The sequence below is a fragment of the Eretmochelys imbricata genome, chromosome 14 (genome assembly GCF_965152235.1).
Source record: "Eretmochelys imbricata isolate rEreImb1 chromosome 14, rEreImb1.hap1, whole genome shotgun sequence".
Lineage (NCBI taxonomy): Eukaryota > Metazoa > Chordata > Testudines > Cheloniidae > Eretmochelys > Eretmochelys imbricata.
In genome coordinates this window covers 54,069,995-54,207,723 of record NC_135585.1, presented here as the reverse complement: position 1 = coordinate 54,207,723, position 137,729 = coordinate 54,069,995, and the positions used below count along the sequence as shown (strand labels likewise).

The 137,729-nt window shown below is 52.6% G+C and overlaps 9 protein-coding genes across 12 annotated transcripts in view; 7 read left to right on the top strand and 2 right to left on the bottom strand.

Moving 5' to 3' along the window:
- ABHD16A (abhydrolase domain containing 16A, phospholipase) overlaps window positions 1-14,432 on the top strand; it is a 536,419-nt gene extending 521,987 nt beyond the window's left edge. The window contains exons 18-21 of the mRNA XM_077832813.1: window positions 10,599-10,623; window positions 11,181-11,335; window positions 12,566-12,678; window positions 14,309-14,432. Of these exons, the coding sequence (XP_077688939.1) occupies window positions 10,599-10,623; window positions 11,181-11,335; window positions 12,566-12,678; window positions 14,309-14,432 (417 nt within the window). The remainder of the gene's footprint in view (window positions 1-10,598; window positions 10,624-11,180; window positions 11,336-12,565; window positions 12,679-14,308) is intronic.
- LOC144274893 (killer cell lectin-like receptor subfamily B member 1) lies at window positions 273-6,228 on the top strand. The gene is made up of 6 exons (XM_077833983.1): window positions 273-357; window positions 1,386-1,475; window positions 2,230-2,379; window positions 4,611-4,765; window positions 5,306-5,418; window positions 6,105-6,228. The coding sequence occupies exons 1-6, from the start codon at window positions 273-275 to the stop codon at window positions 6,226-6,228; spliced, it is 717 nt and encodes a 238-aa protein (XP_077690109.1).
- A 36-nt stretch (window positions 14,433-14,468) lies between the features above and the next one.
- Window positions 14,469-28,271, top strand: LOC144274176 (killer cell lectin-like receptor subfamily B member 1B allele A). The gene is made up of 8 exons (XM_077832811.1): window positions 14,469-14,511; window positions 16,841-16,901; window positions 17,226-17,302; window positions 22,304-22,390; window positions 23,132-23,299; window positions 24,284-24,438; window positions 26,944-27,056; window positions 28,148-28,271. The coding sequence occupies exons 1-8, from the start codon at window positions 14,469-14,471 to the stop codon at window positions 28,269-28,271; spliced, it is 828 nt and encodes a 275-aa protein (XP_077688937.1).
- A 23,518-nt stretch (window positions 28,272-51,789) lies between these two features.
- Window positions 51,790-62,019, top strand: LOC144274175 (killer cell lectin-like receptor subfamily B member 1B allele B). Its single transcript, XM_077832810.1, has 6 exons — window positions 51,790-51,874; window positions 55,975-56,070; window positions 59,284-59,502; window positions 60,381-60,535; window positions 61,094-61,206; window positions 61,896-62,019. The coding sequence occupies exons 1-6, from the start codon at window positions 51,790-51,792 to the stop codon at window positions 62,017-62,019; spliced, it is 792 nt and encodes a 263-aa protein (XP_077688936.1).
- A 4,504-nt stretch (window positions 62,020-66,523) lies between these two features.
- LOC144274223 (C-type lectin domain family 2 member E-like) lies at window positions 66,524-74,417 on the bottom strand. 3 transcript variants are annotated; one of them, XM_077832869.1, is made up of 6 exons: window positions 74,384-74,417; window positions 71,940-72,491; window positions 71,123-71,230; window positions 70,252-70,421; window positions 68,676-68,779; window positions 66,524-67,264 (listed from the first exon to the last, which is right to left on the bottom strand). In XM_077832869.1, the coding sequence occupies exons 2-6, from the start codon at window positions 72,136-72,138 to the stop codon at window positions 67,135-67,137; spliced, it is 711 nt and encodes a 236-aa protein (XP_077688995.1). In that variant the 5' UTR covers window positions 72,139-72,491; window positions 74,384-74,417; the 3' UTR covers window positions 66,524-67,134. The 3 variants fall into 3 exon arrangements, with proteins under 3 accessions (XP_077688995.1, XP_077688997.1, XP_077688996.1); XM_077832871.1 differs by lacking the exon at window positions 74,384-74,417 and adding an exon at window positions 73,189-73,633; XM_077832870.1 differs by lacking the exon at window positions 74,384-74,417 and adding an exon at window positions 73,145-73,193.
- Window positions 73,865-83,069, top strand: LOC144274225 (early activation antigen CD69-like). Of its 2 annotated transcripts, none has more exons than XM_077832875.1 (6): window positions 73,865-74,025; window positions 76,622-77,115; window positions 77,878-77,985; window positions 79,176-79,345; window positions 80,809-80,912; window positions 82,326-83,069. In XM_077832875.1, the coding sequence occupies exons 2-6, from the start codon at window positions 77,013-77,015 to the stop codon at window positions 82,453-82,455; spliced, it is 615 nt and encodes a 204-aa protein (XP_077689001.1). In that variant the 5' UTR covers window positions 73,865-74,025; window positions 76,622-77,012; the 3' UTR covers window positions 82,456-83,069. The 2 variants fall into 2 exon arrangements, with proteins under 2 accessions (XP_077689001.1, XP_077689002.1); XM_077832876.1 differs by lacking the exon at window positions 73,865-74,025 and adding an exon at window positions 74,479-74,643.
- Window positions 83,070-89,100: 6,031 nt separating this feature from the next.
- Window positions 89,101-97,654, bottom strand: LOC144274174 (killer cell lectin-like receptor subfamily G member 2). The gene is made up of 5 exons (XM_077832809.1): window positions 97,594-97,654; window positions 92,907-93,056; window positions 90,687-90,903; window positions 89,866-89,996; window positions 89,101-89,111 (listed from the first exon to the last, which is right to left on the bottom strand). The coding sequence occupies exons 1-5, from the start codon at window positions 97,652-97,654 to the stop codon at window positions 89,101-89,103; spliced, it is 570 nt and encodes a 189-aa protein (XP_077688935.1).
- A 946-nt stretch (window positions 97,655-98,600) lies between these two features.
- Window positions 98,601-107,413, top strand: LOC144274173 (killer cell lectin-like receptor subfamily B member 1). The gene is made up of 7 exons (XM_077832808.1): window positions 98,601-98,685; window positions 99,466-99,555; window positions 103,304-103,522; window positions 104,427-104,581; window positions 105,156-105,268; window positions 105,896-106,024; window positions 107,144-107,413. The coding sequence occupies exons 1-6, from the start codon at window positions 98,601-98,603 to the stop codon at window positions 106,017-106,019; spliced, it is 786 nt and encodes a 261-aa protein (XP_077688934.1). The 3' UTR covers window positions 106,020-106,024; window positions 107,144-107,413.
- Window positions 107,414-135,567: 28,154 nt separating this feature from the next.
- Window positions 135,568-137,729, top strand: part of LOC144274219 (L-amino-acid oxidase-like) — a 14,877-nt gene continuing 12,715 nt past the window's right edge. Inside the window, exon 1 of the mRNA XM_077832847.1 lies at window positions 135,568-135,580. Within this exon, the coding sequence (XP_077688973.1) occupies window positions 135,568-135,580 (13 nt within the window). The remainder of the gene's footprint in view (window positions 135,581-137,729) is intronic.

The following is a 137,729-nucleotide window of genomic DNA, read 5'->3' as shown; positions in this document are numbered from 1 at the left end:
ATTTTTGACACTGTGCCCCTCACCCTGGTGTCAGACCAGCTGATCCCCCTCAGGGAGTGGAGGACGGGGGGCGTCCGGGGCTGGCTGGGAGCTTTCGCGTGACAGAGCCAACATCTGCCAGAGCAGAGAGAGGAAATTCAGGCCAGAGCCTCTGACCGTGGCCCCTCAAACCACTCGACTGCAGCCCAGCGGCTCAGCTTCCTGTGCGATCTCACAGCCCAGCCCCCCAACCCCCTGCCCGCGCCTTCATCGTCTCCTCTCACTCGGGCACGATGGAGGACGAGGAGGGCTACACGGCATTGAACCTGCGGCCCAAGCGGGGCGGCTCGGGAGGCCCCTCCCAACCCGGGAACCAAGGTAGCGATTTCAACCCCCTCCTCCCCACCTACGGGCCCCATGTCCTGGCCCACAGACGGGCCAGGGGCCGGCAGACTCTGGCTATGTGGTTATATCATGGGGTGGGGGCGGAGTAGCGCCCCGGACAGAGGTAAATAGCGTGGGGGATCCACAAAGTGACAGAGCAAGAGTGAGAGCGCTCATGGGGAGCTTTCCCCTCTGGAAGCCAAAAAGATGGGTCAATAGGGGGAAACTGAGGCACAGATAAGGGAGAAAATCTTTCACAAGGACACACCCACTAGACCCCATTCCCCTCCCTGAGATGGGAATACAGCCCAGGCATCCTGGCTCCCAGCCTGCCCCACTCTGACCCACTAGACCTCACTGCCTTGCCAGGTTTGAGGCTATAACATAGGAGTCCTAGCTCCCAGACACCTCCTGCTCTAACCACTAAACCCCACTCCCCTCCCAGAGCCAGCGATAGAACCCAGGCATCCTGGGCCCCAGGCCCCGCTGCTCTAACCCATTAACCCTCACTCCCTTCCAAGGGTAGGGGCTAGAACCCAGGAGTCCTGGCTCCCAGCCCCACTGCTCCAACCTACTAGACTTCGTTTCCTGCGCATATCTGGTCGGTTTCAGAGGAGCAGCCGTGTTAGTCTGTATTCGCAAAAAGAAAAGGAGTACTTGTGGCACCTTAGAGACTAACCAATTTATTTGAGCATGAGCTTTCGTGAGCTACAGCTCACTTCATCGGATGCATCTGGTGGGGTTTGCAGAGCTTTCAAAACAGGGGTTTTTGCAATTCATGGAGCAGGGTGCATGCAATTGGTGCAGGCTCTCTCCAAACTCAGGCAGTGTTGCTGTAACAGTAACACTTGGGGGTCACATTTTCAATCTTTTCTCCCCTTCTGTGAGGGCTGAAAACTGCCTGTCTCTTCTAAATGAAAGCTGAGACCCTGGTACAATCACCTGACTCCTGGAGCTTGGGCCTGAGGCCAGGATCTAGAGTGGCCTTAATTCAGCCCGGCTCTGCTTGTGTTTCCTTACAGGTTCCCGTCAGTGTCCTGGCTGGCTTCAGGTCGCTCTAGGGGCTGGGAATCTCATTCTGTCAGTGGCTCTGCTCTTGCTGGTGGTTCGTGGTGAGTCACCAAGGGCTGTAGCTTTATCTGTCTGGGTGCGTCAGTCGGCAGCGTGGATGCGACACTGGGGGAGGGGCGGCCAGTGACATTGAGAGGCAGCACATTTAAAAGTGGTGCTCAGTCACAATGAGCCTGTGGAACTCACTGCCAGAGGATCTCACTGGCACCATGAGCTTAGCAGGGCTCAGTGAAGGATCAGGACACATATAAGAGGAACGAGACCAGCCAGAGGGCCAGGAAGTACCCAAGTGCTTTGGCAGGGGCTATAAACCCTCCTGCTTCAGGGCATCAATGAGCCTCTAAGTGATGGGCAGGAAGGGTCTAAGTTGGGGGACAAGGTATCATTGTCCGTTAGGGGCTGTCTTGCTCCTTGCTCAGAAGTAGCTGGGGCTGTCCAGCCTTGGAGGTGGGCTCCCGGGTTAGATGGGCCCCAGGTCTGATTCAGTCTGGCCATCCCCATGCAGCCTGTTTTGGGGGACATTTTGAGGGTGAGAATGGGTGGAAACACGATCTGGGTTTGCAAAGAAGCCCAAGGGATTTGAGCACCTAGTTCCCAGTGATTTTCAATCCCGGACACTTTTTCAGACCGTGTCCCTTTGAGGCTTCTCCCAAGCCCATGGGAGGCAGTGGCGATGGGGCAGAACAGGCTCTGGGGCAGGCCCTGTGTCTCTGCAGACCTCTGTGCTGGTGCTTTTACCAGCAACTCCCACAACATTGACCGGGCGCCCTCACTCCCACTGACGCTGCTTTGCAGTTTCCCTCTTGGTGTCCGAGAAGGGACAGACCCCGGCAGCCCCTGGGAGCGACGGAGCTGGGAGCAGAGACCCCAGCACGGCAGAATGCAGCGCCCGCCTGGAGCGTTTCCGATCCCAGCTGTGTCCCCCGGCCCAGCCCGGCCCAGCAGGTAACCCCAGCTCGTGTGTCTCTGAGCCGCCCTCCGCCCTGGGTACGGCCAGTGGAAACCCAGCGGCCGTCCCAGCCCGTGGGGATCCTGCAGGGCAGGGACACGCCGCCCCCTGCTGGCTGCACCGATCTAGCCACCAGCCCCGCTGGGTGCCAGGCGAGGAATGTGAATGGACGTCCTCCGCTGGGACTGTGCACGGGGCAGCGACATCTACTGGCCGTTCAGGTTAATACACAGCCACGAAGATTTTAATGACAATGTAATAAAAAAAAACAACCAGGAGTCCGGTGGCACTTTAAAGATGAACAGATTTATTTGGGCAACAGCTTTCGTGGGTAAAAAACCCACTTCTTCAGATGCACGGAGTGAACATCACAGATGCAGGCATTATTCTACTGACACACGCAGAGAAGGGAGTTACCTCACAAGGGGAGAGCCAGTGTAGACAGGGACAATGCCATCAGGGCCTGTCTGATACAACCCAATTGAGCCAAGCCCTAAGATACAACCGCATTTGCTCCAATCCCTCAGATAGAGACAAACACCTAGAAGATCTTTATGAAGAGTTCTTAAAACTACAATACCCACCTGGGGAAGTGAGGAAACAGACTGACAGAGCGAGACGGGTACCCAGAAGTCACCTACTACAGGACAGGCCCAACAAGGAAAATAACAGAACATCACTGGCCATCACGTACAGCCCCCAGCTAACACCTCTCCAGCACATCATCGACGATCTACAACCTATCCTGGAAAATGATCCCCCACTCTCACAGACCTTGGGAGACAGGCCAGTCCTCGCTTACAGACAGCCCCCAACCTGAAACAAATACTCACCAGCAACTACACACCACATCACAGAAACACTAATCCAGGAACCAATCCCTGCAACAAACCCTGTTGCCTACTCTGTCCCCATATCTACTCTGGCGACATCATCAGAGGACCCAACCCCGTCAGCCACACCATCAGGGGCTCATTCACCTGCACATCTACTGTGATATATGCCATCATGTGCCAGCTATGCCCCTCTGCCATGTACATTGGCCAAACCGGAGAGTATCTATGTAAAAGAAGAAATGAACACACATCGGACATCAGGAATGGTAACATGCAAAAGCCAGCAGGAGAACACTTCAATCTCCCTGGACATTCTGTAACAGATTTCAAAGTAGCCATCCTGCAACAAAAACCCTTCAGAAACAGACTTCAAAGAGAAACTGCAGAACTAAAATTCATTTGGAAATTTAACACCATTAATTTGGGCTTGAATAGGGCCTGGGAGTGGCTGGCTCACTACAAAAACAACTTTCCCTCTCCTGGAATTGACACCTCCGCATCAGTTATTGGGAGTGGACCACATCCGCCCTGATTGAATTGGCCCTGTCCACACTGGTTCTCCCCTTGTGAGGTAACTCCCTTCTCTTCATGTCTCAGTATAATAATGCCTGCCTCTGTAATTTTCACTCCATGCATCTGAAGAAGTGGGTTTTTCCCCACGAAAGCTTATGCCCAAATAAATCTGTTAGTCTTTAATTTGCCACCGGACTCTGCATTATTTCTGTGGATATAGACTAACACGGCGACCCCCTGAGACTTGACACAACGTAATACAAAGCTGTCCAATTTTTTTCAGTGTGTGTGTGGGGGTTTCACATCTTATTAGTGAGATTGTCTTATGGTCCCACCCACTCCCATTCCCTGGCATCTGGGCCCCATGTCCCCTCCCATTCCCCATCACCCCTGGGTCCCAGCCTCCCCTCCTCTTCCCTGTTTAACACCAGCCCTTCCCCCCAGTTACTCCAAGAAACTACTAGGCCATTCTCATAGTGTAAAGGGGCCTTAAAGTGGGTACATTGGCCCCTGAGAATCTCCCCTGTCCTGGGGGGGCCTCTCCGGCTGGTGTGGAGCTGGGGTAAGGGCCCTCAGCCACCCTGTTCCCAACCCCCACAAAGGGGGCCAGATTGGTAGTGTGGCTAGAGTGCAGTGCGCTGTGGGTGTTCTCTGCTTCCCAGGGCCCAAATGGGAGCAATGGATAAGGCAGAGCAGCCCCGAGGCTGCTCTAACTGACAGCAGGAGCCAGGCAGGGCCCAGTCCAGCCCCAGTTTTCAGGGACCACAAAGGGGACTCAAGCCCATTTGAAGCCCGTTCCTGCCCCAGTCGCAGGAAGGGAGTAGCCGGGAATGAGGCCCAGAGGGCTCAGAGCATTAATGAATCCTGTCTCCCTGCAGGGGGCGCCGGGTGCAAACTCTGCCCCACGGACTGGCAGCTGCGTGGGGACAAGTGCTACTGGGTCTCCAGAGGAGGTGACATGTGGACCAAGAGCCGCGCCGACTGCTCAGCGAGGGGCTCCCAGCTGCTGGTGATCCGGGACCCCAAGGAGCTGGTAAAGGGGATGATCCCTTCCTGCTGGAGCTGCCCCTGCAGGGCTGGGCCCTGGGTGCAGTGTCCAAGGGCGTGCATAGGTTACATGGTAGGGCTGGGATTTTCAAAGCTGCTTGGGGGATTTGGACACCCTGTTCCCATTGTTAATAATGGGGTGTCCAAACCCCCTATGCGGCTTTGACAATCCCAGCCTAAATCACTAGCCTCAGGATCAGGGGCACACAAAGGCAGTTTAAAGCCACCGATACCCTCCTCCTTCTGGGGTGTGCAGCTGGAGATGTGTGAGGATAGGTGGCTACAGAGAGAGGGTGGATGGATGGATGGATGGATGGATAAAGGGGTGTATATGGGGGATAGTTGGGTAGCTAGATGGGTGTGTACGGGGACAGATGTATGGGGATGGATAATGGGTGTATACAGGGATAGATGGACAGACAGAGAGACAGAGGTTCTGGTCCTGAAGTTGTTGACAACCTGGATTCACAAGAAAAGAGCCGACAGCAGGTCTGGTCACCAGCTGCGTGTCCCACGCTCCCTGCAGGACTTCCTAAAGGACCTGACACAAGTTTCAAATCATTTCTGGATCGGACTCTCCGTCTCCTCCCCGGAGAAGGCCTGGACCTGGGTGGACGGCTCCCAGCTGAACCAGACCCTGTGAGTGATTCCTTGAGTCAAACACTTTCCCTCCCCGCCGTGGGCAGCAGGGGCCAGGGCCAGGGATTGGGGAGGTTTTGGGGGGAAGGTCGGGAGGTCAGGGGAGCTGTGTTCAGTGTCAGACAATGCTGAGACCCCAGGAGGGGGGCTGGGGAGCCCGGCTGAGAGGGGGGCTGGGTGGGAGCAGACAGGGCCATGGGGCAGGGAGAGATTTGCGCATCCCCCAGCACAGAGATGGTGGCTGGAGCCCTGGGGGCGGGGGAGGTGGCCCAGAGTTGGGCTGTGGAAGGAGAAGAGCAAAGGGGCCAGGCCAGAGCCCTGGGGATCCCCCAGACAATGGGGCAGGGGGGAGGGGGAGACACAGAGCCGCCAGAGAGGCAGGAGGGGAGCAGGAGGGGGCAGCGTCTGCCCAGCCGGGTGGGGAGGGGACGCGGAGCAGGGGAGGGAGATGGACAGGGTCTAGCCCAGCAGGGAGGATGAGGAGGGAGCAGGTCGCTGGGCTCTGGGCAGGGAGAGGCCGTTCGAGACCCTGGCCAGGGCCCTGACAGTGGGGAGAGGGGGCAGCCCCCAGGGCAGAGCTGGAGGAGACCATGGCTGCAGATCCCGTTGGAACAGGGAAGAGCCGCTACCGACTGCGTGTGATGGACCCACACGCGCTGACAGGGGCCCTCTCCTCTGTCCCGCAGGCTCCTGGTGTCAGGCCCGGCTGAGGGGAACAGCTGTGGGGTGGTGAACAGGAATCGGATTCGTTCTGACACCTGCAGCTCTGTACTTCGGTGGATCTGCCAGAGAGATGCCGTCCCGCTCTGAGCAGGGCATCCATGGCCCTTTAATAATGGAAAGGAGCCTTTCATCAATAAAAGCATCTTTAACACTTTATAGACTGCCTGTCATGTGAGGATTTCAAAGCACCTCCCAGCGCTTAGTCAGACTCATCATCCCCATTATGTGGCTGAGGAAACTGAGGCACCGACAGCAGAATCGACCTGGGTAGGGTTGTCCAGAGAGTCAGTTGCAAAGCTAGGAATTATGCCCCCAACCCTGGACGCCCAGTCCCTCTACTCTAACCCACTAGACCCCCCACCCTTCGCGTAGAGCTAGGAGACAACCCAGCAATCCTGACACCCATCCCCCCAGCTCTAACTCTTTAGGCCCCACTCCCCTCCCAGAGCTGGGGATAGACTCCTACACGAACAATGGGGCAGCTGCCCCCTCTCAGCGCAGTTGTCTCAGGCTCCCGGCAGACTCAGGCAGCGTTGCTGGGTCAGTTCCTCCGTGTGACAATCTGCCTGGGGACAAAGCATGAAACAGTCCCTGCAGCTGTGTAAAGGGGACGACGATCCCTCCCTGGGGGGCAGACGTTGGCCATCCCTGTGGGTGATGGGCTTGGAGGCTCGAGTAACGGGAGCTAGCTAAGCCCCTGGACAGACTGTGCCCCTCACCCTGGTATCAGGGCAGCTGCAGCTGCCAGGGGGTTGGAGCGTCCGTGGCTGGCTGGGAGTGCTGTTGCGGCTGAGCCAGCATCCTCCTGAGCAGGGGGGCGGAGCTGAGGCCAGTGGGGCTGACCGGCCCCCTGCCACCCACACATGTCCGGGGCAGTGACTCAGTTTCCTGTGCAGTCTCACAGCTGGGCCCCTCTCAGAGATGCAGACGCTTCCACTCCAGCAGGAGGGCAGCCCTGCCCCACGCTCTGCCTGGGGACGATGCAGGACGAGGAGGGTGAAATGGGGCTGGGCAGCCCGTCTGCAGCTGGGAACCAAGGTAGTGACTGTAACCCACTCCCCTCCCCTGCCCTTCCCGCCATGGGATCCATGTCCCAGCAGTAGGGTGGGGTCAGGGCTGGGGAGCGGCAGGGTCTGCATGGAGCTGGGATATTTTGGGCATAGGACAGATGAGAGGGTTTGATCCTACTGATCCCAGCTCCCCCCTGAGCACCTGACTCCCAGCCCTCCCTGCTCTAACCCACTGCACCCCACTCCTCCCCCAGAGGGGGGATAAAACCCAGGCCCATTGTGCCCCTGCAATTCTACCCACTATATCCCATTTCTCCCACCACCTCTCATTATTGGAATTAGCGGGATCACTAGCAGGAGTCAAGGCTGCAGATCAGCCCTACAGGTGCAGGGACCCGGCAGAGGTGTGAGACTTGGGGTGCTGTTTATTTGTGGGGACTGCAGAACTAGCCTGAGCTCATGACCGATGAACAACTGTGTGTGTGGAAGGGAGGACTAGTGCTTAGAGCACCCGGCCAGGACTTACGGTTCCCTTCCTGGCTGAGCCACACACCCCGGGGGACCTTGGGCAAGTCTCTTCATTTCTCGGGGCTGCAGCTCCCCATTTGTAAAATGGGGTAAAGATCCTTCCTTCATCTTGCCAGTTTGTGAGCAGCCAGGGGCAGGGGACTGTCTCTCCCTGTGTGTCTGGGCAGCGCCTGGCACCACGGGGCCCTGATCTCAGCTGGGGCAGGGACTGACTCTCCCTGTGTGTCTGGGCAGCGCCCGGCACTGCTGGGCCCTGATCTCAGCTGGGGTCTCTCACCACTACTGTTGTAATAATGGAATTTGTTCCCCCCCTGCAATTTAAAAGAGACAGATCTGCAAGTGGTGTAAATCAGGATAATTTCTCGTGAAGTCAATGCACTTGGAGTATTTCTCACAGCTGGGCTCTGGCCCCATGGACTGCCGCGGGGCTACGGCTGATTGACAGCAACGGGATCTGGCACGGAGCGTTTAAGGCTAGAAAATGTGTATCTGTGGAGCCTGGTTGGTTGACAGCAGCTGAGGATCGTCCTCCAATGCTAGCAGTGAAATAATCCACCATGAGCCTTCCCCCGCAGCTGCTGACCCTGCGTCCCCAACTCTCACTGTTCCAGCTCCCTGCAGGTGCAGACGCTGCTTATTGGCACTGGGCGCCGGGTGGGTCACGCTGATCTTGGCTGTGATCGTGCTGAGCCGTGTGGGTAAGTGCCTGGGAACAGACTCCCTGCGGCCCGGTCTCTGGGCCTAGAGATTACTGACAGATCCAATGTGTCCCACGTCCTTCTGCCCTGAGTTCTGCCTGAGGAACGCAGGATTGGGCCCTGTGTGTTCTGTACTCCCCCAGCGTCCCCTGCAATCACTGGTCCCACGCCCCCGTCACGGACTGGGGAAGCGTCCCACACACAGGATCCAGCCATCAGCTCCGGTGATAGACTCAAAGTATCCAGGTGTGAGATCTTTCACTCTGACAGGGGCATGTTCCACAGAATTCACTTCTCAGTCGGTTAATGCAGCACCCAGCAGGATTGTTGTTGGTATCTGGTTTACATGTTTCTAGGCAAAACGCATTTTAATAGAAAAATGGCCTTTTTTCTGAATTGAAAATTTCGGCAAAACTTTTTATCAAAATATTTTTGGAAATTTTTCTTTTGTTGTTCATCGCTTTTTCCTTATTTTCCTTTTTAATATAATTTCTCAAACCCCCCCACCTCCTTTCTTTAAAAAAAATCCCTGTTTCTTTTTGGAAATGACATGCAAAAAAGGAAAGATGGGGAATGAAATACATGGGAAAAAAGAAAAACAAAAGCACCAAAATAAAAAAGGCAAATTAAAATAAAACCACAAAAACCCGTTAAAAACACTTTAAAATCAACAGCATGAAAAAAAGGAAAGCTTCCAAGCAACTGGACCCCTCCACCGGAAATAACACACAAAAAATCAACCCTCTCTCAAAAAATGAAGGAAAAAAGGGAAAAAAACCTTTGACCTTCTCCAAATCTCCTCCCAAAATATCCAAAAACAAGGGGGAAAAAATGAACCAAAGAAAAAAAAATGAGTAAAACAAAAAATCCCCCAATACAGAAAATGCCAGCAAAAACAAAGGAAGACCTTTGCCCCTCATAACCTCAAGAAACAACAAGGAAGAAAAATGAAAAAAATTCAGAAACGTTTCACTAAAACTTGAAAATTGGGTCCATTTTGTACCCTGCAAAAATGGAAACAACTTCAAAATGTTGAATTTTTTGCCCTGCTCTGTTGCTTTGCTAGTCCACAGCCGGGGGAGCCCAAGTTAACTAAGGGCTTGTCTAGCACAGAGGTGCAAACTTCCCTGCTCTTGACAACAACCCTCTTGCGGGAGGTGGGCTGCTACAGCCATGAACGATTCCAGGCTATCGGGGCAGGTTTGCCTGAGCAGTGACGATGCTTCCACTAGAGCTGGTGGCAAGTGAGGTTCGTGGCAGCAATCGGAGCTGGAGGGGGACGTGGGTGTATAATTTGCCTGCAGTAGAAAAGACTGAACATGGAATTTTGTACAGGGACGTGACAATTCCTCACAGTGAAACCCCGTTGGCTTGCAACCTGTGCCATGTGTTGGGGAATCCAGATCCCTCCGCATCCCCATCTGCCCTTGAGTCATAGAATCATGGAAGATTAGGGTTGGAAGAGACGTCAGGAGGTCATCCAGTCCAACCCCCTGCTCAAAGAGTCCCCTGCATCTGAGCTGTGTCATCCCATGGAGGGGGGAGAGGGATAGCTCAGTGGTTTGAGCTTTGGCCTGCTAAACCCAGGGTTGTGAGTTCAAACCTTGAGGGGGCCACTTAGGGATATGGGGCAAAAATTGGGGATTGCTCCTGCTTTGAGCAGGGGGTTGGACTAGATGACCTCCTGAGGTCCCTTCCAACCCTGATATTCTATGATTCTATGACACTGCCAGGTTGGTTCCTAACTCCCATTAACGCAGATACTCTTTGGAAGGTTTCCAGGGCTATTCCCAAGAACATCAGACCGTGCTGGCCTCGCGTGGCCCGGAGGATGAAGGTGATGCCCAGAGAGCAGGAAATGGAACGGAAGGCAGCTGCAGCCTGCAGGATTTCTGCCGTCACCTGAGACAGAGGCTGTGTGAGCTGCCGCAGAGCAGCTCAGCAGGTACCCTCAGCTCCCCCTGCCTCTGCACTGCTGTGCATGTTTGCGGGTGTTGAGGATGTGGTTTTGCAGCAGCAACATCTGGTGACCAGCCAAGGAAGGTCTAAGGTGAAATAGCGTCGTCATGACACAGTATAATAATCTCCTACTCAGAGCATTTCAGTCCCAAAGTACCTGCTAAACGGCCTGTGGGGATCAAGCCACCCAGCACTGAAATGCAGCCGCCTCTGGGGTGGGTAGCAGCATCTGCTCAGGGTGTGAAAGATTCATCTTCCAATTGAAGCTTCCAGGGGGATTTTTGGAGGCAAACTGGCGAACTGGAGGCAACCTGAGGTTGGATTTAGGCAGGAGATCGGGGTTAACGTTTCCAGCTCATGGGGAAACTGCTAGGGGATCTCTCGTTACGAGGAGGGGTTAGGACCTTGGTTTTACATCCTGAGAGAGATGAAACATCTGGCAGCACAGCGCCCTCTAGTGCCATGCTGGGGTGCTGGGGTCAGCCCTGACTGCCAGGGCAGAGAGCCCCCTACTGAGCCCCCCCACCCTGTTCCTTGCAGCACAGCACCCCCTAGTGCCACACTGGGGCATCGGGCCCAGCATTAACTGTGTAGGGAGGAGACCCCCTATCGAGCCCCCTACCCACTCCCAGCAGCACAGCGCCCCTAGTGGTACACTGGGGTATCAGTGTCATCGAGGCAGAGCACCCTTTTGTATTCCAGTCCTGCCCGCACGAGGCCAACGCGCTGCACTTCATCTCCCTGACACAGCGTGTGACATCTCCGGTATCTCTGTAGTGGGGGTCAGCCCTGTTCAGAACAATCTGCCCCCTTAACGACCTCTTTGTTTCGTTTCCCCCTCCAGAGGGCTCCGGGTGCAAACTCTGCCCCAGGCACTGGGTGCCGCACAGGGACAAGTGCTACCGGCTGTCTGAAGAGAATAAATACTGGAGCCGGGGCCGTGATGACTGCGCACGGAGGGGATCTCACCTGCTAGTGATCCAGGACCGGGAGGAGCTGGTAAAGAATGTGCTAAACTGCACCGTATTTGTGACCTTGTGAATGAGAGCAGGTCAAAAATCCCTTTTTATTTTTCCAGTAACAAACTTTTGAAAGTAAAATTTTCATTCACAATTTTTCTGTTTTTCACAGGAAAAATTTAAAGTGAAATGAAATGTTCGTTTTTTTCAGAATTTCAACAGATAGTCTCCATTTATTTTTAATCAATTTTTAACCATTTAAATGTTCAGTTGTGCAGAATGATGGATTTGAAGTATATTTTATCCATTTTTATTGCTGTAAATTTCCATGGTTGTGGCAGATCATGGGGCGGGGTCAGACACTGGGCAGGGAGGTCGGACCATAATTAGTTAATGACAGTAGCTGTTGAGATTCAAAGAGGTTCAGCTTTGTAACCGTCAACATATCCAAAGTAAGAATCCTTAAATCAAACGCTCAAGCAACATTTTTCTTACCTTGCCTCTCTGTAAATTTTGATTATTGTCTGTGGAAATATTTGTCATCAGTTTGTGTGTGTACGGTGAAGTCGACGTTTGCTGATAAAAATCGAATTGTCCCAAGCCTATATATTTAGGCTTGGAACTATTATACAAATTTTTATATAAATAAATACATTATATATATACAAATAAATAATAATAATTATATAAATAAATACATTAATAGTAGATCCCAAAACATTTTACAGTGTTAAAAGGATTAGGTGCAAACTGGAGACAGGAATCACTCAGCTATCGCTGGGATGCGGCTACTTCTGGGGTGGGGCAGCTAGGTAACAGCTGTATGGCAATGCTGCACAGGGTTTGTTCACTCGGTACAGAATCCGATATGGAAAGAGGGGCAGTCGGTGGATAACAGCTGACATGTTTGCCCAGGGCTGAAATGCTTTTAATCATTTATTAGAGCTGTGTTAAAAAAAAAAGCCAGCACAAAAAAAGTGTAGAAATTTTCGTTAAAAACATTGAGAATGTTTCCTGATGTTCACTGAAAATGATGAACAAAATTCATCACCATCTTGGTGGAGGGGAACAGGACTGACTCAGTTATTAGTTAATAGGATAAATTGTTTGTTGTGTTTACTTTCACTTGGAGTTTCATCTGGTTCTGGCTTGTCGCTGGTATTCATGATCAAAACCCAAACTAGGGATCAGGTCTCATTCGCGTCGTGAGCAAAGGAGTCAGAGAATTCTAGCTTTTTCTGTTCCCTCTGACACCTTGTCCATTTCACAGGAGTTCATACAGAATATTACAGGAGATCAAAATCTGGTGTGGATTGGACTCAACATCGCATCCCCAGGGAGGAATTGGACCTGGGTGGATGGTTCTCCGTTCAATCAAACACGGTGAGTGTTTCCTGATAAGTTTTTTACATCAGTCTGCAATAAATACATAGGGTGAGACCCTGGGCCCCATTGAAGTCAAGGGCAAACCTGCTGTTGGCCTCCATGGGGCAGGGATTAGACCAGAGGTGGGTAAACGACGGCCCGCGGGCCACGTCTGGCCTGCCGGACCATCCTGCCCGGCCCTCGAGCTCCCGGCCTGGGAGGCTCGCCCCCGGCCCCTCCCCAGCTGCCCCCCTCCACCGCAGCCTCAGCGCTCCGGGCTGCGAGCTCCTGCCGGGCAGTGTGGCTGCGAGATGGTGCGGCGGTGTGGCTGGCTCCGGCTGGGCCGTGCAGCTGCTGGTGTCGTGTATTAAACTGCTCCCCGTAGGACTTTGCTCCTGGTAGCAGTTACCGATAAGTAGCGTTGTAAGAAACTGCTCTCTGTAGTAGTTATTGGTATGTGTAGCTTGTAAGAAACTGCTGTTGTAAAAAAACTTTAATTTAATACACGACACCAGTCCTGGTGCTCTGAGCGGCATGGTAAGGGGTTGGGGGGAGGTTGGATAAGGGGCAGGGGGTGCTTGGGGGCGACCGGGGACAGGGAACAGGAGCCAATTGGATGAGGCTGAGGTTCTGTGGGGGGGAGCAATCAGGAAATGGGGAATGGGGGGGTTGGATAGCTGTGGGAGTCCCGGGGAGCCTGTCAGGGGGCGGGGGTGTGGATAGGGGTTGGGGCAGTCAGGGAACAGCGGGGGTTGGATAGGGGTGGGGTCCCGGGAGGGGGCTGTAAGGGGACAAGGAGCAGGGCAGGTTGGATGGGTCAGAGGTTCTGAGGGGGGCAGTCAGGGGGCGGGAAGTGGGAGGGGGTGAATAGGGGGTGGGGGCCAGGCTGTTTGGGGAGGCAGAGCCTCGGCCCTCCAAACAGTTTTGCAACCCCAATATGGCTCTCAGGCCAAAAAGTTTGCCCACCCCTGGATTAGACCCACAAATCTTACAGTGTAAGGGCCTCAATCCTGGAAACACACATGGGTTTACCTTAAACTCTCTCACTGAAGTCAATGGCAGTATGCGTGGGAGGAAAGCTAAGCAAGTGCATACATGTTTGCAGGATGAGGGTCTCTGTTTGCATGGCCCCATCGCTCCTGGGCAGAACTGGTTACAAAATGGGGAGAAACACGATCTTTTCAATCTTTTCTTGTTTTTTGTCAATATCTGAGATTTCAAAATTCAAAAGCTGATCAGTTTCAAAACTGAGAAAGTGCCAACTGCCTCCATAGTCGGTCAAAAAACTAGGTCAAAAAGCCACTCAGAATTCATCAAAACTTCCCCGTTTTTTCACTGAAATTTGAAATTGACTCAACTTTTCATGTAAGTTTCAAAGCTGAACATTTGCATCTGTTCTAAAGATTGGCCTCTCTGCCCTAGCGCTCTGATTCATCACTTTGCTGCAAGTTTCTGTGCCAAGTACATCTCTCCACCAGGTCTGGATTTGAACATATCAACTCGTTTCATGTATCAGCCTATTTTGGGGAGGACTAGAGATGACGGCTGGAACCCCGGCATCCTGGAAGGAAGGAGAAGAGCTGCGATAGACCCTCTTCCCCACCTCTGAACCCGCTGATTGTGACTGTCTCCTTCACTCCTTTCACAGATTCCTGGTATCGGGTCCTGCTGAAGAGAACAGCTGTGCTGCAATACAGAAGAATCAGATCCAGTCTGAAATCTGCAACACTGACTATAAATGGATTTGCCAAAAGGAAGCTGTGCCCATTTAAATGGGTGGATTGACGACCTCTGTTTGCATATAAGGAATGGCGAACATCCTGCATTCTCATCTTTATGACAGGTTTCAGAGTAACAGCCGTGTTAGTCTGTATTCGCAGAAAGAAAAGGAGTACTTGTGGCACCTTAGAGACTAACGAATTTATTTGAGCATGAGCTTTCGTGAGCTACAGCTCACTTCATCAGATGCATACCGTGGAAACTGCAGCAGACTCTATATATACACAGAGAATATGAAACAATACCTCCTCCCACCCCACTGTCCTGCTGGTAATAGCTTATCTAAAAGCCATTTCCAGCACAAATCCAGGTTTTCTCACCCTCCACCCCCCCACACAAATTCACTCTCCTGCTGGTGATAGCCCATCCAAAGTGACAACTCTTTACACAATGTGCATGATAATGAAGTTAGGCCATTTCCTGCACAAATCCAGGTTCTCTCACTCCCTCACCCCCCTCCAAAAACCCACCCCCATACACACACAAACTCACTCTCCTGCTGGTAATAGCTCATCCAAACTGCTTTATTTCATCTTTATTTCAGCTACCAAAGCCCCAGGCAGTGTAAATCTGGGTAACGCCGAGAAAGTGAATGACACAAGGCTGATTTACACCCATTGGGGGTCTGGGCCCATTGACTCTAATGGAGTTACGGCCAGTTCACACCAGCTGGGAATCTGGCCCTTTGATTATTTTAAAAATAAATAAATCTATAATTTTTTCCACAGTGCTTCTAATATTGTCTGCAGAGTATTCAAAGATTCCTGGGACATTACTGTATACATTACGGTAACGCCTAGAGGCCCCAGCTGAGATCAGGGCCCCATCATGCCGGGCGCTGCCCAGACACACAGGGAGAGACAGTCCCTGCCCCAGCTGAGATCAGGGCCCCGTGGTGCCGGGCGCTGCACAGACACCCAGCGAGAGCCAGTCCCTGCTCAGGAACAGAAATTTTTTTCTGTAAAAATGTTTTCCATTTTCAGGGGGAAAAAATGGATTCTCTTCAGTTTTCAAAATCTGAACTTTTTCTGTAACTGAAAATGGAACATTTTTATTGAAAATGGAAAAGTTTTCCCCCCAAAATGTCTGATTTCCACTTTTTCAAGGGGAAAAAAACCCACAATTTTTGTGGGAAACTGGCTTTTGTTTTCTGTCGTTTCAAGGAAACACCAGAAAATTTTGACCAAAGCAAAAATTCGCTGAGAACAGGTTTGATGTGGTTGAAAAGCCGTTCGTCACTGGGAAAGAAATTTAGGCCAAACATTTTCCAAAAAGGTCCGCTATTTATAGCGGTGTCATTTCATAACCCCTGTGAAGGTCATTCCCTGTCTCCATCCCCTGCCCTCCTCCCCACCCCCAGCCGCATGCTAAAGTGACAAGAAAATTCACTAATCACCTTGTATAGCAGAAAACTCAGAGCCAGACAATTCAGCTTTACCTCCGCTGGAGAGGATTATTGCAGGATCCATTCACTGTTTTATCTGCTTGTCACCCCGGGTGACTATGTACCAATGGAGGGAGCGTGGACAGCATTGTAATAAATACACAACCATACTCGTGTGTAAACATAAGCAGCTATGATCTATTTAACCCTTTTATTCTGTGCAATGACTGGAACTCATGAAGTCCAGCACCTGGTCACTATTCCCAGTTCGACGCCTCTTTTGTTCATGGAGAGAGCCATTTAACAGATTTAAGAATAACACCATTGGACAGTCATATCCTTGCATTTCAGGGTAATTTCTTACCTACATGCCTCCAGCTTTTTTCTCCATCGTGGCTGATGGAGAAGTGATTTTTTTCCCACCATTTTAATCAACATTTGCAGTGGAAACTTTCCTCTCCTTGTGCATCCTCCCCACATAAAATCTTCCCCACCCCGCCCCCAATTGCAACCATTTCTTTTCAGGGGGGGATTTTTCGTTGGGGGGGCGAACATTCCAAACTTTTTGGGGAAAGCGGCTGCTTTCTACCCAAAAATAAAAATTCATGGTAGTGAAAACACTGTGATGGAAACCTGTCCACCACCCTCTTTTCGAGCTCATTTCCGCCTCTTGAGCTAAAATAGCTGCACGGGCTTTTGACAGCTGGCTGCTGTGGGCAGCCCCCTCAAAGACCATTGATTCTCCGAGCACAGAGAAAAGCAGAGGGGCAGGATCTCGACACAAGCCCGCTTGCACTGGCTCTGTATGGCTCCGGATTGGCATTTGCTGCCTCACTGAGTTCGGATCTGCACTGAATCGGAGTCGGGTGGAGCAGCCAACTCTCCGGGCACTTTTGAAAAGAGCAGCAGGGGCAGAAGGTACAAATTATTCCGCCATTCGCCAAAGCTCAGGCAGCGGTCAGAAGGTGGCAGGTTTCAACCGACACAATATTTCCTGGTGGAGGCGTGTTCATTTAGCTCACACACAGCTAGGACGGTTCTTTCACACGCAGCTGTTGCCTTTGCTGGCCATGGCTGATGGAGAAGTCTACAGACTAACACGGCTGTTACTCTGAAACCTGTCATTATGCAAGGCACTGCATTTAGCCGTATGGAGTGGAAATCTATCAACTGCATGAAAAAACTTGCACAGATACAGACAGACATCATCTTCCTTTCCAAATGCAAACAGATGGACATCGTACCAAAAGGACTGAAGGTAAAAAATCCATTACAATCTACATACCACACAGACTATGCTGACAGCTTGTGCCACACGCTCTCAAAGAAACTGCGGAACCACCTGATCAACATCCTCTACAGCAAACAGGGAAACAGACTAACACGGCTGTTACTCTGAAACCGGAGAAGTCTATGATTTTGTAAACCACCCGGCAGGCTCTCTGCCCAGCCACACGTCGGCCCCGGCTCAGCATCAGAGTGAGTGCCTTTCCCTTTGTGGTGTTTTTTCAGGGGTGTGGATTTTGGGAGGCTGGGATTCCACTTTTGCGACTGTCATGTTGATAAATAGCAGGTGTAACAATGCACGAGGGGTGAGATCCCCATCTGGTGCAAGAGGGCATAGCTTCACTGACTTCAATGCATTAAGTCCGGATTTACACCAGGGTCACGGAGATCAGAATTTGGTCCTAACTCCACTGACTTCAGAGGGGTTGCTCTGGATTTACCTCTGGTCACTGAGATCAAAACCCAGCCCTGGCCCCATTCATTGCAGTGGAGTCACTCCGGATTTGGAACAGGGTCACTGAGATCAGAATCCAGCCCTGACTCAATTCATTGCAGTGGAGTCACTCCGGATTTGGAACAGGGTCACTGAGATCAGAATCCAGCCCTGACACAATTCATTGCAGTGGAGTCATTCTGGATTTGGAACAGGGTCACTGAGATCAGAATCCAGCCCTGACACAATTCACTGCAGTGGAGTCACTCGGATTTGGAACAGGGTCACTGAGATCAGAATCCAGCCCTGACTCAATTCATTGCAGTGGAGTCACTCTGGATTTGGAACAGGGTCACTGAGATCAGAATCCAGTCCTGACACAATTCACTGCAGTGGAGTCACTCGGATTTGGAACAGGGTCACTGAGATCAGAATCCAGCCCTGACACAATTCATTGCAGTGGAGTCACTCCGGATTTGGAACAGGGTCACTGAGATCAGAATCCAGCCCTGACACAATTCATTGCAGTGGAGTCACTCCGGATTTGGAACAGGGTCACTGAGATCAGAATCCAGCCCTGACACAATTCATTGCAGTGGAGTCACTCTGGATTTCGAACAGGGTCACTGAGATCAGAATCCAGTCCTGACACAATTCACTGCAGTGGAGTCACTCTGGATTTGGAACAGGGTCACTGAGATCAGAATCCAGCCCTGACTCAATTCATTGCAGTGGAGTCACTCTGGATTTGGAACAGGGTCACTGAGATCAGAATCCAGCCCTGACTCAATTCATTGCAGTGGAGTCACTCTGGATTTGGAACAGGGTCACTGAGATCAGAATCCAGTCCTGACACAATTCACTGCAGTGGAGTCACTCGGATTTGGAACAGGGTCACTGAGATCAGAATCCAGCCCTGACTCAATTCATTGCAGTGGAGTCACTCTGGATTTGGAACAGGGTCACTGAGATCAGAATCCAGCCCTGACACAATTCATTGCAGTGGAGTCACTCCGGATTTGGAACAGGGTCACTGAGATCAGAATCCAGTCCTGACACAATTCACTGCAGTGGAGTCACTCTGGATTTGGAACAGGGTCACTGAGATCAGAATCCAGCCCTGACTCAATTCATTGCAGTGGAGTCACTCTGGATTTGGAACAGGGTCACTGAGATCAGAATCCAGCCCTGACTCAATTCATTGCATTGGAGTCACTCTGGATTTGGAACAGGGTCACTGAGATCAGAATCCAGCCCTGACCCAATTCATTGCAGTGGAGTCACTCCGGATTTGGAACAGGGTCACTGAGATTTGTGAAAGAAAATAACCTGAAGACAATCTAATGTCTCTTTCAAATCAGCTTCATCAAACCCAGCATCCAAAACGCTAACATGTGTTCATCCTAATTGCATATTTATTTCATGGCATCACTACAGGGCAGATGTAAGCTGTATGACTGCCTCAATTGTGCATTTCCAGACCAAGACTCCTTTTCAGGGTAACCTTAACTCTCAATTTTGGGGCATGCTTGGTGGTAGGAGGATTATAACACCCCTGGAATGCGTTTACCATTAAATTAAGGATAAAATATACACTCCACCTTCACATTGATTTTTGTCTGAGCATCACTATGCAGGGCCAGATAATCAACAGGTGCAAATCAGCTCTGTAGACTACGGTGGCGTTTCACTGATTTGCACCAGCTGGGGGTCTGGGTTTAGGTTAGGCTATATTTCCAAGATCACGGCTTTTATCATTTATACTCAGGTAAAGGAGAAAATCCCGGGAAATTTTCATTTTTAGGAGGGGGTTCGTGAGACTGGACATTTTAGTAAAAGGGGTTTGCGGGTTGTTAACGTTTGGGAACGACTGCTCTAGCTGGTCGGAGAAGGTCAGCGTAATGCTTTGACTTGTTTCTGGGCTGGTAAACGAGACAGTGTCTCTGAACCCTTCCAAACCAGTCACAGTCTAAGAGCCAGATTGGCACTGGTGTAAATCCTGGTTGCCACTGGGGTGTACAGGGCTTTGCTGATTTATAGCAGCTGAGCATCTGGCCTTTATGCCTTGATTTATTTATTTATTTTCCCACAATGCTCAGCACCGCACGTGGGACCAAATTTGCAGGGGATCTCAGCTTTCGTGTGGGCTCCCAGCTCAGTGGCTAGGTTTCAGGGGAGCCCAGCACATTGGGGTGCTAATCTCTGGAAACCCGCCCATAGACCGTCACAGCCGGCGTTGCGGTTGGACTGGGAACATCTGGAAAGCTGTCCCCTCAGACACCGAGCCCTGATTGTGGCTCCTGACACCTTGCAAATCTGGCCCTGAGCCCTGAGGAAAATGTGACCCCGGTGCTGAGTAACTGCAGCTTTACTTTGCACAGACAACGATTTCATGCCGGCTGTGGGCGTAGTGAGAGCAATACACAGTGGGTCACAGTATATGGTACAGCTCTGCCCTCCTCTGCCGTCACATTGCCCACCTGGAGTGTGGTTGACATGTACTGAGACCAAGAGAAAGGAGCAGGGAGGCCCGGGGGGAAGGACACTTGGAAGACCTGCGTTTAAGTCCTTTATTGCACTCGCCCTGTGTCGTCTTGAGCTAGGCACGTAGGGTCGACTTCCACAGGTACTTAGGTGCCTGAGCAAGCTGGCTTCAGCAGGACTTAAAGGCTTTAAAAAAATCACACCCAGCCTGGTTTTTTAGGTACCTAAATACCTTGGGAAAGCTGGCCCTCCATCACTCCGTTTCCCACCTGTAAGCAGGCGTGGAGAGACAGGGCAGCGTTCTATTACCTCTGTATTTGTCCCCGATACAAGCACTGCTGGGCTCCTGCGGCCAGGGCTGGTGCACGCCGTTCAAGAAGGAGGTTAATGAACTAGAGAGGGGTCAGGGAAGAGCCACGAGAAGGATTAAAGGGTTAGGAAACCCGCGTTACAGTGAGAGACTCCAGGAGCTCCATCTAGTTAGCGTAACAAAGAGAAGGTGACGGGGTGACTTGATCCCAGGCTGTCAGTACAAATATTTAATGATGGGCTCTTCAGTCTAGCAAAGCTCCAACACAACCCAAGGGCTGGAACTTGAAGCTAGACAAATTCAGGTGGGAAATAAGGCGTGCATTTGTAACAGGGAGAGTTATTAACCCGTGGAACAATTTACCAAGGGTCACGGGGGATTCTCCATCATTGACCGTTTTTAAATCAAGCTGGGACGTTTTTCTGACGGCTCCGCTGAAGGCATTATTGTGGGGCAGGTCTCTGGCCTGTGCTATCTAGAGGTCAGACTAGATGATCACAAAGGTCCCTTCTGGCCTTGGTATCGACGCAAGGTGGGGATAACAGCGCTGCCTTGTCTCAGAGCAGGGCAGGGAGGGTAAATATTTCCCGGGTTACGATGAGGTGCTCAGCTGCTACAGAAACGGAGCCGGGTGAGTTCCTGAGGAGGACAGAATTCTGTTACCGACTCCAGTTCCTTCTAGAGTTGGGCTGACTCCTAGAGGGGATAAAAAACAGCAACAAATTTTTAGTCCCTAAACCGATCAGCTATGGCTCTGAACCACCGAGGGAGCAGTTTTTGCTGAGTGACCATCCAGAGGCAGTCCCGCTCTAATGAGTCAGTGGAAGTGCCTCTTTTGGCTGGATGTCCTTATTGCTAAGACACCAGACTAGCTCGTGGGAAACCTGGTTTCGGTTCTTGGCTCTGCCACTGACTCCGTGTGTGACCTCGATCAAGTCACTTAATTGTTATATGTATTATCGTGGCCCCTAGCAGCCCCAGTCGTTTACCAGGACGCCGTTGTGCTCGGGGCTGCACAAACCCAGGATAAAAAGGCAGTGCCCTGCCCTATGGCATTTCCAATTTGGGCCTAAGACAAGAGACGACAGAAGGTGACAGACAGACGGATAGGGGAGAACAACGAGCCCATAATGGTCGCTGTGACGAGCTGTGGTGACTGCACCCTCAGCCTAGCCATTGTCAAGTTTTTTTGTGGGCTTCACAACCAAGGAGAGCGTTGGTCTCTCCACGCTGGGTCCGACAGCTCCTCCCTCTCTCTAAACCAGGATCGCAGCACAAAGGAATCCCTTAGAGGATGATGCCTCCTGCATACGTGTGTCACTGATCGATGTATTCTGTGGCACACTTTCATCTGACCATGTATTGCCAGGCTCGAGGCAGGAAATCACAGGTGAAATTCCCAGCCCTGTGTGTTGCAGGAGATGAGACGAGATGATTTGAATCATCCCGTCCTGCCTCAGTTTAGATATCTACTCAGAGCTGATGGTTTACACCAGTTTACTATATCTTTGTATGATCATTAGCACATGGGTTTCAGAGGGGTAGCCGTGTTAGTCTGTATCAGTAAAAACAATGAGGAGTCCTTGAGGCACCTTAGAGACTAACACATTTATTTGGGTATAAACTTTTGTGGGCTAAAACCCACTTCATCAGATGCATTATAACACGTTCACCTCCCCCCTTACTCACACTTCCGGCTGTGGGTTTCCTGAGCTGCTGAGCTGAGAAGAGCAGTGTCTTCTCCACCTCGTCTCAGAGACTTTTGCAAGCAATTTGCTCAGCTAGCCCCAGTCAAACAAGGGGGCTTGTTTCCACTGACAGGCGAGACCTGCAAACAGGCCAGGCCAGGTGTTAAAAGGCAGAGACGTCACCTTGCAGATGTCAATGGGTGTGGGGTGCACCACAGACAGTTATCTCCCCTGGTGCATGCAAACCGGCTCTGCATTTCCCCCCTTGCTTCTTGCAGCTTGTCCGCAGTGTCCGCTTTGGCATCGGGTCGGCTGCGCCGGGAACATCGTCCTGCTGGGAGCTGTGATAGTCCTGGCTGTCCTGGGTGAGTAGTCCCCGGCTGTGGGTTTTGTGCTGCGGCCCAGCAACACAGCGGGAACTCAACACACCTTGTTGGGGCTCAAGGCGAGTGGCGGCCTCTGGCCTGGGTGATACAGGAGGTCTCTTCTAGCCTTGAAATTTGTGATTCTGGGACAACTGTGCCAGATTCTCAGTTGCTGTAAATTGCCATAGTGTCATTGATTTACACCACCTGGGGATCTGGCCCATGGACTCCAATGGGGCTACGGCCGATTCACACCAGCTGGGATCTGGCCCATGGACTCCGATGGAGCCATAGGCGCTGACGCCAGGGGTGCTCCGGGCCTCAGGCACCCACGGAAAAAAAATAGGGGGGGCTCAGCACCCACCAGCCACCGTGGTTCGGCCTGGCCCCAGGGCGGGCTGCCGATCAGCTGTTCAGAGGGCAGGGGGCGGGAGTGTGGGATGGGGCAGGAGACAGTGGGTAGAGGAAGGGAGAGAGGATGGGGAAGGGGGATCTTGTGGAAGGGGTGGAGTGGGGGCATGAAGAGGCGTAGTGAGGGCGGGGCCTTTGGAGGCAAGGCGGATTGAGGGCGTGGCCTCGGGGGGAGAGGCGGAGTGAGGGCGGGGCCTCAGGACAGAGCGGGGGCGGAGCACCCTGTGGGAAATCCAAAAATCAGTGCCTGTGGGTGGAGTTACGGCAGATCGACACCAGCTGGAATCTGGCCTCGTCTTCTCCAATTTTTGGCTTCTATTTATCTTGAAGTTTCCCAGCGCCCATCCCAGACTCGCCAGACGGCACCAGTCCCGCAGACGGCTCAGAAGAGCGATTCCTGTGAGATCAATCAAAACGCAACAGTGTGCAACTGTACATTGGAGGATTTCCGATCTCGCCTGAATCAAAACTTGTGTGGGGTGGAAACCAGCTCAGCAGGTAACCCCCGCGCATCCTGCATCCAGCCCGTCACTCGCCCTCACTGCTACACACCCTGATGTTTACATAGAGCCGAGACACCTTCGTTCCCACCCCCTCTCTGTCCCATCCCTCCTTTCCTGAGCCTCTGTAATACCGCCAGGGACCTACACCCTCAGCTGCGACAGCCCGTGGCCAGTCAGGGTGGGCAGAGCCCTGGCAGCTGGAGCCATAACAGCGTAATAAGATTTTACAGTTCTTTAGCTGATCCGTGTATTACACGTGTAGCACCCAGAGGCGCTAACTGAGATCAGGGTCACACTGTACCAGGCGCTGCCCAGACACCCAGCGAGAGAAAGTCCCTGCCCCAGCTGAGATCAGGGCCCCGTGGTGCCGGGTGCTGCCCAGACCCACAGCGAGAGAAAGTCCCTGCCCCAGCTGAGATCAGGGACCCGTCGTGCCAGGTGCTGCCCAGACCCACAGCGAGAGACAGTCCCTGCCCCAGCTGAGATCAGGGACCCGTCGTGCCGGGTGCTGCCCAGACACCCAGGGAGAGACGGTCCCTGCCGCAGCTGAGATCAGGGCCAGCATTGACTGACATTAGCATACTCCCTATTGAGCCCTGCAGCACAGCGCCCCCTAGCCCTGCACTGGTGCATTGGGGTCAGCCGTGGCTGCAAGGTGAGAGCGCCCCCTATTGAGCCTCTGATAGCCCAGCACAGTGCCCCCAGTGCCGCACTGGGGCATTGGAGCCAGGAATGACTGTGAAGGGAGACTGCCCCCTCCTGAGCCCCCCGCTCCACTAACCTGCAGGATAGCGCCCCCTTGCATCACACGGAGGTATTGGGGTCACCTCATGGTGTCCCCAGAGCTCTGCCAATGCGCTGCACGTTGTCTCACTAACACGCTGAGTGGGAAGGCTCTGTGCGTCTCTGCGGGGGAAGCTGGTCAGAGCTGTTCGAATGATCAGACCCGTTATTGATACTGTTCCCTTTCCCCGTCCAGAGGGCTCCGGGTGCAAACTCTGCCCCAGGCACTGGGTGCCGCACAGGGACAAGTGCTACCGGCTGTCTGAAGAGAATAAATACTGGAGCCGGGGCCGTGATGACTGCGCACGGAGGGGCTCTCACCTGCTAGTGATCCAGGACCGGGAGGAGCTGGTAAAGAATGTGCTAAACTTCACCGTATTTGTGACCTTGTGAATGAGAGCAGGTCAAAAATCCCTTTTTATTTTTCTATCCACAAACTTTTGAAAGCAACATTTTCATTCACAATTTTTCTATTTTTCACTGGAAAATTTTACAGTGAAACGAGATGTTCATCTTTTTCAGAATGTTGACAGATATTCTCCATTTATTTTTAATCATTTTTAATTTTTTTATCAATTTAAATTTTCAGTTGTACAAACTTATGGGTTATAAGTATTTTTTATCCATTTTTATTGCTTTACATTTCCACAGTTGTGGGAAATCATGGGGCGGGGACAGACACTGGGCTGGGAGGTCCGGCCATAATTATTTAATGACAGTAGACGTTGAGATTCAAAAAGATAAAGTTTTGTAACCATCAAAATATGCAAAGTAAGAATCCTTAAATCAAATGCTAACTTCTCGAGCTGTATTTTTCTTACTTTGCCTCTCTGTAAATTTTTATCATCATCAATGGAAATATTTTTTCATCAGTTTGTGTGTTTACAGTGAAGTATGCATCCGATGAAGTGAGCTGTAGCTCACGAAAGCTTATGCTCAAATAAATTGGTTAGTCTCTAAGGTGCCACAAGTCCTCCTTTTCTTTTTACAGTGAAGTCAACATTTACCAATAAAAATCTAATCTTTCCAAGCCTAAATATACTGAAATCAATACATGAATAGTAGATCCCAAAGCATTTTATGGTCTTAAAATGATGAAGTACAAACTGGAGACAGGGATTGTTCAGCTATCACTGGGATGCGGCTACTTCTGGGGTGGCGTAGCTGGGTAACAGCTGTATAGCAATGTTGCACAGGGTTTGTTTACTCAGTACAGAATCATGCCCTATATGGAAAGATTTCAGAGTAACAGCCGTGTTAGTCTGTATTCGCAAAAAGAAAAGGAGTCCTTGTGGCACCTTAGAGACTAACCAATTTATTTGAGCATGAGCTTTCGTGAGCTACAGCTCACTTCATCAGATACATACCGTGGAAACTGCAGCAGACTTTATATATACACAGAGAATATGAAACAATACCTCCTCCCACCCCACTGTCCTGCTGGTAATAGCTTATCTAAAGTAATCGTCAGGTTAGGCCATTTCCAGCACAAATCCAGGTTTTCTCACCCTCCACCCCCCCACACAAATTCACCCTCCTGCTGGTGATAGCCCATCCAAAGTGACAACTCTTTACACAATGTGCATGATAATGAAGTTAGGCCATTTCCTGCACAAATCCAGGTTCTCTCACTCCCTCACCCCCCTCCAAAAACCCACCCCCATACACACACAGACTCACTCTCCTGCTGGTCAAACTGGACAGTCTCTACGTAAAAGAATAAATGGACACAAATCAGATGTCAAGAATTATAACATTCATAAACCAGTCGGAGAACACTTCAATCTGTCTGGTCACGCAATCACAGACATGAAGGTCGCTATCTTAAAACAAAAAAACTTCAAATCCAGACTCCAGCGAGAAACTGCTGAATTGGAATTCATTTGCAAATTGGATACTATTAATTTAGGCTTAAATAGAGACTGGGAGTGGCTAAGTCATTATGCAAGGTAGCCTATTTCCTCTTGTTTTTTCCTTCCTCCCCCCCCCCCCCCCCCCCCAGATGTTCTGGTTTAACTTGGATTTAAACTTGGAGAGTGGTCAGTTTGGACGAGCTATTACCAGCAGGAGAGTGAGTCTGTGTGTGTATGGGGGTGGGTTTTTGGAGGGGGGTGAGGGAGTGAGAGAACCTGGATTTGTGCAGGAAATGGCCTAACTTCATTATCATGCACATTGTGTAAAGAGTTGTCACTTTGGATGGGCTATCACCAGCAGGAGGGTGAATTTGTGTGGGGGGGTGGAGGGTGAGAAAACCTGGATTTGTGCTGGAAATGGCCTAACCTGACGATTACTTTAGATAAGCTATTACCAGCAGGACAGTGGGGTGGGAGGAGGTATTGTTTCATATTCTCTGTGTATATATAAAGTCTGCTGCAGTTTCCACGGTATGTATCTGATGAAGTGAGCTGTAGCTCACGAAAGCTCATGCTCAAATAAATTGGTTAGTCTCTAAGGTGCCACAAGGACTCCTTTTCTTTATATGGAAAGAGGTGCAGTAGCTGGATAACAGCAAAGAGTTTGCCCAGAGCTGAAATGTTAGTAATTATTCATCAGAAAAAAAAAAAGCCAGCACAAAAAAATTGTAAAAAAATTTTCCATCAAACACACTGAGAATGTTTACTGAAGTTCATTGAAAAATTTAAACAAAATTCATCAAAATCTCAGTTATTAATTAGTAGTGTAAGTTATTTGTTATGTTTAAAGTACTTTCAATTGGAGTTTCAGCTAGTCCTGATTTGTCACCGAAATTGATGATCAAAACCACAACGAGAAATCAGGTCTCATTTGCATTGTGAGCAAAGGAACCAGAGAATTCTACCTTGTTCTGTTCCCTCTGACACCTTGTCCATTTCACAGGAGTTCATACAGAATATTCCAGGAAATCAAAATCCGGTGTGGATTGGACTCAACATCACATCCCCAGAGAGGAAGTGGACCTGGGTGGATGATTCTCCATTAAATCAAACACAGTGAGTGATTCCTGATTAGTATTTGACATCAGCCTGCAATAAGCATATAGGGTGAAATCCCCATTAAAGTCAATGGCAAATCTGCTGGTGAAGGATTTCGTCCGTTAATTTTACAGTGTAAAGGCCTCAATCTTGCAAACACACATGGGTTTCACTTTGGAGTGAATGGCAGTACCCAGGGGAGGAAACCTAAGCAAACACATCAGGGTCTCTGTTTGCATGGGGTCATCTAGGGTTGCCAGCTTTGTCTGGATGGATTCCTGGAGGTTTCATCACATGATATCATCTTTAATTAAAGATTAATCTTTAATTCCTGGAGACTCCCGGGCAATCCTGGAGGGTTGGCAACCCTGGGCTCATCAATCCTTGGCAGAACTGGTCACAGGTGCCGACTTTCTTCTTTCTGGGTGGGTGTTCCACCCTTGCTCCACCCCGAGGCCCTGGCTCCACTCTGCCCCTTCCCCCATGGCCTCACCCTCACTCCGCCTCTTCCTGCCCTGGCTCCGCCCCCTCCCCTCAGCATCTCCCACCTGCCACTGAACAGCTGATTGGCGGGTAGCTGGTGGTTTTTGCCCCGTGGGTGCCCCAGCCCCGGAGCACCCACGGAGTCGGCGCCTATGGAACTGGTTATAAACCAGGGGAAACAATTTAAGTCTTTTCTTGTTTTTAATCAACATTTGAGATTTCAGAATTCCGAAGCTGATCAGGTTCAAAACTGAAAAAATTCCAACTACCTCAGTAGTTGGTCAAAAAAACCAATCCTAGAAAAAAAATCACACAAATTTCATCAAAACTTCCCCATTTTTTAATTGAAATTTGAAATGGACTCAACTTTTCAAGTTTCAAAAGGGGAACATTTGCAGGGTTCTAAAGGTTGGCCTCTCGGAAGGAGCACCCGCATTAAACACTTCGCTGCAAGTTTCTGTACCACGTACAGCTCTCCAAAACATACCAACTTGCTTTACGTATTAGCCTATCTAGGGAAAGACCAAAGATCATGGCTGGAACCCCAGCCTCCTGGAAGGGAGGAGAAAAGCGGCTCTTCTCCACCTCTAAACACACCGATAGTGACTGTCTCCTTCACTCCTTAGATTCACGGTATCGGGTCCTGCTGAAGAGAACAGCTGCGCTGCAGTAAAGAAGAATCGGATCCAGTCTGAAATCTGCACCACTGACTATAAATGGATTTGCCAAAAGGAAGCTGTGTTAATTTAACCGGCTGGATTGGTGACCTCTGTTTGAATAGGCGGAATGCAAAACACCAAGTGTGTTTGTCTTTATTACCACTAACAAATTCTCAGGTAGGGGAAATCTGGGCTGCTCCATTAAAGTCAGTGGAGCTAGACTGATTCACAGCAGCCGGGGATCTGGGCCCACTGATTCAAATGGAGTTATGGCTGATTTCAACCAGCTGGGGGTCTGGCCACATTGACTCCAATGGAGCTCCCCCCGATTTATACCAGCTGGGGATCTGGCCCTTTGGAAGGGTTCTAGATTTACAAAATTATAAAAACACTTAGGGTCTAAAATTGTTTTCAGTGTATAAAAATTAATTGATTCCTGGGACATCATTATGTGCATTACGGTAACGCTGCCCAGAAACAGAGAGAGAGACAGTCCCTGCCCCAGCTGAGATCAGGGCCCCGTTGTGCCGGACGCTGCCCAGACACCCAGCAAGAGACAGCCCCTGCCCCAGCTGAGATCAGGGCCCCGTTGTGCCGGGCGCTGCCCAGACACAGTGTGAGACAGTCCCTGCCCCAGAGAATTTACAATCAGACTCTGAGATTCCAAGGCCCCTGAAGGTGTCAGGTGTTCAAATCCCAATGAAATTCAGCCCTTAGGCTCCTCTGAAAATCAAAGCCTAACTGGACAGAGCAAACATTACTATCTACATTTAATAAATGGGGGAATTGAGGCCCAGCGATGAAGCGATTACAAGGTTACAACAGAAGTGTAAAACAGAGGGTGTGTCTACACTACAGAGACTATAGTAACAGAGTGAGATTGCCATAACTGTGCTGGTGTAACCCTGTAGTGTAGACGCAGCCGACAGCAACGGGAGGGGTTTTTCCTTGGTACAGGAACTCCACCTCCCTGTGCAGGTTGACAGACGCACTCTTCCATTGACCCATTTGTGTCTACACTGGGGGTTAGGCTGGCTTTGCTCCCGTGCTCAGGGGTTTGGATTTATCAGACCTCTGAGAGGCCTCGCTAGGCCAACTTACATTGTAAGTGTAAACCAGGCCAGAGCCAAGAACTGGAGGGAGAACGCTTGGGCTGCAATTCAATGTCTTATCCACAAGGTTCATTGATGTTGACGGAGCTATGACAGCTTACGCCATCTGAAGATTTGGCCCAGAGAGTTTAAAGTAGCCTCAGTCCATAGGCGCCGACTCCGGGGGTGCTCCGGGGCTGGAGCATCCATGGGGAAAAAACAGAGGGTGCTCAGCACCCACTGGCAGCCCCACGGATCAGCTCCTCCCCCCTCCCTCCCAGCAACTCCAGCCCGCCGCGGATCAGCTGCTCAGCGGCATGCAGGAGGCGGGGAGGGGGTGGGGATGGAACGGTGCGGGAAGAGGCGGAGCAGGGGCGGGAAGACACAGGGTGGGGCGGGGGTCGAGCACCCCCAGGGAAATGAGGAAGCCGGTGCCTGGGCCTAAATCCCCTGCCAATTGTTGTGGTTTTTAAAAAATGGTTGTTCTCTTCTCGGCACAGGACAGAGGCACACACAGGGGCACTGGACTATGGGGCAGATTTCGGCTGTTATACCAAGTACAGATAAATGGGGAAAGTAACCAAAATAAATATAAAGTCCAGAAACGGAAGGAAAAAAAGCCGTAGATTTTTAAGGCCAGAAAGGGCCATTCCGATGATTTCGTCTGATCTCTGGCGTAACACGGGCCGGAGAATCGCATCTGGTGATTCCGGCACGGAGCCCAATGCTTGTGGCAGAGCGACAGCTCTTAGACCAACCGGATCGTGAGTCAACGAATCCACCACGTCCCTCAGTAAGTTGCTCCGATGGCTACTTCCGCTCACGGTTAACAAAGGGGCAGCTTATTTGCCGTCTGAATTTGTCTTGCTTCAGCTTCCGGCCACGGGATCTTCTTCTGCCTCAGTGTGTTCGACTCGAGATCTCCATTAGCAATCCTCTTCCCGTGTAGGCTGTGAGCAAGTCTCCCCTGAACGCTGTGTGTGATAAGTGAAGTAGACGGACCTCTTTAATGTCATCCACTGCCCGGCACGTTTGCCAGAGCTTAAATCCTTCTTGTAGTTCTCTGAAACAGCTACAATTTTTCAACATCTTTGTAAAGAGACAGCTCTGACCACCTGAGGTAGTGGGTTAAAAAAACCCTCGCTCATCTTAAAGTGTGATTCAAAGTTGTCAGTTGATCTTCGACGCCTCCGGAGCGCAGTTGACCACAAAAGGGCAGATATCGCTTTCATCAGGCGACAAAAAACACTTAGCACTGTTCCACTGTACGTGTGAAAGGCGTCTCTTAACTGCTCATTATAGATATAGTTACAATTACCAGGCCATAGCTCAGGGCTCCCCAAACTGTGGGGTGGGCCCCCCTAAGGGGGGCACAGAGGAACGTTTTGGGGGGGCCCAGGCCAGCCTCCACGTGGGGCAGGGAGTGAGCACTACCCAGCCCCGGTCTGCCCCCAGCTCTGCCCCACCCCCAGCCTTGCCCCTGGCTCCTGGCCCCAGCTCCGCTCCTGGCTGCAGTCCCAGCTGCAACTCCAGCACCGGCCGTGGCCCCAGCTGCAGCCCCAATCCTGGCGGGGCAGGGACCAGGTAAGGAGGGGGACCGGGTGGGGCATGACCAAAAACGTTTGGGGACCACTGCCATAGCCCCAGCCGCATTAACTGGCCCAGCTCCTTTGACTTCTACCAGCTGGAGATTTGGCTCTAATGACTCTAACGAGCTATGGCCGATTTACCGCAGCTGGGGAGCTGGTGACCGTGAAGTGTATTTTTAACACAGAAGCCCAGCGCGAAGAGGAACTGCGAGTGAACTCTGGCTCCCTCTGCTGTCTGCCCCCCAGCACAGAGTCAGTATTGTACCATGGCACGTAAACAGATTTGGATGTGTCGACACCTCCCTTTGGGGATGCAGGGCCTGATCCCCAGTGACTATGTTCCTCAGCTCAGGCTGGGATTTAAGTAGTTTTAACCCCCCTTTTTGCTTCCCCTATTCTAGGTCTGTGCAGAGCTCTGCCTGCCCCCTGGTGTAAATCGGAGCAGCTTCAAGGCTGCTCTAGTCTACAGTCTGTTCTCTATTGGCCTTAGGTAGCACAGAATAGGCGTAGCACAGTGAAATTCCAATAATTTCAATAAGCTTTGGATCCGAACTTCTGTCAGGCTCCTTTTTGGCACCCCCCCGCCCCAGAGTGTGGTGCTCGTTAGTGCTGTTATAACGAATGCCAGCCTCGTTATCTGTTTCTGGGAGAGTCCCTCTCGTGCTAGTCAGGAATCTTTTGATAAAGCCGCTCCTTGTTTGAAAATGCCGATTCAGTGAACGCAAACCTTTTTGCGGAAACAGAGCTGGTTTGGTGAAACTTTCCTTGGGACGAGTTCTCACAGCCAGGCCAGACTATGTGAGAATAGCCCAGGGGCCAGGGCCCGCACCTGGGATGTGAAAAACCCCCAGTCAAGTCCCATTCAGAGCTGCGACTTACTTGTATCTCCTCCCTCTCAGGTGAGTGCGCTCACGGTTGGGGGAGTGGGTTGCTCTCGGCTTGTTTGGGAAATTGTGAAATGGTTTCATCCCAATTTGGGACAGAATTTTTTTTTTAAATATCAAAATTTTTTGTGGGCTGGGAAAACCATTTCCTGCCCAACAATATACGCTCTGCCCTTTGCCTCGCGGGCGGTGAGCCGATGTCGCCTCTTTGGGCTAGGGCCGGCCGGGTTACATGGGTTGCCTGGCCACCAGACACGCACCTAACACCACCCCCAGGCCTGGCTTCAGGAGTGGGTCCGATATTCCTAATCCAGGTGAGGTCCACATGCTCATTTTTTGGACTTTCATGAGCGTCTTGACCTGGATGGTTTTTAGTCTGGGACCTCCCCCCAGACCCGTTCATCTCGGGCAGAGGTGGGCAAACTCCGGCCCGCGGGGCTGTGAGCTGCAGGGACAGCATAGGTGCAGAGCCTGGCCTGACCCGGTCTCTGTGCTACGCGGTGCCTGGCTGGCTCCAGGCAGCACAGTAAGGGGGCAGGGAGCGGGGGGGCGGGGGGGTTGGATAGAGGGCAGGGGAGTTCGGAGGGGAGGTCAGGGGGTGGGGGTGTGGATAGGGGTCGGGGTGGTCAGAGGGCAGGGAACAGGGGGGTTGAATGGGGACAGGGGTCCTGCGGGGGCAGTCAGGAAGGGGGGGGTGGATGGGGCGGTGGGGGGCAGTCAGGGACAGCGGTTCTAGGGGTGGTCAGAGGACAGGGAGTGGAGGGGGGGTGGATGGGGCAGGGGTCCGGGGGGGCAGTCAGGAAGGGGGGGTGGATGGGGCGGTGGGGGTCAGTCAGGGGCAGCGGTTCTAGGGGTGGTCAGGGGACAGGGAGTGGATGGGGCAGGGGTTCGGGGGGGCAGTCAGGAAGGGGGGGGTGGATGGGGCGGTGGGGGGCAGTCAGGGGCAGTGGTTCTAGGGGCGGTCAGGGGACAGGGAGTGAAGGGGGGGGTGGATGGGGCAGGGGTCCGGGGGGGCAGTCAGGAAGGGGGGCGTTGGATGGGGCGGTGGGGGTCAGTCAGGGGCAGCGGTTCTAGGGGCAGTCAGGGGACAGGGAGCGGAGGGGGAGTGGATGGGGCAGGGGTCCGTGGGGGGCAGTCAGGAAGGGGGGGGTGGATGGGGCGGTGGGGGTCAGTCAGGGGCAGCGGTTCTAGGGGCGGTCAGGGGACAGGGAGCGGAGGGGGAGTGGATGAGGCAGGGGTCCCGGGGGGGGGGCCATCAGGGGGCGAGAAGCGGCGGGGGGGGGCAGATAGTGGGCGGGGGCCAGGCCACACCTGGCTGTTTGGGGAGGCCTAACCCGCCCTCCATACAATTTCCAAAACCCGATGCGGCCCTCAGGCCAAAATGTTTGCCCGCCCCTGGTCTAGGGTGACCCTACCAGGAGCCCTAGGCTCCAGACGACATAGCCCTGGGGTTCATCAGAACACGTCGAGGTAACGATCCTCAGAGGTATTAAGGGACTATTAGATTTAAACCTCTAAAACACCTGTCCAGTAGTACCACGGCAACGGAGAGATGGTGTTGTCGAGTTAGTGTAGTCGAGCGTTGTGAGGAGAGTTTTTCAGCAGGGAGCGGGAGGGAGCAATGGCTGGAGAGGTAGGATGCTCCCCAGGAGATGATGAATGTGTAAGTTCTGCATCCACGGAGGAGGCTGCATGGGCCCTTTAAGTGATCTTCGCCATCATGTCCTCTCCTGCGGTGCTTGGCTTCCTTCTAGAGCACTCGTCCGGCTGCTTGCAGATGAAAGGTCTCTCTGAGTAGCACCGGGAGCTGCTGACCCCATGTTCGTTCAGGTAGGTGCACTGCCCTTCCCCTCTGACCGGAAACCTGCAACGAGAAGCGGTGTGGGGTTATCAGCCGGCTTCCATTCCTGCTCACGTCCAGGGAAGCGATGTGGTCCAGCGGTGGATGATGCAGGGGAACTGGGTTCTCAACCAGGCTTTGCTACTAATCAACCTTGAGCTAGTCACTTCTAGCTGTAAAAGTCACAGTGGATGCCGAGCACCTGGAAATCAGGCTCACAGAAAACAGGCAACAGAGGTTGTCAAGCTTCTTGCAGGTCTTTCCCAGTGTATGAGGGGACATAGGCCTGCAAGGGAGTTCCTGGGTCCCAGCCCCGCTCCGGCAGGCAAAACCGGCATATCGTCCTGTTCGTAGACTTCGCAGGCTCTGTATTCTATCTAGTTAGGTGGTTTTCCCCCACTGCTCAGATGGGGAGGCTGCTTCAGAACCTCCCTCTTCTGATGGGCAGAAATCTTCTACTAATTTCCAGCCCCAAATTAATTCCTGGACAGTTTATCCCTGTGTGATCTTGTGACAACATTGTCCTTTAGCTTCGGTAGCTCTTCTCCCTCCCAGGTGTCTACTCCCGAGGTATTTACAGAGAGCAATGAGATACCCTCTCATCGTGCTAGGCTCAACCAGCCAAGCTCTTTCAGTCTCCTCTGGTAAGAGACACTCTCCCTTCCCGGGAGCATCCTAGCTGCACTTCTCTGCACCTGTTCCAGTCTGAGTGTGTCTTTCTTGAATACAGATTAACAGAACTGGACGCATTAGTGCAGCTAGACTGGAAATCAGGCAGTACCTCAGGGTAAGCAAACCTCATAAGAACGGCCATGCTGGGTCAGACCAATGGTCCATCTAGCCCACTGTCAACAGTGGCTGGTGCAGAATGAACAGAACAGGGCAATTATCAAGTGATCCATCCCCTGTCGGCCATTCCCAGCTTCTGGCAAACAGAACTAGGGACATCCAGAGCATGGGGTTGCTTCCCTGACCATCTTGGTTGGATGGACCTGTCCTCCCGCTTTCCCTCTAGAACTCGCCTCTTCCAGCAACTTCCCATTTCTCCCAATATCTTTTTGCTGCCCCACCTGCCCCTGCCCCTTATCTTCTCCCCGTGGGTCTCCCAAGCCCTCCCCCACACTTTCCATCCATTTCCTCTGCCTCCCCTTCTGCCCCAGGCAGCCAGAGCCCAGCTGTGCTAAGCAAGGCCCTAACGCGGCTACTGAGATGCTCCCCCACCGAGCTGCCGCATCCCGTAGCCATAGAGATTCCCCTCAGCGGGGTGTCTTTGTGCATGAACGATGGGATGTGTTTGTGCATCATTGAGGGTGGTGGGGAATGTGTGTACAGAGGTGGGTGACAAACGGAATTTCCATCCTGAGGGAAATTCTCATGTTTTGGGATCAAAAGTCAAAATATTTAGATTTCCCACAGAACAGAAATTCTCTTCCCCTAAAAAAAAAAAAAAAGATTTAGGTCGACCCAAAATTAAACATTTTCATTAGACTGGGGGGCTGATGCCTGGCATCGTGGGAATTGTTGTTCTTGGTTCTTCCACCCCCGTTCTCTCCTATAGGTCCTGATTCCCAGCTGGACTACATTTGAAAAACGAGATTTTGGAGTTTACAAAGAACCCAAACTGAAATGACACATGAAGTTAAAAATGAAATGAAAAATTGCGGGGGGGGAGGAATCAACATTTTTCTATTAAAAAAAGTCAAATCCTGTCCCTGAATTTGCATTTTACAACCAGCTCCGCAGGAGATTCAGTTCCTTGAATCTAGAAGCTGCCTTAGGCCTTCAGGGGGCGCCAGGCTCTGGCATGTCCCTAGCTGTGGATATGAAGGTGCGTGTCTCTTCCTTACCAGCTCCGTCAGGGAATCAATCGAAGCCAGGGAGGCGTTGAGGGAAGAGCAGAGGCTCTGGCTCGTGCTCCAGTTCCCTTCAGTCTCTGAGAAGTGGTAGCAGTTCCCTTGGTATCCAACCCAGCCATCCGGGCATGCAGCAGTGACGTGGGGCGGGCAGCGTGGGCAGGGAGGAGTCTTCTTGGCTGAAAATAAGTAACACAGTGGTGAGAGATGGACCTCTCTCTGGTGTCTGTCTCCGCGTGGGAATCCCGGCCCCACACGTCTCAGGCCTGGGTTGCCGTTTTGCATAGATCCCGAGACCAGAAGGGACCATTGTGATCTTCTTGTCTGACCTCCTGCATCACACAGGTCTTAGAACTGCCCCCAAAATAATCCCTCGAGCAGAGCTTTTACAGCAACGTCCCACTGTGGTTTAAAAACTGTCAGTGATGGAGAATCCACCGCGCCCCTTAGTAAATCGTTCCGATGGTGAATAACGCTCTCTGTTAACAGCTGATGCCTTATTCCCAGTCTGAATTTGTCCAGCTTCAACTTCCAACCATTGGATCGTGTTAGACTGAAGAGCCCATTGTTAAATATTTGTTCCCCAAGTAGTTATTTATAGCCTGAGATCAAGTTGCCCTTTAACCTTCTCCTGTAAATAGATGGAGCTCTTTGAGTCTATCACTATAAAGCAGGTTTTAATCCTTCTTGTGGCTCAACTCTGACCCTTCTCCAATTTATCAACATCCTTCTTGAATTGTGGGCACCAGAACTGGACACAGGATTCCAGCAGCGGTCGCACCAGGGCCAAATCCAGAGGTAAAATAACCCATCTTCTCCTACTCGAGATTCCCTGTTTATACACCCCGGGGTCTCATTAGCTCCTTTGGCCCACCAGGAGCTCGTGTTCAGCTGATTATCCCCCATGACCCCCAAACCTTTGTCAGAGTCCCAGCTTTCCCGGACAGAGGAAATGGGCAGGGATGGGCAGCCCATTCAAATTCACCTCCTTGGGGCAAGGGGTGAAAAATGGTGGGTGCATTTCATGGACTCCCCCTTGACGTACCCTCCTCGGTGCACACATGATGGCTGCCACACCAGGGCTAGAACTGGGGCCCTTCACAGCTAAGAGCGAGACCCGTAATGTGGGAGCCGAGAGCCCCTAGGCGGGGCTATAACAACTCATGTTCTCTGTGGCTGGGCCCAAAGGCCGGCCTGTCACACACGCTCGCTGAGGCTTTCCACGTAGGCGAGCGAAGCAGCCACAAAAACTTCGGGCAAAGGAGCCTAACAAGAGGGATGCGGGAAACGGTTTTCCCAACATCCTGAGAAAACGTTTGAGGTTTCACAGAAATTTCCCTTCCTGAGTCGGGGAGAAAAGTCAAATGTTTTCATGAACTGAAAAGCCAGAAACAATTTCAGTTCGGGTCAATGGAAACTTTGACCAGCCATGTGATTTCCCAACGCACAGACGCATTAACTAGGGGCAGAAATGCTGGCATGTGCTCTGTAGCAAAACAGCACGTGTGGCTGTCTGGCACATGCTGGCGTGATGCTGGCTTTGCATTTCCTGTATTCCGGGGCCATTCAGGGCCCTGACCTTCCCCTGGTGTGACTTAGAGCAGCCTCAGGGTTGCTCTAACTTACCCTCTGCTTCTCAGGCCACCTGGGAAGCACAGAACAGCTGTAATGCAGCGTGCTCTGGCCACAACCCCAACCCATCCCCTACACTCTGGGTGCAGAGCCCATGCACCAGCTGGGGAGGCCCCCTGAATTGGGGGGATTCTCAGAGGGCTCTTTGCATCCACCTTGAGTCCCCAGAGTGGTGTCAAGTGGTCTAAGGATCCAGCTCAGAGTCTCCCACTCTCCACGCAGTCCAACCCGACGCCTACAGCCATCTGTAACCATCTCCTTGTGAAGGTCTGTTTGCCCAGTGAAGCCAAGCAGCCAGCACTGACAGCTGTCACCGCACACTCCCTACAGCATGTGTCTTCTCGAAGGAATCCCGGGAACTCTTCAGTTCCTGGGGGCAGGGCACACGCACTCCAACACACCCCCTTCCGCTGCACCATCGATGCCCAGACACCAACGGGAAGAATCCGTACGGCGTGACAGTTTCACTGGGCCACGTGATTTTTACGGCGGAGCTTTGGTCCAGAAAAGAAATTCAGAAATGCTCCCAAAGCCACGAGAGACTGGCCCGGATCAGGGAGCTGAAACCTCTGCCTGAGACTCCCAGTTGCGTTTACACACAGTACGGTGGATGCGGGAGGAGGAACCATGATCAATGGACTGGAAACAACTTTCGAGACGTGCTGTGAGCCATGGCCAGACGGTGGCACCCAAACCTATGGCAATTTAAGGTGAGACTGGGCGTTGGATGACGCAGGTGGTGCGAGGCAGGGAGACCCACCCACTGCCTCCCTACACGGCTACCCAGGCCTGGGCCCTAGTGGGGCTGCTTCCGAGGAGGCAGGGAAGGGGGTGTCCTTGGCTTCGTCTCCTGCTACTCAAGGCCACCAGAGCAGCTGGGCTAGCCCAGGGGATGTTGTAAACCAGAGTTTGCTCACTTCTCACTTTCAGGCTTGACAAAGCCCTGGCTGGGATGATTTAACTGGGAATTGGTCCTGCTTCGAGCAGGGGGTTGGACTAGATGACCTTCTGGGGTCCCTTCCAACCCTGATATTCTATGATTCTATGATTCTCGTTTAAGGAATAAAGCGTTTCCTCCTATCCGCCTTCCCAGCTGGAGGGAGGGACCAGACTCCCCCGGCATCACCGCAGCCCCCCCACCAGGATGTCCCCATAGCAGCTGCCCGGTGGGGATGCGGCGGCTCCTACGTGGTGTTACCCCACCACCACCGCACGGCAGCGGTGATAACCCCCTCAGCCAATCGGGATCCGGCACTATTCCTGGGGGCCAATCCGCCACTGCGCCGGCTCAGAGCAGGAAGCCAATGGGTCTGTGGCCAGAACGACTCCAGGCTGCTGGGGCTGGGCCGTGTTGGCTGGGCCCCCCAAGGTCTTCCGGTGCGAGAGAGACGGAGGGCGTGCAAGGGAGCGTGCACGCACAACAAAGAACGTGCAAAGCCTGCGAGTGTCCAAAGTGCATTTTGATGGCCGCTCTGGAGTTTCTGAACCGAGGGAAGGTGGAGAGCTTGTGGCCTTTCCGGCAGCGAACGCCGGAGAGCCTGATTCCCAGCAGAGCGAGTGCCACTCGGGCAGATGTCAGAGTACGTGCGTGGGGGAGCGGAAGGATCTAACCACTAGGTCGCTGCCCCCTCCAGACAGAGAGGAGTCACTGAGTTGGCTCCGTCTCCCATTGACCTCACCAGCAGATCCCAAGGGAAATCAACATCATTATCCCTGCTTTTACATATGGGAAACTGAGGCATGGAGTGGGGAAATGACTGGCTCACAGTCACACAGCAGGGCCAGAGCTGGGAAGAGAACCCAGGTCTCCTGCATGCCAGTCAAGTGCTCTATCCATTAGGTCATGCTGCTGTCCCTAACGGGGCTACTCTCATCATCCGTGGGGGGGTTCTATGGAGCTGAGTGCTGCCCAGAGCTTGATTTTCCCAGAGGCGCTCAGCAATTGCCATTCCTGTTGGCTCTGGGTGGGGTTGCGGGTGCTGGGAATCTAGGCCCTTCCTCTTTGGGGGAAAAGGGTCTGGAGAGAGATTTCCCCTCTGAAAAGGGGAATGTGCTTCCACGGAGGCGTCAGACCAGGGCAACGACAGGGTGGGAAACGCAAGTGGGCTCCGTGACCTTGGGGCTCGGACAAGCAGTGAATGAAGAATAAGTGACAAGGGAAAGAGAATCGGCAGGGTTAGGAATGACCCTTCACTCACCCGCCAGCGCAATTATGGCGATGATCAAAGCTGTGATGACGACAGTAACGGTAATTGGGATCCGTTTATCTTTAATGCATTTTAGGCTGAAATCTGCAAAATAGAAAAAGACATGAAAGGAGACGAAGGCGTTTCAATAGCAAATGCTGCCGGCGCGTGAAAATGCTCATGTTTTGCTAAGTGTAACCCACACACCTCCTGGGTGGGGTGTTCTGTCCCACCTAGTGGCACCAAGACCACTTAGAGAGAGAGATTAATGAGTCTGCTCTGCAGCCTTAGCTAACAGCCAGTTGGCTTTTAGTTCATGCGGTCGAGGTTCATGCACTAAGCTCCAGAGGTCCCAGGTTCGATCCCGCCCACCAACGACTGGGGTCTGTTGGCGTTACACTTCCATGAGTGGATAAATCTAGTTGTTTGATGATCAAGGGCATGGAATAGCGTCCATATGAGGAGAGACTACAAAGATTAGGGCTGTTCAACTTAGAAAAGAGATGACTAAGGGGGGACAGGATAGAAGTCTATAAAACCATGAACGGTGTGGAACAAGTGAATAGAGAAGTGTTATTTACCCTTCCCACAACACAAAAACCAGAGTTCACCTGATGAAATTAACAGGAAGCAGGTTTAATACAAACAAGAGGAAATACTTTTCCCTACAACGCATAGTCCACCTGAGGGACTGCCCCCATTCCAGCCCTGCCCTGTCCCTCCTGCCCCTGCCCTGCCCCCATTCCAACCCCTTCCCAAAGTCCCCGCCCAACTCCGCCCCCTTCCTGCCCCTATTGGACCCCTTCCCCAAATCCCCTCTCTGGCCCAGCCTCTTCCTGGATGTTCCCCATCCCTCCCAGCGCTTGCCGCTGCAAAACAGCTGTTTCGTGGCGCCAAACACTGGTAGCTAGGGGGAGAAGTAGGGAAGGCGCGCTCAGGGGAGGAGGCAGAGCGGAGGTGATCTGGGGCAGGGGGCGGGGCGGGGCAGGGCAGGGAGCTGCAGGTGGGTGCAGAGCACCCACCAATTTCCCCCCATGGGTGCTCCAGCCCCAGAGCACCTACGGAGTCGGCGCCTACGGGGTCAGTTTCCCAGCTGGGGTACATTGATCTTGCTCCACTGGATTAATGGGGCAGATCTCCAGCTGGTGAAGGTTGGTGTCGCCCCATGGGAGTCATGGGGCTGATGCCAGTTTACACCAGCTGAGGCGCTGACCCTTCCTGGTGTTTTCCTCGGTTCGGTATTTATGATACGACAGGCAGGGTCCCGCCTTCCCTGTAGAACTTATCGCATGCCAGGTGTTAACAAATGTTGATTTATAAAAATGTTTCCTCCTTAGCTCTTCAACAGCTGGGAGCTTTAGCAGTGACCCCCAGTTCATGCGCTTCTCCCACATTCACAAACTGCTTCCCCCGCATTCCCAGCTGCCCCAGATCCCAGCTGCCCCCTTTCCACCAGCCAAACCCTCCATTTCCCCCTACCCCAACAATTTCTAGGTGCAGTTCTGGGCCCTCCGTTCAAACAGTCCGGACACCACAAACGATGGGAATGGGGGCGCAGAGGAAAATGAGTTGGGTGTAAGGGAAGCAGCTCACTAGGAAACTGATGGGCTGCGTGATTTTCTTATTGAATGCAATGAAACTTTATGACGCTGAATTTCTCTCTGACCCCATGAGAATGACTCAGAAACCACAGACCTTTGGGGTAGACAGCCACAGACGTAGGTGGCGGGTATAATAGGCCAGGGGAGGCTGGCTGGACGCCTGGGCCGTGGTGGCCCTGCCTGCGGGCCGCCCCTTTCCACGAGGCCCCCACCGCCCGAGTCCCACCTCTCCTTCACCCCCCTCAGAGGTCCCCGCCACTCGCCCCATCCCTCCTGTCCCGGGGGCGGTGGGGGCCTCGTGGGGGAGGGGTGGCGACGAGGGACATGGCAGGCGGTGAGGGTCGCACGGGGGCGTGGGGTGGAGGCGAGGAGGGATGCGGCAAGTTGCGGGGGCCAGGCGGGGAGGGGGCCAAGCGGGAGCAGAGGCGGGGCCTGAGGCAGAGCAGGGGTGGTCTGTGGGCAGGGCTAGAGGCAGAAGAGATGGGGCAGGGAGCTAGCCTCCCCCAGGGGAAGCTTCACCCACCGCCCATGGCCACAGATACGCCAGACATGGACTAATGTTAGTTTGCCCCCCCTTGCCTTAGGCTGAGTATTAACTAACTACAGCCAACGTCTCTGTTCAGTGCTTTGCAACTTATTGTTCTTGGGCTGAAGCAAAACAGAGATCCCCGTAACCCTGGAGCCGCCTTCCAGGAGACAATGGTGTTACCCCAAAATCTCTGTGTAGAATAATAAGGAGGTGACATACAACAGGTTCGACTCCTACCAGCATCTATCAACTGGGAGAATTAGAAATCTGTGTGCCTCCCACCCGTGTTGCATTGAAATAAAGGATAGAAAGAATATAACCTTAAACAGAAAGAAGATTTATTAAGGGATAGATACAACTGGGGGAAGATTCACTTTGAGGAACGCCCACAAATAGATTCCAGCAAGGGGGCATAAAGCCCAGGCCCTTAAACTGTCCCTTGGCTGAACTCATAAATGACCGAAAAATAATGACTGTCTCTCTCCAAGCTGCAGATGGAGGACACCGGGGACGGATGGTCCGTCTCAGGATCTCTGGAGCATCGGAGGATCTGGCTCTCTACGGCCGAAGCAGGAGATCAACAGATCTGGGCCGACAGCAAAGCCTGCACTGGGTCCTTTGGTGGATGACAGGAGTCAGGTAAGTCTCAGAGTCCTTGACAGATGTTAGTAGCCGGAGTCTTGATCCGATGCCGCGCAAAGAACCTGGCCATGGCTGCCTCCATGGCGGACAGCGCCTGCGTCACCCCGACCGTCCCTTGTGCGCTCCCGGTGACGGGCGCGCTCTGCCCCCAGCCGGTTCCCGCCAGCTCTCAGTCCCTCAAGTTCTGGCAGGAAACAGAGTTTTAGCAGGAAAATGCCATGAAGAAGGGTACCAAGATGGAGTTCAAGCCCTTCCTATCATATGCGCCATCTTGAATTTCTAAAGTCCATTTTGAATTGCAGCAACATTCAGAATATAACCATGTACCAAAAACACCTTACAAAGGTCTTGGGCATCTGGTCGTCTTTAAAGAGACAGGGTCCTGATAGCGTTAGATGGGAAATGATCTGTAAGACCACATCCATGCCCTGGTCAGGACTGGCCTCAAGAGAGGAGGGTTCAAGTAGAAGCAGTGACGTCTGGAGGAATCAGTGTTGTGTGACTGATGCGCTGTCTGACCATGACCAAGTCACTGCACCTCCCTGCCTCAGTTTCCCCATCTGAAAGTGGGGTAATACTTACACACCTCCCTTGTGTTTGGCAGGTGCCTTCAACATGCAGAGTGCTATGTAAATGCTAAGTAGGATCATTAACAGAGAAAACAGTTTGGATTTTTAGGAGGCTTTTTAGCACAGCTGGGTGAAAATTTTTTTTCCCCCCCCAGAGAGAAACTTTGAATCAAAAAATGTTAATCCAAAAACTTATTCAGAATTTTTCACGAGAAAGCTTTGCCCCAACTCAAAATCGTTGTCGGGTTGAATCAATATCCCGGTGGAGTGCAAGCTAAATGCTTTGGCTGTTTATTTTTAATAACGATTTTTCTTTTGTAAGGTCATATCTACACGTACAGCGCTGAGTGGCCTGAGTGGGCCAGGCAGCTCCAATCAACTAAATGGAAGGCAGAAGTCGGGGGGGGGGGCACATGACCCCACGTACCCCCACGGCTTTGTGCCCTAGGTGACTGTCCCGCTCGCCCCACCCTAGTTACATCCCTGCATATACTGAACAGAACAGATTGTCACCCACTCACCAATCAAACACCTCTCACAGGGTTTTGCTGAAGCTTTCCCATCAAATGCTTCCTCTCTGTTCTCACAATGACTTTTTCTCCTCGTTATGCCATAGGTGCCGACTTCCCCTCTGCCCCGTGGGTGCTTGATCCCCCCACGCCTCTGGCCCCACCCCTGCACCACCCACGCCCTGCCCCAATTCCACCTCCTTCCCCCAAGTCCCCGCCCCTGCCCTGCCTCTTTACCGCCTCCTCCCCTGAGCGCGCCGCGTCCCCACTCCTCCACCTCCCTCCCGGAAAGTCCTAGGTGCCACCACACAGCTGTTAGGCGACGGGCGGGAAGCGCTAGGAGGGGGAGGAGCAGGGATGCGGCACGCTTGTGGGGGAGGAGGGGATGGGGGCGGGGAGAGCTTGGCTGCTCGCGGGCGTAGAGCACCCACTAATTTTTCCCCGCGGGTGCTGCATTTAACACTGCTATGTCATCTATATATGCCCTTGCAAAATTCTGTAAACCATTTAGCACTTTGTTGACAAGTCTTTTTGAGGTTGCGCCCATGTTAATTAAGTCAAAAGGTAATATTGTGAATTCATAGAGTCCTATGTCAGGATACAAGGATTTTTTTCTCTGCGTCCTCCTCCAGAGGAATTTGCCATAACCCTGAGTTAAATCAAAAGTACTGAGATATTTAGCTTTGTTTAAAATACCCAGCATATCATCAATATGGATGTGGTCCTATAACAATATTAAGGTTTCTATAGTAAACACAAAATCTTACAGTGCTGGTATTTTTTAGGGACCAGAGCCCCAAGGAATGCCTAGGAGCTGTCAGACTCTCTACTTACTCCCAGATCCAGCATGATTTGTATCTCTGCACAAATTGGTTTTTGCACCTTGCCAGTGGTCATATAAGGCCTGGAAGGAACTGGCTGTGTCCCTTTTGCAATGATCTGGTGAGTTAGCAAGTGTGTCTTTCCTGGCTTGTAAGAAAACAACTCTGCATTCTCACAGCACTGATGACACCTCTGCCCTTTTAACTGGTGTTAACTCATTACAGATCTCAATGCTTTCCAGAGTTAAACCATCTTGGCATTCAGCCATCAAATCAATGAGGTGGTATGCCTCAGTTTCCCCCTTCCACACAACAGATCATGTTTAGTATGGCTTCTGTGCTGTAGTAAGCTTTAAGCCTGTTCATATGTACGAACTGTGTGGGGGCATCATCATGGGATTTTTTAAGCTGGTAAGTATCTTCATTTACCTCTTCTATTAGCACAAAGGGTCCTTCCCAAGAATGTTGTATTTTTTCACGGGGTTTAGCACCAATCCCAACACCAACACCAATCTTAAAAAAATGTTTACAAGTATAATGTTTGTCATACCACGCCTTTTATTTAGACTGACTGTCTTTGAGATTGGTCCAAACCATATCCATCATAACTTTTAATTCTGTCCTGAACCTCTGCACATATTCAGTCACCGGCTCTTCCTTTACCTCAGAATTCCCTTCCCAGGAGTCTGTGATGAGATCTAGGGGTCCCCTCACTTTCCTTCCATATAAAAGATCAAATGGGGAAAACCCCATTGATTCTTGGGGTACCTCTCTAAACATACAACAGAAATGGCAATAACTCATCCCAATTTTGGCCCCTTTTATTTGCATATATCCTCAGCATGGATTTTAGGTCCCATTGAACTTTCCCACTAAACCATTTGTTTTGGGGAGATATGGGGCAGTCTAGCTGCTTCACCCTCACAACTTCCATAGCTCACTGAATAGCTGTGACATAAAATTCGACCCATGGTCAGACAAAATCTGTTTTGGTAAACCAACTCAGCCAGAGATGGTCTCAGTCTCAATGTTATCTTGAAGCAGTTGCTTTGTCTATATAGTAGCAAAGTCCATACTACCAAGATATATCTATTCCCCCTGCGGGTAGGATGTGGCATAGGGCCCATAGTGTGCTTGCCACCCTTAGAAATGCCTCTTGAATTACAGGTAAGGGATGTAGAGGAACTTTCTGGGGTCTTACAGGGCCTCTTCCTCCTTTGACATAAGTCACAAGACTTACAATAAACCCTCACATCATTCTGTATTCCTGGTCAGTATAAATTTTTCTTTAGCCTGTCACAAGTTCTCTGTTCTCCCAAGTGACCAGCAAAGGGACAGTCATGTGTTAACATTAATCCTCCTTGGGCAGGCACGATGAGTTCCTTATAAGATTGTCCAGGGCTTTTGTTTTTCCCTGCAGGAACTTCCCTTTACAACTTCCCACCTGCTTCAAAAAATCCCCATTCTCTCTTCCTGGTATTCCCTCTATAACATACCTCTTTATGCTCTCTTGAGTGGGATCCATCCTTTGGTCAGCTGCAAAATGCTGACAGCTAACTTCTGAAACAGCCTTTTCAGTGACAGGCATCAGCTTCTCTGCCCCTGGCTCTGAAGGCGTGTTGCCTTTCACTGCTCTGCAGGTGACAGTCTCAACCCTCCCTTCTCCCTGCCCCCCCACCCCATCTGGAGACATGCTACTTCTCTCTGCTGCAGAGGAGTTAGAAAAGCCACGTGTGGTTTGGGCTTTGCAAAATTGGTTTGTGGGCATTCCCCAGACTTACAATATATTTCAGTAACAATCTGTGACACTCTGTGCCTCGGGGAAACACCCTACAGCCCCATGTTCATCTTTATAAAATGATTGTGCGGTATCCAATGCAAAGTTTGTTGGGTGTCTTCGGAAGGCTCATGATGCACTGAGCATGGTTGTTATAGTGATGTTATAGTAATTGTTACAGTAATGTTATAGTAAGGTTATAGGTTATAATTTCATGTATGTAGTTATGAGGCTGAAATCTTATTCTCATGGCTTAAAATAAGCCCAGGCAAAAACTCTCCAAGAGCAGAGAGGCAGTTCACACCTCATCAGTGCAGGTATGGGACAAATCCAGCCCAGCCTCAAAGGAACAAAGGACGCTGGCCTAGGCAGCAACAAAAGGATCTGTTAAACTCTCCAGGGAGTCACCCGCCTTCCTTTGGTCAGTTTGGAACTGCGATGAGGTAATGCCCACCTGACTCTGCAGGGGGGGAGCAAAACCAAGAGGGAAGAAAGAACATGATAAAAGGGAGAGACGTTTGCCATGCTCTCTCTCTTCCACCTCCATCTACAGACATCACCACCAAGCAACTGATCAAAGGGGAGAGCCTGGCTGAAGGGCAACCAGCCAGCCTGTGCTGAGAAGCATCTAAGTTTGTAAGGGCATTGAAAGTGTTAAGATCAGCTTAGAATGCATTTTGCTTTTATTTCATTTGACCAAATCTGACTTGTTATGCTTTGACTTATAATCACTTCAGTTCTATCTTTATAGTTAATAAATCTGTTTGTTTATTCGACCTGAAGCAGTGCGTTTGGTTTGAAGCATGTCAGAGGCTCCCCTTGGGATAACAAGCCTGGTACATATCAATTTCTTTGCTAAATTGACAAACTTATATAAGCTAGCAGTGTCCAGCAGGCATAACTGGACACTGCAAGACGGAGGTTCCTAGGATTGGAGTGACCTAGCAGATCACCGGTCCAGACAACACCAGAGGTGAACGTCACACAATCATATAGCAAAATCTCATAAATTGACATGCAGTGATATTACACATATTTCAGCAGGATAATAATATTCGGCAGATTACGAGTTTTCAAATGATTCCTCACAAGGCATACTTTGTGCACAATATATCATAACCATATAGAAATGGTGAATTTGGGGTACAGGGTGTCACCATGGTGCATTATAAGAAATGTAGTTGGGGGGAGCCCAACTCATAGAGGAGGATAGAGGTATGAGGCACCCAAACTACAACTCCCATGAGGCACCCTGGTAGCTCAGTTGGCTACGGGCCAATGTTGAACTGACATGAAACAAAATCATTGCTCCATGGAAAATTGAAAAAATTCAGTGAAATCGACATTTATCTTTGGAAAAATTCATTTTTCCAGAAAACACATTTTCTGTCTCAGAAATTTTTGATGGAAAATCTCCAGCCAGCTCTATTAAATATACTAGACAAGTCTTAGCATGATGTCCACACATGGACTGACTTCCCTCCCTGTAGTTCATGGAGCAGATGGGTGTTGCTTTTGAGTCTGGATTGTCATGTCTTGGTGTAGAATTCCCAGCCTGGACCCCCTGCCCAGCACCCTGTATAGTAGCTCAGAGAATCCAGTGCACACCTGAAATGGTGTGTAATGCATATTTCCTTTCCTTTTTTTTAACAAAGGATTTCATGATGCACTATAAAGGCCCCTCTGCTTATTGGATCGGCCTCTGGAGGGAACCAGCCCAGCCCTGGAAATGAGCCAATGGCACCAAATTTAACAAGTGGTGAGTCCCTTTTAGTTCTGTTCACTCAATGAATGATGCAGCTCACATTTAAAATGGAAGACTGGCCTTGTGGTTACGGCCCTGGGCTGTGACTTGGGAAATCTGGTTCAATTCACGGTTCTACCCCAGACTTGCTCTGTATCCTCTGGGTACATTGCTTGAGGCCAGATTTTTGTTGTTAGTTTGAGCTGCTCTAATAGTTTTATTATTGTTTGTTGCCGGTTTACAATAGTGGGAGGAGAAACATTTGCTTTTATGAACCACAACAATATTGACAGTTCAAGCTGCTCAAGGGAGGGACGCTGGATTTGCAGCAAACCAGCAGAGAAACCAGAAGGCAGAGCAAAGTGACTGTAACCTGGATGAGTTGGGCCTTGTCCTTTCAATGGGGCTGTCCCAAGCTGCCTCGTCAAGTGGGGAACTTGATGGGGCTGATGAGGAGGGGGACAGCCCCAGCAACAAGGAAGAGAGATGGTCACTGAAGGACATCAGGTAGCTGCTCCCCTTGGAACCTCTGGCACCCATGGCCCTCCCAGGCTGAGGTCAGCCCCTGTGTTTAAGTTTGTTAGCATATGTATTGTGCAGTTAAGTTGGTCAGAAGTTCTCAAGAGGGGAGGGGTGGAAAGGGGGATGGAAGGTGTTTAAACAGTGTTTTTGATTCTGTTTCTCCCCATTGGTCTGAATTATCCATGACATTCATACTGCCTCACATGGGGAGGGATAGCTCAGTGGTTTGAGCATTGGCCTGCTAAACCCAGGGTTGTGAGTTCAATCCTTGAGGGGGCCATTTAGGTATCTGGGGCAAAAACTGGGGATTGGTCCTGCTTTGAGCAGGGGGTTGGACTAGATGACCTCCTGAGGTCCCTTCCAACCCTGATATTCTATGAACTTCTATAAGTCCAGATCATTAGAGAAATGCCCCTGCTTGCACTGTAAAATTGCTGGGCCACATGCATGGATTCTATGGGAATGGGAGCAACCCCCTCTCCCTGCAGCATCACTACCAGTTCTATGCTATCGGCAACTCCTCGGGTTGCCCCTGGGAAAGCGTTGCCAATTGCAAGCAGAGAGCCACCGGGGAGTCACTCAAGTTTTGTTATGAAACTAAGACCACAACAGACTCCATCCCATTCTTCTGTAAGCCGTTGTGGTCTCGAACGGGACGTACACCATCAAACACAACCAGTGACAGCCTCCATGGTGGTGGAAGGTGCAGGATAATCCCGGTTTCCTCCGCTGTTTGGGAAGCAACCATGCCCCTACGTGTCATCATTGTCATTGGAACTCAGACCTCTCTGTTACCCGGAGAGAAACTGCAGCTGTCTCTGATCACGCCAGCTGGCAAGAATATCACACGATTCCTCATAACCTGGGAACCGCTGAACTGGACTTTAGCTGGACATGACTTGATTCAGCAAGGTTCCCCAGACTGGGGAGTTCCATTAAAGGGCACACATTGTGACAAGCTCATGCCAGCAATTTGGTTTAAATGCTATGGGCACATTGCCATTTCGGAGGGATTCATGAGCCCGGATTGTACAGAATGGAACAAAAAACAGTTTTAAATTTTGACCCTCTGATCACAAACCTCGCTACCCTCTGACGTTTAAGAGCCCCAATTTCAGGACCCCATGTGTTAAAATTGGATCAACAAGAACATTTGGTTCTTCAACCTCAGACTTCTCTGAAGGAGGTTCAAATCCACTTAGAAGGCATGAGTATCTCTCACATTGCACCTGCATGTCCTCCCTTGATTGGATCTAGCCATAAGGGTTGGGATGAACGGGTAAGAATGTGGCAAGAGGCCGACCATGTAAATAGAGTAAAAAGGGAATTAAGTGATTGGATTGCACCTGCAGGAACAGGAATCTCTTCAGTTGATGCCGCAAACATAGACATTCTGGTGAATAAACTATCATATGCCACCGAAAATATAGGATAGATGGGAACCCATTAACAGCATCTTTGAAACAGTTAAGTGAAGAACAACAGTTAATAAGTAAGGCATTTCCTGGGTGGGAAAGACTCATAGAAAAAGATGAAGAGTTAATGGTGTCTAGTGTACAGTCCCTCCAGAATAATGTCTCATGGACCTCAGCGTGTAAGCAAGCTCAGGCTCTCACCCAGAACGGAATCATGGGTATGATTCGGCATAGCAGGACGAATTCCCATGGAGGCAATCAACTTGATTCGTCCCCATGTAACGGAGGAAGAATTAGTCCTCCGGCCTTGGTGGAGACTAGTTAACGCTTGGTTCAATCACCACCAGCAAAGCTTGCAGTTATTCTTGATAACTGTGGCAGGCAAAGAAATTAGAGTAATCCACCCCAGCAGTCCCACTGGGATTACAGATGAATGATAACACAGTAATGTACTCCAGAGATCCTAACACAGTAAATGTAAAGAGGTGTAGGAGAAAAGAAGGTTTGGGCTGTATCTGTGAAGACCAAGCATTGGAGGAACATGATGAATGCTTCTTCCCACAACCTGGGAATAAGTCTCACTGTTGCTTCGACATTATCCAGGAAGAGGGGTCTGTTATTATCTATGGTGGTAAAGCATGTGTGTGCGTAAGAACAAGTGACACAATAGAAGTTCAGACCCGCCCCCACCCCTCCCCGAGTAACCCTAATAAATACAAAAAGAAAAGGAGGGCTTGTGGCACCTTAGAGACTAACCAATTTTTTTGAGCATAAGCTTTTGTTAGCTACAGCTCATTTCATCAGATGCATCCGATGAAGTGAGCTGTAGCTCCCGAAAGCTTATGCTCAAATAAATTGGTTAGTCTCTAAGGTGCCACAAGCCCTCCTTTTCTTTTTGCGGATACAGACGAACACGGCTGCTCCTCTGAAACCTAATAAATGAGCATACCCCAAAGTAACGGGCAAAGCCGGTAACAGCAGGAGGGGGTGTGGGGTACAAGCCTTGGAGGGTGCTTGGCTGCTGGAGGGGGCTCAGGGCTGGGGCAGGAGGTTGGGGTGCGGAAGGCGGTGAGGGGTTGGAGCTCCGGCCAGGCGGTGCTTACCTCGGGTGGCTCCCGGTCGGCGGTGTAACAGGACTAAGGCAGGCTTCCTGCCTGCCCTGGTCCTGCGCCACGCCCGGAAGCGGCCGGCACGTCCCTGCGGCCCCTGGGGGTTTTCAGAGAACAAGCCACGGTGATTCCAAGATCTCTTCCTTAGGCGGTAACAGCCAATTTAGACCCCATCATTGTGTCTGTGTAGTTGGGATTATTTTTCCCAATGTGCATTACTTCGCACATTGGAAAAAAACATTTACTTTGCACTGGCAGGGGCTCTGGCCTATTGATTCCAATAGAGTTAGGGGGTCAATTCACAGCCGCTGGGGATCTGGCCCTAGAGCCCTGTTAATACTTGTTAACCACTGTCACACAACACCTTTGTCAGCTGGCTGGTTGTGGTATGAGAGTAATATTTTCCGATGCGTGCTCAGACCACACTTCCAAAATAGATCAGCCAAGACTTCAGACAAGAACCATTCTGGCTAGTTTGTTCTTCTGTTAGACCCTCTGCTGAACTCTTTGAACTATGATATTGATCCGTTCTAATGCTACATCACAGAAAACCTTTCACCAGCAAAATGCCAGGCACAACAGCGGCACTGGGTAAATCATTCCCAGGCTGAACCAATGTCCTCAAGTGGTGTTAAAAAGAGAACTGAAGATGGTCTTCTGGTTAATGCACTGCACTGGGACCCAGGAGACCTGGGTTGCAAAGTTCTGCCACAAATTTAGTGTGTAATATTGGAAAGTCACTTAGGAGCAGACCTTCAGAGATATTTAGGCACCTAGTTTCAATGGGAGTTGATCCCCAGCTGAGATCAGGATCCCATTGTGCCGGGTGCTGCACAGACACACAGGGAGTCCACGCTGCAAAGAGTTCACAATTGAAATACATACGAAGCAGGCGGGGAAACTGAAGCACGGGGGAAAGAAGTGACTTGTGCAAATTCACATAGCAGGTCAGAACTGAGATGAGAACAAAGCCAGGAATTTTAATTCCCAGCCCAAGAGTTTAGCCCCTGTGACTAGACCCTACTACAGCTACCTGAAAGCTACGGTGCCTCTGAAATCCCTGGCCCCAAGGCTGCACCAGTCTCTACATTTCAAGGCCAGTTGCACTGGTTTAAGGCTGCAGGACCCAGACAGCCCTGGCTGTGACAGGACCCTTTGCAGTCACATGTGAGAGGAGCGGAATTCAGCTCTCAGAGGCGGCACTTCCTGACATGGGATTGATGTCAATTATATTCACAGACCAAGCCCCGGCTGCCCTGAGAGCACAGCCAGGTGCTCGTATCAGCTGCTCGCATCATGGCTGGGGAGATAGTCTATGCTGATCTGAACCTCCCCTCTGGCTTTCCTGGCTCCAGGACGCCCCCTTCAGCTCAGCCCCTCAGTAAGTGACCTTTATTTCCCGGGGGGTTCGCTGTAAACCCAAAGATGGATTTTGCTGGGAAGCCCAGAGCAGGTCTGTGCCAGGGGAATTTCTGGCTTTGGGGGAGGTGGCTGCAACACTTTTGATCAGCTCTCTGTAGCTGCTCACTTCTGTGTGCGGGGCTCTCTCGGTGCAGAAGCCTGGGGTGGAAAGGGGAAGTCCATGCACCCACTCGCCTGCCCGGGTGGTGCATCAGACTTCTCCAGTTACGACCCACCAAGCTCTCGCTGGGGCTTGTGGAATTATAGATGGTTGCATGACGGACTCAGGCTACTAGGGCATTGGCAAGAATAATTTGCACTGCTCAGAGACCTCCCTGGAGTGGGGATGAGCTGTAAGAACAACATGAACTCTACGTGCTACTGAGACAGCGAGGGCTGTCTCTGGCTATATGCTCCTGCAGCCCCCAGCCCAACAGGGCCCTGATCTCACACAGCCTCTCAGGGTGCTACCGTAATTGACTCTTCCTTCCGAGGAAAACCAGTACACACAACCGTAATGCTGCCTCTGGGCATCCTCTGTAATGGTCCACGGAGCTGCTACTCGAAAGCTGAGGAGCGCTGGCTGGGCGGGGAAGGCTAGCTTCCGGGGTAACCCCTGCACTGGGAATCTGGACATGGTGGGTCCTTATTTTGGTCAGGTGCTCAGCCCCCCAGAGCTGGAGCCAGTTTTCCGTACACAGCTCAGCACCCAGCCTGCCTCGGCCCTCATACCCCACATCTGCAGCACACAGGGGCAGGATTTTGCTACAAGTGGCCAGAGGAGAATTTGCAGGTACAGCATAGGGCAGTCACATGCTACAGTGCCTCCCCCGCAAAAAACCCTAGCAGAGAACAGTTTCCAGCAGGGGTGGGCCTGGGAGCAGTAAGGAGAATTTCTGCTGCTCCAGATAATCCGAGTTTCTCGGGACTGTCCATAAATTAAAGCAACCCCAGGGCTGCTCTAATTGACACCTGGGACTGATTTGGAGAAGCCCAGAATCACAAGCCCCGGGATTGCACTTCCCCTGCTGCACAGAATCTCTGCAATGCACAGCATTAGCACGCTTAAGAAACTCTTCGAGAAGCTACGGTTCTCAACTCGCTCTGGGCAGCCGTGACTTCACAGCAGCTATATTTAAGCTATTGTTTCCTCTCCCAACCTCGGTGGGGGAAATTCACATCTCTGCAGAGGGCCAAGTGCAAAGGCCAATGCCCAACTTCCAGCCTGCAAAAGAGGACTAGAGTGGTGTCTGGACTTTGTGGGGGTTCTCTACACAGTGGTGAATTTCATCCCGTGCACCCAGCGTCTTCAAGGCAGGGCATGTCTCTTGCTAGGCGTAACGTGATTCATACACGTTGCATGTCTGTAAGTGTCACTCTGATCGTCAAATCTGACCCCCCCCTCCCCCCCGCATAAGCCAGGCCAGAGATTTTCACCTACAGACGCCGGCTTTGATTAGAATTCAGCAAAGAACTTAACACACGTACCTCTCGTTAACCACTTCCTTAAGCCCCATTACGGTCAATGGGACTGGAGCACACTGCTAAAGTTAAACCCACGTCCAAGTTCTTTGCTGGATAAGGATGTTTTGCTGAAATGGGCCCAAATTGACATGATTGAGTCCAACAGGAACAAAGCATGCAGGCCACGCTTACAGGATGCGGGGGTGGGGGGTGGGGGAGGGGGGCACTCTGTCTTGGGAAGCAGGGACTCCGAAAGAGATTCGGGGGTCATGGGGGATAATCAGCTGAACATGAGCTCCCAGTGCGACACTGTGGCCTAAAGGGCTAATGTGATCCTTGGATGCATAAACAGGGGAATCTCGAGTAGGAGCAGGGAGGTTATTTTACCTCTGGATTTGGCCCTGCTGCGACCGCTGCTGGAATCCTGTGTCCAGTTCTGGTGACCACAGTTCAGGAAGGACGTTGCTAAATTGGAGAGGGGTCAGAGACGAGCCACGATTAAAGGATCAGAAAACCTGCCTTGTAGTGATAGACTCAAGGAGCTCAATCTATTAACAAAGAGAGGGTTAAGGGGTGACTTGATGACAGTCTATAAGTATCTACATGAGGAAGAAATATTGAATAACAAGCTCTTCAATCTAGCAGAGAAAGGTTCTAACATGAGCCGATGGCTGGAAGTTGAAGCTAGACAAATTCAGACTGGAAATAAGATGTAAATTTTTAATAGTGAGAGTAAACATCCTCATTTTGAAATGTTTTGATTTCAAGACAGAGAAACGTTTAGAAGAGGTTTAGAAAACATGATCGACGAGGAGAGGTTGAAGAACTGTACGTGTTTAGTCGAGAGGAGAGACGGATGAGGGGGGACATGAGACCAGTCTTCCAGTACGAGAAAGGTTATTATACAGAGGGTGTAGATCAGTTGCTCTCCATGGCCACTGAAGGTATGATAAATAGTAATCAGCTTAATTTGCAGCAGGAGAGAATTAGGTGAGATTTTAGGAAAAACTTTCTAACGCTAAGGGTAGTTAAGCACTGAAACAGGTTAGCTAGGGAGGTTTTGGAAACTCAGTCACTGGAGGTTTTTAAGAATAGGTTAAACAAACACCAGTCACGGATGGTCTAGGGGTAAATATGGCCCTGGCTCAGTGTGGGATGAGGGAGGGGGAAGGTGGGCTACATGACCTCTTGAGGTCCCTTCCAGCCCTACATTTCTGTGGTTCTCTGTCTTCAAGATTGAAAGATGTTCAATCTGAAACAATAATGTCATGTGACTGAGCTGGCCAATCAAGCTCGGCCATGCAACATAGTAATTAAACCTTGAAAATGGAAAGAGAAAGCACCGAACCAGAGATTCCAGAGGGGCAGCCGTGTTAGTCTGTATCAGCAAAAACAACGAGGCGTCCTCGTGCCACCTTAGAGACTAACGTTGTTCGAACCAAAGATGTTTACAAATGGGAAAATGTTTCCAGCCAAAAATGTTGCAAATGGGAAACCTTTGAGAAAATCAAAGCTGGGAAAGCAAAGTAATAATAGTGATGCCGAATCCTGCCTGGGCCATTGTAGGTTGCTCAGGGCACGACCCAGGCTCCACCATCCCTGGCTAACCTGGGCCGCTCTATGCCTGTATTTGGGGTTGTCATGTTCTGTACGTTCTCTGTCTCTCGGAGGACGGCTCGATGGAGGGGTTCTTTGCTAGGCCCCCTTTGCATGTTCTTCCAGCTGCCCGATGGCCAATGCTCTGCTTCATTCTTAACCTAAGAACGGCCAGACTGGGTCAGACCAATGGTCCATCTAGCCCAATATCCTGTCTGCCAACAGTGGCCAAAGAAAACACATCCCAGATCTTTCCAACTTCTGTTCTGGATAACTTTAGAGAGCAGGTGATGTTGGACTCTTGGCATTTGTTATTAATTAATTGCATTTAATGTCTAGTAATTTTCTAAGGCATTTGCTTTCCAAGGTATTTAGACATCTGTCTATGCCTTTGGTGGATTTCCAGCTTTCACATCTATACATTAGGGTGGAAATAACATTTGAGCTGAACATTCATAGTTTGGTCTTTAAACTGTAGATTTGCAATGACCAAATCGTGTTTAAGCTGGTCCATGCAGCTGCTACCTTGCCAATTTGTGACATTATTTCCTCCTGGACTTTCCGTTGGCGTGCACGGTACAGCCAAGGTATGCAAATTGACAATATACATAATGAGCACAATAGACAATAATTAAGAATAATGCAATCAAACAGAAAAAGAATTTGAAAAACAACAAACAAATATGGTGAAGAATAAAAAAAGGTGGGGGGGTCATTTAAAAGTGTAGGAAATGTAAAATATTGAGAAAATGTTCATATTTTCATAAAAATTCCCATTTTCAAGAAAAGGGCCAAAATTTCACCCCATTGCCTTTACATTAAAAGTCAGACAGCTCTCCAGTCATCCCAGACTGGCCTACGAAGAGAAACCAGATGAACAGGGGAGTGTATAGGCCCCAATCCTGTAATCAACTCCCTGTGGGCATCGGATTCTACCCACGCTGGGGATGTATTTTTCTTTGAAATGGTCTTTCGTACACCAGGTTCCGACTGTTTTTCACCAGACGTTGGCTCTTACAGGTCCCCCGAGTCCCCGGTGGCATCGGACAGCGCTGTGGGTCGGATGGATTGGGAACGTTGTCCTGGTGATGGCTGTGATAGCGCTGGGGATTTGGGGTGAGTAGCTGACAGCTCCGTGTTTATTTGTGCGGGTCCATCAGTGTATAGCATGGATTAGCCTGTCCCTCCAGCACTCCATTGTGGAGCCCCTCCCACTAGCTGGTACATTTTTTTGATGCTCCGGAGAGCTTGACGGTAACGTAGAGAGAAAATTAAATATATAGGGAGATGGGTGTGCATGGGGATGGATGGAAAACTAGATAGATCCAGGCATACACTGGAACTGGTTAAAAATAAGGGGGGGAATTTACTGATATATTTAAAAAAGAAAAAAACAAAAACCTTGTAACCTCTTTTCAAAATTCAAAAGACCCCCCTAAATTTTGAAAGTTCAAAATTTGAAAAGCTCTGCAAGTTGGCTGAAAAATGGGAGGGATTGAGGAGAATTATGTGAGTTTCATCAATATTTTTCCTCATTTTTTGTTTCAAAGTTCAAAATGACACCATTTTAAAATTAGAAAAAAACTTCAGCCAACTGTAAAACTAGCCCTGGTTGAGAATTTGTCATCCAAATGTATTTTTAAAAAGGAAAATTTGGATTTTGCTATATGTGTGTGCTCCCTATCCCCCCGGTTACCTTCTTTAGCACCAATCCCCTGACAGGTTTTGAGGGACGGGCCTGGGTTCTTCTGGATCCCGCCTCCCGCTCCCCAGGGTGTAACATTTTTATTTGCTTCCCATATGAATTTATTTGCCGGTGCTGCTACCCACCTCACTCCTGCCTGGCAGGGTCACCAGGGCAGCTTGAGAGGAAAATTCTCAGCCCAGGGTAACCCCCACTTACTTGCCAGTTAGCTGGAGACTCCCAAGAAATAACACAGACACATACAATATATTCCACACCGTCATTACATTAGACAGGAGATAAACATAACACTATTCCAGGGGAAACCGGTGTCCACGCTGATAATACCCATGAATTTCCCCAGTCACGTGACCTGATCTAGCAAAGGTGAAATTAGTGCCCCGTTGGGGTGCGTACTTGTAGGGGCCCTTGACGACCTGTGACCACGATATCATCTGTGCCTGTTAGCAGCGTGGCTGACTGGGCTCAGTGCAGCCCAAAGGACTCACGCGTGGGATAAGGCCGTCAGTCCCACCACGGGTTTAATAGGCAGCAGGTTATAAAATCCCCAAACCTGGACCCGCTGGCTTGAGGGCACATTTCCCAGGAGTAGGGGGGGTTTCTCCCGAACCATCTCCCTGACTAGCTAACGGAAGGATGGCGACTCACAACTCCACGCCGGATCCTCACGGTCAGAGATGGCTCTGGACTGCAGAGGGGCTGATGATCACTGCGGGCAGGCGTCCTCTTCATGCAGGGGTCAGGCTGCTGCTGCTCCCAGGATTTCTCCTCACCTCCAAGGGGTGTACGGCTCCGGGGGGCAGGTTACTAAACTAGCCTAAAAATCCTAACTTCAATCTCCCACTGCAGCGCTGCACAGACCCACAGGGAGAGACAGTCCCTGCCCCAGCTGAGATCAGGGCCCCGTTGTGCCGGGCGCTGCACGGAGCCACAGGGAGAGACAGGTTTCCCCCCCCGCCCCGCCCAGAGCTCACAGTCAAAGCAAAAGAGCTGAAATTACTTGGCCAAGATCGAACACAGATCTGTGGCACAGCTAAGATTTGAATCCCGATTTCCTACCCATTACCTCACGCTGCCTTTCCATCAACCACGCTGGGCCAGGACTGGCCAGTACCACTAGCTGGGAGTTTCAGAGCCATTGTTGAAATTTCAAAAATTGAAACATTTCCATTTCCTAAAAAATCTGGGGCAGGGGGAAATTATCCTAGGAACTCCCCGCCCCCTCCCCCCCCCGCCCTCCGGCTTTTCATCAACGTTGGGCATTTCAGTACAAATGGCATCAAAATGTAATATTAGAATAATGTAGCTGGTCGATAAATGGAGAAAGAACGTCACCAAAATATGGCTGGGGATTTTTCCCCTGAATATCTTGTTCCCATCAGCATGCTGACATGTCAGACAGAGCTGGCTGTTCGCAGCGGGATGGTGGGACTGGGCCGGAGCTCACAGGTTCTCGGAGAGGAAGGCTGGCTCGGGGGTTAGGTGCTAATCTGGGACTCAGGAGCTCTGGGACCAGTTCCTGGGTCTTACACAGATTCCTATGGGATCCTGGGCTGGTCCCTTAAGGCTGGAATTCCACAGGGGTTTAGGCACCTAACAATTCAGCTAGGCACCTAGTGGGTTGTTTTTAGGCACCTAATGCTTATTGAAATCAATGGGAATTGGGCACCTAGGACCTAATTTCTCAAATGTATGTAGGTGCCCAACACCCAAGGGAATTAGGAGCCTAAATCCTGTTGAGGATCTGGGCCTAGGTGCTTCTGAAAACCCCACTCGGGGCCTATCTGCAGCTTTAGGTGCCTAAACCCCTTTAATAATCTGTCCCCATGAGCCTCCCCTGCGGCACAGGGAATGCGGGTGAGGGACAGAGACAACAAGTGACGGGGGCTGGTTAAACTCCGCAACAGACAGGCTGCGCCCCTCACCTTGGGATCAGGGTGGCTGCATTGGAGGGGGAGGCTTCTGGGAGCCCTGTTTTGACTGAGCCAACTTCCACAGCATCAGAGAGCCCCTGACGCCGGACACTGTGACCAGCAACCTGACGCCCACATGGTTGCAGCCCAGCATCTCAGCTTCCTGTGCGATCTCACACCCCAGCCCACGCGGCTCCCGGCCCCTCCTCTCACTAGAGCACGACGCAGGGCGAGGAGGGCTACACCACATTAAACCTGCAGCCCAAGAGGAGTGGCTCAGGTGGCCTGTCCCCAGCCCGGAACCCAGGATGGAGCTCTGTGCCTCAGTTTCCCCACATGTACAATGGGGATAACAGCCCTGTGCCCTGGCTCACAGGGGGGTTGAGAAGATAAAGCCAGCACAGACTGGGAGGTGCTCTGATACACCGGTGATGGGCACTGGGAAACTTATACAGATGCAAACATGGGCTGGGTTTGCAAAGAGTCCCTAGGGTTTTAGGTACCCAGCTCCCACCGATTTTCAGTCCAGACACATTTTTTTAGATCAGGGCCCTTTGGGGCTCCTCTGAAGCCCATGGGAGTCAGTGGCGATGGGGCTGAACAGGCTCTGGGGCAGGCCCTGTGTCTCTGCAGGCCTCTGTGCTGGTGCTTTTACCAGCAACTCCCACAATATTGACTGGTCGCCTCACTCCCACCGACGCTGCTTTGCAGTTTCCTTCTTGGTGTCCGAGAAGGGACGGATCCCGGCAGCCCCTGGGAGCGACGGAGCCGGGAGCAGAGATACAGCGACACCCCCTGGGAGCGAAGGAGCTGGGAGCAGAGATACACCAACACCCCCTGGGAGCGCAGAGCCCAGCACGGCAGAATGCAGCACCCATCTGGAGCATTTCCGATCCCAGCTGTGTCCCCCGGCCCAGCCCGGCCCAGCAGGTAACCCCAGCTCGTGTGTCTCTGAGCCGCCCTCCGCCCCGGGCACGGCCAGTGGAAACCCAGCTGCCGTCCCAGCCCGTGGGGATCCTGCAGGGCAGGGACACGCCGCCCCCTGCTGGCTGCACCGATCTAGCCACCAGCCCCGCTGGGTGCCAGGCGAGGAATATGAATGGACGTCCTCCGCTGGGACTGTGCACGGGGCAGCGACATCTACTGGCCGTTCAGGTTAATACACAGCCACGAAGATTTTAGTAGCAACATAATACAAAGCTGTCCAATTTTTTTCAGTGTGTGTGGGGGGGTTTCACATCTTATTAGTGAGATTGTCTTACGGTCCCATCCCCTTCTGTTCCCTGACATCTGGGCCCAATGTCCCCTCCCATTCACCCCTGGGTCCCAGCCTCCCCTCCTGTTCCCAGTTGAACACCACTCCTTCCCCCCAGTTACTCCAAGACCCTACTAGGCCATTCTCGTAGTGTAAAGGGACTTTAAAGTGGGTACACTGGCCCCTGAGAAACTCCCCTATCCTGGGGGGGGCCTCTCCAGCTGGTGTGAAGCTGGGCTAAGGGCCCTCACCCACCCTGTTCCCAACCCCCACAATGGGGGGCAGATTGGTAGTGTGGCTAGAGTGCAGTGCGCTGTGGGTCTTCTCTGCTTCCCAGGGCCCATCTGGGAGCAATGGATAAGGCAGAGCAGCCCCAAGGCTGCTCTAACTGACACCGGGAGCCAGGCAGGGCCTGGCCCAGCCCCAGATTTCAGGGAGCACAAAGGGGACTCAAGCCCATTTGAACCCCATTCCTGCCCCAGTCACAGGAAGGGAGTAGCCAGGAATGAGGCCCAGAGGGCTCAGAGCATTAATGAATCCTGTCTCCCTGCAGGGGGCGCCGGGTGCAAACTCTGCCCCACGGACTGGCAGCTGCGTGGGGACAAGTGCTACTGGGTCTCCAGAGGAGGTAAAACGTGGAACAAGAGCCGCGCCGACTGCTCAGCGAGGGGCTCCCAGCTGCTGGTGATCCAGGACCCCGAGGAGCTGGTAAAGGGGATGATTCCTTCCTGCTGGAGCTGCCCCTGCAGGGCTGGGCCCTGGGTACAAAGTCCAAGGGCGTGCATAGGTTACATGGTAGGGCTGGGATTTTCAAAGCGGCCTAGGGTATTTGGACACCCTGTTCCCATTAATTGTTAATAATAGGGTGTCCAAACCCCCTAGGCCACTTTGACAATCCCAGGCTAAATCACTAGCCCCAGGATCAGGGGCACACAAAGGCAGTTAAAAGCCACTGGTATCCTCCCCCTTCTGTGGCGTGCCCAACCCAGCTCAGCTGGAGAGAGGAGCTGGGGGTGTGTGAGGATGGGTGGCTACAGAGAGAGGGCGGATGGATGGATGGAGAGAGGGGTGTATATGGGGGATAGTTGGATAGATAGATGGATGTGTATGGGGACAGATGTATGGGGATGGATAACGGGTGTATATAGGGATAGATGGACAGACAGACAGAGGTTGTGGTCCTAAAGTTGTCGACAACCTGGATTCACAAGAAAAGAGCCCGACAGCAGGTCTGGTCACCAGCTGCCTGTCCCACGCTCCCTGCAGGAGTTCCTAAAGGACCTGACACCAGATTCACGTCTGTTCTGGATCGGACTGTCTGTCTCCTCCCCGGAGAAGGCCTGGACCTGGGTGGACGGCTCCCAGCTGAATCAGACCCTGTGAGTGATTCCTTGAGTCAAACACTTTCCTCCCCGCCCTGTGGGCAGCAGGGGCCAGGGCCAAGGATGGGGGGGGGGTTTGCGGGGAAGGTCGAGAGCTCACGGGCAGCCGTGTACAATGTCAGATGATGCTGAGACCCCAGGAGGGGGGCTGGGGAGCCTGGCTGAGAGGGGGGCTGGGTGGGAGCAGACAGGGCCATGGGGCAGGGAGAGATTTGCGCATCCCCCAGCACAGAGATGGTGGCTGGAGCCCTGGGGGCGGGGGAGGTGGCCCAGAGTTGGGCTGTGGAGGGAGAAGAGCAAAGGGGCCAGGCCAGAGCCCTGGGGATCCCCCAGACAATGGGGCAGGGGGGAGGGGGAGACACAGAGCCGCCAGAGAGGTAGGAGGGGACCAGGAGGGGGCAGCATCAAACCAGCCGGGTGGGGAGGGGACGCGGAGCAGGGGAGGGAGATGGACAGGGTCTAGCCCAGCAGGGAGGATGAGGCTGGAGCAGGTCCCTGGGCTCTGGGCAGGGAGAGGCCGTTTGAGACCCTGGCCAGGGCCCTGACAGTGGGGAGAAGGGGCCGCCCCCAGGGCAGAGCTGGAGGAGACGACGGCTGCGGATCCCGTTGGAACAGGGAAGAGCCGCTACCGACTGCGTGTGATGGACCCACACAGGCTGACAGGGGCCCTCTCCTTTGTCCCGCAGGTTCCCGGTGTCAGGCCCGGCTGAGGGGAACAGCTGTGGGGTGGTGAACGAGAATCGGATTGGTTCTGACATCTGCAACTCTGCATTTCAGTCAATTTGCCAGAGAGACGCCGTCCCACTCTGAGCAGGGTACGGAGGAGACCTCAGAGCGCGGCACTGTTAGCCTCATGTCACACATGGGGAAACTGAGGCACAGACACTGACCTGCCTGCGATTAGAGCGAGTGTGTGGCAAAGTAGAAATGGAACCCAGGAGTCCTGACTCCCAGCCCCCCTCCCTCTAATCCCCAGCCTCTCCCCGTCTCCCAGGGTTGGGACTAAAACCCAGGAGTCCTGACTCCCAGTCCTCCCTCAGGCAAAAGAGTTTAACGGGGTCAATTCCATTGAGAAGAACAATTCCAAGCTCTGGGGTTACATGTCCCAGCAGGAGTTGGAGGCGCTGCGGGGGCAGGGCTTGGGCCGCAGGGGTAATGCTCTGCACAGCCCTGGGGCAGTTTAGCCCCGGACGGACGTGGGAGGGAGGAATCTGCCAGATTCCCAGCTGGTGTAAATCAGCATCCATCCAGGGACACCAATGGAGCAGCACTGACTGACCCGAACTGGGGATCTGCCCCATTGACTCCGTGGTGCTATGGTGGATTCACGCCAGGTGTGGATCTGGGGTTTCACCTCTATTTCACTCCTGATTAATTTCTTTGCACCTCTCTGCCAGGTCCCTCTCGGAGCTCTCTTCCCCGGCCCCTCCATTACTCCCGTCCGCACCTCTGCCCATCCTGCCCTAACAGATCGTTAACTCCTGTCACTAATGGTGGGGTCTCAGCTTCCCCAGTCAGGCATCAGAGCTTTACCATGCTGACGTGCTGTCCCCTTGCTATCTCCTCAGAGCATCGCTAAGGGGATCAGTCCCTCGATCCCAAAGGGAACCTTTCCATGCGTGTTGCTTGGTGATCTCTGGGGTCACTGTCTCTGTCAGAGGAGCCGGGTGGGGACGCTCAGGGGCACTATGGGGTGGGCTGGGGGCTAACGAAGGCCTTGTTACTCAGTGGCCCGGCAGCCCAGGAGGAGATGGACTGGGAAAGCTGGAGGGCAGGTTGGCTGACCAAGCCAAACAGACCCCAGTGTCTTTAGGAGCCGCCACCCCCCGAGACAGCTGGGCTTGTGACTGCCAGAGAACAGAACTGGTCTGGTCTGCGGGAGAGACAGGGCTGGCGAGAGTACACACATTTTGGGTTTGGTCATCGGGGCCGGATGAATGCACCATACTGATGGCGATGTCCGGGGAGGGAGGCAGTGTGGCCTAATGGATAGCACACTGGACTGGGACATGGAAAGCTGGGTTGTGTTCCTGGCTTTGCTGCAGAAGGGCTACCCCGGTGTTTGCTGCACCCTCTCTAGCCCCCAGCCTCGGCTGACGGGCTGGATGCCCCGTGCCTGCTGGGTGACTCCATCTACGACACTTCACCTCTTTGGGTTTGTCTACACCAGGGTTCTCAAACGTTATTGCCCCACGACCCCCTTCTGACAACTAAAATTACTACACGGCCGCAGGATGGGGGACCAAAGCCTGAGCCCGCCCAAGTCCTGCTGTCCCGGGCCGGGGGGCGAAAGCCAAACCTCAGGGGCTCCAGCCCTGGGGATGGGGGACTGCAACCTGAGCCCTGCCACCCAGGGCTGAAATCCTGGGGCTTTGGCCTCAGGCAGTGGGGCTCAGGCTTCGGCTTCAACCCCAGGCCCCAACAAGTGTAACACCAGCCCTGGATTTGAGGCTGGGGGAGAGGAGCCCCTCCCTTGGCCCAGCCCAAACCGAGCTGCCGTGGGTGGGGAGAGGCACCTCTCCCCCGGCCCCGAGCTGCTGCGGTGAGAGAGGGCTGGGGTGGGAGTCCTCTCTCCCCACCGCACCTCAGGGCAGCCTGCACCCCAAATCCCTCATCCCCGGCTACATCCCAGAGCCCGCATCCCCAGCCAGAGCCCTCATCCCCGCTGTAGTGAGGCGGTGTGGGTCCCTGCCGCCACCCCAGAGGGGTACGAGCCCCTCCGGACACCAGAGAGGGCGGAGCCAGGGAGCTCTGACCCCGCCCCCCAGAGGGTCAGGCATGGCACAGGAAGGATAAATGCCCCACCCCAGGCCCCTGGCCTGCGTCCCCCCTGCCACCCAACTCGCGGGTGGCAGCCTCCCCCTCTCCCAGGCCTGACTCACCCTTGCCCTGCCCTGAGCCAGGGCCTGGGCTGACAACTAACTGTGGTTTTGCCCTCACAAAGGCCGCGGGGGAAGACTCCTGCGGCTGGACTAATTCCCTGCTCGGCCTTCTCCCCAACTTAGTGAGGTGGTGGGGGGTCCCTGCCGCCCCAGGGAGAGAGGAGTCCTGGCTAACCTCATTACACCCCCACACCCCAACCCTCTGCCCCAGCCCTGAGCCCCCTCCCACACTCCGAACCCCTCAGCCCCACTCCCACCACATGAACTTTGGTAAGTGCACCCAGAGGGAGGGGCTGTGTCACATATCACATAAAATTCATTCCGCACATGGATGTAGATCATTAGAGGGAACAGTGGTTGTGACCCGCTCTGGGGTCCCGGGCCACAGTTCGAAACCGCTGGTCTACACTACAGTTAAACACTTGGGTCAGCTGGCTCTGGCGCATGGGGCTCGGGCTAAGGGGCTGTTTAATTCCCAGGTGGACATTTCTGGCTCGGGCTAGAGCCTGGGCTCTCGGACCTTTCCACCTCGTGGGGGTCCCAGACCTCGAGCTCCAGCCAGAGCCCCAGTCGCTATACTGCAGTTAAACAGCCCCTTCATTTGAGGCCACGTCAGCTGGCACGGGCCAGCCGCAGGTGTCTAACTGCAGTGCAGACACCCTTTGTGGTTCACTTTCCCCATCTGAGAAACGGGGATAATGAGACTTTGTGAAGTGCTTTGAGATCTACCGTTGGACAGCTCTAGATCAGAGCGAGGGATTATTTCTATCGCACGGACATTAAATATTGCTGTTAAACCGTGCAAAAGCAGAGTGTGTTTATTCTTGATGTGCCGAAGAGCTGACAGAACCCTGGCTTGGGATTCAGGACAACTGGGTTTATTCCTGTCTCTGACCTGTTCTGTGACTTTCTACAAGTCACTTTCACTCTCTGTGCTTCAGTTTCCTCTCCCAGCCTTTGTCTGTCTTGTCTGTTTAGACTGTGAACTGCTTGGGGCAGGGACTGTCTCTCGCTGTGTGTCTGGGCAGCGCCCGGCCCAACGGGGCCCTGATCTCAGCTGGAGCCTCTAACTGCTGATGTGATACTGTCATAAATATAAAGAAAAGGGTAGCATAAAATCTCTCCTTAGCAGCTGTACTGAATCGCTTTATCTCTAAGGGGTTAAGTAGCTCAAATCACCTAATCAGCACCTGACCAGAAGGACCAATGAGGAAAGAAGATACTTGCAAATCAGGGGGCGGGGGGAGAATATTTCTTTGTTGTTGCCTCTCCAGACAGAGGGAGAGACCAAGCAGATACAACATCTCCTCAAAATATATCTGGAATGATCCATCTAAAATTACTGAAATTGTAAGTAAGGCAAGGAAATGCATTAAGTTATCTTTTGGTTTACCTTGTGAATTTTCCTATGCTACAAAGGTAGTTTTATTCCTGTTTTTGTAACTGTGATGCTGAGTTCAGAGGGGAGTCCTCTGTGTTTTTAATCTTTTTATTACCCTGTAAAGTGACCTTCCATCCTGATTTTACAGGTGTGATTCTTTTCCTTTTTTCTTTACTATAAGGTTCTTCTTTTAAGAACCTGATTGATTTTAGTGTCCCAAAGATAAAGGGTCTGGTCTGTACTCATATTGCTAAGGCAATTAGTTGGTATATTATTCTCAAGCCTTCCAAGGAAAGAGGGTGAAGGGGCTTGGTGGGATATTTTTGGGGGGACAGGGATTCTAAGTGACCCTTACCTGAATTTTGTGTAAATCACTTGGTGGTGGCAGCAATACCGTCCAAGGACAAGGAAAGGAATTTATGCCTTGGGGAAGTTTTTAACCTAAGCTGGTAGAATATAAGCTTAGGGGGTCATTCATGTGGGTCCCCACATCTGTATCCCAGAGTTCAGAGTGGGGAGGGGAACTATGACGGATACAAAGATTATTTGTACCTTCCTGAGGCTTAGCACAGTGGTTAGCGTGTGTGTGGGTCACTGTTCGCAGTTTCTCACATCAGGAATGGTTTCTGGGGATTGCGCCTGGCCAGAGAGAGAACAGCCCAGCTCTTTGATCTCTCTCCCCCACACGCCAGTGGGCTCATGACAGACCCATTCTTCCCCAGGGCAGAGACACCAGTGCAGAGCCCTGCCCTTTATAGGCAGAGATCAGAGAAAAGCCCAATGAGAGCAGAGCCCTTCCCCTCGACCACATCACCCCCCGGTGGGCAGAGTTTCCCTCTGCCTGCCGGGGAGGGGCTCACCCAGAATGAGGGGAAAGACAGGAAGGATGACCGAAAAAGAGACACACTCACCTTGTCCTCAGTTCATTAGTCCTTGTGGGGAGGGGCGCTCACAGCCCTGGTGGGAGGATGCCGCTGCTGCCTCAGTTTCCCTCCTCGATTGGGAGGAGCCATTCACATGAGGACTTAAGTTTACAAAATAAAAGTTTCCCTTCTGGGAGCTGGTGTATTATTATACAAATATTTATGTACACACATGTATAGACCCACACACACACGTCTATGCTAGCACATTCCAGCCATCCCCTCCTGTCCGCGGCGTCTCTTCACGCTCCCCCAGCGCTCAGCAGGGCCTCCACAACAGCCCCTCTCGCTGTACAGCAGAGTTCATGCGTCCAGGCTGCAGGGTTCACACCGGCCCCTTCACCGCATGGCTGCAGGGGCCACAGCACCTCCCGATGGCCCCAGCTGGTCCTTAGCCTCTAGCCACAGCCCGGGCCAGGTTCCTGCCCTGGGCCCCCGACAGGAGGGACACAACAGGCTGGGCTGCTCCCCTTCTCATTTCCAAGTCAGAAGATTCCTTCTCTGTGCCAGAGAGCGAGCTGGGGGATGCTGGCTAATCAGCACCCTCACCCCAGTCCCCAAATGGCCCAATGGATGCCAGAGGCTCCAAAGGGAGGAGCTATACGCTGTCCTCCAGCGAGTGTCTCTCTTCCTTGCTGCTGGGGCTGTCCCCCTTCGCCAGCCCCATCCAGATCCCCAGTCACTGACAGCTTGGGACAGCCCCGTTAAAAGGACAACGCCCGCCTCATCCAGGTCACCGTCACTTTGCTCTGCCTTCTGTTTTCTCCGCTGGTTTGCTGCAGATCCAGTGTCCCGCCCTGGAGCAGCCTGAACTGGCAATTTCGCCATTGTCCGCAAAAGCACATAGTCCTCCTCCCACTATTGTAAACCTGCAACAGCAACAAATAATAATAAAAACCCTGCACAACTCTCAGAGCAACTCTGAGGTTGCACTCCATATGTTTTATGGAAATATGCTTATGAGTGTGTATATGATGGAATATGCTTTATGCAAAAGGTGTCTTGTAAGGTATCATAACAAAGTATCATAACATACTGAATATATTCCTCCTATATGTATGCATGGATCATTGTTGTATCTGAATCTAGAAATATGAAGTATAACTCTGAGGTCCTATTATAATTATGCAAAGTGTGGGCCATTAATAGTGGTTTAGAATCTTGATGGCTCCCAATGACTAGGACAATTGGTGGTAAATGGTTTATTTACCTGCAAACCTTCCTGTGGATGTTTGGGCCAACCCAGGAAAAATGGAGACAAGGGGCCTTACAGTGATGTGACCATGTCACATGGTAATGGAGCCCATCCTTGTACTTTTCCATTGATGAGGTGGGGATGGGGACAAGCACAGACAAAAGATTCCCACCTTGTGCCAAAGCTATAAAAGCGGGTGGAGCAGGAGAAAGGGGGTGGCCAGTCACGAGAAAACCCCTGCTTATCAACTTAGATGTCTGCTGGAACTAACAAGGACTGTACCAGGGGAAAGGATTGGGTCCAGAATACGAAGGAATCTAGTCTGTGAAAGAAGCTTATTGGAACATCCTTGAGGGTGAGATATTACCTGTAACCAGTTTCTTAATGTATTAGGCTTAGACTTGCATGTTTTGTTTTATTTTGCTTGGTAACTTACTTTGTTTTCTCTGTTATTACGTGAAACCACTTAAATCCTACTTTTTATACTTAATAAAATCACTTTTGTTTATTAATTAACCCAGAGTAAGTGATTAATACCTGGGGGGGGCAAACAACTGTGCATATCACTCTATCAGTGATATAGAGGGCGGACAATTTATGAGTTTACCCTGCATAAGCTTTACAGAGAGTAAAATGGATTTATTTGGGGTTTGGATCCCATTGGGAGCTGAGTGTCTGGGTGCTAGAGACAGGTGACCTGCTGAGCTGTTTTCAGTTAAAGTCTGAAGTTTTGGGGACATGGACCAGACCTGGGTGTGTGTTGCAGCAGGCTAGCTTGTCTGGGTCAACAAGGCAGGGTTCTGGAGTCCCAGGCTGGCAGGGAAAACAGGCTCAGAGGTAATTTCAGCACATCAGGTGACAGTCCCAAGGGGATCAGAGAGACTGAACCAGTCAGAGCTTCAACAAGCAGTGAAAATCCAGCCTCAAGCAATTCACCCCCGGTCACATGGCAAATCTATGTGGGAGCCAGGCACTGAACCCTGATTTCCCAAGTCACAGCCCCAGGCCTTAACCACACGGCCACTCTGCTGTTTTAAATGCGAGCTGCAACATTTACGGAGTTAATAGAACTGAAATGGACCCACCAGTTGTTGAATTCAGAGCCATTGGTCCACATCCAGGGTTGGTCCCGTTCCCTCCGGAGGCCGATCCAGTGGTCAAAGCGTCCTCTATAGCGCATCAGAAAATCCTTTGTTAAAAAAGAAACAGCAAATACACGTTACACATCTCCGACTCTAGGATCTCTACAACCTACACTGGATTCTCTGAGCTGCTACACACGGCGCTGGGCAGGTGGTCCAGGCTGGGAATTCTACACCAAGAAAGGACATCCCAAACTCAGAGGCAGCACCCGTCCGCTCCGTGAGTTATGGGTTGTTCAGCCCACGCAGGGACATCGTGCTCAGACTAGTCTAGTGTATTTCAAAGCACTGGCTGAAGATTTTTCATCAATATGTCTGTGACAGAAAATGTGTTTTCTATAAAGTTGAATTTTTCCTACGTTTAATTTTGATTTCCTTGAAAAGTTTCTATTTTCCACTGAGCAATGATTTTGTTTTGGGTCAGTTCGACATTTCTCTGTAGCCAGCTGAGTTACCAAGGTGCCTCATGGGAGTTATAGTTTGGGCCTCATACCTCCATTCTCTGCTATGGGTTGGCTTCCCCCAGACTAAGTCTCCTATAATGCACCATGGTTTCCCTATTGGCTGAGCCACTGCTGGGCACCATGGGAGATATAGTCCAACCTGGAATCTCAGCACCCCGAAGGGGGCAGAAGGCACCCTAACGACAACCCCAATGGGGAACCACAGGTGCTGTTCAATGTTGAACCATGCTGAAACAAAATGTTTTGATTTGGTTTGACAAATCAAACTGCTTTGTTATATGAATGATGAAAAATATTGGTTTGATCAAATGTGAAAACCAGATATTTTGACACATTTCTGGAACTGAACGCAAAGTAAAAAGTTTGTGAATTTCAACTTCTCCTGACTCATGATAGAGATAAATGTGAAAATATCAGTATTTTCCATCTAATCTCCGATTTTGCAGCTACCTGGCTCAGCTTCTCAGCTGCATTCCAGACCTTTAGCATTCCTGCATTCTTACCAAATCCCGTGATTTTACTGAGCGTCTCATGCTGTTTGGTGTTTTTCTTAACACCCCACCCAGCTCTTGGAGTCAAGTGATTACAAGAGACTCTCATCTTTCGTAAGTTTCTAGCCCACATGGTTGCAGAGAAAAACTTGTAAATGTGACCCCTAAAAGCTACGACACCAGGAAACAAATTGAAAGCCTTGAAAGCTGTTATTTTAAAGTCAATCTCATGGTTTTGGGGGTCCCAATCCATGATTTTTGAACACTTGGGTTGGCAATGCTGCTCCTGTCACATTAAAGGGGCAGGAAAGCAACTGGATTCCTCTGCTGTGAATTCCCCTGGCGTAGATGGTCGGTATATTAGCCCCACACTGCTCCGACTCAGTCCCCAGTGAACGGGGAGGATGGAGAGTGGTTGGAGCACTCTGTACTTTGGCTATTCTGGGATGTGAGAAGTTGCCCTAAATTCAAGCAGCATCTGGGGCCCTGACAGCCCCAGGGCAAACCCAGCATAAAGCCGCCTTTGCCACCCCCACCCTGTGCAGCCCAGAATCTGGGTCTCACCATTTCCTGCTGGGTGTCAATCACGGCCAGGGAGGCACCGAGTGCAGAGCAGTTATTCTGGCTGTAGGTCCAGTTTCCTTCAGTCTCTGAGAAATAGTAACATTTCCCCAGGTACCCGAGCCAGCCGTCTGGGCAGGCAGGACCAGCTGGACACGGCTCAGATTTCCTTGCTGGAGATGAGAAAGTAACAGGGTGAGAGACCTGCCCGTCTCCCTCTGTAGCCACGGCAACAAGCCCCAGAGTGACACCACACCATGGAACACCGCACACCCTCCACACCAAGGGAAGCTGAGCTTGTGCCTAGACACGTTCCCCTTTACAACAGGGAGAGACCAGCGCCCACCCTCCAGCTCCCCACAGAGACACCGGCTGTGAATTTGGAGTCTTGTTTCCAACCCTGCTCTCCTTTGCTGGGGTCCCCATTTGACCCCCTGCAGTCCCCTGCAGGCACAGACCGTGACGCTGTATGAAATATGTGGAACACTTAGTGATATTATTGATACCAATATTATCAAATGGCAAACGAGCTGGCCAGATAGGCCGTGTGAAGTAGCTGCGAAAATGTTATGATTTGCCAAGTACGATAACCTTGTTTATATGTTTGTATCACTTTTGTGTTACGAGTTCTAGATGTGTAGGGTATATCTGTACTTCAAGACTTGTGCTTTGTTTCTGGGGGACACCCCCAGACAGACTGGCATCAGCACTGCCTAGCCTGCTCAATGGCCCATCAAGGGTCCTCAGCTGTACAAAGAACCCATGGAAAGGAGACAGGGGTGGGGAGAAGTTGGATGGGGGGGGCGGGATTGTGATGTTTCCGAGCAGTGAGTGTAAGGTGCAGAGACGGGGTCGGTGCGGGCTCCACACTCACCTGACACAGCGATGAGGACGACGAGGAGGATGATGCTCAGTAGGAGATTGAGAACCACACTCGGAACTGCCCAGAGACGTGCCCATTCTTCCAACCCAGACACCAAACCTGTAATAGAAAGAGCCAGTGATGCTCAGGCTGCTGCTATGGCAGGGAGGACGGGGCCCTACACTGACTAACTGCATCCGCTGGAGCTCCTTTAAAAACAGGGGATATTCTGCAAATAGAGAGAGACACAGAGTAAATGAAGCGAAAATGTTCATTCCAACTTGTGGCAGGGCTGAGGAGAGTCCTTTCAAATTTTCGGGGGGGGGATAAAAAAATGTGGGTTTCAATTTGAGGTTTTCAGAGGTTTCCCCGGCCCTTGAAAAAGTTTCCAGTGAAAGTATATATTTAAAAAGGGAGAGAACGGGGGGAGGAGACCCTGACATCAAAAATCAAAAACTGATTCTTCTCTTATTTTCAAAACTCCCCTCCCTGCAAAATTTGTCCGGCCGGAACGAAGACTGGCATTGTTTCCATTTGAATCCCTGAAAACTTCTGAACAAAACAATTGTGGAAAAAAATTCTGGTTCAAAAAAGCATTTTCCACCCAGAAGAGGTTGATGGACAGTTGACCAGCCGGTCTAGCACTGATGGAGGAGGTGGGGTGACTATGCAGGGATTGAGCAGGGACCTCTGGAAAGAAAGACACAGACTGCTCCTGCCTGGGCTAAAGGCCGGGGTATCTTGAAGGCCGTAGCTGATAAAGGCCCGCACGGAGTTAATGCGGGGTGGAAAGGAGAAGCGTAAGAAGAACCCAAAGAGGCAGCTGTACCTGCAGGGCAGATTGTGCAGCTCTCTCCATCCTGTGGGGGGATGGTCACAAGAGTTGCTCCGCTTTGTGTCATTGGGGTTTCCTGGGAACTCAGCTCTGGCTCTGTTGTCTCAACAGGAGACGACTCGGCGCACATCTCCTCTCTCTCTGAAAGACTCACGGACTCCGCAACGGGAGACTTCTTCATCTGACCCGCCATTCTGCAGCCACCAGTAACTAAGGCCTGTTCACAGTGGGTCTGGAGGTGCTGGCAGGGCCCTTCGTAAGGACAGATTCAAAGCAGCTCACACGATTACAGCTGAAGCGTGGTTGGGCTACGTGGGGTGATCAGGAAAAACACCTTTCAAATATAATTTGATTGTGAGTTTTGCCGGAATACCCCGACCAGCCAGACTGTGTCTGGGTTCTGTTCTAATGAACTGCTTCAAAGCTATCCTTGACACTGCTTCTATCCCCAGGGTGAAACAAGCCTTAGCAGACGCTGGCCAAATCAACTCCAGGTCACTGAATTGTCCTTGTCCCGTCCTGTGGGGTCTGATCTCAAGGATTTACCTGTGGAGAGAATTGTCGGGTTACTCTGGCTGGCTTGTGTCGGTGTTTTATCTGCCCAGCCACAGCCATGCACAGCAGGGGCAGTTAGAGCAGACAGTGCTCGGACTACCTGGGTTTCTCTACAGGGATTTGCATCTGAAGGATCCCAAAGCACTTGACAAACACATGGAGGCATGCGCTGGACTGCGGTCAGTTCCATGCAGAGAGTGTGGGGCCAGATCCTGGGCTGGTGTGAACTGGGGCAGCTCCATTGAAATCATGGACCCTAGATCCCCAGTTGGTGAAATTAGCCATCGCTCCACTGCAGTCAATGGGGTAAGATCCCCAGCTCTGATGGATTATGTCTGTTTATGCAGTTTCTGCAGACACACCTGAACTGGCAGGAATGTGAGGTCAGTCTAAGGAGACCATTCAGTTACCAGCAGGATCCCAAGGGAGGGAAAATAAAGAACTGGAATTAATTTGCAAACTGGACACCATCAGATTAGGCCTGAATAGAGACTGGGAGTGGTTGGGTCATACTAATTTCCCCCCCGCTGTTAGTGACACCTTCTTGTCAACTGCCTGAAATGGGCCACCCTCATTACCACTTCAGAAGTTATTCTCCCTCCCTTGGGATCCTGCTGGTAACTGAATGGTGTCCTTAGACTGACCTCACACGTGGTAAGGCAACTCCCATCCTTTCATGCAGTTATACCCGCTCCTGTATTTTCCACTCCGTGCATCTGATGAAGTGGATTCTGGCCCAGGGAAGCTTCGGCCCAAATAAACGTCCCCGTCTCTGAGGGGCCACAAGGACTCCTCGTCAGGGCGGTCCACAGGCTGCTCCTGGCAGGTCCCAGGCCGCCTCCTCCTCCGGCCCGGCCGCGCTGCAGGGATGCTGCGGGTTGGAGACTCGCTCTGGGGGGTGGGACCCGCTCCCCGGCATCAGCCCGGTCGGGGTCAGATCCCCTCCCAGCCTGGCCTGCAGGGACCCTGGGCCGGGGGCGTCCTGGGGAGCTCGGTCCTTGGCCCAGGGCCCCCCCTTGGCCGGCCCCAGCCGCTCCCCGCACCCGGCTCCGGACCGATCCAGCTCCCGCCTCTGGTCTCGCTCCGGCTCCGCTCGGCCTGGGCCCGGCGGCGGCTGCTGCCTCCGGCCCCCTGCGCTGCGCCTCTGGCACCGCCCCGCCCCCGGCCAAGGCCCGCCCCCAGCCCCGCCAGCCCCGCCCCTGCTCCGAGCGCGGCCGCCCCCTGCCTCGCCCAGGGGGAGTCCCGCTCACACGGAGGGCGGGACCCATCCTGGCCTTCTGACTCCCTGATTAGCCTGACGCTGTGTCAATCAGGCTGACCTGGGGCCACGGCCTCTCCCCATTGGTCCTGGGAACTGTCAATCTCAGGGTCCAGGCTTCCAGGGTGAGTGAGGGGACAACAGTCGCCCGCCCCACAGGAGCCGCCTGCCCCCAGCCCCGCAGGCGACACGAGCGACCCTGGGTTCGCAGGGGCAGAGCCGGGGAGACAGGACGGAGCCAGCCCGGTGCCCGCCCCCGCCCTGCAGGTAAACCCGCCCCCCCCGTCCGCCCGCGGCTCCCCTGGGCGCACCCCCGGCAGGACAGACAGCGCGGAAAGGGTTAATGCCGCCCCCAGCGGTTTGCGGGGCTGGGACACGCAGCGCTCAGCCCCGGCCTGCCCCGGCCCTTTGCCCAGCGGGCGGGGGGGTTATCACCGGCTCCCCCCTGCTCGGATCAGCAAAAGAGGAACAAGAAGGAAACGGGCCCGAGCCAAACCAAACCGTGACCTGCTAGGGCTTCAGCCCCAGGCCGCCAGACTCTGCCCCCCACGGGATCCCGGCCAGGGGCCTCGCTCAGGGTTCCCACCTTTCTGGGGCAGGGGTGCCAGTAAGTTAGAGGACTTACCAGTGCCCGAGTCCCGAGCGCGGGGCGTGGCCTCAGCCGGAAGAGGCGTGGCCTTAACTCGCGGGGCCCTCTACGCCCTGATTTCAAGGGCCAGGGCTCCAGCTGCGGTGGAGGCGGCTGGGGGCCCGGGGCCCTTTAAATCCCCGCCAGAGCCCCGGGGCTCCCGGCCGCCTCTGCGGCTGGCGGCTGGCGGGTGATTTATGATGCCCCTGGGCTTGCCGTAATGAACAGCCTGGGATGTGTCTGCCCTGCAAAGCCAGGTGGGGTCCGATCTCTCCGCCCCACGGCAGAGCCCGCAGGGTTTTGCCCTGGGGTCCGAGCCTTGGTGCTGCCTCCCTTAGAGGCGTTTGCTGGGGCCGCCTGCTGCCCGGAGCTGCCGGATTCGCGCTCTGGGCTCCTGCCCCGTTGCTCTGGCGCTGTCTGTCCCGGCAGATGAGGTCCCCGCTGCAAACGCTGGCCTGGGCGGCAGCTGCTGCTTCTCTCCCTGCCAGAGCAGATCCACAGAGACACCGGAGAGCGGTTCAGAGTAGCAGCCCTGTCAGTCTGTATTCGCAAAAAGAACAGGAGGACTTGTGGCACCTAGGAAACTAACAAATTTATTTGAGCATCAGCTTTTGTGAGCTACAGCTCACTTCAGCTGCATTGGCTGCAGTCTAGTTACTGATTATTAAACGGCTGCCCCAGCCTGTGTGTCTGTTCGCTGTGTTTGTCTGTTGTGTGGTTTGCAAATGAAATTCACCACGGCCTCTTGAGCCTGGATCCTGTGAGCAGCCGGGGACAAATGCCCCCTCGGGCAGATGGGTGCTGTGAGGAGGGTGGGCTGCTCCTCTCCTTGTGTGACGCAGGAGGGGGTTGGGGACAGCTTTAGGCAGGTGGCAGAGAGGTTACAAGGTGCTGGGCAGGGGAGACTCCGAATCCCTGTACGAGCACAGGAGACTGTAACCGGGGAACCAGCTGCATTTTCTGTCTCCCAGATTCCTGCCCTTGTAGCATTTTATGACCCACAATGGCACTATGGGGCAATGCCCAGCTGGCTGAGGTAGCCATTTCCCCTGTCCCCCATGACCCTACGGCTCAGCTAATAGCCTAGAGGAGCTGTGAGAGGAGCGGGCTGTTTGTTTAGCTGTGTTTTATTGGTTCCTTGACGCAGCTGTTTGTTTATTGCTTGATTGAAATGACATTTCATTTCGATTAGGGGGCAGATGCTGTCAAGTCTCTTTTGCAACAGCTCTCGTTCTGTTCCCCCAAAAGCTGGATCTGAACCATTTCCCCCTCTGCCTCGAACAGGCGGCAAATTCAGATCTGATCAAGGGGCTGCGTTTTCATGCAAGGCACAGCTAGCCTGTGGAACTCGCTGCCACAAGGTCTCATTGGTTGATCTTCTTTTCTGAATCCTGCCAAGCTCTTAGGCGTTTATAGGGATAATGGGACCATCCAGAGTTATAAGCGTTAATATTACAAAGTAACCTGGAGCGGGAAGGGCTCTAAGTGGCAAGATACAAGCCCCAGCTTCTAACCAATAGGGGTGAGGGAAGAATCTCTCTCTGGGGGCAGGTGATTCCATCGCTGTCCAGTACAGGGGTGTCCTGTCCCCCTGCTGAAGCAGCTGGTGCTGGCTGCAGTTGGAGTCGCTCCCCTCAGATCTGCTCTGCTGCTGTCACAGGGCTCAGCTGGGAATCTGTGTCTGCTGCTCTCCCAGTCTCTGTCCTGCCAGGGGTGCAGGGACTTCCTGGGGCATCCCGCAAGGGCAGAGAGAGGGAACTGCCGTCCCCACAGCATGCAAAATTCCAGGCTCTCAAATTGAACCATTAGGACTTCCTGTAAACTATTTGCATAAGGGGAAGCAAATACATTCCTGCCAGTTCAGGTGTGTCTGCAGAAACTGCATAAACAGACATAACCCATCAGAGCTGGGGATCTTACCCCATTGACTGCAGTGGAGCGATGGCTAATTTCACCAACTGGGGATCTAGGGTCCATGATTTCAATGGAGCTGCCCCAATTCACACCAGCCCAGGATCTGGCCCCACTCTCTCTACATGGAACTGACCCCAGTCCAGCGCATGCCTCCATGTGTTTGTCAAGTGCTTTGGGATCCTTCAGATGCAAATCCCTGTAGAGAAACCCAGGTAGTCTGAGCACTGTCTACTCTAACTGCCCCTGCTGTGCAGGGCTGTGGCTGGGCAGATAAAACACCGACACAAGCCAGCCAGAGTAACCCAACAATTCTCTCCACAGGCAAGCCCTCAAGTTCAGACCCCATGGGACGGAACAAGGACAATTCAGTGACCTGGAATTGATTTGGCCAGCGCCTGCTACAGCTTGTTTGACCCCGGGGATAAAAGCAGTGTCAAGGAAAGCTTTGAAACAGTTCATCGAACGCAACCCAGACACAGTCTGGCTGCTCAGGGTATTCGGGCAAAACTCACAAACAAATTATATTTGAAAGGTGTTTTTCCTGATCACCCCACATAACCCAACCACGCTTGAGCTGTAATCGAGTGAGCTGCTTTGAATCTGTCCTTAAGAAGGGCTCTGCCAGCACCTCCAGACCCACTGTGAACAGGCCTTAGTTACTGGTGGCTGCAGAAAGGTGTTTCAGAAGAACAAGTCTCCCGTTTTAGAGTCCATGAGTCTTTTGGAGAGAGAAAAGATGTTTGTGAAACAAAACAAAACAACTCATGTGACCATCCCCCCACAGGATGGAGAGAGCTGCACAATCTGCCCTACAGGTACAGCTGCCTCTTTGGGTTCTTCTTACACTTCTCCTTTCCACCCCGCATTAACTCCGTGCGGGCCTTTATCTCCCAATAGTGGCTGGTCCCTGTAAAAGACACAAGTCAGCTACGGCCTTCAAGATACCCCGGCCTTCAGCCCAGGCAGGAGCAGTCTGTGTCTTTCTTTCCAGAGGTCACTGCTCAATCCCTGCATAGTCACCCCACCTCCTCCATCAGTCCTAGACCGGCTGGTCAACTGTCCATCAGCATCTTCTGGGTGGAAAATGCTTTTTTGAACCAGAATTTTCTTCCACAATTGTTTTGTTCAGAAGTTTTCAGGGTTTCAAATGGAAACAATGCCAGTCTTCATTCCGGACGGACAAATTTTGGAGGGAGGGGAGTTTTGTTTTAGAAAATAAGAGAAGAATCAATTTTTGATTTATGATCTCAGGGTCTCCTCCCCCCGTTCTCTCCCTTTTTAAATATATACTTTCACTGGAAACGTTTTCAAGGGCCGGGGAAATCTCTGAAAACCTCAAATTGAAACCCAAATTTTTTTTTTATTCCCCCCCTACCCCCCGAAAATTTGAAAGGACTCTCCTCGCCCCTGCCACAAGATGGAATGAACATTTTTGCTTCATTCACTCTGAATGTCTCTCTATTTGCAGAATATCCCCTGTTTTTAAAGGAGCTCCAGCAGGTGCTGTTAGTCAGCGTAGGGCACCGTCCTCCCTGCCATAGCAGCAGCCTGAGCATCACTGGATCTTTCTATTACAGGTTTGGTGTCTGGGTTGGAAGCACGGGCACGTCGCTGGGCCGTTCCGAGTGTGGTTCTCAATCTCCTACTGAGCATCATCCTCCTCGTCGTCCTCATCGCTGTGTCAGGTGAGTGTGGAGCCCGCACCGACCCCGTCTCTGCACCTTACACTCAGTGCTCGGAAACGTCACAATCCCCCCCACCTGCCCCCCCCCACCACTATACAAAATGGTCTTCTGACCCCAATGGGCCAGCCACATTACCAGGTCTGTATTAGGTTGGATCTTATCCAAAATGCCATGCTTCCAGTCAGTCTTTTAGCACCTAAAACTAAAGGTTCATTAGAAAAGAAAGAACAAGAAGAAAGTTGTTAAATGGTCAAGCAGTCAGATAGATACAGAGACTTCAAAGTCCACAGATGAGATTCTTAGCTGCATTGGTGTTTGCTGGCTTGAAAGTCCCCCTGGAACACATCCGCAGCTTGGATAGGTCATTCAGTCCTTTGTTCAGAGCTTCAGTTTGCAGAAAAGTTCCTCCAGAGGTAAGAAGCAGGATTGAAAACAAAATGGAGAAGGTGCAGCTGCCCTTTCTGTTCTTTTGCTATGTGGCTGGTACTTCCTGTGTCCCAAACACAAGCTTCACAGCATATGACATGGAAAAGCCTTCAAGCTCTCTGTCTGTCAGCCTGCCCCTACATGTCTTGCTGACTCATGAGGTGTAGCCCCTGTCTCCTTTCCATGGGTTCACTGTACAGCTGAAGACCCTTGATGGGCCATTGAGCAGGCTAGACAGTGCTGATGCCAGTCTGTCTGGGGGTGTCCCCCAGAAACAAAGCACAAGTTTGGAAGTACAGATATATCCTACACATCTAGAACTCGTAACACAAAAGTGATACAAACATATAAACAAGGTTATCGTACTTGGCAAATCATAACATTTTCGCAGCTACCTCACACGGCCTATCTGGCCAGCTCGTTTGCCATTTGATAATATTGGTGTCGATAATATCACGAAGTGTTCCACATATTTCATACAGCGTCACGGTCTGTGCCTGCAGGGGGCCAAATGGGGACCCCAGCAAAGGAGAGCAGGGTTGGAAAGGAGACTCCAAATTCACAGCCGGTGTCGCTGTGGGGAGCTGGTGGGTGGGCGCTGGCCTCTCCCTGTTGTAAAGGGGAACGTGTCTAGGCACAAGCTCAGCTTCCCTTGGTGTGGAGGGTGTGCGGTGTTCCATGGTGTGGTGTCACTCTGGGGCTTGTTGCCATGGCTACAGAGGGAGACGGGCAGTTCTCTCACCCTGTTACTTTCTCATCTCCAGTAAGGAAATCTGAGCCGTGTCCAGCTGGTCCTGCCTGCCCAGACGGCTGGATCGGGTACCTGGGGAAGTGTTACTATTTCTCACAGGCTGCAGGAGACTGGACCTACAGCCAGAACAACTGCTCTGCACTCGGTGCCTCCCTGGCCGTGATTGACACCCAGCAGGAAATGGTGAGACCCAGATTCTGGGCTGCACAGGGTGGGGGTGGCAAAGGCGGCTTTATGCTGGGTTTGCCCTGGGGCTGTGAGGGCCCCAGATGCTGCTTGAATTTAGGGCAACTTCTCACATCCCAGAATAGCCAGAGTACAGAGCGGTCCACCCACTCTCCATCCTCCCCGTTGAGTCGGAGAAGTGCTGGGCTAATACGCCAACCCTCTGCTCCAGGGGAATTCACAGCAGGGGAATCCAGTTGCATTCCTGCCCCTTTAATGTGACAGGAACAGCATTGGCAACCCAAGTGTTCAGAAATCATGGATTGGGACCCCCAAAACCATGAGATTGACTTTAAAATAACAGCTTTCAAGGCTTTTAATTTGTTTCCTGGTGTCGTAGCTTTTAGGGGTCACATTTACAAGTTTTTCTCTGCAACCGTGAGGGCTAGAACCTTATGAAAGACGAGTGTCTCTTGTAATCACCTGACTCCAAGAGCTGGGGTGTTAAGAAAAACACCAAACAGCATGAGACTCTTAGTAAAATCACGGGATTTGGTAAGAATGCAGGAGTGCTAAAGGTCTGGAATACAGCTGAGAACCTGAGCCAGGTAGCTGCAAAATCAGAATTTAGATGGAAAATTTTGATATTTTCACATTTGTCTCTATCATGAGTCAGGACAAGAAGTTGAAATTCACAAACTTTTTACTTTGCATTCAGTTCCAGAAATGTGTGAAAATATCTGGTTTCCACATTTGATCAAACCAATTTCTTTCATCATTCATATATCAAAGCAGTTTGATTTGTCAAACCAAATAAAAAAATTTTGCTTTAGCATGGTTCAACACTGAACAGCACCTGTGGTTCCTCATGGGGGTTGTCGTTTGGGTGCCTTCTGCCCCCTTCTGTGTGCTGAGATTCCAGGTTGGACTATATCTCCCATGGTGCCCAGCAGTGGCTCAGCCAATAGGGAAACCATGGTGCATTATAGGAGACTTAGTCTGGGGGAACCCAACCCATAGCAGAGAATGGAGGTATGAGGCCTAAACTATAACTCCCATGAGGTACCTTGGTAACTCAGCTGGCTACAGAGAAATGTCAAACAAATGACCCGAAACAAAATCATCGCTCAGTGGAAAATAGAAACTTTTCAAGGAAATCAAAATTAAACGTAGGAAAAATTCAACTTTATGGGAAACACATTTTCTATCACAGAAATATTGAAGAAAAATCTGCAGCCAGCTGTACGAAATACACTAGACTAGTCTGAGCATGATGTCCCTGCGTGGGCTGACCAACCCATAACTCACGGAGCGGACGGGTGCTGCCTCTGAGTTTGGGATGTCCTTTCTTGGTGTAGAATTCCCAGCCTGGACCACCTGCCCAGCGCCGTGTGTAGCAGCTCAGAGAATCCAGTGTAGGTTGTAGAGATCCTAGAGTCGGAGATGTGTAACGTGTATTTGCTGTTACTTTTTTAACAAAGGGTTTCCTGCTGCGCTATAGAGGACCCTTTAACCACTGGATCGGCCTCCGGAGGGAACGGGACCAACCCTGGATGTGGACCAGTGGCACTGAATTCAACAACTGGTGGGTCCATTTCAGTTCTATTAACTCTGTAAATGTTGCAGCTCTCATTTAAAACAGCAGAGTGGCTGTGTGGTTAAGGCCTGGGGCTGTCTTGGGAAATCTGGGTTCAGTGCCTGGCTCTCACTTAGATTTGCTGTGTAACTTGGGTGAATTGCTCGAGGCTGGATTTTCACTGCTAGTTGAAGCTGTGACGGGTTCAGTCTCTCTGATCCCCTTGGGACTGTCACCTGATGTGCTGAAATTACCTCTGAGCCCGTTTTCCCTGCCAGCCTGGGACTCCAGAACCCTGCCTTGTTGAGCCAGACACGCTAGCCTGCTGCAACACACACCCAGGTCTGGTCCATGTCCCCAAAATTTCAGACTTTAACTGAAAACAGCTCAGCAGGTCACCTGTCTCTAGCACCCAGACACCCAGCTCCCAATGGGATCCAGACCCCAAATAAATCCATTTTACTCTCTATAAAGCTTATGCAGGGTAAACTCATAAATTGTCCGCCCTCTATATCACTGATAGAGTGATATGCACAGTTGTTTGCCCCCCCAGGTATTAATCACTTACTCTGGGTTAATTAATAAACAAAAGTGATTTTAGTAAGTATAAAAAGTAGGATTTAAGTGGTTTCAAGTAATAACAGAGAAAACAAAGTAAGTTACCAAGCAAAATAAAACAAACACGCACGTTTAAGCCTAATACATTAAGAAACTGATTACAAGTAATATCTCACCCTCAAAGATGTTCCAATAAGCTTCTTTCACAGACTAGAGTCCTTCCTACTCTGGGCCCAATCCTTTCCCCTGGTACGGTCCTTGTTAGTTGCAGCGGACATCTAAGTTGATAAGCAGGGGTTTTCTCACGACTGGCCACCCTCTTTCTCCTGCTCCACCCGCTTTTATAGCTTTGGCACAAGGTGGGAATCTTTTGTCTGTGCTTGTCCCCATCCCCACCTCATCAATGGAAAAGTACAAGGATTAAGATGGGTTCCATTACTATGTGACATGGTCACATCACTGTAAGGCCCCTAGTCTCCATTCTTCCAGGGTTGGCCCAAACATCCACAGGAAGGTTTGCAGGTAAATAAACCATTTACCACCAATTGTCCTAGTCATTGGGAGCCATCAAGATTCTAAACCACCATTAATGGCCCACGCTTTGCATAATTATAATAGGACCTCAGAGTTATACTTCATATTTCTAGCTTCAGATACAACAATGATACATGCATACATATAGGAGGAATATATTCAGTATGTTATGAATCTTTGTTATGATACCTTACAAGACATCTTTTGCATAAAACATATTCCATCATATTCACACTCATAAGCATATTTCCATAAAACACATGGAGTGCAACCTCACAGCTGCTCTGACAGTTGTGCAGGGTTTTTTATTATTATTTGTTGCTGTTGCAGGTTTCCAATATTGGGAGGAGGCTTATGTGCTTTTGCGGACAATGGCGAAATTGCCAGTTCAGACTGCTCCAGGGAGGGACACTGGATCTGCAACAAACCAGCGGAGAAACCAGAAGGCAGAGCAAAATGACGGTGACCTGGATGAGGCGAGCATTGTCCTTTTAACGGGGCTGTCCCAAGCTGCCTCAGTGACTGGGGAACTGGATGGGGCTGGCGAAGGGGGACAGCCCCAGCAGCAAGGAAGAGAGACGCTCGCTGAAGGACAGCGTATAGCTCCTCCCCTTGGAGCCTCTGGCATCCATTGGGCCATTTGGGGACTGGGGTGAGGGTGCTGATTAGCCAGCATCCCCCAGCTCGCTCTCTGTCACAGAGAAGGGATCTTCTGACTTGGAAATGAGAAGGGGAGCAGCCCAGCCTGCTGTGTCGCTCCTGTCGGGGGCCCAGGGCAGGAGCCTGGCCCGGGCTGTGGCTAGAGGCTAATGGACCAGCTGGGGCCATCGGGAGGTGCTGTGGCCCCTGCAGCCATGCGGTGAAGGGGCCGGTGTGAACCCTGCAGCCTGGACGCATGAACTCTGCTGTACAGCGAGAGGGGCTGTTGTGGAGGCCCTGCTGAGCACTGGGGGAGCGTGAAGAGACGCCGCGGACAGGAGGGGATGGCTGGAACGTGCTAGCATAGACGTGTGTGTCTATACATGTGTGTACATAAATATTTGTATAATAATACACCAGCTCCCAGAAGGGAAACTTTTATTTTGTAAACTTAAGTCCTCATGTGAATGGCTCCTCCCAATCGAGGAGGGAAACTGAGGCAGCAGCTGCATCCTCCCACCAGGGCTGTGAGCGCCCCTCCCCACAAGGCCTAATGAGCTGAGGACAATGTGAGTGTGACTGTTTTTCGGTCATCCTTCCTGTCTTTCCCTCTGCCTGCTGGGGAGGGGCTCCCCCAGAATGAGGGAAAACTCTGCCCACCGGGGGGTGATGTGGTCGAGGGGAAGGGCTCTGCTCTCATTGGGCTTTTCTCTGATCTCTGCCTATAAAGGGCAGGGCTCTGCACTGGTGTCTCTGCCTTGGGGAAGAACGGGTCTGTCGTGAGCCCACTGGCGTGTGGGGGAGAGAGATCAAAGAGCTGGGCTGTTCTCTCTGGCCAGGTGCAATCCCCAGGAACCATTCCTGATGAGACAAACTGCGAACAGTGACCCACACACACGCTAACCACCGTGCTAAGCCTCAGGAAGATACAAATAATCTTTGTATCCGTCATAGTTCCCCTCCCCACTCTGAACTCTGGGATACAGATGTGGGGACTCACATGAAAGACCCCCTAAGCTCATATTCCACCAGCTTAGGTTAAAAACTTCCCCAAGGCATAAATTCCTTTCCCTGTCCTTGGACGGTATTGCTGCCACCACCAAGTGATTTACACAAAATTCAGGTAAGGGTCACTTAGCTCTGGTCTACACTAGGACTTTAGGTCGAATTTAGCAGTGTTAAATCGATGTAAACCTGCACCCGTCCACACGATGAAACCCTTTTGTTCGACTTAAAGGGTTCTTAAAATCGATTTCCTTACTCCACCCCTGACAAGTGGATTAGCGCTTAAATCGGCCTTGCCAGGTCAAATTTGGGGTACTGTGGACACAATTCGACAGTATTGGCCTCCGGGAACTATCCCAGAGTGCTCCATTGTGACCGCTCTGGACAGCACTGTCAACTCAGATGCACTGGCCAGGTAGACTGGAAAAGAACCGCGAACTTTTGAATCTCATTTCCTGTTTGGCCAGCGTGGCAAGCTGCAGGTGACCATGCAGAGCTCATCAGCAGAGGTGACCATGCAGAGCTTATCAGCGGATTGTCTGTTCCTGCTTTCACGGAGGGAGGGAGAAAACGGGGGCCTGACGATATGTACCCAGAACCACCCGCGACAATGTTTTAGCCCCATCAGGCATTGGGATCTCAACCCAGAATTCCAATGGGCAGCGGAGACTGCGGGAACTGTGGGATAGCTCCCCACAGTGCAACACTCCGGAAGTCGACACTTGCCTCGGTCCTGTGGAAGCACTCCGCCGAGTTAATGCACTTAGAGCATTTTCTGTGGGGGGACACACACTCGAATATATAAAAACGATTTCTAAAAAACCGACTTCTATAAATTCGACCTAATTTTGTAGTGTAGACATACCCTAAGAATCCCTGTCCCCCCAAAAATATCCCACCAAGCCCCTTCACTCTCTTTCCTGGGGAGGCTTGAGAATAATATACCAACTAATTGCTTTAGCGATGTGAGTACAGACCAGACCCTTTATCTTTAGGACACTAAAATCAATCAGATTCTTAAAAGAAGAACTTTATAATAAAGAAAAAAGGAAAAGAATCACACCTGTAAAATCAGGATGGAAGGTCACTTTACAGGGTAATAAAAAGATTAAAAACACAGAGGACTCCCCTCTGGACTCAGCTTCACAGTTACAAAAACAGGAATAAAACTACCTTTGTAGCATAGGAAAATTCACAAGGTAAACCAAAAGATAACCTAATGCATTTCCTTGCCTTACTTACAGTTGCTGTAATTTTAGATGGATCATTCCAGATATATTTTCAGGAGATGTATCTGCTTGGTCTCTCCCTCTGTCTGGAGAGGCAACAACAAAGAAATTCTCTCTTCCCCCTGATTTGCAAGTATCTTCTTTCCTCATTGGTCCTTCTGGTCAGGTGCTGACTAGGTGATTTGAGCTACTTAACCCCTTAGAGATAAAGCGATTCAGTACAGCTGCCAAGGAGGGATTTTATGCTACCCTTTTCTTTATATTTATGACAGTATCACATCAGCAGGTAGAGGCTCCAGCTGAGATCAGGGCCCCATTGGGCCGGGCACTGCCCAGACACACAGCGAGAGACAGTCCCTGCCCCAAGCAGTTCACAGTCTAAACAGACAAGACAGACAAAGGCTGGGAGAGGAAACTGAAGCACAGAGAGTGAAAGTGACTTGTGGAAAGTCACAGAACAGGTCAGAGACAGGAATAAACCCAGTTGTTCTGAATCCCAAGCCAGGGTTCTGTCCGCTCTTCGGCACATCAAGAATAAACACACTCTGCTTTTGCACGGTTTAACAGCAATATTTAATGTCCGTGCGATAGAAATAATCCCTCGCTCTGATCTAGAGCTGTCCAACGGTAGATCTCAAAGCACTTCACAAAGTCTCATTATCCCTGTTTCTCAGATGGGGAAAGTGAACCACAAAGGGTGTCTATACTGCAGTTAGACACCTGCGGCTGGCCCGTGCCAGCTGAAGTGGCCTCAAATGAAGGGGCTGTTTAACTGCAGTATAGTGACTGGGGCTCTGGCTGGAGCTCGAGGTCTGGGACCCCCACGAGGTGGAAAGGTCCGAGAGCCCAGGCTCCAGCCCGAGCCAGAAATGTTCACCTGGGAATTAAACAGCCCCTTAGCCCGAGCCCCATGCGCCAGAGCCAGCTGACCCAAGTATTTAACTGTAGTGTAGACCAGCGGTTTCGAACTGTGGCCTGGGACCCCAGAGTGGGTCACAACCACTGTTCCCTCTAATGATCTACATCCATGTGCGGAATGAATTTTATGTGATATGTGACACAGCCCCTCCCTCTGGGTGCACTTACCAAAGTTCATGTGGTGGGAGTGGGGCCGAGGGGTTCGGAGTGTGGGAGGGGGCTCAGGGCTGGGGCAGAGGGTTGGGGTGTGGGGGTGTAATGAGGTTAGCCGGGGCTCCTCTCTCCCTGGGGCGGCAGGGACCCCCCACCGCCTCACTAAGTTGGGGAGAAGGCCGAGCAGGGAATTAGTCCAGCCGCAGGAGTCTTCCCCCGCGGCCTTTGTGAGGGCAAAACCACAGTTAGTTGTCAGCCCAGGCCCTGGCTCAGGGCAGGGCAAGGGTGAGTCAGGCCTGGGAGAGGGGGAGGCTTCCACCCGCGAGTTGGGTGACAGGGGGACGCAGGCCTCTGGGGTGGGGCATTTATCCTTCCTGTGCCATGCCTGACCCTCTGGGGGGCGGGGTCAGAGCTCCCTGGCTCCGCCCTCTCTGGTGTCTGGAGGGGCTCGTCCCTCTGTGGGGCGGCGGCGGGGACCCACACCGCCTCGCTACAGGGGGGATGAGGGCTCTGGCTGGGGATGCGGGCTCTGGGATGTAGCCGGGGATGAGGGATTTGGGGTGCAGGCTGCCCTGAGGTGCGGTGGGGAGAGAGGACTCCCACCCCAGCCCTCTCTCACCGCAGCAGCTCGGGGCCGGGGGAGAGGCGCCTCTCCCCACCCACGGCAGCTCGGTTTGGGCTGGGCCAAGGGAGGGGCTCCTCTCCCCCAGCCTCAAATCCAGGGCTGGTGTTACACTTGTTGGGGCCCGGGGTTGAAGCCGAAGCCTGAGCCCCACTGCCTGAGGCCAAAGCCCCAGGATTTCAGCCCTGGGTGGCAGGGCTCAGGATGCAGTCCCCCATCCCCAGGGCTGGAGCCCCTGAGGTTTGGCTTTCGCCCCCCGGCCCGGGACAGCAGGACTTGGGTGGGCTCAGGCTTTGGTCCCCCATCCTGGGGCCGTGTAGTAATTTTAGTTGTCAGAAGGGGGTCGTGGGGCAATAACGTTTGAGAACCCTGGTGTAGACAAACCCAAAGAGATGAAGTGTCGTACGCGGAGTCACCCAGCAGGCACGGGGCATCCAGCCCGTCAGCCGAGGCTGGGGGCTAGAGAGGGTGCAGCAAACACCGGGGTAGCCCTTCTGCAGCAAAGCCAGGAACACAACCCAGCTTTCCATGTCCCAGTCCAGTGTGCTATCCATTAGGCCACACTGCCTCCCTCCCCGGACATCGCCATCAGTATGGTGCATTCATCCGGCCCCGATGACCAAACCCAAAATGTGTGTACGCTCGCCAGCCCTGTCTCTCCCGCAGACCAGACCAGTTCTGTTCTCTGGCAGTTAGGGACTATTTAGAAAAGCTGGACGTGCACAAGTCCATGGGGCCGGACGAGTTGCATCCGAGAGTGCTGAAGGAATTGGCGGCTGTGATTGCAGAGCCATTGGCCATTATCTTTGAAAACTCGTGGCGAACCGGGGAAGTCCCGGATGACTGGAAAAAGGCTAACGTAGTGCCAATCTTTAAAAAAGGGAAGAAGGAGGATCCTGGGAACTACAGGCCAGTCAGCCTCACCTCAGTCCCTGGAAAAATCATGGAGCAGGTCCTCAAAGAATCAATCGTGAAGTACTTGCATGAGAGGAAAGTGATCAGGAACAGCCAGCATGGATTCACCAAGGGAAGGTCATGCCTGACTAATCTAATCGCCTTTTATCATGAGATTACTGGTTCTGTGGATGAAGGGAAAGCAGTGGATGTATTGTTTCTTGACTTTAGCAAAGCTTTTGACACGGTCTCCCACAGTATTCTTGTCAGCAAGTTAAGGAAGTATGGGCTGGATGAATGCACTATAGGGTGGGTAGAAAGCTGGCTAGATTGTCGGGCTCAACGGGTAGTGATCAATGGCTCCATGTCTAGTTGGCAGCCGGTGTCAAGTGGAGTGCCCCAGGGGTCGGTCCTGGGGCCGGTTTTGTTCAATATCTTCATAAATGATCTGGAGGATGGTGTGGATTGCACTCTCAGCAAATTTGCGGACGATACTAAACTGGGAGGAGTGGTAGATACGCTGGAGGGGAGGGATAGGATACAGAAGGACCTAGACAAATTGGAGGATTGGGCCAAAAGAAATCTGATGAGGTTCAATAAGGATAAGTGCAGGGTCCTGCACTTAGGACGGAAGAATCCTATGCACCGCTACAGACTAGGGACCGAATGGCTAGGCAGCAGTTCTGCGGAAAAGGACCTAGGGGTGACAGTGGACGAGAAGCTGGATATGAGTCAGCAGTGTGCCCTTGTTGCCAAGAAGGCCAATGGCATTTTGGGATGTATACGTAGGGGCATAGCGAGCAGATCGAGGGACGTGATCGTCCCCCTCTATTCGACATTGGTGAGGCCTCATCTGGAGTACTGTGTCCAGTTTTGGGCCCCACACTACAAGAAGGATGTGGATAAATTGGAGAGAGTCCAGCGAAGGGCAACAAAAATGATTAGGGGTCTAGAACACATGACTTATGAGGAGAGGCTGAGGGAGCTGGGATTGTTTAGCCTGCAGAAGAGAAGAATGAGGGGGGATTTGATAGCTGCTTTCAACTACCTGACAGGGGGTTCCAAAGAGGATGGCTCTAGACTGTTCTCAGTGGTAGCAGATGACAGAACGAGTAGTAATGGCCTCAAGTTGCAGTGGGGGAGGTTTAGATTGGATATTAGGAAAAACTTTTTCACTAAGAGGGTGGTGAAACACTGGAATGCGTTGCCTAGGGAGGTGGTGGAATCTCCTTCCTTAGAAGTTTTTAAGGTCAGGCTTGACAAAGCCCTGGCTGGGATGATTTAACTGGGAATTGGTCCTGCTTCGAGCAGGGGGTTGGACTAGATGACCTTCAGGGGTCCCTTCCAACCCTGATATTCTATGATTCTATGATTCAGTCACAAGCCCAGCTGTCTCGGGGGGTGGCGGCTCCTAAAGACACTGGGGTCTGTTTGGCTTGGTCAGCCAACCTGCCCTCCAGCTTTCCCAGTCCATCTCCTCCTGGGCTGCCGGGCCACTGAGTAACAGGGCGTTCGTTAGCCCCCAGCCCTCCCCATAGTGCCCCTAAGCGTCGCCACCCGGCTCCTCTGACAGAGACAGTGACCCCAGAGATCACCAAGCAACACGCATGGAAAGGTTCCCTTTGGGATCGAGGGACTGATCCCCTTAGCGATGCTCTGAGGAGATAGCAAGGGGACAGCACGTCAGCATGGTAAAGCTCTGATGCCTGACTGGGGAAGCTGAGACCCCACCATTAGTGACAGGAGTTAACGATCCATTAGGGCAGGATGGGCAGAGGTGCGGATGGGAGTAATGGATGGGCCGGGGAAGAAAGCTCCGAGAGGGACCTGGCAGAGAGGTGCAAAGAAATTAATCAGGAGTGAAATAGAGGTGAAACCCCAGATCCCCACCTGGCGTGAATCCACCATAGCACCACGGAGTCAATGGGGCCAGATCCCCAGTTCGGGTCAGTCAGTGCTGCTCCATTGGAGTCCCTGGATGGATGCTGATTTACACCAGCTGGGAATCTGGCAGATTCCTCCCTCCCACGTCCGTCCGGGGCTAAACTGCCCCAGGGCTGTGCAGAGCATTACCCCTGCGGCCCAAGTCCTGCCCCCGCAGCGCCTCCAACTCCTGCTGGGACAGGTAACCCCAGAGCTTGGAATTGTTCTTCTCAATGGAATTAACCCCGTTAAACTCTTTTGCCTGTGGGAGGACTGCGAGTCAGGACTCCTGGGTTTTAGTCCCAGCCCTGGGAGAGGGGGAGACGCTGGGGGTTACAGGGAGTGGGGCTGGGAGTCAGGACTCCTGGGTTCCATTTCTACTTTGCCACACACTCACCCTAATCTCAGGCAGGTCAGTGTCTGTGCCTCAGTTTCCCCATGTGTGACATGGGGCTAACAGTGCCGCGCTCTGAGGTCTCCTCCGTACCCTGCTGAGAGCGGGACGAGGCGTCTCTCTGGCAAATCAACTGAAATGCAGAGCTGCAGGTGTCAGAACCAATCCGATTCTCGTTCACCACCCCACAGCTGTTCCCCTCAGCCGGGCCTGACACCGGGAGCCTGCGGGACAAAGGAGAGGGCCCCTGTCAGCCTGTGTGGGTCCATCACACGCAGTCGGTAGCGGCTCTTCCATGTTCCAGTGGGATCCGCAACCGTCGTCTCCTCCAGCTCTGCCCTGGGGGCTGCCCCCTCTCCCCACTGTCAGGGCCCTGGCCAGGGTCTTGAACGGCCTCTCCCTGCCCAGAGCCCAGCGACCTGCTCCCTCCTCATCCTCCCTGCTGGGCTAGACCCTGTCCATCTCCCTCCCCTGCTCCCTGTCTCCCCCCTTACCGGGCTGGGCCGACGCTGCCCCCTCCTGGTCCCCTCCTGCCTCTCTGGTGGCTCTGTGTCTCCCCCTCCCCCCTGCCCCATTGTCTGGGGGATCCCCAGGGCTCTGGCCTGGCCCCTTTGCTCTTCTCCCTCCACACCCCATCTCTGAGCCACCTCCCCCGCCCCCAGGGCTCCAGCCACCATCTCTGTGCTGGGGGATGCACAAATCTCTCCCTGTCCCATGGCCCTGTCTGCTCCCACCCAGCCCCCCTCTCAGCCGAGCTCCCCAGCCCCCCTCCTGGGGTCTCAGCATCGTCTGACACTGAACACGGCTCCCCCTGAGCTCCCAACCTTCCCCCCAAGTCCCCCCCCCCATCCCTGGCCCTGGCCCCTGCTGCCCACAGAGGGGAGGGAAAGTGTTTGACTCAAAGAATCACTCACAGGGTCTGATCCAACCGGGAGCCATCCAGCCAGGTCCAGGCCTTCTCCGAGGAGGAAACGGATAGTCCGATCCAGAACAGACATGAACCTTGTGTCAGGTCCTTTAGGAACTCCTGCAGGGAGCGTGGGACAGGCAGCTGGTGACCTGCCTGGCTCCCGGTATCAGTTACAGCAGCCTCGGGGCTGCTCTGCCTTATCCATTGCTCCCAGATGGGCCCTGGGAAGCAGAGAAGACCCACAGCGCACTGCACTCTAGCCACACTACCCATCTGCCCCCCAATTTGGGGGTTCGGAACAGGGTGGGTGAGGGCCCTTACCCCAGCTTCACATCAGCCGGAGAGGCCCCCCCCCCAGGACAGGGGAGATTCTCAGGGGCCAATGTATCCACTATAAGGCCCCTTTACACTGCCAGAATGGCCTAGTAGGGTCTTGGAGTAACTGGGGGGAAGGGGTGGTGTTAAACTGGGAACAGGAGGGGAGGCTGGGACCCAGGGGTGAATTGGAGGGTACATTGGGCCCAGATGGTAGGGAATGGGAGTGGATGGGACCGTAAAACAATCCCACTAATAAGATGTGAAACCCCCCCACACACACTGAAAAAAATTGGACAGCTTTGTATTACATTGTGTCAAGTCTCAGGGGGTCGCCGTGTTATGCACAGAGACGATGCGGAGTCCGGTGGCACCCTAAAGACTAACAGATTTATTTGGGTATAAACTTTCGTGGGGAAATACCCACTTCTTCGGATGCATGGAGTGAAACTTATAGATGCAGGCATTATTATACTGACACATGAAGAGAAGGGAGTTACCTCACAAGTGGAGAACCAGTGTGGACAGGGCCAATTCAATCAGGGCGGATGTGGTCCACTCCCAATAACTGATGCGGAGGTGTCAATTCCAGGAGAGGGAAAGTTGCTTTTGTAGTGAGCCAGCCACTCCCAGGTCCTATTCAAGCCCAAATTAATGGTGTTAAATTTGCAAATGAATTTTAGTTCTGCAGTTTCTCTTTGAAGTCTGTTTCTGAAGGGTTTTTGTTGCAGGATGGCTACTTTGAAATCTGTTACAGAATGTCCAGGGAGATTGAAGTGTTCTCCTGCTGGCTTTTGCATGTTACCATTCCTGATGTCCGATGTGTGTTCATTTCTTCTTTTACATAGATACTCTCCGGTTTGGCCAATGTACATGGCAGAGGGGCATAGCTGGCACATGATGGCATATATCACAGTAGATGTGCAGGTGAATGAGCCCCTGATGGTGTGGCTGACGGGGTTGGGTCCTCTGATGATGTCGCCAGAGTAGATATGGGGACAGAGTAGGCAACAGGGTTTGTTGCAGGGATAGGTTCCTGGATTAGTGTTTCTGTGGTGTGGTGTGCAGTTACTGGTGAGTATTTGTTTCAGGTTGGGGGCTGTCTGTAAGCAAGGACTGGCCTGTCTCCCAAGGTCTGTGAGAGTGGGGGATCATTTTCCAGGATAGGTTGTAGATCGTCGATGATGTGCTGGAGAGGTGTTAGCTGGGGGCTTTATGTGATGGCCAGTGATGTTCTGTTATTTTCCTTGTTGGGCCTGTCCTGTAGTAGGTGACTTCTGGGTACCCGTCTCGCTCTGTCAGTCTGTTTCCTCACTTCCCCAGGTGGGTATTGTAGTTTTAAGAACTCTTCATAAAGATCTTGTAGGTGTTTGTCTCTATCTGAGGGATTGGAGCAATCTGGTTGTATCTTAGGGCTTGGCTCAATTGGGTTGTATCAGACAGGGCCTGATTGAATTGGCCCTGTCAACACCGGCTCTCCCCTTGTGAGGTAACTCCCTTCTCTGCGTGTGTCAGTAGAATAATGCCTGCATCTGTGATGTTCACTCCGTGCATCTGAAGAAGTGGGTTTTTTACCCACGAAAGCTGTTGCCCAAATAAATCTGTTCGTCTTTAAAGTGCCACCGGACTCCTGGTTGTTTTTTTTATTACATTGTCATTAAAATCTTCGTGGCTGTGTATTAACCTGAACGGCCAGTAGATGTCGCTGCCCCGTGCACAGTCCCAGCGGAGGACGTCCATTCACATTCCTCGCCTGGCACCCAGCGGGGCTGGTGGCTAGATCGGTGCAGCCAGCAGGGGGCGGCGTGTCCCTGCCCTGCAGGATCCCCACGGGCTGGGACGGCCGCTGGGTTTGCACTGGCCGTGCCCGGGGCGGAGGGCGGCTCAGAGACACACGAGCTGGGGTTACCTGCTGGGCCGGGCTGGGCCGGGGGGCACAGCTGGGATCGGAAACGCTCCAGGCGGGCGCTGCATTCTGCCGTGCTGGGGTCTCTGCTCCCAGCTCCGTTGCTCCCAGGGGCTGCCGGGGTCTGTCCCTTCTCAGACACCAAGAGGGAAACTGCAAAGCAGCGTCGGTGGGAGTGAGGGCGCCCGGTCAATGTTGTGGGAGTTGCTGGTAAAAGCACCAGCACAGAGGCCTGCAGAGACACAGGGCCTGCCCCAGAGCCTGTTCTGCCCCATTGCCACTGACTCCCATGGGCTTGGGAGAAGCCTCAAAGGGACACGGTCTGAAAAAGTGTCCGGGATTGAAAAAAAATCACTGGGAAGTAGGTGCCTAAATCCCTTGGGCTTCTTTGCAAACCCAGATCGTGTTTCCACCCATTCTCACCCTCCAAACATCCCCCAAAACAGGCTGCTTGGGGATGGCCAGATTGAATCAGAGCTGGGGCCCATCTAACCCGGGAGCTCACCTCCAAGGCTGGACAGCCCCAGCTACTTCTGAGCAAGGAGGAAGACAGCCCCTAGTGGACAATGATAACTTGTCCTCCAACTTAGACCCTTCCTGCCCATCAGCTAGGGGTTGATTGATGCCTTGAAGCAGGAGGGTTTATAGCTCCTGCCAAAGCACTTGGGTACTTCCTAGCCCTCTGGCTGGTCTCGTTCCTCTTATATGTGTCCTGATCCTTCACTGAGCCCTGATAAGCTCATGGCCCCAGTGAGATCATGTGGCAGTGAGTTCCACAGGCTCATTGTAACCAAGTATCAGTTTTAAATTTGCTGCCTCTCAATGTCACTGGCCGCCCCTCCCCCAGTGTCGCATCCACGCTGCCGACTGGCGCACCCAGACAGATAAAGCTTCAGCCCTTGGTGACTCACCAGAAACCGCCAGCAAGAGCAGAGAAAGGATGAGATTCCCAGCCCCTAGAGTGACCTGAAGCCAGCCAGGACACTGAAGGGAACCTGTAACGAAACACAAGTAGAGCCAGGCTGAATTAAAGCCCAGCCACTCTAGATCCTGGCCTCAGGCCCCAGTTCCAGGAGTCAGGTGATTGTACCAGGGTCTGAGCTTTCATTTAAAAGAGAAAAGCAGTTTTCCATCCTCACGGTAGGGGAGAAAAGATTGAAAATGTGACTGCCAAGTGTTACTGACACAGCCATGCTGCCTGAGTTTGCAGAGAGCCTGCACCAATTGCTCTGAGAGCAGGGCTCTGCTCCATCAATCGCAAGAACCACTGTTTGGGAAGCTCTGCAAACCCCACCTGAAACCCTGGTTTCTATTACCAGATATGGGCAGGAAACGAGGTCTAGTAGGTTGGAACAGTGGGGCTGGGAGCCAGGACTCCTGGGTTCTAGCCCCTACTCTTGGAAGGGAGTGAGGGTTAATGGGTTAGAGCAGCGGGGGCTGGGAGCCTGGATGCCTGGCTTCTATCCCTGGCTCTGGGAGGGGAGTAAGGTCTCATGGTTAGAGCAGGATGTGTCTGGGAGCTAGGACTCCGGAGTATTGTCATGGATGGATATAAGGTGTTCAGGAAGGACAGGCAGGGCAGAAAAGGTGGGGGAGTTGCACTGTATGTAAGGGAGCAGTATGACTGCTCAGAGCTCCGGTATGAAACTGCAGAAAAACCCAAGAGTCTCTGGATTAAGTTTAGAAGCGTGAGCAACAAGGGTGATGTCGTGGTGGGAGTCTGCTATAGACCACGGACCAGGGGGATGAGGTGGACGAGGCTTTCTTCCGGCAACTAACAGAAGTTACTAGATCGCAGGCCCTGGATCTCATGGGAGACTTCAATCACCCTGATATCTGCTGGGAGAGCAATACAGTGGTGCACAGACAATCCAGGAAGTTTTTGGAAAGCGTAGGGGACAATTTCCTAGTGCAAGTGCTGGAGGAACCAACTAGGGGCAGAGCTCTTCTTGACCTCCTGCTCACAAACTGGGAAGAATTAGTAGGGGAAGCAAAAGTGGATGGGAATCTGGGAGGCAGTGACCATGAAATGGTAGAGTTCAGGATCCTGACACAAGGAAGAAAGGAGAGCAGCAGAATACAGTCCCTGGACTTCAGAAAAGCAGACTTTGACTCCCTCAGGGAACTGAAGGGCAAGATCCCCTGGGAGAATAACATGAGGGGGAAAGGAGTCCAGGAGAGCTGGCTGTATTTCAAAGAATCCTTATTGTGGTTAAAGGGACAAACTATCTGGATGTGTCGAAAGAATAGTAAATATGGCAGGCGACCAGCTTGGCTTAACAGTGAAATCCTTGCTGATCTTAAACACAGAAAAGAAGCTTACAAGAAGTGGAAGATTGGACACGTGACCAGGGAAGAGTATAAAAATATTGCTCGGGCATGCAGGAGTGAAATCAGGAAGGCCAAATCACACCTGGAGGTGCAGCTAGGAAGAGATGTTAAGAGTAACAAGAAGGGTTTCTTCAGGTCTGTTGGCAATAAGAAGAAAGTCAAGGAAAGTGTGGGCCCCTTACTGAATGAGGGAGGCAACCTAGTGACAGAGGATGTGGAAAAAGCTAATGTACTCAATGCTTTTTTTGCCTCTGTCTTCACGAACAAGGTCAGCTCCCAGACTGCTGCACTGGGCAGCACAGCATGGGGAGGAGGTGACCAGCCCTCTGTGGAGAAAGAAGTGGTTCGGGACTATTTAGAAAAGCTGGACGTGCACAAGTCCATGGGGCCGGATGTGCTGCATCCGAGAGTGCTAAAGGAGTTGGCGGATGTGATTGCAGAGCCACTGGCCATTATCTCGGATAACTCATGGCCATCGGGGGAGGTCCCGGAGGCCTGGAAAAAGGCTAATGTAGTGCCCATATTTTAAAAAGGGAAGAAGAAGGATCCGGGAAACTACAGGCCAGTCAGCCTCACCTCAGTCCCTGGAAAAATCATGGAGCAGGTCCTCAAGGAATCATTTCTGAAGCACTTAGGGGAGAGGAAAGTGATCAGGAACAGTCAGGATGGATTCACCAAGGGAAGGTCATGCCTGACTAATCTAATCGCCTTCTATGACGAGATAACTGGTTCTGTGGATGAGGGGAAAGCAGTGGACGTGTTGTTCCTTGACTTTAGCAAAGCTTTTGACACGGTCTCCCACAGTATTCTTGCCAGCAAGTTAAAGAAGTATGGGCTGGATGAATGGACTGTAAGGTGGATAGAAAGCTGGCTAGATCGTCGGGCTCAGCGGGTAGTGATCACTGGCTCCATGTCTAGTTGGCAGCCGGTATCGAGTGGAGTGCCCCAAGCGTCGGTCCTGGGGCCGGTTTTGTTCAATATCTTCATTAATGATCTGGAGGATGGCTTGGATTGCACTCTCAGCAAATTTACAGATGACACTAAACTGGGAGGAGTGGTAGATACGCTGGAGGGTAGGGGTAGGATACAGAGGGCCCGAAACAAATTGGAGGATTGGGCCAAAAGAAATCTGATGAGGTTCGACAAGGACAAGTGCAGAGTCCTGCACTTAGGACGGAAGAATCCCATGCACCGCTACAGACTAGGGACCGACTGGCTCGGCAGCAGTTCTGCAGAAAAGGACCTAGGGGTGACAGTGGACGAGAAGCTGGATATGAGTCAGCAGTGTGCCCTTGTTTCCAAGAAGGCCAACGGTATTTTGGCCTGTACAAGTAGGGGCATTGCCAGCAGATCGAGGGTTGTGATCGTTCCCCTCTATTCGACATTGGTGAGGCCTCATCTGGATACTGTGTCCAGTTTTGGGCCCCACACTACAAGAAGGATGTGGAAAAACTGGAGAGAGTCCAGCGAAGGGCAACAAAAATGATTAGGGATCTGGAGCACATGACTTATCAGAAGAGGCTGAGGGAACTGGGATTGTTTAGTCTGTGGAAGAGAAGAATGAGGGGGGATTTGATAGCTGCTTTCAACTACCTGAAAGGGGGTTCCAAAGAGGATGGATCTAGACTGTTCTCAGTGGTAGCAGATGACAGAACAAGGAGCAATGGTCTCAAGTTGCAGTGGGGGAGGTTTAGATTGGATATTAGGAAAAACTTTTTCACTAGTAGGGTGGTGAAGCACTGGAATGGGTTACCTAGGGAGGTGGTGGCATCTCCTTCCTTGGAGGTTTTTAAGGTCAGGCTTGACAGAGCCCAGGCTGGGATGATTTAGTTGGGGATTGGTCCTGCTGTGAGCAGGAGGTTGGACTAGATGACGACCTGAGGTCCCTTCCAACCCTGATATTCTATGATTCTATGACTCCTATGTTATATTCTCAACCCTGGAAGGGCAATGGGGTCTAGTGGGTCACAGCAGGGGGGGCTGGGAGCCAGGACACCTGGGCTCTATTCCCAGCTTGGGGAGGGGAATGGGGTCTAGTGGGTGTGTCCTTGTGAAAGAGATTTTCCCCTGCTCTGTATCTCATTTTCGCCCATTTGACCCACCTTTTTGGCCTCTGGAGGGGAAAGCTCCCCAGTCTCTCTCCCAATCTTGCTCTGTCACTGTGGGGATCCCCCACGCTCTTTACCTCTGTCCGCGGCGCTATCCCACCCTGTAATATAACCCCATGGCCAGACTCTGCCGGCCCCTGGCCTGTCTCTGGGGTCCCAGCCCCGGCTCTGACCCTGCTGCCAGGACATGGGGCCCGTAGGTGGGAGGAGGGGATTGAAATCGTTATCTTGGTACCCGGCTGGGGACGGGCCTTCCGAGCCGCCCCGCTTGGGCCGCAGGTTCAAGGCCGTGTAGCCCTCCTCGTCGTCCATCGTGCCCGAGTGAGAGGAGACGATGAAGGCGTGGGCCGGGGGTTGGGGGGCTGGGCTGTGAGATCGCACAGGAAGCTGAACCGCTGGGCTGCAGAGTTGTGGTTGGGGGGGGCCACGGTCAGAGTCTCTGGCCTGAATTTCCTCTCTCTGCTCTGGCAGATGTTGGCTCTGTCACGCGAAAGCTCCCAGCCAGCCCCGGACGCCCCCCGTCCTCCACTCCCTGAGGGGGATCAGCTGGCCTGACACCAGGGTGAGGGGCGCAGTGTCAAAAATCTGAGCTCTAGGGTCAGAGCCTCAGTAGGTGCCGCTCAGAATCAGTCCCACTGATCGACCCCCCCAGGCCAGGATCGGGCCCAGCATGTGTGAGAGCGAGTCGATTTCCACAGTGCTCGACCCCAGCCCGGGATCGGGCCCAGCGAGTGCCTGAAAACTCGTTATAGCCAGAGGAAAACAGCTCAGAGGGCCGGGGTGAGACCGATCCCCTCTCTGGGCCTGCAGTTCCCCGCTGTGCCCCAGGTGGCAGCCAGCCGTCGGGAAGGGGAGAGCACGGGGTGTGCGGCTCTGGTGTGACAATTTGCCGGGGATCCCAGCACCAAACGCCCGCCCCCCCGCTGGGCCAAGATACCTCCCTGCGTCACCAAGCAGGGGGGTGAAATGACCAGGGCCAGAATAGCCCATAGACAGGCTCTGCCCCTCACCCTGGTGTCAGGGCAGCTGATCCCATTCAGGGAGTGGAGGACGGGGGGCATCCGGGGCTGGCTGGGAGCTTTTGCATGACAGAGCCAACGTCTGCCACAGCAGAGAGAGGAAATTCAGGCCAGAGCCTCTGACCGTGGCCCCATCAACCATTAGTCTGCAGCCCAGCGGCTCAGCTTCCTGTGCGATCTCACAGCCCAGCCCCCCACCCCCTGCCCGCGCCTTCATTGTCTCCTCTCACTCGGACACGATGGAGGACGAGGAGGGCTACACGGCATTGAACCTGCGGCCCAAGCCAGGTTGCTCGGGCGGCCCGTCCCCAGCCAGGAACCAAGGTACGATTTCAACCCCATCCTCCCACCTACGGGCTTCATGTCCTGGCAGCAGGGTCAGAGTCGGGGCTGGGACCCCAGAGATAGGCCAGGGGATGGTAGAGTCTGGCCATGGGGTTATATCATGGGGTGGGACAGAGGTAAAGAGCTTGGGGGATGCACAAAGTGACAGAGCGAGAGTGGGAACGAGACTGGGGAGCTTTTCCCTCTGGAAGCCAAGAAGGTGGGTCAAATGGGGGAAACTGAGATAAAGATCAGGGGAAAAATCTTTCCCAAGGACACACCCACTAGACCCCATTCCCCTCCCTGAGCTGGGAATAAAGCCCAGGCGTCCTGGCCTCCAGCCCCCTATGCTTTAACCCATTAACCCTCGCTCCCTTTCAAGAGTTGGGGCTAGAACCCAGGAGTCCTGGCTCCCAGCCCCACTGTTCCAACCTACTCGACCTCGTTTCCTGCCCATATCTGGTAATAGAAACCAGGGTTTCAGGTGGGGTTTGCAGAGCTTCCCAAACAGTGGTTCTTGCGATTGATGGAGCAGAGTCCTGCTCTCAGAGCAATTGGTGCAGGCTCTCTGCAAACTCAGGCAGTGTTGCTGTATCAATAACACTTGGGGGGGTCACATTTTCAATCTTTTCTCCCCAACCGTGAGGGCGGAAAACTGCCTTTCTTTTTTAAATGAAAGCTGAGACCCTGGTACAATCACCTGACTCCTGGAGCTGGGGCCTGAGGCCAGGATCTAGAGTGGCCTTAATTCAGCCCGGCTCTGCTTGTGTTTCCTTACAGGTTCCCGTCAGTGTCCTGGCTGGCTTCAGGTCGCTCTAGGGGCTGGGAATCTCATTCTGGCAGTGGCTCTGCTCTTGCTGGCGGTTTGTGGTGAGTCACCAAGGGCTGTAGCTTTATCTGTCCGGGTGCGTCAGTCGGCAGCGTGGATGAGACACTGGGGGAGGGGCGGCCAGTGACATTGAGAGGCAGCACATTTAAAACTGATACTCAGTCACAATGAGCCTGTGGAACTCACTGCCACAGGATCTCACTGGGGCCGTGAGCTTACCAGGGCTCAGTGAAGGATCAGGACACATATATGAGGAACGAGACCAGCCAGAGGGCTAGGAAGTACCCAAGTGCTTTGTCAGGGGCTATAAACCCTCCTGCTTCAGGGCATCAATGAGCCTCTAAGTGATGGGCAGGAAGGGTCGAAGTTGGGGGACCAGTTATCATTGTCCATTAGGGGCTGTCTTGCTCCTTGCTCAGAAATAGCTGGGGCTATCCAGCCTTGGAGGTGGGCTCCCGGGTTAGATGGGCCCCAGGTCTGATTCAGTCTGGCCATCCCCATGCAGCCTGTTTTGGGGGTCGTTTTGAGGGTGAGAATGGGTGGAAACACGATCTGGGTTTGCAAAGAAGCCCAAGGGATTTAGGCACCTAATTCCCAATGATTTTCAATCCCAGACACTTTTTCAGACCGTGTCCCTTTGGGGTTTCTCCCAAGCCCATGGGAGGCAGTGGCAATGGGGCTGAATGAGCTTTGGGGCAGCCCCTCTGTCTCTGCAGGACTCTCCTGGCGCTTTTACCCAGCAACTCCCGTACCATTGACCAGTCGCCCCCACTCCCACCGACGCTGCTTTGCAGTTTCTCACTTGGTGTCCGAGAAGGGACAGACCCCGGCAGCCCCGGGGAGCGACGGAGCCGGGCGCAGAGATACAGCGACACCCCCTGGGAGCGCAGACCCCAGCCCAGCAGAATGCAGCGCCCGCCTGCAGCGTTTCCGATCCCAGCTGTGCCCCCCGGCCTGACCCGGCCCAGACCTGGGTTCTAGCCCCACATCTGCCGGGTGACCTTGCACAAGGCACTTTGCCTTTGTGTTCCTATTCCCTCCCCGGCCGATGATTTGCCTTGTCCATTTACGGGGAGATTTTCAGGAGCCCTTTAGGAATTTAAGAGCACCACCTTCACGCTGACGTGAAATACCCTCCCTGTGTGACTCTGGGCAAGTGCTCTGGGCCTCAGTTTCCCCATCTATAAAATGGAGATTGTGCCTCCTTCGTCTAAGTAGATTGCAAGTTCTGTGAGGCAGGGACGGTCTCTCCCTGTGTGTCTGGGCAATGCCTGGCACCACGGGGGCCTGATCTCAGCTGGGGCCGGGACTGTCTCTCTCTGTGTCTGGGCACAGCTGGGCCTCTCGGCTCCACAGTCATAGATATAATACCAGTAAGAGAAGGCTGGTCCGAGGGGCTACGGCCTAGAATGTGTCTGTGCTGGGCTGTAAGGAGCCAGCTGGGCTCTGGGCAGAAGATGCCGTTTGCTGCCCTGTCCCTGTTTGTAACCTTGTTTATTTGGGCGGGCGGAGCGACATTGGTGGTTTCTCTTTGTGGTACAGGAGAGGAAGTAAAATGAGGACAGGAGCTGTTTCCACACTAGACTGGGCAGTGAGGGGGCGATTCAACTTCAAAGGTCATCTAAGTCAATGGAAAGTTTTATTAACATTGCACTAGTAACCCAGCTGAGATCACGGCCACATTGTCCTGGGTGGTGCACAGACCCACAGCGAGAGACAGTCCCTGCCCTAGCTGAGATCAGGGCCCCGTTGTGCCGGGCGCTGCACGGAGCCACAGGGAGAGACAGTCCCTGCCCCAGCTGAGATCAGGGCCCCGTTGTGCCGGGCGCTGCACAGACCCACAGCGAGAGACAGTCCCTGCCCTAGCTGAGATCAGGGCCCCGTTGTGCCGGGCGCTGCACAGACCCACAGCGAGAGACAGTCCCTGCCCCAGCTGAGATCAGGGCCCCATTGTGCCGGGCGCTGCACGGAGCCACAGGGAGAGACAGTCCCTGCCCTAGCTGAGATCAGGGCCCCGTTGTGCCGTGCGCTGCACAGACCCACAGGGAGAGACAGTCCCTTCCCCAGCTGAGATCAGGGCCCCGTTGTGCCAGGCGCTGCACGGAGCTACAGGGAGAGACAGTCCCTTCCCCAGCTGAGATCAGGGCCCCGTTGTGCCAGGCGCTGCAGGGAGCCACAGGGAGAGACAGTCCCTGCCCTAGCTGAGATCAGGGCCCCGTTGTGCCGGGCGCTGCACGGAGCCACAGGGAGAGACAGTCCCTTCCCCAGCTGAGATCAGGGCCCCGTTGTGCCAGGCGCTGCACGGAGCCACAGGGAGAGACAGTCCCTGCCCTAGCTGAGATCAGGGCCCCGTTGTGCCGGGCGCTGCACGGAGCCACAGGGAGAGACAGTCCCTTCCCCAGCTGAGATCAGGGCCCCGTTGTGCCGGGCGCTGCACGGAGCCACAGGGAGAGACAGTCCCTGCCCTAGCTGAGATCAGGGCCCCGTTGTGCCGGGCGCTGCACAGACCCACAGCGAGAGACAGTCCCTGCCCCAGCTGAGATCAGGGCCCCGTTGTGCCGGGCGCTGCACAGACCCACAGGGAGAGACAGTCCCTGCCCCTCCAAGAGCTCAGAATCTCAGTAGACAAGACAGTCAAAGCAAATGAGCTGAATTTACTTGGCCAAGGTCATACGGCAGAGCTAAGTCTGAATCCCGGTTTCCTCCTCACGCTGCCTTTCCATTGATCACGCTGGGCACTCGACTGTACCACCGGCTGGGGAGTTGTAAAGGGATTGTTGTAATTTCAAATTTTGAAACATTTCCACTTGCTTCAAAATCTGGGGGCAGGGGGAAATGATCCTAGTGGACCCCCAGCTTTTCATCAGCCGTGGGCGTTTCCATACAACTGTCCCCACACGTAATCATGAGGAAATGTAGCTGGTGGATGCAATGGAGAAGGGGCGTCCCCAAAATGTGGCTGGGAATGTTTCCCCCTGAAGGTCGTGTTCCCATCGCCAGGCTGACGTGTCAGACAGAGCTGGCTGTTCACTGCAGGATGGTGGGACGGGGCAGGAGCTCCCAGGCATCCCGAGAGGAAGGCTGGCCACTGGTTTTGGTGCTAATCTGGGACTCAGGAGCTCTGGGACCTGTTCCTGGTTCTGCCACTGATTCCCCGTGTGACCCTGGGCTGGTCCCTTAAGGCTGGAATTCCACAGGGGTTTAGGTACCTAACACTGCAGCTAGGTGCCTAAAAATGACCCACTAGCTGCCTAACGCCTATTGAAGTCAATGGGAATTAGGTTCCTAAAGCCCAAGTTCTCAAATGTATTTAGGTGCCCAACAGCCAAGGGAGTTAGGTGCTTAAATCCTGTTGAGGATCTGGGCCTAGGTTCTTCTGAAAACCCCACTCGGGGCCTCTCTGCAGCTTTAAGTGCCTAAACCCCTTGAATAGCAGGAGTTAACAGCCCTGTGCCCTGCCTCACAGGGTGGGGTTGGGAGGCGAAATGTAGCAAAGACTCTGAGGTGTTCTGATACTGCTTTGATGGGGGCTGGATAACTCAGATGCAAAGATGAGCTGGGTTTTCAAAGAGGCCCAAGGGATTTAGGCACCCAACTCCCACTGATTTTCTATCCCAAGCCACTCTTTTGGACCGTGGCCCTTTGGGGCTGTTCTGAAGCCCATGGGAGTCGATGAAGGTGGGGCTGGCTGGGCTTTGGGCCAGGCCCTGTGTCTCAGCCAGTGCTTTTCCCCAGCAACTCCCCATCACATTGACCCGCCACCTCACTCCCACCGACGCTGCTTTGCAGTTTCTCACTTGATGTCCGAGAAGGGATGGACCCCGGCAGCCCCTGGGAGCGACGGAGCCGGGAGCAGAGATACAGCGACACCCCCTGGGAGCGATGGAGCCGGGAGCAGAGATACAGCGACACCCCCTGGGAGTGCAGACCCCAGCACGGCAGAATGCAGCGCCCGCCTGGAGCGTTTCCGATCCCAGCTGTGCCCCCCGGCCCAGCCCGGCCCAGCAGGTAACCCCAGCTCGTGTGTCTCTGAGCCGCCCTCCGCCCCGGGCACGGCCAGTGCAAACCCAGCGGCCGTCCCAGCCCGTGGGGATCCTGCAGGGCAGGGACACGCCGCCCCCTGCTGGCTGCACCGATCTAGCCACCAGCCCCGCTGGGTGCCAGGCGAGGGATGGACCTGCCTCAGCTGGGACTGGGTGAGGGGGCTCTGCTGAGACTGGGGGGGAGGGAGGGAGAGCGACATCTAGTGGCCATTCCCGGTACTGCTCAAGGGGGGGGTCTTAAAATAATCTAATACCAGGATGGACAAATGCTTGCAGAGCAGGGACAGATCCCAGCAGAGACGGTCTCATGGACTCACCCCCTCCCATTGCCAGCCATCCCTGGGATCCCACCTTCTCTCCTGTGCTCCCCAATTACCACCTCCCCTCCCATATCCTGTTAGATTTCCACTAACCAGCCCCCACCGCATCTTCAGTTGTCCTAAGCCCCTTCTAGGCCACTCTGGCAGAATAATGTAGCCTTAAAATGGATGCAAATAGCCCCATGAGGTCTCCTCTGCCCTGGAGACCTCCCTGCCTAGGGTGGGGCTGGAGTAAGAGCCCCTCACACACTCTGTTCCCAACCCCCAAAGTAGGGAGCAGATTGGCATGGGTGGCTAGAGTGCAGTGCACTATGGGTATTCTCTGCTCCCCAGGGCCCATATGGGAGCAATGGATAAGGCAGAGCAGCCCCGAGGCTGCTCTAACTGACTCCAGGAGCCAGGCAGGGCCCGGCCTAACCCCAGATTTCAGGGAGCACAAAGGGGACTCAAGCCCATTTTATCCCCATCCCAGCCCCAGTCACAGGAAGGGAGTAGCCGGGAATGAGGCCCAGAGGGCTCAGAGCTTTAATGAATCCTGTCTCTCTGCAGGGGGCTCCGGGTGCAAACTCTGCCCCACGGACTGGCAGCTGCACAGGGACAAGTGCTACTGGGTCGGCAGTGGAAGTAAAACGTGGAGTGAGAGCCGCTCCGACTGCTCAGCGAGGGGCTCCCAGCTGCTGGTGATCCAGGACAAGGAGGAGCTGGTAAAGGGGACGGGTAACATCCTGCGGGAGCTGCCCCTGCAGGCCTGGGCCCTGGGTAGAGAGTCCGAGGACTCGTATATGCTACATGGTAGATCTAGGATTGTCAATGCTGCCTAAAGGACTTGGACACCCCATTCCCATGAATTGTTAATATCAGGGTGTCCAAATCCCCTAGGCAGCTACGACAAATCTCAGCCTAAATCACCAGCCCTGAGATCAGGGACACACAATGGTGGATTAAAGCTACCGGTACCCTCCCTCTTCTGGGATGTGCCCAACACAACTCAGCTGGAGAGAGGGGCTGAGTGTGTGTGTGAGAGAGAGAGAGAGAGAGTTATGAGGCTTGAGGGCTACAGAGAGAGGGGGTAGGTGTGGGGCTGGGTGGACAGAAGAGTCTACATGGGGAATACTTGGCGAGATGGACAGGTATGCGTGGGGATGGATAGGTGTGTACAGGGATAGGTGGACAGCCAGACAGTAGTTCTGGGGCTAAAGTTGTTGAGAACTTGGATTTGCAAGAAAAGAGCCGAGAGCAGGTTCTGGTCCCCAGCTCCCTGTCCCACACTCCCTGCAGGTGTCCCTCCAGGCCCTGACACGAGGCACGTATCAGTTCTGGGTCGGACTGTCCCGCCCCTCCCCGGAGAAGGCCTGGACCTGGCTGGACGGCTCCCCGCCGGATCAGACCCTGTGAGTGATTCCTTGAGTCAAACCCTTTCCCTCCCCTCCGTGGGCAGCAGGGGCCGGGGACAGAGATGGGGGGAGGGGATGTTTGGGGGAAGGTCAGGACTTTGGGGAAGTCATTTTCAGAGTAAGGTGACGACAAAGACCCTTCTATTCCCCCCCCCCCCCCATCCCCAGAGGAGGTGAAGCTGGAGCCCTGGGGCGGGGGGACGTCTCCCAGAGTCGGGGTGTAGAGGGAGAAGAGCAAAGGGGCCAGGCCAGAGCCCTGGGGATGCCCCAGACAATGGGGCAGTGGGGAGGGGGAGACACAGAGCCGCCAGAGAGGCAGAAGGGGACCAGGAGGGGGCAGCGTCGGCCCAGCCCAGTGGGGAGGGGACGCGGAGCAGGGGAGGGAGATGGACAGGGTCTAGCCCAGCAGGGAGGAGGAGGCTGGAGCAGGTCCCTGGGCTCTGGGCAGGGAGAGGCCGTTCGAGACCCTGGCCAGGGCCCTGACAGTGGGGAGAGGGGGCAGCCCCCAGGGCAGAGCTGGAGGAGACGACGGCTGCGGATCCCGTTGGAACAGGGAAGAGCCGCTACCGACTGCGTGTGATGGATCCACACGCGCTGACAGGGGCCCTCTCCTCTGTCCCGCAGGCTCCCGGTGTCAGGCCCGGCTGAGGGGAACAGCTGTGGGTCGGTGAAAGGGAATCGGATTGGTTCTGACACCTGCAGCTCTGCATTGCACTGGATTTGCCAGCGAGACGCCGTCCCGCTCTGAGCAGGGTACGGGGGAGACCTCAGAGCGCGGCACCGTTATCCCCGTGTCACACGAGGGGAAACCACGCGGCAGACACTGACCTGCCCAAATTACACCGAGAATTGGTGGCAAAGTGGGAAATGGAACCCAGGAGTCCTGGCTCCCAGCCCCTCCCCCTCGCCCAGCGCTGGGAATGGAACCCAGGAGTCCTGGCTCCCAGCCCCGCCCCCTCGCCCAGCACTGGGAATAGAACCCAGGAGTCCTGGCTCCCAGCCCCTCCCCCTCGCCCAGCGCTGGGAATGGAACCCAGGAGTCCTGGCTCCCAGCCCCTTCCCCTCGCCCAGCGCTGGGAATGGAACCCAGGAGTCCTGGCTCCCAGCCCCTCCCCCTCGCCCAGCCCTGGGAATAGAACCCAGGAGTCCTGGCTCCCAGGCCCTCCCCCTCGCCCAGCACTGGGAATGGAACCCAGGAGTCCTGGCTCCCAGCCCCTCCCCCTCGCCCAGCCCTGGGAATAGAACCCAGGAGTCCTGGCTCCCAGTCCCTCCCCCTCGCCCAGCGCTGGGAATAGAACCCAGGAGTCCTGGCTCCCAGCCCCTCCCCCCCACCCAGCGCTGGGAATAGAACCCAGGAGTCCTGGCTCCCAGCCCCTCCCCCTCGGCCAGCGCTGGGAATAAAACCCAGGAGTCCTGGCTCCCAGCCCCTCCCCCTCGCCCAGCGCTGGGAATGGAACCCAGGAGTCCTGGCTCCCAGCCCCTCCCCCTCGCCCAGCGCTGGGAATGGAACCCAGGAGTCCTGGCTCCCAGCCCCTCCCCCTCGCCCAGCGCTGGGAATGGAACCCAGGAGTCCTGGCTCCCAGCCCCTCCCCCTCGCCCAGCGCTGGGAATAGAACCCAGGAGTCCTGGCTCCCAGCCCCTCCCCCTCGCCCAGCGCTGGATGGCAGGGCTTGGGCTGCGGGTATCTGCGGGTACGTGACCTGGGGCAATTTATCCCTCACCCCCCCTGGACTGGGAGAGAAGAGTCTGCCCCAGGTCACGTAAATCAGCCCCGATTCAGTGTCCAGTGGAGCAGAAGTGATTGACCCCAGCTGGGGATCTGGGCTTTCCCCTGGATTTCACCCGATTCATTTCCTTTCACCTCTCTGCCAGGTTCCGCTCTCCGCTCTCTTCCCCGGCGCACCCACTGCTCCCGTCCAGCCTGTGACCTGACGCACCTCTGCCCATCCTGCCCTAACGGATCGTTAACTCCTGTCACTAACGATGGGGTCTCAGCTTCAGAGGTTTCTGTGTGGATGTGCTGTCCACTTGCTACCTCCTAAGAGCACCTTTAAGTAGATCAGTGCCCCCAACCCCGATCCCAAATGGAAGCTTTCCCTGTGCATTATTTGACGCTCTCCGGGGTCACTGTCTCTGTCAGAGGAGCCGGGTTGGGGTGCTCCGTGGCAGTGAGTGGGGCACTACGGGGACGGCTGGGGGCTAACGAACGCCCTGTTACCCCGTGGCCCGGCAGCCCAGGAGGAGATGGCCTGGCAAAGCTGGAGGGCAGGGCGGCTGGCTAGGCTGAGAGCTGACCTTCCAAACAGACCCAAGTGTCTTTAGGAGCCGCCCCCGAGACAACTGGGCTTGTGAGTGCAACAGGACAGAGCTTGTCCAGTCCGCGGAAGAGACAAGGCTGGCGAGCGCTGGCCCGTTCAGGGTTTGGTCCTGGGGCTGGACGAAGGCAACATGCTGAAGGTGCTGTCACACGAGGGAGACGGTGTGGCCTCCAACCAGAGCCCCAGCATCTACCCTGCAGTTAAACCACTCCTTCGCTCGAGCCCGGGTTAGGTGGCATGAGCCAGGCGCAGGTGTCCAACTGCCGTGTAAACATCGCCCTTGTGCTTCACTTTCCCCATCTGCGAAATGGGGATATTGATATTGACCTTCCTGCATGAAGCACTTTGAGATCTACAGATGCAAAGCTCGAGATCAGAGCTAGGGCTCATCATGATCATGGGGACATTAAAGGTTTCTGTTAAACCGTGCAAAAGCTGGGTGTGTTTATTGTTGACGGGTCACAGAGCAGACAGAACCCTGGATCTGACTTTAGACAAGTCACTTGCCCACTCTGTGCCTCAGTTTCCTCTCCCACCCTTTTTTCTGTCCTGTCTGTTCAGATGGTGAAGGGACTACAATATAGTCCTGATCTCAGCTGGGGCAGGGACTGTCTCTCGCTGTGTGTCTGGGCAACGCCCGGCACAATGGGGCCCTGATCTCAGTTGGAGCCTCTAACCACTGGTGTCATACTTGATGCTTAGCATGGTGGTGTGGGTTAGTGTGTAACTGTTGCAGTTTGTCTATCAGGAATTGTTCCTGGGGATTGTGCATGGCCAGAAAGAGAACAGCCCCGCTGTTTGATATCACACACACACAGTCTCTCTCTCTCTCCACTGTGCTCATGACAGACACATTCCTTCCCAGGGCAGAGACGTCAGGCTGAGCCCTGCCCTTTCTAGGCAGAGTCCAGGGAAAAGCCCTTCCCCAAGTGAGTGGCGAGCCCTTCCCCTAGAGAACATCACCCCTTGGCAGGCAGAGGGAAAGATGAAGAGGATCGGGCAGAAAAAGGAGAGAGAGAGAGACACACACACTGTCCTCAGTTCATCAATCCTTGGTGGGAGGGGCGCTCACAGCCCTGTTGGCAGGATGCAGCTGCTGCCTCAGTTTCCCTGCTGCGGTGGGAGGAGCCATTCACATGAGGTTTACAAAAGAAGTTTCCCTCCCGGGAGCTGGTTTACTCTAGATATCATTCTATCGATAGCTCTCTATATTTTATAATATTAGTATAAAAATGATAATAATGTACACACGTGTTTATACACACACACGTGTGAACCTGTCCATGCGTCCTTGTGCCAGGCTGCAGGGTTCACACCGGCCCCTTTGCACCATGGCTACAGGGTCCACAGCACCTCCCGATGGCCCCAGCTGGTCCATTGGCCTCTAGCCAGAGCCACGGCCAGGCTCCTGCCCTGGGCCCCTGACAGGAGGGACACAGCAGGCTGGGCTGCTCCCCTTCTCATTTCCAAGCCAGAAGATCCCTTCTCTGTGCCCGAGACCAGTGTTTTTCAAAGTGTGGCTTGCAACCCACTGAGTCAGGCGCTGGGTGGCTCTGGTCAGAGCGTCCGGCCTCAGGGGCTCGCAGCTGCTGCAGAGGTCGGCTCAGGCAGGCAGGGGCTGGTCACAGACGGTGATGGCCGCCCCCCGTATATCCACCCTAATGCAGCTGCAGCCGCCCTGATGCCAGGGTGAGGGGCAGAGCCTGTCTATGGGCTATTCTGGCCCTGGTCATTTCACCCCTTGCTTGGTGACGCAGGGAGGTATCATGGCCCCCCCGACCAGCTGGGGGGCGTTTGGCGCTGGGATCCCCGGCAAATGGTCACCCCAGAGCCGCACCCCCCGTGCTCTCCCCTTCCCGACGGCTGGCTGCCAGCTGGGAACTGCAGGCCCAGAGAGGGGCTCCGTCTCACCCCAGTGCTCTGAGCTGTTTTTCTCTGGTAATAACGAGTTTTCAGGCACTCGCTGGGCCCGATCCTGGGCTGGGGGTTGGGGGGTCGATCCCTCTGGAAATCCGCACGCTGGGTCCGATCATAGGCTGGGCTCGATCTTTGGGACTGATTCTGAGCGGCACCTGCTGAGGCTCTGACCCTGTCCATAGAGCTCAGATTTTTGACACTGCGCCCCTCACCCTGGTGTCAGGCCAGCTGATCCCATTCAGGGAGTGGAGGACGGGGGGCATCCGGGGCTGGCTGGGAGCTTTTGTGTGACAGAGCCAACGTCTGCCAGAGCAGAGAGAGGAAATTCAGGCCGGAGCCTCTGACCGTGGCCCCATCAACCATTAGTCTGCAGCCCAGTGGCTCAGCTTCCTGTGCGATCTCACAGCCCAGCCCCCCACCCCCTGCCAGCACCTTCGCCGCCTCCTCTCACTCGGACACGATGGAGGACGAGGAGGGCTACACGGCCTTGAACCTGCGGCCCAAGTCGGGCGGCTCGGGGGGCCCCTCCCCAGCTGGGACCAAGGTAGCGATTTCAGCCCCCTCCTCCCACCTACGGGCCCCATGTCCTGGCAGCAGGGTCAGAGCCGGGGCTGGGACCCCAGAGACGGGCCAGGGGCCGGCAGAGTCTGGCCATGGGGTTATATCACAGGGTGGGATAGCGCCGCTGTGTCTGGGCAGCGAGGGGGCGACTCAACTTGAAAGGGCATCTAAGTCAATGGAAAGTTTTATTAACATTGCCCTAGTAACCCCCCCTGAGATCTGGGCCCCTTTGTCCTGGGCGCTGCCCAGACACACAGTGACGGTCCCTGCCCCAGCTGAGATCGGGCCCCCTTGTGATTAAGGGCCAAGTAATTGATCTCACCTCCCACCCCCCGAAAAACTGTCAGTGAAATTTCTGTCAGTCTCAAAATTGAGTTTTCCCCTTCCAGTGGCTTTTGAAATTTCAAAATTGAGTTTTCCCCTTCCACTGGCTTTTATTAGCTCTGGATTTAAGATGTGCAGCCAAATGCCTATTGTAGTTTTTGTTGATTACTGTTGGAGATCCCCTCAACAAGGGGGCAGAAAAGAACTGCCCCTGTCCTGGTCTTGCCCTCCCCCACCTGTGAGTGAAATGAACAAGGATGCCAGAAATGGCTCCTCATCCCGCGGTCTGAACCGCGGAGGGAACCCCTGAGTTTAAGCTGTTCTTATGCAGGCGGCAGGCACCCTGGGGCAGTCCTCAGCTCCAGGGGGAGTGGGGTCTAGTGGTTAGAGGGGGTGGGACTGGGAGCCAGGACTCTTGGGTTCCATCCGCAGCTCCAGGGGGAGTGGGGTCTATTGGTTAGAGCGGGGAGGGGCTGGGAGCCAGGACTCCTGGGCTCTCTCCCTGGCTCTGGGAGTAGAGTGGGGTCTAGTGGTTAGAGGAGGGGAGCTGGGAGGCAGGACTCCTGGGTTCTCTCCCCAGTTCTAGGAGGGGAATGGGGTCTAGTGGTTAGAAGGGGGTGGGTCTGGGAGCCAGGACTCCTGGGCTCTCTCCCTGGCTCTGGGAGTAGAGTGGGGTCTAGTGGTTAGAGGAGGGGAGCTGGGAGGCAGGACTCCTGGGTTCTCTCCCCAGTTCTAGGAGGGGAATGGGGTCTAGTGGTTAGAAGGGGGTGGGTCTGGGAGCCAGCACTCCTGGGTTCTATCCCAGCTCTGGGATGGGGGCAGGGTCTAGTGGTTAGGACCAGGTGGGAATTGGCTGTCAGGGGGATTGAAGGATGAGAAAGAATCACACCTGACATGGGGGGAGACAGCAGTTCTCCCTCAGCCAGTCCCCCTGCAAGCTATAGGGGAGTGCCAGACGGGGAAAAGCAGGGAGCCTACCTGCCTTCCGCAGCCTGGCTGGAGGAGGAGAGGGAGAGAGGCAACAAACAAAGGTGACAGGGAGTTTTCCCTTTCCAAGCTTTTATTAGCTTTGAGTTTAAACTGTTTGTTACGCGGCCAAAAGAGGTGAAAGTCAGCCGGGACTGCCTGCTCCACTTCTTTGCTCCGTACCTGGCTCACTTTCACCTCTGCTCAAGACCCGCACAAAGGAGCCTGGCAACAGTGAGGAAACGGTAACACAAGGAGGGCTTAGCTGTGGGGATGCTGGCCCCCGGGGCGAGGCTAACCCAGGCCGATCACCCAGATTAACGATGCAGTGAGACAGGCCCGGGGAGGGGCCACGCAGTTGCAGGTGGGTTTTACCTGGCACAGGGACCGGAGGCGTCAGCTGCCTTCCTGGCACGTTGGCAACACGTGTTTTGAGGGAGTCGTGCCAAGTCTCCCTGAATTTTTCGTGCTGTAACCAGCCACTAGCTGGCACTGCGGGTGCATAAATGAACCCCAGTCCCGCCTTCTGGGCTGTCCTGGGAGGAGCATTTTGGGAGGTTTTTCCCACTGCAACAAACACAGAGTGGCCTGTAGCTCGCGAAAGCTTATGCTCAAATAAATCTGTTAGTCTCGAAGGTGCCACAAGTCCTCCTGTTCTTTTAGAGATCAGAAGGTGAGACTCTCCCCAGCAGGCCGTTACCCTGAGGAGTAGATTCACTCCCGCGTCTCCGGAGCACAGAGATGGGCAGGGGACGTTCTCCCACCGCTGGGTGGCTCTGTGGATTTTCTTGGCTCTGTGGATTTCGCTGGGTGGATTCGCACTGGATCTGAGCGCACCGGGAAATGATCCTGAAGAGGGGAAGGGAGCTGGGGCTGCAGCCTGAGCATCCGCCCCGCACATGGGGCATGAGTGGGCTGGAGAGGAGGGAGCGCAGGTAAGGGGCAGGGCGGATTCATTGCAATAGATCTGGCCCGGCGTGAGAAACAGGGACGGGACGGTGCCGGGACTCAGCCCCAGGGAGTCCCTGGAAAAGCCACATCACTGCTAGAGAGAGTTAAACATTTTGGTGTTTAGAGCAGAGAAGACTGGGAGCCAGGATTCCTGGGTTCCATCCCCAGCTCCGGGGGAAGTGGGGTCTAGTGGTTAGAGGGGAAGGAGCTGGGAGCCAGGACACCTGGGTTCCATCTGCAGCTCCGGGGGTAGTGGGGTCTATTGGTTAGAGCAGGGGGGGCTGGGAGCCAGGACTCCTGGGCTCTCTCCCTGGCTCTGGGAGTAGAGTGGGGTCTAGTGGTTAGAGCAGGGGAGCTGGGAGGCAGGACTCCTGGGTTCTCTCCCCAGTTCTAGGAGGGGAATGGAGTCTAGTGGTTAGAAGGGGGTGGGTCTGGGAGCCAGGACTCCTGGGTTCTATCCCAGCTCTGGGATGGGGGCAGGGTCTAGTGGTTAGGACCAGATGGGAATTAGCTGTCAGGGGGATTGAAGGATGAGAAAGAATCACAGCTGACGTGGGGGGAGACAGCAGAGATCATCCAGCTGCAGAGCCACCTGCCATCGCAGCAGGAACAGACACTAATGATGGCCCAGACCCAGGAGATCAAACTCCAGACACAACACGTGAGCCCCACCCTGGCTGGCTGCTACCCCCCGCGACAGAGCCCTTAGGGGTTTGGATTCCTTGGGCACCTGCCTCGCTCATCCTGCCAGCACGGCCTCTTTGCAGTGCAGTGGGGTCTGGCTGGACTCATTCATTCTCCCCTTCCTCACGGGTGTGAGGCTCATGACGGGCTTTCAGATCCTCCAGTTCACTGGTGCCCCAGAGGGAGTGAACATCCAGTTCAATAACCCTCCAGCTAGCGAAAGGCACAGGGTTATTGCAGCTGTGTCTGGATCACTCCTGTAGAGCCTTGGGTCGTAGCACCGGGACACGGGCTGCAGACTTTGCTGGGGAGCTTTACCCAGAATGGAAATTCGCTGCCAGGGCAAAGCGTAACACAGAGGGACTGTCGGTACTTTTTGGACTGCTCCGAAGAGACAGCCTGGATCGCGTCCCCTGGGGATCCCGCTGATCTGCAAGCGGAGGGTCACCCCAGCCTGGATTCTCCCGTCGTCTATCCAGAAGCCAGGTTGCACAGCAAGAGCGGGGTGAGACAGTGATTGTTCGGTTGACTGGCTGTTCCAAAGAAATGAGGGGAAAAAATAGTTTTGGGTTGAAGGAAATGTTTCATTTCAGTTCTGGGCTTGGGGGGGGGGTTTAAACTTTTTTTTCTTTTTATGAAATAAAACACAAGGAAAATTTATAAAGGAAAAGCTCTCGTGAGTTGAAAATGGAAGCGTTTCAGCTTGAATCCCCTCCTCACCCCTCGGATTTTTACTCCCCATCCATAAAATGTCGCCGTCGACCGGAATCTGCAGTTTTTGTCTGGTGAAAAGTTTCACGTTGACAATTTTTGCCCATCTCTTGCTCAGCCTCGTCCCACTCCAGGCCATGTGGAACTGTCTCTGTGCAAGCCGGAGTCAGCGGGGATGGGGGTTGGAAGTACACACACACCCCTACACCTACCTTCCAGCCTCCTGGAACTTACCTGCAGAATGTAACATAAGAGCGGCCAGACTGGGTCAGACCAAAGGTCCACCCAGCCCAGTGTCCTGTCTGCTGACAGAGGCCAATGCCAGGTGCCCCAGAGGGACTGAACACTGGCATGAAACTGTCTTATTCTCTATCCCTTTTTTAATGATTCCTAACATCCTGTTTGCTTTTTTGACGGCCGCTGCACACTGCGTGGACGTCTTCTATGGACCCAGGCTGGCTTCTGGGTCCATAGTTTCTTGTCTCCGTGTTTATCCCTTTGCCCATCCCCACGGCATCCCAATGCCCTGGTTATACACCAGCCTCCGGTAGGCTGTGTCTGAGTGCACAGCCCTGCAGGTTCCCCTGGCCTTCTGCTCTCACACTCCCCCACGCTGCCTGGGGGAGACCAGACAGGAAGCGACTGCAAAGCCGGGCTGAAGCCTGTTTTACCTGCTAGAGGCTGCATCCCCCACTGGGTCACCCAGCAGTGGACTCATAGAATCAGAGAACTGGACGAGACCTCGAGAGGTCATCTCGGCCAGTCCCCTGCCCCCAGGGCAGGACTAAGTCTTATCTAGACCATCCCTGACAGGTGTTTGTCCAACCTGCTCTTAAAAACCGCCAATCACCGTAAATCTAGTGCAGGGAACCGGGACTCCAGGGTGGGACCTGATCACCCGAGAGGGGCAAGTGTTACAGGACTGTGTCTCCTGCTCGTTTTGCACACCTGCTGGAGGCTAAAATCGTTGCACATTGTTCCATGATGGGAGAGGAGGGGAAGCAGCTGGAAAGGCAACAAACCAAGTGGGCCTGTTAAAGTGTTAGGGGTGGATTCTGATCTCAGTCACGCTGGGATCCATCCAGACTGACCTCACTACAGTCAATGGAGTCAGGGCTGGATTTGGATCTCAGGACTCCAGGATAAATCCAGAGTGACTCCACCCATGTCAATGGAGTCAGGGCTGGATTTGGCTCTCAGACCCCACTGTAAATCCAGAGCAGCCCCACAGCAGCCAGTAGAGCTACATCAGTGTAAACCCAATGTGAGGTCAGAACCTTTCTCATATACTTTAAGGTAAACCCTCTACTTAGCTATGTTCTGCTACATTCCCCTCCAGCTACTCATAAGTTACACTGCTTAGCAAACTCCTTGAAAGGGCTATAATTTGCCAGCTACTATTTAACGTAACACCATTCACTGCCTGTTTACAGGGACATGGCTGTCCTCACACACAGCAGCAGGGACAGAGGTGCCAGGGGCAGAAAGTAGGGGCTGAAATGTAGCCCTTTGTCCTCCGCTTGGAGTGTAAACGGAATTTGTACAGCACCTTGCATAATGGGGCCCTGGTTTTGTGCTTGGTGCAGCTCTGGGCTACAGCCATAGAAATAATACAGACTAGTTAGGTTTGATTCCAGTGCAGATAGGGCGGTATTAATGCCACCCCCCTAGATGCGGTGCTCCCATCTCTCCTAGTCCCTCCCCACCCAGCCGTTACACAGCTGCTGAAGCAGGGGCTGGAGGGGATGGAAGGGCACTTCTCTCTGCCGGACGTCCCTGCAGGGCTGCGTTAGACAAGGGCACTCTCCAGCCCTGTGTGTGCGAGGTGGACAGTACCCAGGGATGGGAGGCAATATTTATTCCTAAGTGATTCCTTGAAAGAGACAAGATCCCTGTGCAGTTGTCAGTGACTTTGTAAAATATTTTACAGAAATTACACTGAGTGATTTCTACCCAGGGGGGTTATTTTGTCAGATCTTTTCTCAGTCATCGGCTTTCTGATTAGACTGTAGGTTCCTGTGGAGATAAAACATCCGTATGGCTTCCTGATATGACCAACACCTGTGTCCCTCTGTGAGTTTCTGGTTATTTTGAGTTCAGTTTTGAATATGTATCAGTTTGGGTTCTTGCTTTCTGCACCTGTTTAAGTTTGGAGAGTACCCTGAAATCACTGCAAGGCTTAAATGCCACATTTTGTATTAGTCACTTTACAACTCAGTCTTTATTCCAAGAGAACATGCTTCATTTAGGTCTATTATATTATTATGATGATGTATTTTATGGAAGCAGCTTGTTGCCGCAAATAAGATCAGGGCCCCATTGTGCCAGGTACTGCACAGACCCACAGCGAGAGACAGTCCCTGCCCCAGCTGAGATCAGGGCCCCATTGTGCCGGGCGCTGCCCAGACACACAGGGAGAGACAGTCCCTGCCCCAGCTGAGATCAGGGCCCCATTACACTGGGAGCTGCACAGGACCACAATAAGAGACAGAGCCTGCCCCTAAATGTTTGCAATTTAAGGTCCTTATAAAAGCCCAGTAAAGTGAAGAGAACTCCAGGTTGATTTCAATGGGCTTTGGATCAGGCCCTACATCTACAAGGGAGAAGTCAGGTGGCAGGTGTGTAGATTGAGGAACTGAGACACAGAAAGATGGCTTGACGTGTCCAAGGTAAACCCCAAATAAATCCATTTTATTCTGTATAAAGCTTATACAGGGAAAACTCGTAAGTGTTCTCCCTCTTTAACACAGAAAGAGAAATATGCACAGCCTTTTGCCCCCACAGGTAACAATTACTTCCACTGGGTTTATTAATAAACAAAAGTGATTTTATTAAGTATAAAAGTAGGATTCAAGTGGTTTCAAGTAATAACAGACAGAACAAAGTAAGTCACAAAGCAAAATAAAACAACACACGCAAGTCTAAGCCTAATACACTGAGAAACTGATGACAGGTAATATCTCACCCTCAGAGATGTTCCAATAAGCTTCTTTCACAGACTAGACTCCTTCCTAGTCTGGGCCCAGTCCTTGGTACAGTCCTTGTTAGTTCCAGCAGATAAGTTCTAGTTCCAGGTGGTAAGCAGGGGTTTTCTCATGACTGGCCGCCCCCTTTCTCCTGCTCCACTCCCTTTTATTGCTTTTGCACAAGGAGGAAGCCTTTTGTCTGTGCTTGGCCCCCACCCCTTTCTCTCAATGGAAAGGTAGAAGGTTTAAGATGGATTCCAGTATCATGTGACAGGGTCACATGTCTATGTGAGACCTCAAGAACAGGAGTGCTGGAAGCTTCTTAGAACTGGTGGGGGGGACACTAGCACCCAGACCATGGACCCTCCCCCGCCCCGCCACTCCCCCCAAAGCCCAGCCCATGTTCCACCCCTCCCCATGAGGCCTCACCCCTGTTCCACCCCTTCTCCAAAGGCCCTGCCCGCCGCTCGGTCCTTTTCCCGCCTTCCTCCCCTGTTGCTTGCCCTTAAGCCAGGAAAAAAACATAGCCCTCCCACTTTTAAAAGTGATGGGGCCATGGCCCCCTGGTCCCCGCCCCCCATCTTCTGGTGCCCCGATCATGCATCTCTTATGGAGGATGAGACAGAGCAGTTCTGTGGTCTGCTCCTGGGATTCGCTAGGTGCATTGGATGGTAGCTGGTGTCTCTGTAAGCCCTGGCCCTGGCTCCCACCACGTCATCCCTCTCAGCCTGTCAAGGCGCATGTGTGGGACTCAGTGTGCAAGGCAGCCCAAGGACAAAGCTCACACAACATTATCCATGCAGGAAGCAGACACGGCTGTGGGATTCCGCCCTGTAGTGTGAAGAACTCTCCTGGTACCCAGGTCTCACGGTTATGTCTGACGGGAACCATTTTCAACAACAAACACAACAGAGACACGAATCTGGTGTGAAAAATACAGCACTTTGGTGCTGAAATGTGGTCACAAATGCAGACGAGACTTCTCACCTCACCACAACTTAATCTGCTGCTCTGAAATGCATAAACCGCCCCAAACCACAAACTCGCTCTGCAGCTGGGCCTCATGTTTGGAAACTGTATGCTCAGACACCACTTCCTGCCCTGCAAGCGAGTTTGCTCCTGGTACAGCTCTGCCTAACATCTCACTGCCCAGCCCTGCTTCTCCCGCATTGAGTCCAGGGTCTGCAACGCACCTCACCTCGTCTCCCCTTCAGACTCCCTCCTCCAGCCCTCGCCCCCTTCTCTGCCCAGGATCTAGCCAACTTCTCAGAACAGAAGATGGCAAAATCCCACAGTACTCTGCCCTCCCCACGATCGCACCCCTTGAGATCGCCCTCTACTTATTATTACCAGTGTTCCAGGAGCACCCACCGGCCCCAGTGTGCTGGGAGCTGCACAGACACAGCATGAGAGACAGGCCTGGCCTTGAAGAGCTAATAGTCTAGATAGAAAAAGGATGGGAGGGAAAACTGAGGCACAAAGAAGGGAAGTGAGGTGCCCAAGGTCACCCAGTAGGTCAGTGGCGGGAATAGAACCCAGGTCTCTCAAGCCCCAGAGCAGTGCAGTGCACAGCCATTAGGTGGGGTTATCGTCCCTCCTTCATCGTAGACCTCAAGCTCCCCCATCCACCCTCCTCTTCTAGCTCCATCCACCCACCCCCTCATCCCTAACTCTTCTGGCCACTCCCCTCCTGCCCCTGAGCCCTCCCCGCTCCCCGCTGTGCTCAGACATGTCCTGGTCTGTCCCCTCCCTAAAGGAACCCCCCTTTGACCCTCTCTGTGTCTGCAGGTTCCTTCCCATCCCCCTGCTTCCCCTCCTCTCTGCACTCACTGAGCACCTTTCCTGCACCCGCCGCATCGACTCACCTGCCTCACACCCACCCTGGCCCCTGTCCCATGCAGCACCCACCCTCTGCACCCCACAAACCAGCCTCCCAGGGCCGGATTCACAGCTGGTCACGGCAGCGGGCGGGTGCTGTGCCGGGCCCCTGGCTCTTGGCCCCAGCTCTGGGGTAGCCTAGAGGAGCCGGGGAAGGGGCAGTTGCTCTAACCTGCCCCAGCTGGTGGCAGTCCCCCAGGGGGGCAGGCCTCTCCTCACACCATCCTCAGCCAGGGCTGTGGGGTTGGAGGCAAAGGACAGGCTCTGAACCGCAAGGGATGTCCCTGGGCTGTGGGGTGCGGGAGGGGGCTATGGGTCTGTGGCGAGGAGAGAGGACTCCCCCAGCTCTCTCTCCCCTCAGCAACACCTGGGCTGTGAGGGAGAGGCACCTCTCCCCGCCACGGCAGCTCCATGGCTGGGGCTGCAGGATAGGTGCCCCTTCCCTGGCCCCAGCAGGTCCGGGCCAGGGCTGGGTTTGGGCCAGGGGAGGGGTGCTCCAGCTGCATCTGGGTCTGGGCCGCTCCACCCGGGCTGGGACTGGGGCTAGGCTGCACCTCCCTGGCCACGTCTGGAGCCGGGCTGGGCTGCTCCAGCCGCACCTAGGTCTGGGCTGAACTGGGCCACTCCGGGATCTGGGCCACTTCAGCCACGCCTGCCCGGCGCTAAATAGGTTGCTGCCTGGCTGTGCAGCTTACAGGGAACCTAAGTCCTGGGGCCGGTTTTGTTCAACATCTTCATTAAGGATCTGGAGGATGGTGTGGACTGCACCCTCAGCAAGTTTGCAGAGGACACTAAACTGGGAGGAGAGGTAGATATGCTGGAGGGCAGGGATAGGATACAGAGGGACCTAGGCAAATTGGAGGATTGGGCTAAAAGAAATCTGATGAGGTTCAACAAGGACAAGTGCGGAGTCCTGCACTTAGGATGGAAGAATCCCAGGCACCGCTACAGACTAGGGACCGACTGGCTCGGCAGCAGTTCAGCAGAAAAGGACCCAGGGGTTACAGTGGACGAGAAGCTGGATATGAGTCAACAGTGTGTCCTTGTTGCCAAGAAGGCTAACGGCATATTGGGCTGTATAAGTAGGAGCATGGCCAGCAGATCGAGGGACGTGATCGTTCCCCTCTATTCGACATTGGTGAGGCCTCATCTGGAGTATTGTGTCCAGTTTTGGTCCCCCCACTATGGAAGGGTTGTGGACAAATTGGAGAGAGCCCAGCGGAGGGCAACGAAAATGGTCAGCGGGCTGGGGCACATGACTTACGAGGAGAGGCTGAGGGAACTGGGCTTTTTTAGTCTCCAGAAGAGAAGAGTGAGGGGGGATTTGATAGCAGCCTTCAACTACCTGAAGGGGGGTTCCAAAGAGGATGGAGCTGGGCTGTTCTCCATGGTGGCAGGTGACAGAACAAGGAGTAATGGTCTCAATTTGCAGTGGGGGAGGTTTAGGTTGGTTATTAGGAAACACTGTTTCACTAGGAGGGTGGTGAAACACTGGAACGCGTTACCTAGGGAGGTGGTGGAATCTCCTTCCTTAGAGGTTTTTAAGGTCAGGCTTGACATAGCCCTGGCTGGGATGATTTAGTTGGGGTTGGTCCTGCTTTGAGCAGGGGGTTGGACTAGACGACCTCCTGAGGTCTCTTCCTACCCTGATATTCTATGATTCTATGATTCTTTCTGCCCCCTGGCTGGACCCCAGTCCACCTCCGGCTCTGGGCAGTCTCTGCTTCCCACCACCTGTGCAGACCCACCTGTCTCCCTGGAGCTGAGCCACCGGGGACTGGTGCAGAAGCCTGGCCAGTCTCAGCCAGTTGATGGGGGGACAATGTGTGTGTGTGGGGGGGGGGCTTGGCTGGGCCCCTCCAGGAAAGTGGGTCCTGAGGGAGGCTGGCTGGGGCAGGCCCTGGCCTGGCTGGTCGCACCACTCCCGGCGGGCCAGCGTGATTCTCCGCCCCGGGACCAGCCCTGGCTGCATTGGCAGCTCAGCCTGGCAGACACAGTCGCCTCCCAGAGGGCCGGTGAGTGCGGCCAGGAGGTAGGGCTTGGGGGAGTGGGTCTGTGGGGGACCTGGGGCGGCGCTGGGCTGTGAGGGGGTGGGGAAGATCTGTGTGTTGGGGCACTAGAGTGTGGGGGGTGCCGGACAGTTGTGGTGGGGCTGTGCACAGGGAGGCACCGGACGGGGGTGGTGGTGTGCAGGGCGCTGTGCATTTGTGGCAGACTCTGGGGGGGGGGGTCTGGGCAAAGTGGGTCCGAGGGGGCTCTGGCCATAGGGAACTGATGTGGGGGGGTTCCAGGGTTGGGCGGGGGGGCTGTGTGGCGCGGCATGGCTCACCCCGCGAGAGAAAGGGGCATGCTGGCAACACAGGGCCGGGCAGGACGCTGTGCATCTGGCAGCTGCCGGTTTGTAAATAGTGCCCTCCCATTGGGCTGGGCAGAGCGGGGCCGCCCCTGCCATGCCATAGCCCTGGCCGGCCCCTCGCTCCGGGGGCTGGCCCCCCCGCACCATGCTCCATTGCCCCCATGGGGGCCCACACGTATGTTTGGCACCAGGCCCACACAAGGTTAATCCGGCCCCGCCCGCAGCTTGACCCCGGTGAGCTGCTGAGGGGTTTTTTTTTTGCTGTGAAGATGGCCTCATAGTGTCCCAAAAGCTTTTCCTGCTCTGGGAAATGTCGACTTTCTGGATAACGGGTGTGAGCCATGGACACAGGATCAGGTGCATCCATTGGCAGCTGCAGGTGCATTTCCCGGAACAAACAAGGTCTCTGTTGAGAGGCTTTTAATTGCACAGACAGGGAACAGCTGCAGTTGTTTTGCCGGGATAACGTGTAACCAAACCCCCAAACTAAACACCTCTTCCCTTCCCCCAGCAACACAAATAACTTCCAGATAGCTCCTGCCCTACCTGTGATTGTACAAGAAACACCTCGGGCCTGGTTCTCACACACACACGCTCTGCTCTTGCAGCTGGAACGGATGGGCTTGTGCACCCTGTCTATGCTTTGGTTGTGCCCCTAAACCCCCTACACTGGGTGCTGGGAGCAGGGCTGGTTCAGAACCAAGAGACTCCGGCGCTGCAGCCATGGGGTGAGCTAGGGCTAGCTGCAGGGGGGGCAGGCAGAGCTCCTGCTACGTTTTCACCCTGCCTCTACCGCCAGCGGTGAAGTGTGAGCCGGCCAGTGCTGCTCTCCCTCCAATGGGAGCCCAGTCACCTGGGACCAAGCTTGACCTTGCCAAAGGCCTCGTCCCTCTACTGCTGTTTGTCTGTCTGCAGGAGCTGGGCAGGGGCCGGAATTTCCCTTCGCAGGAAGTGTCAGGGTTTTGAAGTTGACGTTCCTTCCAGACAGGAACGAAACGGCCGAATTCGGACTCTCCCGCCAAAGGAGTGTCTAAAATTTGGCTTTCAGTCGATGGTTTCGATTTCAACGTTTAAATTTTCTGTTGCGATGCATCATGTAACGTAAACTAAAAATCAACATGAAGAGTTTCACCTTCCCAAAGCCACTCGCTTTGATATTTTCTAAACAAAATTGCATCGGAATTGGCGCATCCCTGCAGAACATTTTGATTTTGTCCGACCAGCATTTTCCCATGAAAAACCCGCTCCATGGGGAAATTTTCCACCCGCTCTACTTAATAGGTCTTGTGCATGTGCAAAGTTCGTTGTGCTGCGAATGGGAACAGACTCCCATGGGCACAAAACAGCATCTCCTTTGTTGTGTTTTAGTTTTGCAGCTGTTCACTGTTTCAATCCATTCATCAATATGTAGAAATATCTTCAGCCACCCCTACTTTGTGCAAGGCCATACCAGTTAGCAAACATCTGAAACCACCAGTTCTGCATCTAGGATGACCAGGGTTTTTTTTGGCGACACCTCCAGCTCAGTCTCCAGATAACAACCTACTTCTGAAAACTGTTTTCCATGACCACGCTAGGAGGTCACTTCATGGTTTTCAAGTGCCAGGCTAGTGTCTTAACTCCAAATCCCGCTCTCCTGAGTGCAGAGAAATGGGGGTATTTCAGCTCAGCACTCTAATGGGAGTGTCTGGCCCTGGTTCTCTTCCATGCCATTGGCAGGGGCTGTCACTTCACGCACACTCAGAGCAGGGGGATGTCACTGCAGTGATGGCATCAGACTGTGACTGGGGTATGTAAGATCCAGCCTTGGCCACCGTGACTTTGCTACTGGCTGGGAGACAGAACCTGGCTCTTCCTCGGTGCTCCAGAGACAGCCCTGCCCGGGTGATGCTGGGGGATGTGATCAGCTCCTCCTCAAAGCTGGTTTTGTTGCTGTGTTTGCATATGAACAGGACCAGGGATTTTGCACACAGGGGAGGTCTGGCGTCCGTAGGGCAGGGTAATGTTGCAATAACTGTCAGATGTTTCTCCGTTGTGAAGCTGGACTTTCTGGCCCAGCTGCAGGGTTCGTTCTAGGCCTCAAGTCATTTGACGGCCCATTGACAAACTAGCGAACAACGGGCCATGTCATCAGCAGGTGTAAATTGGACCTACTGCCTATGGCCGATTGACACAAAGTGGGGATCTGGCCTGGGGCTGGTTTGAGATCAGGACCAAGGGAGAGTAGAAAAGAACATTCACTGCCCCTGTGGCTTTGCCCACAGTAGGAAATGTGCACAGGCCGGATAACGTGTCTGAGCAATGCAGGCAGTTGCATCTGTCACCATCAACGGGTGAATTTCCCAGAACAAGCAAAGAGTCTAATGAGAGGGTCTTATCTGAACAGACGGGAAACAAGAGCGTCTGGTTGCGGACATACAGTGTAGCCAACTCCCCATGATTAACACCTCTTGTCACAGTCTCCCCTCCCTCAGAAGAAGTACATGGGGCCTGGCTCTCAATCACATAGTCCCTGTGGTTGGGAATCAACACGGTGCAGTCAATCAATAAGGCAGGTTCAACAAATGAAGAGGCTGCCTTTGTGCTCCCCGTGTTCTGGGACTCTGCAGGGCCCTGTCCAGCCCTCAGCAGAATTTAGAGCTGCCTCAGGGCTGCTCTAATTTCATTCTGCTCCCCATGAGCCCTGGGCAGCATGGGCTAAAGCTATAGCACAGTGTGCTCTGGCCACACCCCCAATCCACCCTGTATTGGGGGGCCTGGGGGCAGGCTGTTTGCAAGGTCTTTACAAAAGCTCCCCACCAGCCACAGAGATCCCTTGCATAGGGAGTTTCCAGGGGGCTGTTTGCATCCATTTTAAGGTGCGTTTACACTTCCAGAGCAGCACAAAGCGACCTGAAGCAAATACTCACCAGCAACCACACACCACACAACAGAACCACTAACGCAGGAACCAATCCTTGCAACAAAGCCCGTTGCCAACTGTGTCCACATATTTATTCAGGGGACACCATCACAGGGCCTAATCACATCAGCCACACTATCAGAGGCTCGTTCACCTGCACATCGACCAATGTGATATATGCCATCATGTGCCAGCAATGCCCCTCTGCCATGTACATTGGTCAAACTGGACAGTCTCTACGTAAAAGAATAAATGGACACAAATCATAGGTCAAGAATTATAACATTCAAAAACCAGTTGGAGATGCTCAAATAAATTTGTTAGTCTCTAAGGTGCCACGAGTCCTCCTTTTCTTTTTGTGAATACAGACTAACACGGCTGCTACTCTGAAACTTCAGTCTCTCTGGTCACTTGATTACAGACCTAAAAATTGCAATTCTTCAACAAAAAAACTTCAAAAACAGACTCCAACGAGAGACTGCTGAATTGGAATTAATTTGCAAACTGGATACAATTAACTTAGGCTTGAATAAAGACTGGGAGTGGATGGGTCATTACACCAAGTAAAATTATTTCCCCTTCTTTATTCCGCCCCACCCCCCCGCTGTTCCTCAGACGTTCTTGTCAAGTGCTGGAAATGGCCCACCTTGATTATCACGACAAAAGGTCCCGCCCTTTACCCCCCCCCCGCCGCTCTCCTGCTAGTAATAGCTCACCTTTCCTGATCCTCTCGTTACAGTGTGTATGGTAACACCCATTGTTTCATGTTCTCTGTGTATATAAATCCCCTCACTGGATTTTCCACTGAATGCATCCGATGAAGTGGGCTGTAGCTCACGAAAGCTTATGCTCAAATGAATTTGTTTGTCTCTAAGGTGCCACAAGTCCTCCTTTTCTTTTTGCAGATACAGACTAACATGGCTGCTACTCTGAAAACTGTCACAAAGCGACCTGATTGTGATGGAGAATCAGGCCTGAGTGACACCTGTGCACAGAGGGTGAGGGGAGATTCTGCTTTGGGAATGTTTCAGTCTCACTTTGCACAAGTATAAGTGACTTCAACAAGGAGGAGGGCAGGGCAGACAGAACCCATGTGTCAGCACGAACGATCCAGCTACCCTGGCAGGGGCTAGTGGGCTGAGAAAGGCTCTGCAGTAACCAAAGCCTCAGGTTTCCACAGGTTCTTAAAATGCGTTCAAACTCCCTGGGCTAGAGAAAATTCTCACTGCCCTAACATGGGGGGTGCGGTTCTGCACAGGTCCAGGGTGAAGGTCACACGGGGGAAGGTTGGTCTTGTGATTGAGCCAATGGGCTGGGGATCAGGAGATCACATTTCAATTCACGGCTCTGCCACTGAGTCCTTGGGTGACCTGGGGCAAGACTCTGTGCCTCAGTTTCCCCAGCTGTAAAATGGGAACAAGGCTCCTTCCTTTGTCTGTCTTCTCTGCGTCAGCTAAGCTCTTCGGGGCAGTGTCTGTTTCTGTCTCCACATAACAATACTCTAGCTTATGCCAGGAGATCCAACGAATCGGGGGGGATCAATGGAGTGGTGTTCCACACCCCTGCATCAGCGGTGGAAGGAGCAGGCTGTCAGCATAGTAACCCAGCACCTCCTGCTTTACATTCCAGAGCAATTCTCCGCAGGCCATTTCCGGCCAGAATCCGGATCCCTTGTGCAACCTGATTGGAGCGACAGGGATGGATAGGTCCTAACCAAGAATCCAGCACAATATCTCCACGCCCATGGACGTCCCACATGCTCTGAGAGAGCTCAGCTGGGGCGGAAACAGCCCTCAGGTTTCAGGTAGTGGTTTGCTGCCCACAGTGAGTGACCAAGGTTCAGGACATTGACACTGCGCGATTGTAAAACATTCCGGGGCTTTCACACCTCCCTTGCTCATAATAGACGTTGATCTAACTGAGAATGGAAAGCATCTGAAATCTTTGCTCCCAGTAGCCCTCTGAGATAAGACAGAAACCACAGCAGGTAACTGCACAGATATATTCAGTTTCACACTGTGAATTGTGGGCACGGTGACAAATTTGAAGCCACTCAAGAGGAATGGCCTTCGGTACCACAGGACATCCTCTGACTCAGAACTGTGTCTGGGATCATTTAGGAGTCTATTACAATTGTTGCTTCTTTGGCCTGAGCGGTTTGCCCGTATTCAGGGCCTTGCAGGGTTGTTTCCATTAGAATGAGAAATCGGTGACATGAGTCAGGTCTATTTTTGGTGTAATTTCTTGTATTTCAGAAGAACACAACAGAAACAAATAACCACAGGCCTTGTACTTGCTCAGAAATCCCTAAGTCTGCCCCTCCATTGAGCTCTGTGCCCAAAAAGCTCAGTCTCTTTGCTCCATCTCAGGGCCATGCTCACAATTGCTTCCCCTGGCTTCCTGCCTGTAATGCACACAGACTGCAAACCAGTCTCCTAGCCCCTGCATTTGCAGTCAGGGAAACCTCTCGGCCCACATGGCTTAGCTCTGCCCTGCCATGTGCCTTGGATGATCCCTCCATTGTCTCCAGCTGCCTTTACTACAGAACAGGGGTTTAATTGCTCCTTCCATTGTGTCGGACAGTGGGTGCTTAGCCACCCATGGACTCTGACGAGGTCTGCGACTATCCTAGGAGCAAAGGACTCACTTGATGGCATCCATCAGCATCTCCCAGCGTAGCGGTATTTTTGTGCAGCATCTAGCACAGTGGGGCCCAACCTAGAGGCTTTTTGATGCTTTGTTTAGTAATAATAATGATTTCCCTGTGGAAGGCTTTAAAGAAGAGTTGGGAATGATTTAGGCAGCAGTATATCCAAACTGAAGAAGGGAAATGTCCCATCTGGCTGACCGACGGCCTTTTTATTCGTTAGGGTCATGGGATAGTCAAATGCAATTTTCTCTGTGTAAACTGAGCCAGGGCAGGGTTGAACTGAAAGCCCCAGGGGTCTGGAGGCCTCAGCAGTTGCCACAGATAGGAATTACTTCATGGTTTCTTGCCAAATCACATTGGCAGGGGAAGCTCCTCAACTGAAGAGGTGGTTGCGTTAGCTCTAAATCCAGACATTTCATAACTCAGGAGTCACTGCAGAGCAGAGCTGGTCAAAATTTTTCATTTCAAGACAGAAGTTTCTGTGAGAAAATTTCACCTTTGACAAGATTTTGAGGGAGTTTCATTAGAAACCAAAAATGTTTCCATTTTCAGCAGCCAAACTCCTTTTTTTTTTTTAAAGTTATAAAGCAACTGAAAAATTTCTACCGATCTGGTGAAAATTCTCAGGAACACCAAAAAATGTTGGCCAAAAATTTCATCTGGGTGTACCAGCCAGGGGTGTACCTCACAGGGGTGTTTATGAGTATAAATAGATTCATGATTGTGAGGTGCTCAGATACCATGGTGATGAGGCCATATAATGAGACTGGGGACATCTTTGTTAATTTGGATCAGGAGGGATTCATTTTTTAACAAGTGGCTCTGGGATCCGCATAAACAACAGAGGCTCCATTCCAGGAAATGAACTCACAGAGTTCTTAGTCCTTCCATTGCTAGAAATGACCAGAATGTGTTGTCACAGAAATGTGCCCTCTCCACCCAGTCAAAGGCTATCAGCCTGTTTCCCCAGGGTCCTGCCCCTCGTGCAGTCACTGACACTAGTGCAAGGTGAGTATCCAGCGTTGGGATTTGGAAGCATTTTGCACTGGTGTAAATGACCACACAGTGGTGTAAATCGGGCCCCGCACACTGATGCAAAGATACGACTGCAGCCCGGCTGGCTCTGGCTTTCTCACCACTGAATGGGGAACGTTGTCAATCTCTGGCAACTCTTAATCAGTACCACCAGATCTGGTTCATTCCTGGGTAGGATGCTGAGGATAATCAGTGCATTAATGGGCAACTGTGACATTTATTTTCCATGCATCACTAGCGTGACATTATTACCGTGCCAATAACTAGCTATTATATAAAGGGGTGTAAACACAGATCACAATGAAATGCATTCATGGAGAAGAACAACAGACTAAAGAACAAAGCTGGGGGCAATTATCTGACTGTATTGTGTATTCCATGCAAAACACAGTTTTGGGTCACCCAGAACTCTTTGTGAATTCATCAAATCATTTAGGCCAAACAATAAAATTGGGGGCTAGATTCTCCACAGGACTTAGGTGTCAGTTACTAAGTCACTGCAGGAGGCGGGAATGCCAGGGCCCTCATTTATACCCAGTGGCTGGGGCACTAACCTGGCACATGGGAGGTGTTGGTCTATAAGTCTCTACACGAGGAGAACAGTTCTGAGAGCAGACGACTCTTTACTCTTGCAGACAAAGGCTGAATGAGATTCAGGGCTGGACATTGCAGTGGGACAAATTCAAACAGGAAATAAGGCCCAGTGTTTTTGAGGGTGGGTGATTAACCACTGGAACAGCTTCCCCCAGGACGAGGTTGATTTTCCCTCACGTGGAGTCTTTGCACCAAGGCTGGACTGGTCTTTCTAGAAAACACAGTCTGGTTCAAGCACACGTCAAGGGCCTGATGGCTGAATCTTTTGGTGAGTTTCTTTGGTCTTTGTGATGCAGGTCAGGCTAGATGAGCAATACTGGTCCCTTTGACCTTTAAAATCTACGAACCTATAAACTTATGAAAGTACAACCCTGTATAGTCAGTTAGTCTTCATCTTTCATGTGGCTTCTTTCATAGAGTTAGCTAGTTTCCCAGTTTTGTCCTTCACACAGTGGCAGGGGAGAATCCCATTGAAAAACATAGTGAACGGTTGTAAAATGACAGGAAATTAGATGTGTATTCAAAAGCAGGTGTAGGGACTGACATTGGTTCAATCTCATTTTCTCATACTGCGATAACCTACTTGTTGTGAGATGAAGCTCCTGGTGTCTGTATCCTCCTGCAAGGTGCGGGCCCTTCTCAGTGTGCTGGGCTGTGTGTCTGTCCCAGGCTATCAAGGGGACAGCTGGATTTGCATGTGTGTGGGATGGGCATGGGTTGCGCCCCCTCACCCATTTAGCTGTCTGTGAACACAAGGCTGGGGTGACTCTCAGCACCCCCGTGCGTGAACAGCTGCCCAGCAGTGACGTACGAATGGTGCCAAGATAAACTCTCGGGGCTGGTTGCTCAGGCCGCCAGCGTCTGCTCCGTGCAGCTGAGAAGGGAAAACGGGGCCACGGCAGCTTTGCTCTTGGGACCAGACCGGGGGCAGGCGGCTGTGTTGACCCCCAGCGTAATTCCAGCAGCCTCAGGGCTATTGTGACTGCACCACTCTGCAATGGACCCCCGAGGGGCTCACCCTGTGTCGGGGATGGCTGGAGTCTCTGCTCCCTCCCAGCTCTCTGTGATACTCCCGAGTCTCAGCCTGCCCCAGCCTGGGTTACCTCTGAGTCCGAGCAGATGGAAGCAGGCTCAGGGGTATCTCACTCTTCCATGTCTCTGCCCAGCCACCTCTGCTGGGCATTACCCAGAGATCACATGGGCCTGGTGTCGCTGGTCCTGTGCCAACAGCTGACAGGGCAGAGGAGATGGACACTGTGTGTCAGCGTCTCAGAATTACTTGTGGCTCCGTCTATTTAAGTAAGACACTGTGAGGGTTTCTGAGAAGAGCGGAGATCGTTCTGTGCCGTGTGGGGCAGGGGAAGGTGGTACCAACGGACCCATTGCAATAGCCCGGGACCAGCTGTAGCATTTGTCCAGCTCTTCCTCTCTTTGGAGTCCCGGCTGGAGGGAGTTTCCGGCCAATAGGCTTTGAAATCAAGTAGGGCCATGAGATTTCAGGACGATGCGTCAGGGATGGCTCCTTCCTCCTGAGGGTCAGGGTGGGGTCTGATTTCTGCCAGAGATGAGCAATGCTCCGAACTGGAAAGGCAGGGCAATTCCTGTGGTGCTGGGCTGACAGATTCAAACCCGCCCATGGGATTTGGCCACCGAAATGTCAGTGAGAATTGGATTTGCAGATCCCTTAAGCAACTTGGGATAAATCGCATCTGTTCCGCTCCCACACCCCACCGGGAGATGCAGCCAGCTGCGTGGGTGTCTCCATCCGAAAGATATTCCAGCTTTGCACCGTTCACACCAGGAGACCCTAAACAAACTTTCCCCCAGCAGCTCTGTCACACAGCCCCACAATCAACAGCTGTTCTGGTTGTGTGGCCCATCGGTCAGTGTCTTCTGTGTCCCGCGCTGTGCCCAATCCACAGAGACTATAAGCCATCATTGTCCCTGCTTCAAAAACCTGGCTCTCTAACTCAAGCTGTAACTGGTCATGCTGTCAGCTGTGAAAGTCCCTGGTTCATATCTGGGTATCCCTTAACACTCCTCTTGAGGCCTGTTTCACTGTGTGGGGAGGTCCCTCCCTCTGGAGTTATACTGGTGGGGGAGTGAGAGGAGAGGAGCCACACAGAAGACTTCCCCCAGGAGGATGGCTGAGTACAAGGGGGGGTGTCAGTGGAATAGCCAAATTACATGGAAAAGTGGCAGATTTAAACCCGGTAGAAGGCACTGCTTTAATCACACAATTAGCCAGCGGAACTCACTGCCACAAGAGACTATTGAGGGCAAGAGTTTAGCAGGATTCAAAACTGAAGGAGCCATTTCTATGGATAATAGAACATCCAGAGGTGTAACAGTAAAGATTCTGAAAGACACCCAAGGGTTTTCGAAGAGCTATAAACCCTCCCTGATTTCAGGGCATATTAACATAATGGCCATACTGGCTCAAACCAAAGGTCCATCTACCCAGTATCCTGTCCTCTGACAGTGGCCAATGCCAGGTGCCCCAGAGGGAATGAACAGAACAGGGAATCATCAAGTGATTCATCAATCCGTCCAGGGCAGAAGACAACCTCTAACTATTAGGGGTCAGGAGGGAACTTGCCCCTCAGTGCAGGGGATTAAGTGTTTTCTAGACCATCCCTGACAGGTGTGTGTCTAACCTGCTCTTAAAACCCACCAGTGATGGAGATTCCACAGCCTGACTAGGTCATTTGTCCCAGTGCTTCATCACCTTGATAGTTAGGAAGTTTTTCCTAATGTCCAACCTAAACCTTTGCTGCAGTTGAAGCCCTTTGCTTCTTGTCCTGTCCTCAGTGGTTAAAGAGAACAATTCCTCCTCCTCCTCTTTATATTAACCTTTCAATGCTTGAGAAATGTCACCATGTCCCCCCTCAGTCTTCTCTTCCCCAGACTAAACAAACCTAGCTTTTTCAATCTTGTCTCATGTGGGGACATGTGAAAAGGTTGTTACAAGGAGGATGGAGAAAAATTGTTCTCCTTAACCTCTGATGATAGGACAAGAAGCAATGCACTTAAATTGCAGCAAGGGAGGTTTATGTTGGACGTTAGGAAAAACTTCCTGTCAGGGTGGTTAAGAACTGGAATAAATTGCCTAGGGAGGTTGTGGAATCTCCATCACTGGATATCTTTAAGGGCAGCTTAGACAAACGCCTGTCAGGGATAGTCTAGATGGTGCTTGGTCCTGCCATGAGTGCAGGGGACTGGACTTGATGGCATCTCAAGGTCCCTTCTAGTTCTATGAGTCTATGATTCCATGTGTCATATTTTCTAGACCTTTCATCGTTTTTACGGTTCTCCTCTGGATTTTCTCCAATTTGTCCACATCTTTCCCGAAGTGTGTTGCTGAGAACTAAACACCGCACTCCAGCTGTGGCCTTATCAGGGCTGAGTAGTGTGGAAGAATTGTTTCCTGTTTCTTGACTATAATACACCTGCTACTAAATCGCAAAGATGTAGCCGGACCCCAGATCTGATCCAGTCTGAGGACTGCTCGGATTCTTTAAGAATCAGGCTTGTACTGGACAGCTCGTTACTGTCTTAAATTAGAACAAACCCCCCATGTTTCCACCTTTTAGGTCGAATGACAGTTTCTTCTTCATTGCTTTCCTTGATGCTTTTGGAGTTCTCTGAGTGTACAGCAATATAATGCTATGGTTTATTTCAGACAGCCTCTTTTATATAAACCAGGCACCCTCTCATCAGGGGTTTGAAATGCCCTGTCTGCCGGAGGTACTCATGTGGGTCTGCAGGGCATATTTACATTCTGCAGCATCTCATCTGTCGTTTAAAAATAAAAAGTAAGTGTCCAGCCATCACAGCTGCAAAGGAACCCTTCTAAATGTGACCCACGTGTAACCGATGTAGTAACATATGCCTGAGTCTGCAGAGAGCCTGAGACAATCTCTCCAAGGAGGGGGGAACTTCCTTGCATGTCACTGAGGTGTACAGAGGATCCAGAACAACGAATCAGAGAGGTGTGAACTCTCCACTCCTGTTAATTTCAAGAAGAGTTAACTCTTAAGTTTAATTGTGGCACATGGAATGCCAGCATTAACCATTTCTTTGCTGGTCCTTTTAGCAGAGTGGAAAAGGATGAGAGAAAGGAAGAAGCAAGCGTGAGGAAACATGTTTTTGAAGAGATGAACACACAGGAGATGGAGCGATAACAACACATCTTAGAAAAATCTACCATCTACTCATCTGTCTGAGCCTTGGTCTACACTGGGAAGGGGTGTGTCCACCTAAGATATGCAACTTGGCTGCCGCTCCCCCATCGACTCCGCTTCCGCCTCTCGCGAGCTGGAGTTCTGTAGTCGACAGGGAGCGTGTTCGGGGATTGATTTATTGCATCTAGACGAGACGCGATAAATCGATCGCTGATAGATCATTCACTACCCGCCGATCCAGCGGGTAGTGAAGACCTGCTCTTAGCGTTCACCATGGCAGCCATCACTATCTCGAATGAAGATGGTTGGAAAAATTTGCTCTCTTCCCCTGCGAAAATGTTGACATTTTATCAAAAGACTGAAAATCTTTCAGCATCTGTCGACAAAAACTCAACAGGCACTGGCCATGAAAAATTTCAGTTAATCAAATACTCAATTTTTGATCAATTAACAGTTAGGATGGGAAAATTTTGACTAATTCTAATCTTGATTTCGAGATCTTAGATACCGTATTATCGAATAAAGAACAGGAGGACTTGTGGCACCTTAGAGACTAACAAATATATTAGAGCATAAGCTTTCGTGGGCTACAGCCCACTTCATTGGATGCATAGAATGGAACATATAGTAAGAAGATATATATATACACATACAGAGAAGGTGGAAGTTGCCATACAAACTGTAAGAGGCTAATTAATTAAGATGAGGTATTATCGGCAGGAGAAAAAAAACGTTTTGGAGTGATAATCAAGATGGCCCATTTAGACAGTTGACAAGAAGGTGTGAGGATACTTAACATGGGGAAATATATTCAATATGTGTAATGACCCAGCCACTCCCAGTCTCTATTCAAGCCCAAGTTAATGGTATCTAGTTTGCATATTAATTCAAGCTCAGCAGTTTCTCGTTGGAGTCTGTTTTTGAAGCTTTTCTGTTGCAAAATTGCCACCCTTAAATCTTTTACTGAGTGGCCAGGGAGGTTGAAGTGTTCTCCTACCGGTGTTTTTCTTCCAGCTCAACCATCAGTGTTCACGTCCTACCCAGGAAATCTCCTCTGTCTTCAGGCAGGAAAGGAAACATGATCACAATCACTGGTCCATTGCTCATATAGAATTGTGCCAAGACATAAAGCACGGACTCTCTTCGCTCAGAAACAACCTTGTTCGCTGCTGAGGAGTTTGCTTTGCAGAGGTTTCTATGCCTAGTCTGGCTGGTCAGTAACACCCCTTGCTAACAGGGAGAGAGCAAAGCATCCCAGACATTCCAGCACTTTAAGATGCAGGGAAATCATACCGCCATTCAGTGAAGCAACACAGAATCCCCCCAGCTTGGGATCTGGCCCCATTGACTCCAACAGAGCTGGGCTTATCTGCCTCAGCTAGAGGACTGGCCCGGTGACTCCAGTGGGGCTAAAACGGATTCACACCAGCTGGGGAATCTGGCCCTGTAGCATGCAACCTTCAGTACATTGACCATGGGATAGGCTGTGTGCTCCAGCTGGGTCTCAAGGAAACCAGAGCCACAGTAATGGGGCTGCTCGGATCACATAAAAAGTAGGATTCTAGGTCACCACAGAACGGTATCATGTTACACAAACATGAAACCGTTCTGTGGTGACCTAGAATCCTACTTTCGACGTCTCCGACTCAAGGAATATTTCCAACACACCTCTGAACAGCACACTAACCCAGAGAGACCTTCCTACCAAGACTACAAAAAGAAGGATTCTGGGTGGACTCCTCCTGAAGGCCGAAACAACAGACTGGACTTCTACAGAGAGTGCTTCTGCCGACGTGCACGGGCTGAAATTGTGGAAAAGCAGCATCTCTTGCTCCATAACCTCAGCCGTGCAGAACACAACGCCATCCACAGCCTCAGGAACAGCTCAGACATCATAATCAAAAAGGCTGATAAAGGAGGTGCTGTCGTCATCATGAATAGGCTGGAATATGAACAAGAGGCTGTTCGGCTGCTCTCCAACACCACTTTCTACAAGCCATTACCCTCTGATCCCACTGAGAGTTACCAAAAGAAACTACACCATCTGCTCAAGAAACTCCCTGAAAAAGCACAAGAACAAATCTGCACAGACACCCCCCTAGAGCCCCGACCAGGGGTCTTCTATCTGCGACCCAAGATCCATAAACCTGGAAATCCTGGATGCCCCATCATCTCAGGCATTGGCACCCTGACAGCAGGATTGTCTGGTTATATAGACTCCCTCCTCAGGCCCTGTGCTACCAGCATGCCTAGCTAAAAGTCGCAATTATTCAACAAAAAAACTTCAAAAACAGACTCCAGCGAGAAACAGCCAAACTGGAATTAATCTGCAAACTGGACACTATTAAATTAGGCTTGAATAAAGACTGGGAGTGGATGAGTCATTACACTAACTAAAAGCTATTTCCCCATGCTAATTTTCCCCCTACTGTTGCTCACACCTTCTTGTCAACTGTTTGAAATGGGCAATCCTGATTATCACTACAAAAGTTTTTTTTCTCCTACTGATAATAGCCCACCTTAATCGATTGGTCTGGGAACCCCCGTTTTTTCATGTTCTCTGTATATATATATATATATCTTCCTACTGTATTTTCCACTACATGCATCTGATGAAGTGGGCTTTAGCCCACGAAAGCTTATGCTCAAATAAATTTGTTAGTCTCTAAGGTGCCACAAGTACTCCTCATTCTTTCTACAAATAAAATCAAATTTCAAATGTTTTGAAACCCAGGAAATACAGATTTCAACTTGTGCCTCCGAAACAAAGCACCCACTGTTGCTAACTATTGAAAGAACCATTGGGCCAGAGAAAGAAAACAAGCCTGAGAATGACTCCGTTGCCTAGTGGTTAAAGAGTTGACGCGGGAGACCCAGCATCCGGTCCCTCTGTGCCAATGACTTCTTAAATTATTTTTTTTCCACCGGGGAACAGCTTCAACAGGAGAGAAGATATGGGCTCATGAGGATACGGAGGGAAATTTGGGGTGGTTTCCAGGAAAGACTAGGAGGCTGCCAGATTCAGCAGGGTGTGGAGGACGATAGATGGGACAGAGTCTACTCCCACAATTCCTTTGCTCCCAAGTCCTATGTGCTTGGATGGAGGTGACGCAACTCAGAGTAACCCGCAGGCTATGAGCACATCACAGGAGGAGGTCCCATAAGACCATGTGACAGCCATCTCCCTGTTTCACTAGACACAGAGTCAGCAGTTCCTGCTAGGATATTTATCAGTCAGTCTATATAAAAGGTGGGTATAAAATAAGAGGTCAACTGCATGACTTCACCCACCATCTGAAATGGACAGGTTCTGTGAGTGAAACTTCTCTTTGAACTTTTTCAGAGCGATGGAATACATTGCTCCTTTGGGCACATCTTACTGGATCAATGGGCTTTCTTGTTTCACATCTTTCTCTCTCTCTTATCGTCTTTCTCTTTTTGTCTTTTTCTTCCTCACTTTCAGCTGAGCTTCTCCTGGAACCCTCTACGCCTCTTTCAGCGTGCATGTAGGAGGAAACGAACAGCTGTGTGGTATTTTCAGTTGCACTTGGCCTCAGTCACACAGTAAATCAATTTTACTGTGGGACACAGGTATAGCAGCTCTGCACTTCCCTTGGCTGTGGCTTGGTGATTAGATTCAGTTAAAACGTTAAGAGAGCAAATGATATGTTCGCCAAGTGAAGGGACAACAGTGTTGTAAGTCAGTGCTGAACATATTTATTTCAATACACCAGAAAAGCCTTGGAGATTTTAAATACATTGACTCAAAGATCAAAATACGGATGCTGCTGAAATTCTTGCAGGGGTTCTTAGGAATTGTTCCCTTGAGTTACCAAGGCAAGGGCGCGCCCACCTGCAGGCTGTTTTTCGTCACAGTATATGTTGGATGCCCTGTTTATTTCTTGTCCCATATCCATTTGGAAATGTGGATGGAAGAGAAATGAAGATTTTATTAATTATTATTATTATTATTCATTTTACCTTGGCTGACTGTTTTCACCTGCACCTGTTACAGTTAAATTGTATATTTCACAGTCCTGAATTATCCTGCATTTAAAGGTCTAGAAAACATGACCTATGAAGGAAGATTGAAAAAATGGGGTTTGTTTAGTCTGGAGAAGAGAAGACGGAGAGGGGACATGAGAAATGTTTTCAAGTACATAAAAGGCTGTTACAAGGAGGAGGGAGAAAAATTGTTCTTCTTAACTGACAAGAAGCCATGGGCTTAAATTACAGCAAGGGAGGTTTAGGTTAGACAACTTCCTAACTGTCAGGGTGGTTAAGCACTGGAATAAATTGCCTAAGGAGGTTGTGGAATCTCCATCATTGCAGATTTTTAAGAGCAGGTTGGACAAACACCTGTCAGGGATGGTCTAGATAATACCTAGTCCTGCCTTGAGTGCAGGGGACTGGACTAGATGACCTCTCGAGGTCCCTTCCAGTCCTACAATTCTTTGATTCTATGACTGCTGTCACGTCCTTTTATTGTTGGAAGGGCTCCATGAATAGGACGTGGTCTGTCCTTTCTTTGAAGATAGCTGATTCAAAGCATGTTTCTGGAAAACGAAGTGAATTTTAACGCTGGTCAAAATATGTCATTTGAAGAATATTTTTTCCCCCGAAAATTGACCTTAGTTCTAAACAAAAATGTTGATGGGAAATTTTGAATTTTCTTTTAAAAATACATTTTAAGTAAAAACGGAGGATTGGATACATTCTGGTTGTTAACAGCTAAAACAAGTCAAGAAAAATGAATGCCTAGTGACCATTTCCAGCTCACATGGGCGTCCTTACACCTCTCCCACCAGGAGATCCCTGCGGTTCCATGGCTGAGGTCAGCTGGGGAAGGAGACCTAGGAGTGAGGATGTAGTGAGTTCCCTCTCTCTGCATCTGATAGAAGGTTTAAGGGACTAAGAAGCAAACAGGATGCCCCTAAGGTGAGCCTGATGCCTGAGTGGCTCTCTGGAGCCATTGAGGGATGACAGCTTTCCTGCAAAACCCTGGGAAGGTGGGGAGAATTGAGCCAGGGCTAGACCGTGGGGTGGAGTGAAGCACCGGAGACTGAGGTCAGATGGGCATGGTAGCTGGGTCCCGCCTGCAAAGGAAAGGGGTGGCCAGCTGAGGCCGAAGATGTCGTTATTTTTATATTTCTGTTGGATTTGTTAAATCAGCAGTTCTCAGGTGGGGGGTCCGCAGCCCTGTTTGGGGCCACGAGCAGGTTTCAGGGGTCTGCCAAGCAGGACTGGTGTTAGATTCATTGGGGCCCAGGGCAGAAAGCTGAAGCCAAGTCCCGCCGCTCAGGCCCCAAACCCAAGCCCAGCTGCTCAGGGCTGGAGCCGAAGCCCAAGTAACTTCGCTATGCAGGGCACCTGTGGTGTGGGGCCCTGGACCCTCGCCCTGCTTGCTACCCCCTAACGCCGGCCCTGCCTTTTATAGGCAGGAAAACAGTTGTTTTGGCAT

What these genes read in the sequence shown, in the direction of transcription:
- LOC144274225 (XM_077832875.1), top strand. Translation starts at nt 77,013, where the DNA reads ATGAGTCTTTTGGAGAGAGAAAAGATGTTTGTGAAACAAAACAAAACA. An exon ending in CGTCCTCATCGCTGTGTCAG is followed by an intron (nt 77,986 to 79,175) that starts GTGAGTGTGGAG and finishes TCTCATCTCCAG; the next exon opens with TAAGGAAATCTGAGCCGTGT. An exon ending in GGCACTGAATTCAACAACTG is followed by an intron (nt 80,913 to 82,325) that starts GTGGGTCCATTT and finishes TTGCTGTTGCAG; the next exon opens with GTTTCCAATATTGGGAGGAG.
- LOC144274176 (XM_077832811.1), top strand. Translation starts at nt 14,469, where the DNA reads ATGGCGAACATCCTGCATTCTCATCTTTATGACAGGTTTCAGA. An exon ending in TCTTTATGACAGGTTTCAGA is followed by an intron (nt 14,512 to 16,840) that starts GTAACAGCCGTG and finishes GTGTTCATTTAG; the next exon opens with CTCACACACAGCTAGGACGG. An exon ending in CCTTTGCTGGCCATGGCTGA is followed by an intron (nt 16,902 to 17,225) that starts TGGAGAAGTCTA and finishes TTACTCTGAAAC; the next exon opens with CGGAGAAGTCTATGATTTTG.
- LOC144274173 (XM_077832808.1), top strand. Translation starts at nt 98,601, where the DNA reads ATGGAGGACGAGGAGGGCTACACGGCATTGAACCTGCGGCCCAAGCCA. An exon ending in GCTCTTGCTGGCGGTTTGTG is followed by an intron (nt 99,556 to 103,303) that starts GTGAGTCACCAA and finishes GCTGCTTTGCAG; the next exon opens with TTTCTCACTTGATGTCCGAG. An exon ending in TCCCCGCCGGATCAGACCCT is followed by an intron (nt 105,269 to 105,895) that starts GTGAGTGATTCC and finishes TCTGTCCCGCAG; the next exon opens with GCTCCCGGTGTCAGGCCCGG.
- LOC144274174 (XM_077832809.1), bottom strand. Translation starts at nt 97,654, where the DNA reads ATGGACGACGAGGAGGGCTACACGGCCTTGAACCTGCGGCCCAAGCGG. An exon ending in CAAGCGGGGCGGCTCGGAAG is followed by an intron (nt 93,057 to 97,593) that starts GCCCGTCCCCAG and finishes GCTGCTTTGCAG; the next exon opens with TTTCCCTCTTGGTGTCTGAG. An exon ending in GGCCCAGCCCGGCCCAGCAG is followed by an intron (nt 90,904 to 92,906) that starts GTAACCCCAGCT and finishes TCTGCTTCCCAG; the next exon opens with GGCCCATCTGGGAGCAATGG.
- LOC144274175 (XM_077832810.1), top strand. Translation starts at nt 51,790, where the DNA reads ATGGCTGGGGAGATAGTCTATGCTGATCTGAACCTCCCCTCTGGCTTT. An exon ending in CCCTTCAGCTCAGCCCCTCA is followed by an intron (nt 51,875 to 55,974) that starts GTAAGTGACCTT and finishes TGGCTCTTACAG; the next exon opens with GTCCCCCGAGTCCCCGGTGG. An exon ending in TCCAGGACCCCGAGGAGCTG is followed by an intron (nt 60,536 to 61,093) that starts GTAAAGGGGATG and finishes CGCTCCCTGCAG; the next exon opens with GAGTTCCTAAAGGACCTGAC.
- LOC144274223 (XM_077832869.1), bottom strand. Translation starts at nt 72,138, where the DNA reads ATGGCGGGTCAGATGAAGAAGTCTCCCGTTGCGGAGTCCGTGAGTCTT. An exon ending in CGTCCTCATCGCTGTGTCAG is followed by an intron (nt 70,422 to 71,122) that starts GTGAGTGTGGAG and finishes TCTCATCTCCAG; the next exon opens with CAAGGAAATCTGAGCCGTGT. An exon ending in GGCTCTGAATTCAACAACTG is followed by an intron (nt 67,265 to 68,675) that starts GTGGGTCCATTT and finishes TTGCTGTTGCAG; the next exon opens with GTTTACAATAGTGGGAGGAG.
- LOC144274893 (XM_077833983.1), top strand. Translation starts at nt 273, where the DNA reads ATGGAGGACGAGGAGGGCTACACGGCATTGAACCTGCGGCCCAAGCGG. An exon ending in GGCCCAGCCCGGCCCAGCAG is followed by an intron (nt 2,380 to 4,610) that starts GTAACCCCAGCT and finishes GTCTCCCTGCAG; the next exon opens with GGGGCGCCGGGTGCAAACTC. An exon ending in TCCCAGCTGAACCAGACCCT is followed by an intron (nt 5,419 to 6,104) that starts GTGAGTGATTCC and finishes TCTGTCCCGCAG; the next exon opens with GCTCCTGGTGTCAGGCCCGG.